The 144179-nt window shown below is 41.2% G+C and overlaps 3 protein-coding genes across 4 annotated transcripts; all 3 read left to right on the top strand.

Moving 5' to 3' along the window:
- The first annotated feature begins 52429 nt into the window (after positions 1-52429).
- On the top strand, positions 52430-103062 carry IREB2 (iron responsive element binding protein 2). The gene is made up of 22 exons (XM_082617887.1): positions 52430-52555; positions 54650-54739; positions 72742-72907; positions 74330-74467; positions 75575-75793; positions 78135-78204; positions 78700-78883; positions 79908-80047; positions 82511-82682; positions 84617-84717; positions 86764-86880; positions 87950-88109; positions 88900-89035; positions 90212-90296; positions 90661-90817; positions 91130-91254; positions 93120-93224; positions 93321-93463; positions 95921-96068; positions 96154-96276; positions 99046-99231; positions 99943-103062. Exons 1-22 carry the CDS (start codon positions 52537-52539, stop codon positions 100051-100053), a joined length of 2895 nt encoding a protein of 964 aa, XP_082474013.1. The 5' UTR covers positions 52430-52536; the 3' UTR covers positions 100054-103062.
- A 2908-nt stretch (positions 103063-105970) lies between these two features.
- Positions 105971-126040, top strand: HYKK (hydroxylysine kinase). The gene is made up of 5 exons (XM_082619952.1): positions 105971-106336; positions 110562-110912; positions 111804-111943; positions 121033-121216; positions 124021-126040. The coding sequence occupies exons 2-5, from the start codon at positions 110564-110566 to the stop codon at positions 124479-124481; spliced, it is 1134 nt and encodes a 377-aa protein (XP_082476078.1). The 5' UTR covers positions 105971-106336; positions 110562-110563; the 3' UTR covers positions 124482-126040.
- Positions 126041-130184: 4144 nt separating this feature from the next.
- PSMA4 (proteasome 20S subunit alpha 4) lies at positions 130185-136963 on the top strand. Of its 2 annotated transcripts, none has more exons than XM_082617886.1 (9): positions 130185-130304; positions 131727-131753; positions 131979-132021; positions 132307-132469; positions 133743-133820; positions 134146-134234; positions 134694-134824; positions 135310-135433; positions 136555-136963. In XM_082617886.1, exons 2-9 carry the CDS (start codon positions 131751-131753, stop codon positions 136707-136709), a joined length of 786 nt encoding a protein of 261 aa, XP_082474012.1. In that variant the 5' UTR covers positions 130185-130304; positions 131727-131750; the 3' UTR covers positions 136710-136963. The 2 variants fall into 2 exon arrangements, with proteins under 2 accessions (XP_082474012.1, XP_082474011.1); XM_082617885.1 differs by lacking the exon at positions 130185-130304 and adding an exon at positions 130332-130510.
- The last annotated feature ends 7216 nt before the right edge of the window (positions 136964-144179 follow it).

Genomic DNA, 144179 nt, shown 5'->3' with positions numbered 1-144179 from the left:
ATTCCAAGTGCTACTAATACTACTGGGGTTTGTTGCTTGCATTCACAATGGGACAAAATGCTGAATTACATTTAGAGGTTAGGGAAAATAAAGGTGTCATTTTTGTGTGTCTAAGTCCACAGACCCCTCTGAATTCTATCTGCAAATCTCTGCTCCAGTGGGTGACCTGCTCCAGTGGGTCCCTTGATCTAGTGGGTTCCTTGGTCTAGTGGCTGTTCTCACTGTAAGTCTCCAGTTGGGATCTACTGCCAAACTGAGGGCAGAAGGTTTTTAAACAAAGAATGGGTGGGATGTCTGGGGGCCTCTCTAATCTCTGCCCTTAAGCGGGGTGCAGGCAGAGAAAGCTGAGCCGGCAGAGAAAGCTGAGCCTAGAGCATCATCGCTCAGCAGTGCGGGGGGGGGGGGGGGGGAACCACGCCTCCCGGTTAGAGCAGGTTTCTGGTTACACCCAGAACAAGGCGCCAAAATGTTTTCCAAGTCCTCCAACTGGGCTGCCTCTTCCTCCTGTCAGCAGGGGTTGAGTTTCATCTGCTTTTGGCCCTGATGCCCCATGAAAGGCCAGCCAGCTCCTGCCCAGGTGGGACGGCCCTTAGCCTAGACCCACAGCAAATGCACTGGCTTGTTAAATTAAGGGCAAAATCCATTCAGGGCATGTTAATTCCCTCACTCCTTTGAATAAGTAATTGTGATTTATCTGCCCTGAAGCCTGTAATGTGGAAACTAATGTAATGATGCTGGGGGTGGGTGTTGACTGAGTGTCTTAGAGGTGTGATCCATCAGAAAAAGAGAAAAAGTGAGAATGCTGAAGAGGGCAGGGAAGGGTGGGGAAAGTGAGTAGCTTTCTAAAGAGGAGCCTCCTGAAGTTTGGGCCTCTGGCAGCAAGTGACAAGATGGAAAGCTTACCTGCTACAATGCATGCCCCACTCCCTGCTCCAGGGCCACCTTGCACTGAGTGATGTCACAAAGGTGGCAGTTCTACATCCAGCCCCATCTCATACTAGCCAGCTGACATTGGCAAGTCATTCACGTCTTTTAGCATCAGTTTTCTCATCTCTAAAATGGGACAGTAATACCAATGTGGCCAATCTCGCAGGGTTGTTGTGAGGATTGAGTGAGAGGACGTAGGGGAATACTTTGAGATTTTGTAAATGCTGAACTTCTGTGAAATAAGTTCATATATTGGGGCGGGGGTGATACAGCTGGGTAAGCGGGGCCGCTGTGTCCAACTCTACATGTTGCTGACTGTTCAAGGGAGTCTGGCATCCAGCTCCTACCCTACTTGCCAAGCCATTCACCCTGGCACAGGACCGTGGAGGGATGCCTTTTTATGGTACACAGAGTGTCCCTGCCTGCCCTTGCAAACCCAGGCCACATCCAGCTGGAGGGAGGGAAATGAACCTCTGCCTTTTCTCTAATGGGCTTTTGTGGCGCTCTTAGACTATAACTATTTAGTGGAGACATAACCGTAACAATCTCAACTTGTTTCTGTTACTATCTATAGAGATAATTTTTAAAAACAGTAGATAGTGGTTTTTTTTTGGGGGGGTTTTTTTTTTTTTTTTTTTTTTTTACAGCTTAGTACATAGTAAATGCAGCTGCAGTTCAGAGGGCAGACTGTCCAGTACTGAAGAGAGGTGGCTGTGACCTGGCTGTGTGGCAGGCAGATGTCACACTTGCTTTGTGGACTACCCACAGGCAACCGGATCATCAGAGCTGCCTTTAAATTCTCCCTCCTGGCTTCCTGATTCCCCAACATATTATTGTTTTCAGTATAAAAATCCTAGTTTGGGAGGTTTGTAAAACTTTCCCTTGCTCTTTCTGATCCTTGACACAGAACAGGGTCAGTCCCCCATAGTTACAAGGGATGTGGTGGCTGGGGGAAAGGGTAGCCAGCTCTCGGCAAGGGGTGATATCTCGGGTCCCAGGGGCTGAGGGGAATGGGAACTGTGGTGGACTGAATGATGTCCCCCCAGATGTCCATATCCTAATCCCCAGAACCTGTGAATGTTACCTTTTATGACAAAAGGCATTTGAAGATGTGATTACATTAAGGATTTTGAGAAGGGAAAATTAACCTGGATTATTCAAAAGAACCCAGTGTAACCCTAAGGGTCCTTATAGGAGGAAGAGGCAGGAGATCAGAGGTGGTAGGAGAAGGCCATGTGACCACAGAAGCAGAGACTAGAGTGATGAGGCCCGGAGCCAAGGAATGCTGGATGCCACCAGGAGTGGGCAGAGGCCAGGAACTGATTCTCCCCTGGCCTGCAGGAGAACCAGTGCTGCTGACACCTTGATTTTAGCTTCCTAAGACTCATTTTAAACTTCTGAACTTCAGAACTGTAAGGGAATAAATTTGTGTGTTTTAAGCCACTAAATCTGTGGTAATTTGTTACAGCTGCAATAAAAAATGAATACAGTAATAAACCTGGTATACATGATCTAAAAGGCCCAGTGTGGAGCTGGTATGACTTCAGAAACACCCAGAGTTGCCCTATGTCAAAACTTCACTCTCCATGTCTAAAATTTGATCGTCAAGGCTACCAGGAATAATGACTAACTTTAATGAGCGCTTACTATGTGCAAGGCTTGTGGTTAAGTGCTTTAATATAAAGCCTGTCTCCCTTTGGTAGAGAGGTCCTCAGCTCTGAATATTAATTAGAATTCCCTTAGAGTATTAAAAAAAATAAATAGGGGCTTCCCTGGTGATCCAGTGGTAAAGAATCCAGCTTCCAATACAGGGGACGCAGGTTCGATTCCTGGTTGGGGAACTAAGAACCCACACGCCACTGGGCAACTAAGCCTGCACCACAACTACTGAGCTCGCGCACTTCAGTGAGAGCCGGCCTGCTGCAAACTACAGAGCCCAAGTGCCCTGGAGCCCGCACGCCACAACTAGAGAGAAGCCCGAGTACAGCAACAAAGAGACTGGGTGCTGCAAATAAGACCCGACACAGCCAAAAATAATAATAATAATAAAGAAAATAAATAATTTTTTTTAAAAAGTCAAGGAGAAGTAGTAATTTAAAAAAAAAATAGGCATGAGAGCCTCACCCAAGACTTTCTGAATCAGAATACAGAGGTGCAGCCTGGGTATCTAAAAGTTTTAAATGCCCCATAGACGATTCTAATACGCTCCAAAGGTTGTGTCAATGTACACAAAATGTATAACACATGTCAGAGATTTGTTTAATTCATAAATGAGGGAACCCAGAAGAATGGCAAAACTTGTTCAAAGGAGGGCATGAGACACTGGAGTATATATAGTTACTGAAAGGAAAATGTTGGAATAAGATTGCTAAATTAGATAGAAAACTGGTTATGCCCTACAGGACAATCAAACCATAACCTTTAGGGTTATGCTTTTCTGAATGTCTGGAAACCATTTGTAGCTTATCAATTTTCTAAAGTTAACATCAACTTTTATGAAGTCTGGTCCCTAATTAATGATAAATAGTAAGTCAAACAAAGTTACATCCTTAGAGCCAGTAACCCTTAGGCAACCCTTAGAAAATGCTCTAGGGGGACTTTTAAAGGGCACATTTTTGTCTTATTTCCAAGTTTTGGGTAATTCCTCTACATTAGGGCAAGTGGTGGTCCCTGTTAAAATGCAAATGCCCCTGGGCCAGGAATACTTCTCACTGATTTTAGGGGTCCATTCAGGCCTTTATTAGGCCAATATGCATTCATTGAATACTTGCCATGTGTAAGGCCTTTGGGGGTATGGAGATGGATAGGACCCTCACACACTGTACAGAAAGAGAAGGACACATACGTACAGATAATCCATACTTGAGGCAGTAAGTTAAGGGCCTTAAGGTCTGTACAAAGTGCCCTGGGATTTAACAGAGAAAAATAGCCCTTCAGGTTTGAGAGATGGAGGAAAAATCCATGGAAAGAGATGGTACCAATAAAACTGGACTTTGAAGAGTGGGTAAGATTTCCATAGGAGAAGATGGGAATGAAAGGCCTTCCAGGCAGAGGGAACAGCATGAGCAAAGGCCCAGAGGCAGAAATGTTTAGAGGAATAGTGAGAAGGGTAATTTTGCAAAGAGTTTTCTTAGGAGGTCAGTGAGAGAGATAAGGTAGGACAAATAGTCAAGGATGGGACCAAAGAGCAGCATGAATGCCAAATTAAGGGATCTGGGCTTTATCTAGTTGACAACCAACAACCATGGCTGGTTTGGGGCCAGAAGTGGGCCAGTTTAGCTTGTGAAGAAGGAATTGGATGGGAGTACAGGGCATGGAGGGAAGAGCCCCCACTGCCCCTGACAAAGATTTTAAATGTCATGGTTTGGAGGCGTCAGCTCTGGGCATGACCTGACTTCTCATTTGGCATCTATCTTTTCTGCACCCAAATGGAAGTCCTTCAGGTTCAACCCCCTGGAAATCCACCCCAGTTTTAAAATCATCAGAGGCCACAGTGGAGAAGGGCCTGCACCCTGTGCAATTAGCACTTCAGAAAGGGAGGCCTCTTCTCCCGGGTTCTAATTGCTACCTGCTCCCAACTCTGCCCCCAGGAGCTGGGTGCCAGGGGCCAGGTCTTCGAGGGGCCATCACCCTGCTGGGCCTTTTCCCTCACATAGGACACACTGCTCAGTCAACCCCACTCCTCAGGCACTCCTTTCCAAACCATCCTGGTGAGGGGTATGGTTTCTGAGGATACCAGTCTTGGGGGCAGATAAATCAGGATTCAAATTCTGTCTCCAGCACTTTCTTGCCAACTTCAGCTGCCTGAGTCTTCAATTCCTCAGCTGTAAAATGGGGGTAACAATAGTGCCCCCCCTGCAGGGCTCATGTGGGATTAAGTGAGTTGATGTATGAAGACAGCCAGCACCAAGCTGGCACACAGTACGAGCTCAGGCATGGTGGAGAGCGCTAGTAACAAGCCCTACCTGCTCCTGGAAGCCTTCTTCACTTTTATAAATTTTGGAGAGGAAACCATCTTAGACCCGAAGGACACCTGGGTTTTAGGCTTTTTGTGGGGGAAGAGGCCACTGTTAGTCCTTGAGCAAGTCCCTGCCTCATGGGGAACTTCAGCTTCTTCCTTCGTGAAATGTTGGGACACATGTGGATGGTACAGGTTGGGCCAGACAATCTCTGGGTTTTTCCAGCCACGGGGGTTTGTTTTATTCATGCCCGCAAACCTCTGTCCCTTCAACAACTGGTTATTGAGCCACCACTATGGCCAGGCCCTGTGGGACATGGCCAAGAACAAGGAGGATATGGTCTTTACCCACAGGGTCCAGCCAAGGCCCCCTCCAAGGTGCTACCATGCTCTCCTTTTCACAGCCACTGGGCAGCCTGGCCATGGGCAGCTAATGCAGGTTCCCAGGAAACTGGGATTCAACTCTGTGCCAGGCCCAGTACCAGGTGCTGAGGCTACACAGGTATGAGGTGGGGCTCCTGCTGTCGAGATGGCTCACAGTTGGAGGGGGGTCGGGGGTACATATACCAGGGTGCACAGTGATAGGGAACCAAGAGGAGAGAATCACGCCTCCATTTGAATGGGCTGCAGAAGGTTCCCAGAGCTGACCCCTGCAGAATGGGTGGTTTTCCAGTGGGAGGGGGAAAGGGAGTTCCAGGCAGAGGTAACACAGACACAAAGGCCTGGAGGCGTTCCGTGCAGGGGAGCGTCTGGAGCGTGGTAAATAGAGAGGGGAGGTAGGCGGAGAACCCTGAAATGGCCCTGCAGTGGAATTTGGACTTTATCCTGCGGACTTTGAGGACCAGAGAAGTTTGAGTGTCAGGTGACCATATTTACACTTTGGGATGTTCACTCCGGTTGAAGTGTGGAGGAGGGCTTGGCCGAGGCAGGTATAGTGGCAGAGGCAGCTGAGGCAGATGCAGGGAGAAAGGATGAGACAGTGGGGGCCCCAGACCAAGGGTGGCAGTGGGGATGGGACTGGGGTGTGAGGTGGAGGTCAGGGCATGGCGGTGGGTTGGACATGCTGGGGGGAGTCCAGGAGGCCTCCAGGATGCTGGCTCGACCACAGGGTGGAGGGAGAGGCTAGTCACTGAGGTGGGGAAGAGGAAAAGGAGCAGGTGGGGGGTGGGAGGGTTGAAGATGGTGGGTATGTTTGAAACATGGTGCCTGGGAACATAGGATCTCAGGAGCAGAGGCCCAGCTGGGTACTGTGTGCGCCAACAGCAGACAGGTGCTAGTAGAAACCCAGGTGTGAAGGTCTCAGCCCAGGAAGGGCATCTGGTATGAGAATAGAGGACCGAGGCAGAGCACCGAGGGCCACCCCCACTTTAAAAACGCTCCAGTTTCTTCTGATTGTCAGAGTAATACATGCTCATTATTAAAAAAATGAGGCCAGTTTTTTGGCATCCCTCCTTGTTCGTGAAGAGATTGCTTATTCATCCAGTCATTGTTTATTTATTTATTTAAAAATATATGGTTGTTTTTTTTTAAACATCCTTATTGGAGTATAATTGCTTTACAAAGGTGGGTTAGTTTCTGCTGTATAACAAAGTGAATCAGCTATACATATACATCTGTTCCCATATCTCCTCCCTCTTGTGTCTCCCTCCCACCCTCCCTATCCCACCCCTCTAGGTGGTCACAAAGTACCGAGCTGATCTCTCTGTGCTATGCGGCTGCTTCCCACTAGCTATCTATTTTACATTTGGTAGTGTATATAAGTCCATGCCACTCTCTCACTTCGTCCCAGCTTACCCTTCGCTCTCCCCATGTCCTCAAGTCCATTCTCTACATCTGCGTCTTTATTCCTGTCCTGTCCCTAGGTTCTTCAGAACCTTTTTTTTTCTTTTTTAGATTCCATACATATGTGTTAGCATATGGTATTTGTTTTTCTCTTTCTGACTTAGTTCTTTCTGTATGACAGACTCTAGGTCCATCCACCTCACTACAAATAACTCAATTTAGTTTCTCTTTTTTTTTTAGATGCTAAATATCATTAAATTATTATATAATTTAGACAGTAAATATGGTCTATTTTTGCTTCTTTCCAATAGAATACATTTGATCACATTTTTACCAAAGAAATATGTCGGGATAAAGTTACTACTCATATTAAAAAATAAATTATAATATTTTAAAACTTAGCTTAACCATGTGTCTTTACTTTATCATAAAAATAATTTTTTCATCTTTGATTTTATTACTCATTATTAGACATGCATTCATTCATACCACCACAAAACATAAAATCTGAAGTATTATTTTCTTCGTATTTTGAAGGTACGTCTGGGTGTATGTCAGAAGATGCACCTGGTCTGTAAATGTCAGCAGAAGTAAGTTTAAGAGGCATTTTTTTACATAAGCAACAGCTGCAAGATATTCTGCTACAAAAAGAGCTATCCTGTGTCATTGCATTTCTACCAACCAACATCTAGGGCATGGCAGTGAGGAAAGTGAATTGAAGATTGTAACACTAAATGGTAAATAGTATCTTTTTTTTTTTTTTTTTTTGCCAGTGGTAATGGATATGTAAGGATATTGACAACAACATTGGAATAACAGAGGAATTGAAAATGCTATACATTGATCAATGGGAAACTAGCTAAATTAATTATATTGCATATATACAATAAAATACCATGAAGAAAGCAAACACATATATAGTCTTTGGTTGAACCATATACCATTCTAAGTGTTCTACATTACATATACTATCTCACATAATTTCCCAACAATACTACTACTATCCCATTTTACATATGAGACAAGAAGTTAAGTAACATGCCCAAGATGACACACACATATATATATTTTTCTATGTCATAATATTGACATTCAGTCCAGTAATCCTCTACTGTAACAGCTCCTTTACTTTGCAGTGAAAATTGATTTGTATATTTTTTGCCTCTGAGTCCTTGTGGGATTTTTTTTTTTAATTCAAACAGAAAGTCACAAAAAACATGATCATCCTCATCAGTTCACTCAGTCCCATGTAATTAATTTTTTTATCTTGATCTTTTGTTAGCACTTTTATGAATTCATCAGTTTTCCATTAGAATTCTGAAAATGCTTATTCATTCAGTTCAGCAGTATAGTCAGTTACCAGAAACCTGTACTTGTCCGGGTCTTTTCTATGAATTCCTTGAAGATTAAACCCTTTTATAGGAACATTTTTGCAAAAGTATCAGAGTACACCCAGAACTCTCTGTAAATGACAAAACACTTAAAAATGACCACGGTTAAAGATTTGATGAAAGTTCATAATAATGCAACTGACAAGGAAATTTAGTTATTTCTGAGATATACATTTTAAAGTAATAACTAGAATTATGACTTATAACATTATACTAGAACATATAAGATTTTCAGAAATTTCATGTAATGTCTGAAACATTTATATTAACATATTTCCATACAAATAACCCAAAGAAAGTTTAGTATTAGTTGTTTTTTTGTCTGTTTGTTTGTTTGTTTATACTGCAGGTTCTTATTAGTCATCAATTTTATACACATCAGTGTATACATGTCCATCCCAATCGCCCAATTCAGCACACCACCATCCCCACCCCACCGCGGCTTTCCCCCCTTGGTGTCTATACGTTTGTTCTCTACATCTGTGTCTCAGCTTCTGCCCTGCAAACTGGTTCATCTGTACCATTTTTCTAGGTTCCACATACATGCGTTAATATACAATATTCGTTTTTCTCTTTCTGACTTACTTCACTCTGTATGACAGTCTTTAGATCCATCCATGTCTCAACAAATGACTCAATTTCGTTTCTCTTTATGGCTGAGTAATATTCCATTGTATAAATATGTGCCACATCTTCTTTATCCATTCATCTGTCAATGGACACTTAGGTTGCTTCCATGTCCTGGCTACTGTAAACAGAGCTGCGATGAACATTGTATACGGCTCTTTTTGAATTATGGTTTTCTCTGGGTATATGCCCAGTAGTGTGATTGCTGGGTTGTATGGTAGTTCTATTTTTAGTTTTTTAAGCAACTTCCATACTGTTCTCCATAGTGGCTGTATCAATTTACATTCCCACCAACAGTGCAAGAGGGTTCCCTTTTCTCCATACCCTCTCCAGCATTTATTGTCTGTAGTTTTTTTTTTTTTTTTTTTTTTTTTTGCTGTACGCGGGCCTCTCACTGTTGTGGCCTCTCCCGTTGCGGAGCACAGGCTCCAGACGCGCAGGCTCAGTGGTCATGGCTCACGGGCCCAACTGCTCCACGGCATGTAGGATCCTCCCGGACCGGGACACGAACCCGTGTCCCCTGCATTGGCAGGCGGACTCTCAACCACTGCGCCACCAGGGAAGCCCTGTCTGTAGATTTTTTGTTGATGGCCATTCTGACTGGTGTGAGGTGATATCTCATTGTAGTTTTGATTTGCATTTCTCTAATGATTACTGATGTTGAGCATCCTTTCATGTGTTTGTTGGCAATCTGTATATCTTCTTTGGAGAAATGTCTATTTAGGTCTTCTGCCCATTTTTGGATAGGGTTGTTTGTTTTTTTGATATTGAGCTGCATGAGCTGCTTATAAATTTTGGAGATTAATCCTTTGTCAGTTACTTCATTTGCACATATTTTCTCCCATTCTGAGGGTTGTCTTTTCATTTTGTTTATGGTTTCCTTTGCTGTGCAAAAGCTTTTAAGTTTCTTTAGGTCCCATTTGTTTATTTTTGTTTTTATTTCCATTTCTCTAGGAGTCATTATTTATTGAGGACCTGCTATGTGCCAGGCATGATGCTAGGTCATTCTTTTTTTTTTTTTTTTTTTGCAGTACGCGGGCCTCTCACTGCTGTGGCCTCTCCCACTGCGGAGCACAGGCTCCGGACGCGCAGGCCCAGCGGCCATGGCCCACGGGCCCAGCCGCTCCGCGGCACGTGGGATCCTCCCGGACCGGGGCACGAACCCGTGTCCCCTGCATCGGCAGGCGGACTCTCAACCACTGCGCCACCAGGGAAGCCCTTTTTTTTTTTTTTTCAACTTTATTTAGGTATAATTTACATATTGTAACACTCATCCATTTCAAGTATACAATTCAATGATATTTAGTAGATTTAATGAGTTGTATAACTACCACCTTAATCCAGTTTTAGAACATGTATAAGATCCCTCTACCTACTTACAGTTAGTCTCTATTCCCACCTCTAGCCCCAGGCAACTGCTAAGCGATTCTGTCTCTATAGATTTAGCTTCATTCTGATCTCTTCAATTGCACAATTTGGGTTGTACCTCACAATGGCAGCCCTTCTTGTTGTCGCTCAGGGCATTCATAGCAATCCTTGGCCCTTTAACACCCCAGTGCCAACAGCCCAATGCCAATATCCCTTTGCCCATATGCCATCATTACCAACCCAGTGCCAATATTCACAGCCAGCACCCCAAATCCACACATCCATCCCATTACCAATATATCCCACTGCCCCATCACCAACAGCTCTTCCAAGAACTAGGCGGTCCTTTGCTGCCAGGTGCTCTTCTAAATGCCTGGTAATGCCACCTCTGTCCCACGCATGTGTTTCCATGCCACCCCACTTTCTGACAGTCCCTCACCACCAATAAGTATCCAAGGAGCCAAAAGAGCACAGATGAAAGACTTCTCTGCCATAGAAGAATCAAGGCAGACCTCCAAATGCAGAGGGACCCAAATGAAAAGGAAGTAATTCCACCCCCTTGCTCTCAGAGACACCCTCCCCTCAACTACTGCACTTCGATTTTATGACCCCGGCCTTCAAGTGGGCACTCAGTACTGCTAAACAAACCTATCACAGCTGCCCTAGGGAATTTACTTTTCCACTCCCTAGAATAACCATTTAATACACTCTTCTTGAATCTCCAATATCTTCTCCCACACCCAGTCACACTTAACTTATGGTCTCATCATCCCACCATCTATTCACCATCCCACTGTACTTAAGCCTACACCTCACCTTCCTTTCTGTTACATGAGATGAACTGTCAGTCTAATGGCAGCCCCTACCCCCACTCACCCCTCACTCCAGATCCCATCCCATCTCTGTGGCCTCTTTCAGGATCTTGCTCCTGCAGCCAGCCCCTCCCCTTCCTGTATTACCCATTTCCCCCTCTCTGCCCGGCCACTCTCAGCAATGTATAAATATCCTTTAAAGAAACCTTTCCTGGGCTTCCCTGGTGGCGCAGCAGTTGAGAGTCCGCCTGCCGATGCAGGGAACACGGGTTCGTGCCCCGGTCCGAGAAGATCCCACATGCCGTGGAGCGGCTGGGCCCGTGAGCCATGGCCGCTGAGCCTGCGCGTCCGGAGCCTGTGCTCTGCAACGGGAGAGGCCACAACAGTGAGAGGCCCGCGTACCGCAAAAAACAAAACAAAACAAAACAAAGAAAAACATTTCCTGATGCCACAGCAACCCATTTCTCTCTTCCTTTTCACAGGAAAACATCTCCCGAGTGTTGTCTCTATTTGATATCTCCCTCTTGTTTTACTGCCCATTCTTTCCTCAACCCATTGGGGCATTTTGAATAGGTGCTTGTAACAGCATATAAAAAAACACACAAAATGAAGTATAGTGAAAAGGAAGGTTATCCCCTTCCCCTGCTGCCAGCAACCCAGTTTCCCTCCCCAGAGGCAATTGATAGTCCTCGTTTCTCATTCCATATAGAATTAAATACCTCAATCCACTCTGAATCTACTTTTATCTCCACCCACACCAGTGACCTCTCTCAGGCCAGAGACAGTTCTCTGTCTCTATCTTACTCAAGTTCTCAGCAGCATTTGACATGGTCTACCATTTCTACTGTATTTTCCTCCTTTCTCTCTCTGGCCATTTTTTCCCCAGTCTCCTTCACTAACTCCTCCATCTCTTTTCATTCTCTAAGCAGTGGTGTGCCCCGAGCCTCGGTCTTTAATCTTATCCCTCCCTAGGCATTCTCTGTTCTCAGGTGACACTGTAGCTCCATATCTTTTCTATATGCTGACAAAAACCACATTTAAAAAATCTCCAGCCCAAGATCTGGAGCTCCAGACTCCTAAATGTTAATCCCCTTGCATATCTGAATGGCATCTCCGATTTAGAAAAATACTGATTTCCTGCTCCAAATACTTTCCTTTCAGGAAGTGATGGCATCATTCACCCATTTGCTCAGACAACAGAGCTTGACCTTCCCACAAGCATCCAATTCACCGGAAGACCTGTCTGCCCCCTTTTCAGGATATATCTTGAATCCAGCCTCTTCTTACACTGCCACTATGACCCCCCCAACCCAAGTCTCCATCTTCTGTCATCTGGAACACAAGAGCCTCTTCCCTGTTCTCCCTGTTTCTGCTCTTCCCCCCAAAGCTACAGTCCTTTCTCCATACGGCAGCCAGAGTGAGTTGGAAAATATCACTCCTCTGCTTGAGACACAAGCCTTCTAATGGTTTCCTGCTTTGCTTAGAATAAAATTCCGCCACTTTACTGTGGCCTAGCATGATCCACCCTACTCTCCCCCGCACCAACCCTCCACGCCCGTCCCCTGTCATTCTCCTTGGAATGCTTTTCTCTCAGACCTTCAGGGGCTGCCTTTTCTCACTACTTCTAAGGACACAACTCAAATGTCACTTCCTCCAGGAAGCCCTCTCTGACCACTGTCACACCTCTCTACTTGTTTTTTTTGTTTTGTTTTTTTTTTTGCAGTACACAGGCCTCTCACTGTTGTGGCCTCTCCCGTTGCAGAGCACAGGCTCCGGATGTGCAGGCTCAGTGGTCGTGGCTCATGGGCCCAGCCGCTCAGCAGCATGTGGGATCTTCCCGGACCGGGGCACGAACCCGTGTCCCCTGCATCGGCAGGCAGACTCTCAACCACTGCGCCACCAGGGGAGCACCTGTTTTTTTCATCTTTACAACCCTTCTCAGGTCCTGAAATTACTTGTGTACATGTCTATGCCCCACTGGAATGCAAACTCCTTGAGGACGGGGTCCGTGATTTGTTTCATACTTTTTAATCCCTCAACACCTAGAACAGTGCCTGGCACATGGAAGGAGCTCAATCCATGTTTGCCGATTGACTCCTAAAATGAAAGAACAAGCTTATAAGTGAAGGGTAGGGTCTGTAAGGGCTGGGAGCCCTTCTGAGCATTGTCAGATCATCTGTGGTCTCTTCAGTGTTAAAAAAAAAAATTCTCCAGTGCAACCCTCCCCATCAGTCCCACCAGAGACTTGGCAGAGGTCAGAAAGGTAGTCCTATTTAACTCCTTCCTCCACTGTCCTCACACCCACAAACCCAGTAGAATCTGCATCTGGCTGCATCGTCGTACTACAGGCTTGTAAATGTAAAGCCTCCTCTCCCCCCACCCTTCCTCTCCCTCTCTCCCCATATTTCCCCTGTGATGTCAAGGGGAAACAAGCTGGCTTCACATCAGACCCAGAAGTGGGAAAGACTTCTACACTAACTTATCTCCCCACAGGGAGACACAAAATTTGCCCATAAATAAAAGATTTTATTATTTTAGCTTCCACATTAAATTTCATCGGTCTACAGCATGTGTTTCATTACAGCAGACACTAACATGTACTTAAAAATGAAATTCTGAAATGCAGCCCTGGCTTGCAGAATTCTAACAAAGAGACTCCAGTGTGGTCTTAGAGAGATGCTCCAGATTTCACCTTCCCAAACGGCACTGGTCATCGTGATTCTTAAATTCTCAGGGCACTCTGTGCTGATTTAACATGTGGCATTAGAGGTGGCAAAGATGTTCCCATGGTGTCTCTAGCTGCTTCTATCTACTGCTGCTTCTATCTACTGCTGCTTCCAATCTACTGCAGGCTGGAAAAAAAAAATCCCGCAGCCAACGATGTTAGAATGGACTCCTAAGTAAGCATCAAGACCCCCCAAATGAGAGCTGAGAATTCTATGTGAAAGACACAAAGACTTCATGATAGCTGTTCTTTCTGTCCACTAGCCTTTTTCCTTTCTTTCTTTTCTAAAACCTCCTTTGTTCTTGACTGTGCTCCAGAGAAATGCTTCTCATTTGTAAATATGCATCACCTGGGATCTTGTTACAATGCAAGTCTGATTCAATAGGTCTGGGTGGGGCTTAGGTCTAATAAGCTCTCAGGTGATGCTGATGTTGATGGTCACTAGAACGCACATCGAGCAGCAAAACCCTGGAAATGCCCCCTCCAATATGATAGCCACTAGTCATGTGTGGCTATTTAAATTAAAACTAATTAAAATTAAATGCAATCCAAAATTTAGTTCCTCGGTCGCACTAGCCACGTTTCAAGGGCTCAACAGCCACAAGTGGCCAGGTGCTACCATCCTGGACAACACAGATGCTGAACATTTCCATCATTGCAGGAAGCCCAATTGGACAGCAGTGCTCTCCAGAGCCGAAGGAGTTGGAAATATAACCCCCAAAGTGTGATATGTGACATTCCCTGACACCCCCAGAGTGGCCAAGTGCAGACAAAAATCTACTTGAGATCAAATGCATAAGCACAGGTATCATTCTGTCCAGGTGAAGTCCTCAGTCTTACACTGCATTTTTCCTCTTCCTCGCGGCCAGGCCCACCACTATAGGTGCATCTTGTCAGTCATGACTGTGGCCGTCACTTCTGGGAGACGTGGAGCAGTGATTCAGTGCAGAGGGAAGGTTTACAACCTGCCCCCACCCACCCACCCCACCTCCCTTCCCCTCTTTATTTGCTAGAGGGTCTGGAATGTGGAGGGGAGTTTACAGGACAAACTGCAAAGAAACTGAGACCCTTTGTCTACTACTTCCACTTCTCTGAGCATCTTCATTCCACGAAGAGGAGGGGAGAAGAGAATGCCAGAGAACTGAGTTGATTCCACACACATTGGAGCAATAAAGCAATGAGACCCAGCCCCCTCCACTCAAACCGATCTGGGCTGCCAATTGCTGCAATAATTCACAGCACAAAATTCTCCAGCAGGGGAATGAGGGAGGGCGGAAAGATTTTCCAAGAATGCCTTTCATGTGGACCCAGAGCTGTCATTTTCCCAGCAATTCTGTGAACCAAGACCTGGGGCAATTGCCCAAAGTGCATTTGGTGAACATGTGGCCAGCTGTAGCAATCACCCCGAGAGGCGCATAACTTGGGGCCCCAGAAATGCCTGCCTCACCGCCCTCAGAGTTCATGGCCCAGCAGGGCTGGAAAGGACCAGAGAATTGGGCAGCCTTGCTATCTGCCTGGGGAACTGTTGTCCCCAGCTAAGCAGTGAAAGGCTGGCCTGGAGCTGAACCCAAGCAGCCTCCTTCCTTGGGCAAGGACTCTGTTAATTTGCATTGGAACTGCAGCCTTATGTCTATAGATTCACAAGAAAGGCTGATGCCATCCATCCCAAATACTCGGGTTAATCCTTCAACCAACCAGTAGAGATGTAGCGGAAGGAATGCTGGTGCCTGAGTCAGAAGAACTGGATTCAAAGCCCGCTTCTGGACCTTACACAGCGTGGGATTTTGAGCAATTCTCCTTTCCTCTCTGGGTCTCAGTTTACTTCTCTGTAAAGGAAGGATAATACCTATTTTCTGGGTTATTCAGCATTTGGTACACAGGTCCAAGTGCTCAGTGAAGGTTGACCTACCCATTCCATACTTACTAAGTGCCAGGTGCTAGGCAAGACAGTGGGGGAGATGATGGTGACACAGCCCCTGTCCTCATAGACTTGATTGTGTGGAGAGGGAGACAGACATTCATCAAAGAGGCACATGAAGGGCTTCCCTGGTGGCCAGTGGTTGAGAATCCGCCTGCCGATGCAGGGGACACGGGTTCGCGCCCCAGTCTGGGAAGGTCCCACATGCCGCAGAGCAGCTGGGCCCGTGAGCCATGGCCACTGAGCCTGCGCATCCGGAGCCTGTGCTCCGCAAAGGGAGAGGCCACGACAGTGAGAGGCCTGCGTACCGCAAAAAAAAAAAAAAAAAAAAAAAAAGAGGCACATGAAAAAGCGTAAAATGACAGCTGTGGCAGATGCAACAAGGAGAGCAACAACCTGCAATGAGAATCTGTCTTGGGGAAAGTGACCTAGTCAGGGAGGCTGACTTCTCTGAGGATGTAATGACTGAACTGAGAGCTCAAAAGTTATACAGGTTAACTAGGCAAGTGAGGGTGTGGGGGGGAAGGACACTCTAGGCTTAGGGAAGATATGTACAAAGGTCCTGTGGCAGGAGAGTACTTGGCTGTCCAAGAATCAGTGAGTCAGAGGACACATGGAGGGAAGAGAGACTGGAAAGGGTGTTGAGATAAAACTCTGCATCTACCTCCTAGGGCCCTATGCTAGGTCTTGGAGGTCAAGCCGATTATAAACATGCCTGCCCTCAAGGAGCTTACAATGTATTAAAACAGGATGATAACTGTTAAAAGTTTCCTTTCAGTGTTCTTTGGTGTATCAAATACATTATTGCCTCTTGGCCTATGGCCTGTAAGAAATTAAGATGATGTCAAACTTGCCCACTTGGAATTTCTAAAACCCCTGATCTCTTACACACACACCTAGCTCATCTGCAAGGAACCGAGAATGAATCAGACCCAGCTTCCCAAAGAAGTCCAGGGATGGTTACGGAGAATGAATCCAGCCTGACCAGAAATGTCCCTTCTCTGCAAAATGCCCTGCCCTCTCCATACTGGCCTCTTGAAAAAGAAGATGGAAAGTCCATGTGAATCACGTCCCATTTTCCTTCTGACCACACAAATGGTTTGCATTAGGCGACCATAGTGCTTTGCTGCCTTCATTCTTTCCAGATGAGGGTAGGACTGCAGACATCATTGGATGAGTGAGTGGGGTGATCGATGCCTCCAGCCAATCGGAGGGAGCTTTCTGCTGGAGACAAGAGAAGTGCCCCAACCCAACCCACTTGGAATGGCTTAACCTAAGAATGAGAGACCCTTGACCGGGGAAGAGGAAGCCGTATTCCCAGTAATAGGTACATCTTTGTTCTTACCCTAGGTGTGGCGGCACCCTTTCCTGCTCCATAGCAGGCGGCCTAATGGTGGTGACAGTGGCAGGAGAAGCAGCAGCAGCAGGGAGTAGCACTCCAGTACTAGGTGGTTATTGGAATGGGAATGAATGTTAGTCCACAAACACTTTATTAATCTATAACGGAACTAAATTTGACTGGTGAGCCCCCCTTCTAGCAGGTGGTAGAAATTTAATCTCAGTCAATTTGGAAGTTTCCCTCCCTGTTTTATTTGGATTGTGGCTAAGCGTTGGGGAGGTTGATGGGGAACCAGGGGTGGGGGGAGGGGAGTGGGTGGTTCGGTACGGAACCTGATCCTCCATGTGGTCAAGGATCCATGTGGGCATCATCCACCAAGGCAGCCTGATCTTAGCAATATAGTAGAGTGGTTAAAGGAACAGATGCCAGAGCCAGACTGCTTGGGTTCAAAACCTAGCTGTCTCTTTTACTGGCCCTGTGACCTTAGCTAAGTTATTTATCCTCCCAGTTTCCTCATCTGTAAAATGGAGATAATAATAGTGCCTACCTTACTGGATTGTTGTGAGGACTAAATGAGTTAATGCATGTGAAATGCTTTAGAATAAATGCTGTATTTAATGAATATTTTCTCCTCTTTATATGGGGGTTTGACATTGTTATCCTCCCCCATGCCCAGTGGCCTGGCCTTTCTGTGTTCCCAGGACCCCATCCAGGCCATTTTTAATCACACAGGACTAAATGTGGTACCAGCATCAAGCTGGACCCAGAGAGCTTGGGGAAGACTCTCTCCAACCCCAGCTGGCCTGGACACACGCCACAGCCACCACTTCTGCCCCCATTCCACACCGGGCACTTGATCTAGAAGAGGGCAGAGCACAGATCTCATTCAATGCCACCACCCAGCCTCCAGTATCCACAGTCTTCATCTTCCTCTGCCTCTCCTCCTACTTTCCAACCATAAACTTGTTTCTCCTCACTCATCCTCATGTCTTAGTGCCATAAATATTGCCAGGACCTCGGCAATATTTGGCTTGAGTTTGTGACTCATAGCCAAAAAGACTGTTTTGGGGGTTCTGCTGTGTCATCTCTTCCAACAAGGAGCAAGGAAGGAATCCTTTGACTGGTGGAAAGGGGAAGGGCCAAGAGGTGGAAGGAAATGTTGGGGGTTAGGGAAACAGGGCCCAACTAAGATGTCAAATGTTTTCTCCCCACATGTGTTGTCACCTTACTGAGGATTCTGCTCAGGGCTAGTGCCTGGTTGTAGGAATAGTGGTGTTAGTGCTGGAGGCCTGCTGCTACGGGACCATGTTGTACCTCTGTACACTCCAAACAGAGCTGCAGAGCCCTTTAGGTCAAAGGTGGGAGCACTTGGGCTTCCCTGGTGGCACAGTGGTTAAGAGTCCGCCTGCCGATGCAGGGGACACGGGTTCGTGCCCTGGTCAGGGAGGATCCCACATGCCGCAGAGCGGCTGGGTCCATGAGCCATGGGCCGCTGAGCCTGCACGTCTGGAGCCTGTGCTCTGCAACAGGAGAGGCCACAACAGTGAGAGCCCCGTGTACCGCAAAAAAAAAAAAAAAAAGGCGGGAGCACTTGAGAATCCCTACAGTCAGTGTGTCAGGAATCATGTTCTCAGCACAGCAAATTGGTCCAGCCAATGATTGTTCCCAGGTGCACAGGGCGCTCTGCCAGCTGCTGATGCCAGCATTGCAGCGTGTTTCTTGCTAACCAGCCCTATCAAGCTGATTCTGATTACACAATGGTACTTACCCCTGGCAGAGAGGACCAGCTATATACATCCTTCTAGAGCCAGTTTCTATGGAAACCTACTGCTCTTCCTTTCCTTTCTAGCTTTACTGTCCTCCTTACTGGGCCTTGAACACACCAAGCTTGTGACCACCCCAGGGCCTTTGCACTAGCTGTTCCTTCTGTTCTGATAGCTCTTTCCCCAGATATCCACATGGTTGGCTCCTTCACCTCCTTCAGATCTTTGATCAATTGTCATCTTATCAGTGTGGCTTTCTCTAAGCATCCTATTTCAAACTGTTATCCCACCCCTCCCCATTCTCCACTCCCTTCCCTAATTTATTGTTCTCCAAGGCATTTAGCACCATCTCTCCTATTTATTGTTTATTCTTTCTCCCCACCCAATGAGGGTAGGGACTTTGTCGGTCTTATTCATGGCTTTATGAAAGAAAGATGAGATGAAAGGGCCTCACAGGAGCTCTCTGCCTTCTCTGTATTGTGTACACAAAGCAATAAAGCCCAGAGAGGTTAGGTGACTTGTCCAAGACCACACAGCCATTAAAAAGAGAAGGGGAATCTCTCCTAGTTAATTTCTAGCGAACTTGTACACCCTGCTTTTTCCAGCCTTCCTGTGGGTTTCTCACACATTGCCAGTACCTGTCATTCATTCCTTTCCATCTCTAGCTGTAGAAAACCCTCATCCTTCCAGGCACACCTCAAAGCCTTCCTGGGTGTCCTCGTTGGGAGTGACCCTTCCCTCTTGGGAACTGCAGGTTCTCTTTCTCTGCCTCGTGAAGGCACTTCCCGGAGTCAGCCTTGTATTATAGTTGTTTGTGTAATGACTAGGCATTGTGCAACCCCAGGAAGGGGCTGCACTTCCCATCTCAGTATCTCCCATCTGCACCAGCCCCCAGGAAGGGAGTGCAAGTATGAAAACAGACTCTCTTCAGCTTCAGTCCTTCCACATCCGCCCCCAAACATCCATTTCTACCTGAGAGCTCGAGAGAAGGAGAGGGACTTGGTGACACATTACTGACCCAGAACATGAAAGAATGAACGGAGGGATAACTCTCTCTGACTTCCTTCTAGATTGTTCTTTCCTTATGGGCAGGAATTGTGTGTGGTAATTCTTCGAAGCCCCCCACAGTACCTGCCTCTGGGTTTGTAAGAGGCGTTTAGCCCTCCTTATGAAGGAAAAATGGAAGGAATGGTAGAACTAAGTCCAGACCCGTTTCAAGTTCAATTCTGGTACCGTGACGGTGCTGCCAGCTCTTTCCCGATGCTTTGCCCCACACCCCACACCCCCCGATGGGAGGGTCAGGCCCAAGTCAAATGCTCTGCCCCCAAGCCCAGCGGGGCTGGCAGATCCGCAGCAGGTGCACCCAAAGGGCAGGACCACGGCTCTCGGGCAGACTCCAACGGGGCCAACATCAACAGGGAAATGATGAGGGGGGTTGCAAACAGACCTTCCTGGGCCTTGGTCCTCCTGTCCACCCCCCCGCCCCAGCACAAATCTAAACAATTCAAGCTCCCGCTGACAGCTGAGATGGGGGAGGCAAACCCCGGCTGGGGCTTCCAGCTTGGATTTCACATAACGAGCCTCTGGAATCTGGGAAGTGATTACAAGCCCACTGGAGAGGGACCACCTACAGGTCCTGGAACCTTTCATCGCTCTCCCACATGTGGCTCGATGGATGTTGGGCTCACCAGGAAGCTGCACTTAGATGAGAAAGATGCAAAACACAGACTCCATAACAGCACAGTTCAGCGGGGCAGGGCTTGAGAATTCTGTGATGGAGGCGGGGGTGAGCCCAGGGGAAGAGGGATTGGGTCTTGGTTTTCAGCATTCTCCAAGAGGCGAGGCTTGAGGAGGGCCCAGAATGCACCCTAGCAACTCCACATCTCGTGCAAGTCCCATCTACGGGCCCGGATGCGTTTATTGAGTACCTATTTTAAAATCAGGGAACTGGAGAGAACTTGGGTTTCATAGTCAAACTGCCTCATTTACAGATGAGACCACCAAGACAGAGAGAAGGAAGGTGGGTTGCCTGGCATCATACAGGCTGGGAGGGGCTCAGCCAGGCCTCGGTCTCAGGCCCCTGTCCTGGTGCTGTTAGCCCACCTGGCCATCCTCACCCAGTTTAGAGCCAAGAGGGAACCAAGCCAGGCTGGGATCCTACCCACTCATTCCTTGTCTGAGGAGCTGAGCTACTGGAAGCCCAGCTCCTTGATGGGTGCTAGGGTTGGGTTGGGGGGGACCAGTGACAGCCCTGTATGCTGGTCACTGTGCCAGGTACTTTACCACATCCTCTCACTTCCTCCCTAGACTCCTAGGAGGTGGTGGGACTCGTGTTCTTTATTTTACAGATGAGGCAACTATGGCTCAAAGAGGTTAAGTCACTTGCCCAAGGTCATACAGCTGGAAAGTAGTGAAGGTGTGATTCGAACCCAGGCCAATCTGACACCAAGCCTTTGCCCTTCCAGTGTGCTAGGCTCAGGGAAGATCACCTGGTACGGTTGAGGAACAAGCTGTCATACAAGGTTAGGAAGAACTTTGGGAACTATAGCTAGGAAGAGTGAGAAAATGGCATCTTTGAGGCCAGAGATTCTTAATCACAGAAGTATTAAAAGGTTACTGGGCCCCCAGGCGGTCACATAACCTCTCTGGGCAGCTTTTTTCTGCTCTGACTACAAACACAGAAACACAGATTCTCCAGCCAAGAAAGCCCAGCTCGTAAAACAGAAAGCTTCACAGAGATGGGGCTTCAGGGAAAGGTCACGGGAATCGTCCTCAGGTTCCTCTGGGGAGGCAGAGGAGTTCAGTGATGCTGGCAACAAGATAATACCAGCCTGGGTATCTAGAGGGCACTGGCCAGGGTGAGGCTCAAGGGAGCGGGCAGGGCTGGGGATGTGGAAGCCCACCAGAGTGCAGCCTAGCCTTGGGCCAGGCCCAGAAACCAGTCCTGTTAAGCAAAGCATTGCACAACCACATAATTAACTACATTAATTGAGAAGGTCAGCTAACTCATTCCAGCTCTGTGAGGCTCTGGTCAGAGGGGGTGGGAGAGGGCAGGCTCCTGGGTTCCAGGGCAGTGTCCATGTTGGCTTAATTAGCTCCATGATTTCTGCTTGCCTTGGGCAGAGCCTCGCAGGCCAGACCCCTGGCAGCTGCCTGGCATCCTTAGAGGAGCCAGGAAAAGAGGGGGATACCCTAGGGCAGTGGGCGGGGTGCAGACGGGAGTGGATTGCTTGCCCAGGGCAGCCAGGACAGGAAGTCTGGGGGTGGCAGAGCAGTGATACAAAGACCAAGGCTGGAGGTGCTGTTGGTAGAGCTCAGGTCAAAAGGACCAGGAGAGGGCTTCTCTGGTGGAGCAGTGGTTAAGAATCCGCCTGCCAACGCAGGGGACACGGGTTCGAGCCCTGGTCTGGGAAGATCCCCCATGCCACGGAACAACTGAGCCCGTGCGTCACAACTACTGAGCCTGCGCTCTAGAGCCCACGTGCCACAACTACTGAGCCCATGGCCTCAGTAAAGCCCAACAACTAAAGCCTCCACGTCTAGACCCCGTGCTCCGCAACGAGAAGCCACAGCAATGAGAAGCCCGTGCACCGCAAAGAAGAGTAGCCCCCGCTCACCCCAACCAGAGAAAAGCCCATGTGCAACACCGAAGACCCAACGCAGCCAAAAATAAAATAAAAATAAATAAATTTTTTTAAAAAAGAGAAAATGCTTAACTTAAAAAAAAAGGGCCAGGAGAGGTTGTCAGTGGGAAAATGAGGCCAGCAAGCTTGTAGAGTGTAAGGCAAGTCAAGGCAACCAGTTCAAGACAGAGTCATACGAATGCAAGGGTGTCATTGGCCAAGTTTGGGAGATTGCCAGCTATGCATATGACAGACTAAAGGCCCTCAGCAGCACTGAATTTTCGCAAAAAATTAGGACTGCAGACCTCTAGGAAAAGTCACAGAACTCAAAGAATACTAATAAAGGTAATGAAAAAATTGGGAAACTAGAACAATGGTTCTCAAAGTGCAGTCCTGAATCCGTAGCATTAGGGTCACCTGAGAACTCTTAGGAATGCAAACTATCAGGTCCCACCCTAGGTCTACAGAATCAGAAAATCTGGGAGTGGGGCCCAGCAACATGTGTTTTACACCAACCTACAGGTGATTCGGATGCATGTTAAAGCTTGAGACCCACTTGGCTACTCAAAGTCTGGTCCACGGACCAACATCATCAGATCACCTGTAAGCTTGTTAGAAATGCCGAGTCTCAGGCCTGGCCCCAGACCTACTGAATCAAACTCCACAGTTCAACAAGATCCCTAGGGGGTTCACATGTACCATACAGTTTGACACTTGAGCTCCGGCCCTGGGATTCTTTGGTCTGAGAATGGATGGGTCTCTAGGACAAATAGATGCAGATGACCAGTGGGCCACATAGATCCCATCATAAGCAAGGGCTGCCCTCGTCTCTTCATGAATCCACGTTACTCCCAGAAAATGTCGCCGAGAAGAATAATGGCTGCACTAAGCCTGCAAACATACCCCACCTAGACATTGTGCAGAAAGCAGATTGCTAAGGCGACATTACAAACAGCCTGATGGGACTATTGATATTCCACAGGAGACAGCTGGGGCCCCCGAGATGCAGGCAGGCTCCCAGTCCTCTGTGATGTGGAGATGATTTAAGAAGAAGCAGCTGAGGGTGGCTGCAAGCAAGTGAAAGACCCGCAGGGACACTCCTGGGAAGACAAAGCTGCTGAGACGGGAGGCTGGACCCATGACCTGTCATCCTGTCTGCCTACAGTGACCCGGGTTCTCATTCTTTCCAGGGAAACCAGCAGGGCAGCAGTGGTGATGAATTATAGGAGAGGAGCTTGCCTCTGATGGCTCTAAGCCAGAATATGAATGGCTTTATCCTCATGACACCAGAAATAATCCCTTTCTCTCCCATCTCCCTGCTGGCTTCCTGGTGCCTGATTCTATCAGACTAGTCTTTCCATACCCGTTAATAATAGCTGCTAATTATTATTTAGTGAGAGTTTACTCTGTGCCAGGTTCTGGGTTAAGTACTATGTGCCTACTTTTTTCACTTAATCCTTTTAACAATTCCATTAAGTAGATAGCACTGTTTTGGGTTTTCACTAATAATTAGGCATTTACTAAATACTATTAGGATTTACTACTCTACCGATGGGGAAATTGAGACTAGGAGAAGTTAAGTAGCTTTCCAAAAGTCAGCTGGATGGAAAGGTGGCCAGACATCCTGACTCCAGCTTCTCCACCAAACCACTGTCTCTGTTACTCAGAGTGTGGTCCTACGGCCGGCAGCTTCAGCATCCATTTGGAAGCTCGTTATGCAGGACCCAGACTTACAAACTCAGACTCTGCATTTTCACAAGATCCCCCAGGATTGATATGCACGTTACAGTTTGAGAAACATGCCTGGTTATAAATGCCTCCCTCCCTTGTAATGATGCAAATCCCACTCGCGTGAGGGACACAGCTGATATAAGTCAGAGACACTTCAACGGGGATGTTTCAGATTGTCTTTGGGGAGCAGGATGTTAGGCACCCAGAGGGAGCACCGGGTGCTAGAGGGACACAAGGGAGGGGGAGGGAGAGAGAGGGAGGGAGGGAGGAAGAGAGAGAGGGAGAGGAGTGCATGCCTTCTTTAGAAACACATTGTCCTAGAAATCCGCCTTCCCAGGGTGAAGTTCTGCCTGCTTTTGTTTTCTGCATGTTGCAGTCTGGAGAATTGATGGCTCCTGCAGACACCAGTGAGAAAGATGCAAGAAAGCATTTCTGAGTTTCACTTTCCTTGGGCCTCAGCAACCTTATCTGGTGCGGATCATAATCCTGCCCACCTCCCTCACAGGTGTGATTTAAGACCTGCCAGTGTGGGAAATGATTCACAGGGTTCAGAGTAGAACACAAGTCTAGAGCACAATCCTTATTATTAGGTTGACCAGGTGCCTGATCGCTCTGTTCTGCAAAGCCGCATTATAAAATTATTTGCTGACGGGCCAGATCTGGATCCCTCTCGGTGCTACCCCCGCTCCCCTCTGCTCCTCGCACTAACTCGAGGGCGTTCCTGGACCAGCTTCCTCTCTCCTGATACTGGCACAAAAACAACGTCTGCCTGTTTATGATTCTGCTCTTTCTCATGGAATGTGGTCCTTTCATGGCCTTTGATGACCGTGCCTTATGTCCGTCATGGTCACTGCATCACAGATCCGATTCCAAAGGTCAGTGTTACCTGTGCTTAAGAGTTCAGGATCAGGGGACTTCCCTGGCGGTCCAGTGGTTAAGACTTCACCTTCTAATGCAGGGGGTGCGGGTTTGATCCCTGGTTGGGGAGCTAAGATCCCACATGCCTTGTGGCCAAAAAAATCAAAACATAAGACAGAAGCAATATTGTAACAAATTCAATAAAGACTTTAAACATGGTCCACTTCAGGGCTTCCCTGGGGGCGCAGTGGTTGAGAGTCCGCCTGCCAGTGCAGGGGACATGGGTTTGTGCCCCGATCCGGGAAGACCCCACATGCCGCGGAGCGGCTGGGCCCGTGAGCCATGGCCGCTGAGCCTGCGCGTCCGGAGCCTGTGCTCTGCAACGGGAGAGGCCACAGCAGCGAGAGCCCCGCGTACAGCAAAAAAAAAAAAAAAAAAAAAAAAAGTCCACTTCAAAAAAAAAAATCTTAAAAAAAAAAAAGAGTTCAGGATCATCAGAGCTTAAGTCCCAGCTCCGCTATGTATTACGTGTACGATCCTGAGTGAGTTTCTTTATCTATCTCCCTGTGACTCGGTTTTCTCATTTGCAAAGTGGGAATAATAATAGTCCCTAATTTACAGGATTACTGGGAATATTAAATAAAATACTACATGTGAAAAACTTAGCGAGTGCCAGCATTTAGCTGATACCCAGTAGCTATTATTTATTAAACTGTATTTCAAAGTCTCTTAAGATACATCAATTGTGAGACATCCGTAATTTCAGAGACGTTAAAATATTTTTATTCATTCAACAGGAAAAGTGTTCCAAAGCCAAAGATGTTTGGGAACTATCAAGTTTCTCTCCTGCCAGGTATCTCTGAACCTTTAAACGCTGCCTTCCAATGTGATTTCCAGGGTAGTTACGGCATTCAGTATTTCCCAGACTTAGTAAACAGGAACCCCTTTTCCATGGAGCACGTAGAGCATTCTGTGGAATACAGTTTTGGAAGTGCTGACCTAGTCCAATGCTCCAATTTCATAGATGGGGAAACTGAGGCCCAGAGAACAGAAGAGGCTTCCTGAAGTTAGCTGGTTAAGTGGTGGAGCCCAGGTCACTGAACAGCCCATCTGGAGCCTCCTCTGCTAAACCAACTTCTCCCCCACACTTAACCTGTCACCTGTGGCTCTCCTCACGCTAACCCTGAGAGGTCCCAAGGAAAGGGATCCTCTCCATTGTACAGACACAGTCCCCTGGACACAGGGTGATGGGCAGAAGTGGAACCCAGATCCGATTCCTTGGCTTCCTGCTGTATTTTCTTAATACCCTAAAAATTGTGACTCTGGAGGGAATGAGGTACGGGACTGGGAGGGAGCATGTGAGCAAGGAAGGTCTGAAAGGCCTGGGGCAGGAGGTGGTCTCAGTACAGACAGGCTCCAAACCAGGCTGACCTCCCCTCCTGAAGCAGTATTTCTGGGCCAATCCCGTCCTCTCCCATGGTGGGCTGAGCTGCAGGCCATCATCCATCTGCCCCACCAATCTCGGTCAAACAGTGGGGGTGGGATGAGGGAGGAGGTACCAGACATACTGCCCCTCATTTCACACCTGCCCGTGTGCAGAGCCCTGTGGAATGGAGGGCGGACCTCCAGGTTCAATGTTATTCCATCACCAATGAATAGCCACAGGGACTCACTGGGCAGATCAAACCACATATATGAAGTCCACCGGGAAGTTCTTTCAGCACGGCAGTTAATTTGATGACTGCTTTGTTTTAAGAGCAGTTTGTGTTTCACTGCCTAAGGTGAATTACTCTGAGGAGTTGTTAAGAAATTCTTCAACTTTTAAACCTCAGTATGATGTTTGTGGTCAAACATGATTATTTTCACAGACTGAGTGACTCACAACCTTTTCCCCTTTGAGATGCACATGATGGATGATGTTTATCCACATGCTTGACCCACCCCCAATGGGAATAGACTCCCTCGGATCAGCAAAAATGGTAAAGAATGGCCGCCCCAAGTGTTGGTGGGAAAGGTTAACTTTTATACATTGCTAGTGAGAGTATAAATTGATATAGACCCAACAGAGAACAACTTGGCTGCACCTGATGAAACAAAACATGTAATTTTGACTGTGTTCCCTATAAACCTGCAATTCCATCTTTAAGGATGTTCCAGAGAGGAGTTCAGCATGTACACAGGAAACACCTCCAAGGATAGTCACTACAGGATGTTGGTATTCATGGAAAACTGAAAACAACTCAAGTGTCCATCAATAGGAGAGAGACTGAGCAAAATATGGTATAGTCACATAATGGAATATTTCACAGCAGTTAAAAGGAATGAATTAAATCTATATGTAACATTTAGGATAGATCCCAAAAATATATTGTTAAGTGAAAACAGAAAATTACTGTTTGATACAAAATTTAAATTCCATTTATATAAATTCTCAAATAGAAAAATCAGTACTACATATTTATCATAGATGTATACAAATTTATAAATGTAAAAGAGAAAAACACAGACTGAAAGGAATCTACCACATACATGATAGTGGTTGGCCCTGAAAAGGGGGAAAGGAGTGGGATGTTCTGAAGGACGAAGGGAACTTCACTTTCTCTGTAAAGCCATCATGTCGGTTGCATCTGATGAATCTCAGATTCTCTTGACGTCCCCTGTCTCCTGAACCCTTGACCACTTGCTCTGCCTCTGGCACTCCACAGCAACTGACACTCCGCAGGCCCACCTGGTTCCACCTGAGGCTGACTGGCCGCATGCCCAGAATCTTGGGTTCTCCCATCATTTCCGGGCTTGAATGAAACAGAACCTGGGATCTGCAGCAGGGCCTGGGGTCTGGCTTCCTCAGTGGCCGCCCAAAGGGGCCAGGCATAATGCAGTGGCTCTCAGGTGGGGTGATTTCCCCCTGCAGGGGATATTTGACAATGTCTAGAGACATTTTTGGTCGTTAGACCTGGGTGTGTGGGGGTGTACTACTGGTATCCAGAGGGAAGAGGCCAGGGATGCTGCTAAACAGCCTACAAGGCACAGGATAGCCCCACTACAATAAAGATTCGTCTGGTCCAATGCCCATGGTGTCGGAGTTGAGAAACCCTGGTGTAGCGGTTAAGAACGAAGTCTCTAGAAAGACTAGCTGTGTGACCTCAGACGAGTTACTTCACCTCTCTGTGTTTCAGTTTCCTCATCTGTAAAAAGAGCATAATAATTGTATCTACTTCATATGGTTGTTGTGAGAATTAAATGTATTAATAATTAAATACATTAATAATTTAAAAATAAATTTATTTAATTTTGGCTGTGTTGGGTCTTCGTTGCTGCGTGTGGGCTTTCTCTAGTTGCGGCAAGCAGGGGCTACTCTTCATTGCGGTGCGCGGGCTTCTCATTGTGGTGGCTTCTCTTGTTGTAGAGCACAGGCTTCTAGGCACGCAGGCTTCACTAGTTGTGGCTTGTGAGCTCTAGAGCGCAGGCTCAGTAGTTGTGGCGCACGGGCTTAGTTGCCCCGTGGCATGTGGGATCTCCCCAGACCAGGGCTCGAACTTGTATCCCCTGCATTGGCAGGTGGATTCTTAACCACTGCCCCACCAGAGAAGTCCCTTAAATACATTAATAATTTATGTCAGTGAATGTCACTTGGAGAATATAATAGTAATATTAGTAGTAGTAACTGTGCCATGGAGAATAGTAACATTGAACGTGGTAATATTTTTTAAGGAAGCCACTCACAAACTTCAAGCTTCAAGAGTTACAAATATTTCACAATATACTTCACAAGTTATGAATTCTTAAATGCACACTTTCCCCACACTTTGACCTCTCTGTACTCAGGGTGTATCATACAGTCATGGTTGGCAGGTGGCCATCACACAGAGCTGTCACTGTCTGCACACGTGCATAAAACGTGGAAGGAAATCCTGGAGAAAGCAGAGAAGCCCCCCTTTTAAGAAATGGTGCACTGGGCTTCCCTGGTGGCGCAGTGGTTAGGAATCTGCCTGCCAGTGCAGGGGACTCAGGTTTGAGCCCTGGTCCAGGAAGATCCTACATGCCGCGGAGCAACTAAGCCCATGTACCACAATTACCGAGCCTGCTCTCTAGAGCCCGCGAGCCACAACTACTGAGCCCACATGCCACAACTACTGAACCCCGCATGCCTAGAGCCCGTGCTCAGCAACAAGAGAAGCCACCGCAATGAGAAGCCGGCGCACTGCAACGAAGAGCAGCTCCCGCTCACTGCAACTAGAGAAAGCCCACACATAGCAACAAAGACCCAACGCAGCCCAAAATAAATAAATAAATATTTTTTAAAAAGAAAGAAATGGTGCATCACTCACTGTTGATGGCTCAGAGGACAATATTATGTGAAAATATGGTCATTAGTGATGCTGAATCAGAAAGTGACCCAAGATTTGCACTCTTCTGAAGGGAATTCATTTTGCTTACATATTTCTTCTTATGTATGTACAAAAGTGATATATTATCAAACACCCATGTCTAAATAAATGAGAGATTTTTTAATAAGGACATGTTAAAAAATTCTACATGAGAAAACCTTGTGTCATAGTTTACTAGGTAATGTTCTTTTTCTAGTTATACATAAAATAATGGTGCATCTTACAATTTATGACATCATAGATTTGATGAAATGTGTAATAATCATACTGTCATTTACTGAGTCCTTATAATGTGCTAATCAGACTGTATATATTACCTCACTTAATCCTCTTAACAGCTCTATACTGTATGTACTATTATTGTTCATATTTTGCTAGTGAATAAACTGAGACTCAGAAGTGAAATAACTTGTCCAAGGTCAACAGCTGATAAGCAGAGCTAGGACTCCAAAGCCTTGGGGCTCAACCTTTGAATCCTGGTTCAGTACTACAGTCAGAGCCTGTGTCTTATTTTCCAGGTGTTGGCAACCTAACGCATGGATAGTAAAAACAGAAGGTGGCTGACCCAATGCTCAGCAACCTGTGGGCTGGTCTTTGCTCTGCTATTTCTCCTTCCCTACCCCAGTTTCTTAGCACCACCAGACCTTCCCCAGCATAGCTCCCCTGCCCAGTCCAATGGTAGAATACAACCAGAACTGTGATCAACATGGAGTACCACATTTCAGAGACTGCTGGTCTCCAGGCTTCCCTAAGGAAGAAAAGTTCATGTGCTGCACAGCTGAGAGGGGCTTAAAAGGATGGAGATGTTTTACAAGCTTTGGATAAAAATCATGTGGTCCTAGGCTGAACCACATCTTTAGAATTTTTCATTTATTTTCTCCCTTATAGTAAACTTCTGTCTCTGCAGATTCCAGCAAATTGCAGAGCAAAACACAGAGTCATTGTAACCAAACATCCAAAGGTAATTATACAACGGCATTACCAATGTGCAAGTAATAAAAGCCAATTGTGAAGCCTAGCAGATGTATCCTATTAGCATCACCAAGACTTAATTCCAAACTGTGTCTCCTCTCCAGCAGTACATGCCTTCCCAAGTCTCCCTGTGTGTTGGTGGAAGAGAAGATTGGCTGTTTGCAGGGGGTGTGGGGAGATGGTAAGCACTGCACCGGGAATCGAGAGACCTGTGTTCTTAAAGCTTGTGTGACCTTGAGCAAGACGCTTGACTGTCTATGCCTCATTCTCCCCTCCTTTAAAATGTGTGCCTTCCCCCGCCCCCCGCCCCCCACCGCTACCCCAGTTTCTAAAACTAAATGGCAACTCTCGTTTACTCTCTCCCATAACCCTGTGGAATCTGGTTTTCATTCTCATCATCTTTCAGGGCCTCTGAGCAAGTTCCTGTGCCCTGTTTCTCTCAGCAAGGATAACTACTTCCACCTGCCTTTGTAATTGGTTCCTGGGACAAGCAAAGCCTCTTGACAAGGCTGGGCTGCCTCGCGTGTGTTGGGTAAATGCTTGAAATATGGATTTTCTCCCCCCGTCACCCACCCGTCCCCAGGGTTCAGAGCTGAATGCATCGAGAAGTGCTGCTGTTGGCAATGCAGCAGCAGAAGTTTTGCTTTTCCTCTGCATTGTGACTCACTCACTCTGATGAGCAATGAAAAGATTGGGGTCTAGACAGTCTTGGATTATTTCCTGCCCCGTTCTCCCACTCAGGTCGTGGAAGTTGGCAACTTCAACAACTCTTTGCATAGAGGCCTAGAGAGGGGATGAGATTTTCTCAGTGTCTCACAGCAACTTATGGCTGAACTGGGATGTCAGTCCCGGTGGTCTGACTCCAAGTCCAATTATCAGAGTGAGAGAGTCAGAAGAGTCTGGGCTATGGATTCAAACTGACCTGATTTTAAACCCAGCATTGCCACAGGCTCACTGTGTCTCTTCCGCTTCCTCATCCCTGAAATGGAAATAATAACCACCTCACAGAACTGTGAGCATCAGACAGGATAATGTATATGGCACTCATGCTGTCTTGGGCTTAAAACTAGAAAAGACCCAAGTGACAACTGCTGGCACTTTAATGGGGATAGAGAGGAAGTGTTATTGCCCCACAAAAAAGGGGAATTTGGGTTAAGGTAAGATACCTAGCAGGACAGGACTCTTTTTACTTGAGGGACCTTAAAACACTCCCCATCACTTAAGCATATGAAGAGACAGGAGTCTCACTTGTTAAAGGGAGAAGTGTGAATCAAAACTACCCTGAGTATCATACGTAAATCATACCTCAATAAAGATAATTAAAAAATAACTACCCCAGGGCTTCCCTGGTGGCGTAGTGGTTGAGAGTCCGCCTGCCGATGCAAGGGACACAGGATCGTGCCCCGGTCCGGGAAGATCCCACATGCCGCGGAGTGGCTGGGCCTGTGAGCCATGGCCGCTGAGCCTGCGCATCCGGAGCCTGTGCTCCACAGAGGGAGAGGCCACCACAGTGAGGGGCCCACGTACCGCAAAGAAAAAAAAAAAAACTACCCTGAAATTGGTAAAGATCAAAATTCCTGGTAACAGACGGGTATCAAAGGGTGTGGGGAAGTGGGGGCATCCAGTGCAAAGTCCGAGGAGGGCAACTTGGCAAGAGTCATCAAAATCAGTCACGTCCACGCTGTTGGGTGCAGCAATCGCACTAGCGGTAGCTGGTTGCAGACGGCCCCTCCACCAGTGCGGTAACAACCGCGGCTCCTTTGGTATAAAACACGCCACCCGCACTCGAGCGCGGAGTGGGCAGAGGCAGCTTCACTTAGAGCTGGTTGGGGTGTGGGTGAGGTGATGGGCGTTGTTACTAACTTGAGGGCAAACAGTTTTGTGCCACTAGAGTCGCAGAGGGGGCTGGGGCTGGGGAGCAGCTCCTCGTCACGAGGGGACCACTCTGGGAGGGCTTGGAATCTGGCAGACCTGCCCATTCGTCCCTGCTCTTCTACCTACTAGCTGTGTGGTCTAACACAAGTCACTCAGAGTTGCTTTTCTCCATCTACTCACTGAAGATGGTACCACCTTCCATGAAGAGTTGACATGAGGATTAAATGAAATCCACAGGAGGACCTGGCTCAGTGTCTAGTGTCTGGCCAGCAAGCAGTGAAGGTTTTTCTCTTCTCCAGTTTATCCGTGTATCCCTCTTCCTATCTTTTTCTCTTCACCTCTCTGTTGCCTTTTTTGTAGTTGTGGCCAACACTCCCCTGCATCACACCCCAGCAGCTTGGAAGAGCATATGTCAGACAGTGATGGACCCAAGAGGCAACGGCTCATGTCTTAGCTTGAAGCTCCAACCTGTTCTGCCCTCCCTCCCTCCCCCTGGTCCTGAATGCCTGGTACACTGAGTTGGCTTGATCCTTGCCTTAGGCGCCTGGATTTCCTCCACTCCTTGACAGGGCCCCCAGCCAACTCCCCAGTGTGGTTTCGGTTTGGCTTACACCTCTGGTGCCGGCTTCTTCCTTTGTCTGGCTGTGGAACCTCCCCCAACCACACACCTTAGCAGAGGAGGTGGGAATTCAGATCCTGTCTCCACTAGTCATATCAAAAACAATGCGCTTTAGAAACAAACAAACAGCGCTTTTATTTTAAAATAATTATAATCTTGCAGAAAGTTGCAAAAATAATACAGAGGTCCTAAGTACCCTCCACCCAGCTTCCTCCTATGGTGACATTTTACACGTCAGCATTACACTTCTAAAATATGTATTTGGGCTTCCCTGGTGGCACAGTGGTTGAGATTCTGCCTGCCAATGCAGGGGACACGGGTTCGAGCCCTGGTCTGGGAAGATCCCACATGCTGCAGAGCATCTAAGCTTGTGAGCCACAACTACTGAAACCTGCACACCTAGAGCCCGTGCTCCACAACAAGAGAAGCCACCGCAATGAGAAGCCCGTGCACCACAACGAATAGTAGCCCCTGCTCGCCACAACTAGAGAAAGCCCCCGCACAACAACAAACACCCAACGCAGCCAAAAATAAATAAATAAATAAATAAATAAATAAATAAATAAAATATGTGTTTGGTACTTGTACCATCTGGGCAAGAATCTAGTATAGAAAGAAGATTTAGTGGTTCCAACCTTGTCATTGCAAATCTTCTGTTCCATCCCTCCCTGAAAGCCCTGGTCTTCCCTTTCTCCAGGACATTGTTCACTCACTGCTTCTGCCCAGAAAGTATTCTTTATCAGCCAGAGACTCAGGTGAGCTTAAGTCAAAGTGGAATTTACTGGAAAGCTATTGAACTGCACCGGAATCCGTGGGAAGACCAGGAGGCAGAGCAGGAGCCAGGAGAAGGACAGGGCATCCAGGACTCCCTGGTCACTTCCTCAGAATGCTCCCAGGGCAAGGAGTAAATGTCCACTGCTTTGTTTTGTGCTGTTTTTCCTGTCCTTTGCCATCTCTTTGTGAAGCGTTTCCACGTCACCCCAGGCAGAAGTGGCTCACACATACAGCCCTTCCCAGCTGGACTGTGTTTCTTTGGGGTCAAGTTCTCGGTCTCTATATAATCTATAATATTTATTCAACATAGGCAACCAAGAAGTATTACGAATAAATACATCTGGGGGCTTCCCTGGTGGCGCAGTGGTTGAGAGTCCGCCTGCCGATGCAGGGGACACGGGTTCGTGCCCCGGTCCGGGAGGGTCCCACATGCCGCGGAGCGTCTGGGCCCGTGAGCCATGGCCGCTGAGCCTGCGCATCCGGAGCCTGTGCTCTGCAATGGGAGAGGCCACAACAGTGAGAGGCCCGCGTACCGCAAAATACATACATACATACATACATACATACATACATACATTTGGCACCAGAGGCAGTTAATTTATTTTACCAAATTCTTTGGCCTTCATACATAACCAAAATGAGGGGAAAACTGCCTCTTTTCTCTTCATTTTTGACTCAGTGAGAGTGCCACAGCAGTGAGTGAGTGGATTGGGCTTTTAAAATCACTAACAAAGCTTTTAAGGAGCCCATGAACTTGTAAATAACAGCTACAGAAGGTTTTAATTAGAATGATGTGAAAAAAAGTCACTTGACCTCTAGGTGCCCTTCTTTAAAAAGTGGGATAATGAGAGTGGCCACCTGCCTAGCTCACTGGAGGCGCTAGTTCATTAATGAGACCAGTGGTAGCAAGGTGCTCGGAGCACTTCGGAGGAAAGAAGGCGGAAAAAGCTCTCCAGATACTAACTGTTACAATGATGGTTTTAGCCCAAAGTCCTATTATATCTAGACTCCCTCTGGTGACCAATTTAGCATACTGTATATAATACATTCTGAATTAATTAGTTTCTACAGCCTCTTGGTAGACTGGGAGTTGCCAAATGACAGTGGTTATGCCTTTGCTGAGCCACCATGAATATATTCTCTTGGTGGTTAGCCCTGCCATCTTTTTCATGCCGGGCCATCTCTCTGCCTTTGCTTTGGTGCTTTGCTCTCCTCGACAGTTTTCCATTTGAAAGCCAGGCTTTTCAGTGCTGCTGTGCAGTTTGGGGAGCATCATTGTCACCATCCTTAGATCTCTGGACATGGACACAGGAACTGATTCGTTCTGTTTGATGCCAGAAAGCAAAACTGGCACAGGTGAGACAGAGAAGCACAGGTTTCAGCCCAACATAGAAAACGTTTTCATAGCCACACTTGCATATTCAATGGGCATCTCGTAGTCAGTACCCTGTCCCCAGAGACAGAGCCTGTTTGACAAGGGTTCTTGGTTTGTAGACATCCAAATGTGCTCCAGTGAGTTTTAACAGAAAAGAGTTTATACAGGTGGACTGTGCTTAATGTCGACTCCCTTCTGCCTTCATGTGTGCCTTCCTCTAATGGCAAGGCCGGAAAGCTAGTCTGTGTTTCCCAGGCTGGCAGATGGGCTGGCACAGAAGGTAGAGGTGAGGAGGAAGCCACAATTCTACTGGGTCTACTGATTTTTTTCGGTGGCCCTTGCGGAAATTCCAATGTCCAATCACTAGCTTTATGAGTACTGGGAAGTGGAGCACAGGGCATTCACTGGTGTCGACTAACAGGCACAGTGGGACTCTGTGGTGGAGCTGCAGCGGTGGTTGTGGTTTCTGATCATGGTGGCGTCCTGACTGTGACAGTTTGATAACCATAGAGGTTTCTGGACTGTGGCAGCATCCGTGTGGTGCTGGAACCAGTGGCGTCCTGATCACAGACGAGGTAGCAGCTCTCTTGGCCCCTCTGAGAGTCATTCACGCGACTTCAGCCTAGAGTCGTGTCTACAGCTCTGCCATCAACTCTAAGCCCTTTCATACCCTGTAGTGAATCATTTTCTGCTTAAATGAACTAGAATGGACTCTGTCCTCTGTTACAGAGCCCTAGCTGATACAAAAAGATACATAGAGCCTAACAAATCACTGGGACTCTGTCTAACGTGAGTTTACGGGAACAATTCACAAAACTACACTGCAGATCTGAGCTACCAAGGGAGCTGTTATTATGTGACAATCAGGACTGTCCTCACCTGCTCACCCCAGAATCATGCCAAGTCTACCCCGTCCTGTGCCAGCAAAACAGATGTCCATGCTCCACCTCCTTCTCCACATAATTCAGTTCTGAAACAGTCTCACACGGATGCATTTGACCAGCAGAATATGAATCACAACCAGATCCTGACCTGCAGAGGAGCCTTGGAAATGTAGTCATTAGTGGTTTAGCCTCTACAGTTCAGAAAGGAGTCATGTGAGCCAGTCCACAGTATGTACTACAGAATCACTGACTTTTAGGGCTGGGAGAGATCTTAGACAGGAGGATAGTTCAGCCTTCAGAGACAGATGAACTTGGGTTGTCCAAGTTAGAGTCAAAATTACAGCTGGCTAGAGACAAAATCCATGAGTATGAACATCTGGCCCTGTCTACCTGCTCCACTTTCTCCCTCTGAAACTCTGACGGGTTCCGGAAGGAATTCCTGCATTTGTTGGGAGTCTAGACCATATATACCCAGTGTCCAGGGATCCACATTATTTTCCAAAAGGAAATACTATGGGATTTGGAAGACTTCTTTCCTCTGAGTTAGGCTAAACTGGTTTCAAATCCTGATTGTTACACGTTGTCAGTGTGGCCTTAGACAAGTCACTTACCCTCTCCGAGGTTCAGTTTCCTCTTGAGCAAAGTGGGCAATTGTAATGTCTGTTTAAATGGGTTTTTGCAAAGCGTGAAATGTCAAAAGCACCTGACATACAGTAAGTGCTCAATAAATATTAGTCCTGTGATTCCCAAATCTTTGGTATTCAGTCAACATGTAGTTATATTTTTATGCAACGTGAAGATATTTCCTAAAAGATCAATAGAATTTAGAATTCTCAGAATTTGCCATGGAAACTTAACCCTTCAATTACTGCATAAGCCTGCAAACATCTCCAGGCCCATTCTTATGTTGGCAATTTTTCAGGCAAATGCCCCAGTGTAGGCTATATCTAAGATGAGAGTTACTGGGAAAGTTTAGTGCCTTCCATAAATTTGGCATTTATTCATTATGAAGCAGAAGGGAGGCCCATTAGGACCTGTTGCAGGAGCACACACTGACTGAGAACTGTTCCTAAGATGTATGACTTGGGGCTGATCCAAAGGAAGCCTTCAACTTAGTGCAGTTTAATGCTTCCCATGGTAAACACAGGCACTCCCAGTCCTGACTTCTTTCTTATTCTTTCCAGGGACAACTGGTGAGGCTCAGAGGAAAGAGTTGTGCCCCAGGAATCACTGGAAAGCTGGATCTCACCTCCCCTTTTCTCTCTCTCTCTGGGCCTCAGTTGCTTCATCTAACAAAAAGGGCTAGGGCTAGAGGGACTTCCCTGGTGGTCCGGTGGATAAGAGTCTGTGCTTCCACTGCAGGGGCCACGGATTCAATCCCTGGTCAGGAACTAAGGTCCCGCATGCCTCTCCCCCCACAAAAAAAAAGATGGCTAGAAGACTGTTATATCCTCGTGCCAGCCCCAACCACCCTCCCAGTGCTCAGATCTGTGATTCCAAGGCTTAATGGTGGGCTCACCCGCTAGATGGGAAGCATCCTGGGACTCAGGAGATAGTATACAAAGGCAAAGGTCTCTACCTATGCAGAGCAGCTATTTGTTCAAACAGTCTTAATTCCTAATGATCTCATGAACTATACATATTGGACTCATAGCTCATACAGGGCTAGGTCCTAAAGTCAGGACTTAAAGATCCTCTTTAGTCAAAATTACCCTTGAAAATCCCCAAGATTGTATCTGCATTGCATGACAATATCATCTTTCAATAAGATCAGTACAGCCAGTTTTTCCTCTAGTTTGGGATAATTGAACACCAAATATAGTAGTAGGCTTGTGTCTGGGGACTGTGTTGTATGAAAATAGAAAATGGTCAATGCTATAGACACATCCAGTGCTGGGAGATAGATGCTCACATTATGAAAGTTTGAGTTCCACTGAGGGGAGAGATGCAGGGGCTGGGCAGGCAAAGCGAGTCCAGAGGAAGGACAGGAATGGTCCTTGACACCAGGAGCAGGGGGAATGTGTAGGGTGGGACTCCAAAAGGTCAAAGGCCAGCAGGATGGGGGAGGGGCTTCAGAGATCAGGCCAAAGTGACGCAGTGATGCTGAAGGGGTCCTCAGCAACCCTGCCAAGCGCCCTCCAACCCAACCACCCTTCTGCTCAGCACTGCTTGGTCTTAAAGGGCCCTTCCCCTAGGTCTGCAAAGAGATCTTCAGAAAAGGCTCAGATAATTATGTCATCTATGTTGAGAGAGAAGTGAACCTACTGAGATGTGGAAGATTGGGAAGACTTCGGGGAGCACAAGGGTGCTGGGTGGGTCTGCATAGCCGGGGAGGATGGGGGCAGCATTCTGGCATGGGAGACAAGTGGGAGGCGGGGCAAAAATAGCAAAAGCAGAAATGCTGAGGTGGGGACGCTCAGGACCTGTTAGATGGCCAGGTGAGCCGGGAAGGTGAGACATTAACAGGAATGGAAACAGGTGTCCTGAGCCAGGTACCAGAGGGCTCAAATATCAGGCTAGAGACTTTGGCCTTTGGCCTTTGTGTAGAGACTAGGGGTTTTGAGGAAAATTACTGTAATCAAAGTTGGTTCTCCTGGAAACCCAGCTGGTCAGTGGGGTGCAGGTGGATGCCAGTTAGGAGGTCATACAGGAACCCAGGCTAGAGATAATCCAGGTCCCATATGGGTTAGTGGTGAGAGCATGGAAAGGGGGAAGGTAGGAGAAGGATGCAGCATGCTCTGAGCTCAGGTACCTGGGAGCCAAACTTTAGTTCCTTCCATGTAACACTATGTTGATCCCCTACAGTTCTTTCTGAATGTCTGGACCAAGTCACCCCATTTCCAGAGACAAAGCTTCTTGCTTTAGAAACACACAAAAGTATTCTGGGTCCTAAAACTAAGAGAGAGTGTGAGCTTTTGTGACCTCTGACCCAGGACTGAGAAGTCTTCCCTAGAGCTATGGGGCTCTCTGCTGCATGGATTTGAGGAGTCTCAGCTTGTCTGGCTTCTGCTTGTAAACAATTTCCCACCATCATTGCTGCTGACACCATAGACATACTCTCAACTGGGAAAAACCTTTCCAATTTGAAACTTTAAGTGCTCAGTTAACTAAGGTCACAGAGACGGATCTGACCAGAGATCAGTAGAGGTCCCTGCCTCTGATGTTCTCCACTCTGCGTTCAGAAAAACGAATTAAATACTCTCTGAGTTTGCGTATGGGGTGCATTGACTCATGTATCCACTCAACAAATATGAATTGAACACCTACCATGTGCCAATTCTAGGCACTGGGGATACAAGAGTGAATGAAACAATCAAGTCCCTGTCCTCATGGAGTCCACATTCTAGTAGGGGTTAGACAACAAACAGTGAGTTAAATGTACAGCATGTGAGATCATGATAAGTGCTACAGAGAGGAATAAAGCAGAATAATAAGCATAAGGAATGCTGGGATTTGCCATTTGTGTTGGGTGGTCGGGATGGGCCTCAATGAGCAGGTCACATTGGAGCAGGGACCCAGAGAAAGTGAAGGGCAAGTCACATGGGTGTCTGGGAGGAGTGTTCCAGGCAGAGAGACCTGCCAGTGCAGAGGCCTGGAGAATGGATTGTGCTGGGTGCTCAAGGAATAGCAAAGAGGCCAGTGAGGCTAATGTAGAGTAAGGGGGGGGAGGGGTAGGAGGTGAGGTCAAGGAGGGGGCAGATCGCAGAGGGCCTTGGAGGTCACGGTAAGGACTTTGGCTTTTTCTCCAAGTGAGATGAGAGCCGGTGTGGACTTCTGAGCAGAGGATGACAAGAGCTGGCTCCCATCTGGACAGACTCCCTCTGGCTGTTGTTTTGAGACCAGTCAGGAGGCCACTACGATAATCTGGTGGTAATTCAGATCAGGGTGATCTTATCAGTGGGGGAAGAGCAGACGTCTGTAGGAGCAAGGCCCAGGGCACCTGAAATTTGAGGAGGAAAGGTCAGATTTTAACATTATGAGCTTTAGATGAACAGCCCCCAAACAAGTGCTTGCCCTCAAGCCTGACCCTTCTAGTCCAGCCCTGGGCTCTGAAGGCTATTCTGAGAGAAGAGTTGCTGCAGTGTTTTGAGTGGGGACAAACTTTTTCTTTTTTTTAATTAATTAATTTATTTTTTGCTGCCTTGGGTCTTCGTTGCAGTGCGTGGGCTCTAGGCAAACGGGCTTCAGTAGTTGGGGCACATGGGCTTAGTAGTTGTGGCTTGCAGGCTCTAGAGCACAGGCTCAGTAGTTGTGGTGCATGGGTTTAGTTGCTCTGCGGCATGTGGGATCTTCCCGGACCAGGGCTCGAACCCGTGTGCCCTGCGTTGGCAGGCGGATTCTTAACCGCTGTGCCACCAGGGAAGCTCAGGGACAAACTCTTTTAGAATAGATATCAAGCCTAGCAGGATGGCTGCTTTGAAAGGGCCATTTGGGTGTCCTAAGTGTAAAAAAGAAAATCAGTTTTCATTGCCACGTTAGAGGACACAATTGGGAACTTCATTCCCTGATTGCTCCCTCAGCGTTTCATTCACCACTGGTGCCAAGGACATTCAGTCCTTAATGTCGCTGTCATTCAAAGGGACAGTGCCTCATGCTGCTGCCCCCCAGAGGCTACTAGCCTAATTGCAGCCCAGGCTGTACCTCCCAAACTTCACCGTGTTTTCTGAGCACAAACCATGGGCTCCACGTGCAGAGCAGCATGGCAGAGCCCTCAGAGAACTGAGACCAGAAGGGTGACTCTAAGATGCCCAACCCCGGGGCATCTGGCCTGCATTCCCATAAGGGATGTGGGACTGGGGGCCCAGAATCTGGTTTCCCATTCCTGCTTGGCTCTCATCTCACTGGATAACTCACTGTGGAACTCAAGCAAGACCCATGCTCAAAGAGCAAGCCCTTAAACTGGACAGTTTCTCATTTTCCCTTCCTGCTCTGACATTTTAAAAGTGCTTATGGAATCTATACATTAAATGGAGTATGGTCTCCATATCATCCCCAATTCCTTTGAGATTCTTGCACCCTTCATCTCTCTCTCCCCAAACATCCCTCCTGGCACCCAAGGAAACCTGGGAAACCACACTGCAAGGCTCCTTCTGGGCCTGCCTTTCCTGACTGTGCCCCAAGATTTTTGGAGTTTTTTTCTTCTTTTGCTCATCAAAACTGACCACTCCTAGTTCCATCAACTAACTAAAGAGAGCTAATGAGGGATTATATTTTTCCACATCTCTGGAACCTCGGTTTTTAAATCTGTACAACACAGCTAATAATAATATTTATCTTCAGGGTTATTATGAGGATTCAAATTCTTTATGCAAACTGTCTGGCAGAGTGTCTGAGGTATTCGATATATGGCAGACATTAGTCTAGAATGGACTCAGCTTAGACATCATCTTCTCTAAGAAATCTTCTTTGATTCCACCAAGTGGGGTTAAATGTTTGTCATCTGTGCTTCAAAGACTATGGAAATAATTCATTGAGTACTGAATATATGTCCACAACAGACTAGACACCTTTGGTCGGCAGAATAATCCCCTCTATCCCCCACTCCCAAGATGTCCACATCCTAATCCCTGGAACCTGTGGGTATGTTACATTACATGGCAAGAGGGAATTAAGGCTGCAGATGGAATTAAGTTTGTTAATCAGCTGACTTTAAGATGGAGAGATTATCCTGGATTATCCAGTTGGCCCAATATAATCACAAATCTCCTTAAAAAGTGAAAGAGGGAGGTAGGAGAGTCAGAGGAAGAGATGTGATGACAGAAGCAGAGGTCTGAGTGAGACCATGGCTGGCATTGAAGATGAAAGGGAGCCCAGAGCCAAGGAATGACAGCAGCCTCTAGAAACCAGAAAAGGTAAGAAAATGGATTCTCCCCTAGAGCTTCCAGCAGGAATACAGCCCTGCTGACTCCTTGATTTTAACCCAGTGAGACCCGTTTCAGACTTCTGGTCTCCAGAACTATAAGATAATAAAACTGTGTTGTTTTAAGCCACTAAATTTGTGGTAATTTGTTACAGCCACTGTTAGGAACTAATACAACCCCTCACATACATCTATTGGTACAGTTATCCAAGTCACCATTGTTATTGTTCCCACTTTACAATTAAAAAACCTGCAGCTCAGAGAAGTAATTTGTCGAAGACTGCACAGCTAATAAATAGCTATCAGATCTTTCAACGCAAGTTACAAAAAACAAACAAATAAAACACAAATTGGCTCAACCTATCTGGGGGTGGGGTGGGTATTGGCTCAACCTGTCAGGGGGTGGGTATTGGCTCATATAACTGAAAAAAAATTCCAGAGGAGGTACTTGTGGAGACCAGGCAAGGCTTGATCCACAAGCTGGAAGGAAGACACCAAAAATCCAGTATTTCTCTATCTCTTGTGTCTGTTTTCCAGAATCTTGGCTTCATTCTCAGGTTCCACACAGTGGACCCCATGGCTCCAGGCTCACCACTGTGGTGGCAAAAATGGCTACAGCAATTCCAGATGTCACAACCTCACTCCCCACTTCTAGAGGAAAAAAGAAACCTTCCCTTTTTCAGACGGCCCAGCAAAACTCCTGTAGTGATTTGTTGCTTCTAATTATGTTAAACCCCAATTCCTGGGCTAAATACTGGGCCCCATGGTGGACCTGTGAATGAGGGGTGGGGAAGGGTTGAATTGCCTGAAAGGAGATCAGAGTCCTTTGGGCAGGAGAAACAGGCAATTGATATCAAATGTCCACAGTGCTGGCTAGGAAAGGTCCACCACAAAGTTTCTGAGTTCAAACACTACTGCTTCCCAGTAAAGTCATTTTCTGACTCTTTGGACACATGGTCATTGTCTGTTTATCTTTCAGTGAGACTAAGGGACAAGCCTGGAGCCATCCTAATCTCCTCTGTGTTCCCAGCCCCTAGCCCATGGCCTAGCTGAGATCGATCATCAGAGAAATGTTTTTTGGTCACTGGGGCTGCTTTCTCCAAGGAAGTGAGCCATTCAGGAAGTGCTACCTTCCTCTGATTCTGTGTGAAGCTGTGATGGTGCCCAAGCAAGCTAAATGTTTCTGAGAAAATGTAAGTACTCCAATGGATATAAGCAGTGGCTTGGATTTAAGCCAGTTTGAGTTGGATGTTTCTTTTACTTGCAGCTCTAAAAACATCCTAACAGATACAAATGCCTTATGGGGTGGGTGTTGTGAGGATTTAAATGAGATAATGCATGTAAAGTACTTAAACACGTTTAACAGGTGTTAGCTATTATTATTTTTATTACCACTTATAATGACATTATTAATGAGTTCCTCAAGGGCAGGTTGAATACTGCCCATTCTGGAATGTAGTAAATAATATTTAAGTAATGGTTGAAACAAATTGAAGTATCCAGGGCACCACTTTACAAGGGTTAAGTTTCCATCAATTGAATTTTTAAATGCAGGTTATATTTGCAAATTCACTAAGATAACTTGCTATTTACAGAATTTTCCTGTAGAAAATTATTTTTCAATGATAAGTCATTTCATAATTCAAATCATTTATGTTTAATTCACCTGTTGTACAAATTTGGAAATTCTTATATGCATGATCAGGTTTCTTCCATTCATTCAGTAGTTTACTCATCCATTCATTTACTCAGCAACTTTTTGGAGCAACTGTCATATGCCAAGCCCTGTGCTAGGACATAGGGAGATAGAGTTAAAACTTGGCCCCTGTGTTCAGGGAGTTCACAGCCTAATGAATGAGCAGACAATAAACCAAGAATTACAGCAATGTGGCTAGGAGAGTAAGAAAGAGGAAGCCCAGGGCAGAGGTGGTGGGAAGTGGGTGAAAGCAGTGAAAGCTTCATAAAGAGGAGCCTCTACTGTTCCTGAAGGACAACTAGAAGTTAGCTGGTGAATGTGCAAAGGCTTGAGGTAACATAAAGCTTATTTTCCGGGAAATCCAAGTATTGACAGCATTGGTTCTGTATGGGTACAGCTTATGTAAGAATGACGCTTGTATCAAGAGGTAAGACGGAGAATAGGCGAGGATGAAGTCCAAAGGGCCTCAAATGCTGTGCAGGGAAGTTCAGATTTTATCTTGAAGACAATGGGGAGAACTTTGAGGGATTTTAAGCAAACATGATCAGATTCGTGTTTCAGAAAGACTATCTTGGTGGTGATAAAAAGGGTGATTGGAGCTGTGGCAAGAGGGTGGAGGAGGCATGCCTGAAGCAGTTAGGGGGAGACCAGTTAGGAAATGACTGTTAGGTGAAACCATGTAAAATCATGATTTTTTTTTTAGAAAATGGTCAAATGTCATCAATTCCATACGGTTCAACCTAATACAGTGGTCCAGGTAAGAAATGATCAGAGCCCCAATGAAGGCAGAGGCAGAGGAGATGAAACCAAGAGACATTTAGGAAGTCTAATTTGATAGGATACCATGATTTCTTTGGTAAGAGGGACAAAGGAAAGGGCATTTGTCCTAAACTGGAAATATACAATCACAGACTATATAAAATAATTCTTGAACCTAGAAGAACACTTACTTCAATTAGTTTTACAGCTGAGGGCTGATAAATTCATTCATTTGGATACAACAACACAGTGTGTTTGGGGCTGAGTTGAGTCTGAAACCCAGGTCTCCTGACTATTCCACTATTCTAGCTTCACTGCACCTTGGATATTCCAAGAAGATATTCGTGTTAGTTTCCTGGGGCTACCATAACAAAAATACAACTAACTGGATGGCTTAAACAACAGAAATTTATTGTCTCACAGTTTTGGAGGCTGGAAATCTGAAAACAAGGTGTTGATAGGGTTGGTTCCTTCAGAGTGCTGTGGGGGAGATTCTGTTCCAGGCCTTTCTCCTTAGTTTGTAGGCACATCACCCTGATCTCTGCCTTCATGTTCACATGGCATTCTCCCTTTGTTTGTGTGTGTGTGTGTGTGTGTGTGTGTACCCATCTCTTCACATGGCTGCCTCCACTTTGTATATCCATGTCCCTGTTTTCTCTTATAAGGACACCAGTCCTTAGTGTCCCCACAGGAGACACAGTCATAAGGACTCAGTCATAAGACCCACCCGACTCCAGTATGACATCATCTTAACTAATTACATCTTCAACTACCCTATTTCCAAATAAGGTCACATTCTGAGGTACTGGGGGTTAGGACTTCAACATATGAATTTGCAGGGGGGCACAATTCAACTCATAACACTACTTCTGAAAGTCCTATGTCATGTTACTGGTGGTAATTCTGTCTTTTCCCTTGGAAAAGGAAATACAGATCTGAGGAATAAGAGTCTTTTCTTTTTCCTTTATATCTTATCACAATGCCAAGGATAGTGTTCTACCCTGCAAGTCTGTGTTGACATACCTGCTGGCAAGAGACAGGGATTTCAGTGAGTTTGTGGTCTACTCGTATTGGCGGAAAGAAAAAACTCTTAACTGCATTCCATTTGACTATATGGGCAGAACATGTGGTTACCTGCTTTGGGTGTACAATGGTTCCCTTTGATTTCATATGCCAAGGGCAGGCAGCCAACTGCTCTTACTTTACCTGTGATCAGGCTCAGCAGTGGCTTCCAAAGGGAGCTGAGGAATGGCAGGTGTTCCTATTCATCATGATGTTGGTTTTTTAAGACATGGCCTTTGTTTTGGAACTATCAATAATTAAATAGGCTTTCTCTGGGTAGAATTAAAATGTAGGTTAGAAGGACACTCAGGGCTTAGCTATTGAGAAGCCTTACTGAGAAGATTTAGAAGAGTGTGGGAGTCTCCACCCCACCACTCACAGTAACTGAGACCATGTTTAACCACAAAGCTGTGGATGGGTAAAAACATGGGCTCTAGAGTCCACAGACTTGGGCTTGAAACTCTGCCCTGATTTTACATTAAGAGTTGGCTTAGTTACCAAAAAGGGAACTAAGTAAAATCAGGTGCCTCCTGATATGATGCACTGAAAAGGACACAACATTGCTTATATAGTGCCCCCGCCAAAAGCGCATAATCTAAATTTAATCATAGAGAAACAACTGGGCAAGCCCAAATTAAAGGACATGCTGCAAAACAATAGGTATTCTTCAAAAATGTCAATGTCATAAAAGAAAATGAAAGGCAGGGACCTCCCTGGTGGTCCAGTGGGTAAGACTCCGCACTCCCAATGCAGGGGGCCCGGGTCTGATCCCTGTTCAGGGAACTAGATCCCGAATACCACAATTAAGACCCAGTGCAGCCAAATAAATAAATAAATATTAAAAAAAGAAAAGAAAATGAAAGGTAGAGGAACTGTTCCAGATTATAGGAGATTAAAGAGACATGACATCTAATGGAATACTTGATCTCGAATTAGATTCTGGATTGGGGGAAAACGTTCCTTGAAAGAGCAATATTGGGAAAATTGGCAAAATTTGAATATGAATTATAAATTAGATAATAGTATTGTAGCAATGTTAAGTTTCCTGAATTTGATCATCATACTGTGGTTATGTAAGAGATGTTCCTTGTTTTGGAGAGATACATGACGTATTTAGGGTTGAAGGGTTGTAATTTCTGTAATTTACTCTTAAGTGGTTCAGGAAGAAAACTAGAATAAAAAATAATGAGGATTGGTAATTATACTTAAAAATACTGTATTGATATTTGAAAGTCACTAAGAGAGTAAATCTTAAAAGTTCTCACTACCAGAAAAAAAGGTAACTGTGTGAGGTGATGGATGTGTTAACTAACTTTATCATAGTAGTCATTTTACAACATATATGTATTATGAAATCATCACGTTGTGCACCTTAAACTTACACAGTGTTGTATGTGAATTGTACATCAATTAAGCTGAAAAATAAATAAATACCCCCCCAAATAATGAGGATCTTATTTATGTAATATGTAAATAGAGAGAGAGAGAGAGAGAGAGAGAGAAAGCAAATGTGGCAAAGGGTTAACATTAAATAAATCTAGGTGGAGTATATTAGAAAATTTATTATAATTTTCTCACAATTTTTCTCTATCCTTGAATTTTTCCAAAATAAAAAGTTTAATTAAAAAAGAAGAGATGAACCAGACTGGATATTGTCCAAGACATTGAACTAAAAAGGTGCAAAAGTATTACTGGAGTGTTAAAAATCTAACTAGAAATGTAACTTGAAAAAAATGTATTGTGAAAACTTCTCTTTGGAGAATACGAATGTGATTGGGAAAAAATGCTTATACAACTCACTTGTGGTTGAGAGATGAAGTTCCTAAGGGCAAAGCGAAGGATTCGTGGACAGTTACTGTCATTTTTGGCTTTTTAGGGAAGGTCCTGCTTCTCTACCATTCCCCTGTGAAGTTCTCAGTCTCTCTTCTAAATAAAAATGAATTACATATTTTTTTAATGTTTAAAAGAGAACCAAATTACCAGCCTCTCTTTTTAATCTGGTTCTGCCAGCTGTACAACCTTGAACAAGTCACTTCATCCATTCAACAAATGTTTATTTAGTACCCACTCTGTGCCAGGTACTGTTTAGATGTTGGAGAATTGGCAAGGAATAACATAGATATGGCACCTGCCCTCATGGAGTTTACAGAACTTTATATATGTGACAGATACTAGGGGTTGCCAACATTACAGGAATTTCCTTTTCTTCCTTGCTAATAAAACTCCAATTTTGCAGAAAGCAATGTGTGAGGGGGAAAGCCATGTGTGCTACAGATTGGGAGAAAATACTTGCAAACCCCATATCTGACGAAGGACTAGTATCTAGAATGTATAAGGAACTCTCAAAAGTAATGAAAGGAAGAAAGAGAGAAAGAGAGAGGAAGGAAGGAAGGAAGGAGAAGGAAGGAAGAAAGAAAGAAAGAGAAAGAGAAAGAAATAAAGAGAGAAGGAAAGGAGAGAAAGAAAGAGAAAGAGAGAGAGAAAGAAAGAAAGAGGGAAAGAAGGAGAAAAAGAAAGGAGAGAAAGAAAGAAAGGAAGGAAGGAAGGGAGAAAGAAAGAAGAAAGAAAGGAAGGAAGGAAGGAAGGAAGAAAGGAAGGGAGAAAGAAAGAAAGAAATCACTCCAATTAGAAAATAGGCAAAAACATAACACGTTTTAGCAAAGTGGATATAGAGATGGCAAATAACCACACGAAAAGGTGTTCAATCGCATTAGTCATTAGCAAACTGGAAATTAAAACCACAATAAGATATCACTTCATCCTTATCAGAATGGCTAACATAAAAAATAGTGACATCACCAAATGCTGGTAAGGATGTGGAAAAACTGGATCAATGGACCACTCATATCTTGCTAGTGGGAATGTAAAATGGCGCAGTCACTTTGGAACAGTTTGGTAGTTTCTTTAAGCACTAAATATGCAACTACCATACAACTCAACAACTGTACTCTTGGGCATTTATTACAGAGAAGTAAACATTTATATTTACCCAAAACCTTGTACATGAATGTTCAAAGCAGCTTTATTCATATTAGCCCCAAACTTAAGTCAACCCAAATGTTTTTCAGTGATGGCTGAACAAACTGTGGTACAACCATATCATGGAATACATCCAGCAATAAAAATGAACCACCCAGTAATACAACAACCTGGATAGATCCCCAGGGAATGATGCTGTGTGAAAAAAAGCCAATCCCAAAAACATTATATACAGTGTGATTCCATTTGTATAACATTCTTGAAATGACAAATTATAGAAATGGAGAACAGATTGGTGGTTACCACGGGCTAGGGGATGATGGAGTATAACCTAGAAGAAATGTGGATGTGGTTATAAAAGGGCAACATGTGGGATCTTTGGAAATGTTCTGTGTCTTCACTGTGGTGGTGGTCACAGAAATCGACACATGTGATAAGATCACATAGAATTAAATACACACATGTTCCCAACAAAAGAGTGCTTGTAAAACTGCTGAAATCTGTTTAAGAACTGGGGAAGACTGGGTGAAGTGTTGTATGGAATCTCCATTACTCCTTTTTTTAAAAAATTTATTTTTATTTTATTTATTTTTGGCTGCGCTGCACGCAGGCTTTCTCTAGTTGTGGCAAGCAGGGGCTACTCTTGGTTGCTGTATGCAGGCTTCTCATTGTGGTGGCTTCTCTTGTTGCAGAGCACAGGCTCTAGAGTGCAGGCTCAGCAGTTGTGGCACATGGGCTCAGCAGTTGTGGCACACGGGCTTAGTTGTTCCACGGCATGCGGTATCTTCCTGGACCAGGGCTCGAACCCATGTCCCCTGCATTGGCAGGCGGATTCTTAACCACTGAGCCACCAGGGAAGCCCTGGAAAGCCCTCCATTACTTCTTATAACTGCGTGTAAATCTACAATTATCACAAAATAAAAAGTGTTTTAAATGGGTGACTTAAATCTCAGTAAAGCTGTTAAAAAACACACACACAACAGAAAACAGGAGGGTGTTTTTGATTGTCACCATGGGAGGGAAGCACTTTTAGAATTTAATGGATGTGAGATTCCCATATTCCATAGGACAGAATTTTACAACAAAGAATCAACCTCCCCCATGAAACATGCTGCCAGATATTCAGGTAGATAACACACACACAAACAGAAGAACAGTAACAACATATATGTTTATACTTATCTGAACATAGAACTTAATCCCATTTACAAATAAATGTAAAAGTAATTTGTGTATTATTTTAACACACTCTGAATTTTCCAGGAATGTTAATATTGTGTAAAAAGAGAAAAAGTTATTTTGTTTTTCTTGGAACTTTGCCAAGAATTATTCCTCATTCCAGAAAATCAACAGTGACAATGCTTCCAATAATATTTGAGTCACCAGTACATTTCATTAGCCTCCATTTAAACTGGTCATTCATGATATATATATATATATATATATATATATATATATATACACACATATGTAATTTATTATATAAATGCATTTATTATATACATGCATTCATTATATATATATATATATATATATTATTTATTTATTTATTTATTTATTTATTTATTTATTTTTGCCACATGGCATGCAGGATCTTAGTTCCCTGACCAGGGATCAAACCCATGCCCCCTGCAGTGGAAGTGCAGAGTCGTAACCACTGAACCACTAGGGTAGTCCCATGATATATATTTTTGAATGATATATGTATTTAGTCCTTATTTTGAAATGTCAAATATAAAGTGTTGACTATATTTGGTTAAATATTATCTTATGTTCTGTAAAATCATTATAAGTAGATGCAAGCATCTGATTACATCATGTTGTGTAATGTAGATGTGCCTGTGTACCTCCATATTGTAATCCATATTATTTTCTAATAAATTACTTTTAAAACTTTTAAAATACTATTAAAGTACTTTTAATACTTTCTCATAAATTTCTAAAAAATTACTTTTATTTCTCCTTTATATTACAGTTAGGGCATTATATAGATTATTTGTAATATGTGTAATATTACACATTACATTACACATATTTGTAATATATGTAAGTTATATTATCTATGAGTTTCATGCCAGGATGAGTAAAGGAGACATTACAAAATATGTGTCTTGAAAAGAGGGTGTTGAGTTTGATAGAGTGGAGAACTACTAGTCTAATTTCTTGTCAATGAGAGGTCTGTGGAGGATCTTCAGGAAAATATTTTCTTCTCTGATAAAAAAAAGAGAGGGGCTCCGCACCACTTTCCCTCCCTCTTTTGGAAGTTCTAGGACACATAATGCTTCTGTATGATGCAGTCATCTTGCAACCAGGAGGCAACAAGTCTGAGAAACAAAAATTAAAATGCTGAGAAGTGCGGGGCCAAAATATGGAATGAGGCTGGGTATTTGATGGTGTCACAGATCTGTTGCACTAATCCTAGAACTGCCAACTGTGGATAATTATAGGTCTGCATTGTTTAACCCACTGTTAGTCGGGTATTCTCTTGCACGCAGCTAAAAGTATCTAACCAAGATATGGAGAATACAGTAAGTGGGCAATTACAATCAAGTATAATAAAGTGCTCTAATTGAAATAGAGGAAGATAGGGAAGCATTTCTTCACGTTCCCAACCCAAACTGGGGGTTGGGGGGTTGTCAGTGAGTATTTCCTGTAGGAAACACCTGGTCTAAGGCCTGAAGAATGAGTAGGGGGTTAGCAGGACAGGGCACAGGAGAGTGTTCCATATAGAGAGAACAGCAAGTGAAATACTACAGAGTGACAGAGCAATGATTCTGCCAGAAAGTAGGTTTCCTGAAAAAGGTATAAACAATAGGTATGAGATACCAGATCAAATCCTGACTCAGTCACTTGGTAACTGTAAGTTACTTAGCCTCTCTGAGTTTCAGTTTCATCATCATGAAAATGACAGTTATGGTAGTTCTCATGTCCTAGGGTCTTTCTGAGAAGATTGTCACAATCATCTAGACAGGAAATGTTCAAATCTAGACCTGGGTGGTTATAAAGGTGCATAAGTAGAGGAAACATATTGGGGTTTGCTTCGACAAGGCTTGCTGAGTCAGTATTTAAAGGGAGAGGGTACAGGATCAAGGATGATGTGTCGGTTTCCAGCATGGGTAACTGAGTGGTTGATGTGCCACTCACTGTTACAAGCAATACAAAAGGAGTAGTGGATTTTAAGGGGGGAAATTACGGAGTTCCGTTTTGCAGATTTTGAATCTGGGGTGCCTGTGGGATGTGGAGGCATCCAGTAGGTACTAGAATATACACCTCTGAGCTTAGGAGATGTGTTTGGGTTGCAGGTAGACAGGGAAGCAACAGCATATAACTAATAACTGAAACCAAAGGAGAAGGTGGGACGTGCCAGGACAAGTGGTGAGAGGTGGTGTAAGGTCAGAGCCCTGAGGTATATGTAATACCCAGGACATTTAATGGCTGGGCAGAGGAAGTGGGGCCTGCAGAGGAAACTGAGACGGAGCACCCTTAAGGATAGGAAGAAAAAACAAGCAGTAGCGTTTTAGATCACGAAAGCTGATAGAAGAATATTTCTCAACAAGGGGAGAGATCAAGTAGAGTAAGGGTTTAGAAACGTGATATTAACAAGTGGAGTTATGGCTGACCTTGACCAGAGGCGTTTCTAGGGGGTGGAAGGCAGATTGGAGAGAGATAAGGAGTGGGAGGGGAAGGTCGAACACTAGCAGCTCCTTCTGCAAAGTTGGCTGCCAACGGGAGATAAGACGGTAGAGAAGAACGTAGGGACTTGAGGAGCGGACGTGGAGGAGGGATGGAGGCTTAAGCATGATTAACTGCCACTGGGAAGGAGCCAGTAGGAAGGGAGAGACTGAAGCTACAGGAATGTAAGGAAAATTCATTCAACAATTGGTTGAGCGCTTCCTACGTGCCAGATCAGTTCTCCCATACTCTCCAGAGAACACGCGTGTAGGCTACACATATGACAGGTTTAACCTAAGGCTTTATCTTCAGGGGAAAGAGGTTCTCAAGCTGTTTTTCATAGGAGTTCCAATTCTGCCCCTCTGCCCACCCCCCCACATCACCGGATACTCCGAAGGAGCCCCAACACTGCTGGATCTCACAACCTCAACTGGACACTTGAAGCCACAACTAACGGATCTCTAAGAGGGCCAAACTAGTGACGCCAACGCCACAGCCTCCCCGGCGTTTCGCCCCAGCTCGCGAGAACAGAAGCGATTACGCAAGGAATCGTTTTCTGACTGGCTCCGCCCCTTCTCTTTCTTTGTTTCCAAGCCGGAGGATCTCGCGAGAGTTTGGCGGCAAATCCCGCGAGCTGAGACCTGGGGCCGGTTCTGCGGCTCTCGCGGTGTTTGCGCGAGACTGCTCCTTTCCTGCTTCCCTTGCCGGTCCGGCTGCTTTCCTCCCCCTCTTCCCCGCCCGACCTCCCCCTCCTTCCCCCGCGGGCCCCCTCCCCGCAGGGATAATATGGTCTCCGGCGATGGACGCCCCAAGTGCAGGTTAGTTTCAGTTCACCGACTGGATCTGGCAGCTGGAGACGCGTGCTGCCCCGGCTCCGAGTTCTTTGCTTCTCTCTCCTGGAGTTGCTCGGCCGGCGCCGGGGCCCTCCGGGCTCAGGTTGTGCTCCCTTGGGGCCTGCCTGCTGGGCCGCACTCTGTGCGCCCAGGCCTCGAGGGCCCGGCCTCGCCGCCCTCGTCCCTCAGCGTGACCCCCATCAGGGCCGTCCGCTCCGCCGCTGGCCTTGACCCGTGCCGGCCTTGGCCCGTTGGCCACTTCTGGCTGCCAGCGGCTTCCCGGTACTTCTCAGTAGCACTAGGGTCGAGGAAAGGCCCACCATCTTCTCCCCGCCCCCCATTTGTAAGCGATGAGGGTGGGGGCTAGTGTCTCCTTGGTGGCGTTTCACGCAGCTAGTTGTTTATTCCGCTGTCCATCCTCGAGCCCCTCCCTCTATCTTTGCCTCTAGAAGCGGAGTGGGGGGTGGTCAAGGCCGAACACTGGTCAGCCAGTTCTCGGACCATTTATTGCAGCGCTGGCTCTCCTCCCCCCATCCACCTCCCTCGCTTAACCCTCAATAAAAAAGGAAAAACATTATATATTCTCAAAAAGTGAACAGTGCTTATCGCTTCTCATTTCGGACCAAGGTCCTAGCAATGTTGGGGGTCCTGCCCACCTACTGCAGTGAATCTGCACAAAAGATCTGAAGATTCTTTAACCTCAAGGCTGCCTCCCCGCCACTTCCCCCAAGAACCTTAGGAGCTGGGGCACATTCAGATAAGTCCCCTGGGTCTTTGACTTGGTAGTTAAGCTTCAATTCGTACAAAACCAGAAAGACGTGTGTTTTAGGGAGTATCTGCTAATTTACCCAGATATTTTGTTGTTCACCTTTACCTTTAGTCTTAAAGCCTGTGAAGGTCTTACCTGATAAGTTGTTTGTTTTGGTTTGGTTTTGATTTTATTCCTGTTGTTGAATGCTGTGTAAAAGTCCATCTTTTGGTTATTTTTTTAAAAATCAGTTCTTCTAACAATTGTGGCGTTGTCCTGTCTGTATTTATGCAATTTTCAGGACATGTCTTCACAAAACATGCCTATTCATCCTTTAAATCATTCTTATTGTCCCTTTCTAGGTATTCTTTATTATCACATTTTCAGGAGTTAATTATTTTACCAGTTTTTATTTGACAAGGGTCATGGCTTAGAGTTTTACTGTCCAATACAGTGGACACCAGCCATATGTGACTATTTAAATTTTAATCAATTAAATAAAATTAAGAACTCTGTTCCTCAGTCGCTGTAACCACATTTCTTTTTTTTTTAATTTATTTATTTTAATTTATTTATTTTTGGCTGTGTTGGGTCTTCGTTTCTGTGCGAGGGCTTTCTCTAGTTGTGGCAAGTGGGGGCCACTCTTCATCGCGGTGTGTGGGCCTCTCACTGTCATGGCCTCTCTTCTGCGGAGCACAGGCTCCAGACATGCAGGCTCAGTAGTTGTGGCTCACGGGCCCAGTTGCCCCGTGGCATGTGGGATCTTCACAGACCAGGTCTCGAACCCGTGTCCCCTTCATTGGCAGGCAGATTATCAACCACTGCGCCACCAGGGAAGCCCTGTAACCACATTTCAAGTGCTCAATGGCCACGGCCACCTGTAGAAAATATAGGTAATATAGCGCAAATATAGAAAATTTGCGCCATTACAGAAAATTCTTTTGGACAGAGCTGGTTTCTAGGTATTTTCACTTTGAATAAGGTAATTTGTAGCAGTGTTTAATGAAAGTATAATTTTTTTTCAGTTTTTATTAGACAAGAGTCATGGCTTAGAGTTTTACTGTCCAATACAGTGGACACTAGCCACATGTGACTATTTAAATTTCAATTAATTAAATAAAATTAAAAACTCTGTTGCTCAGTCGCTGCAACCACATTTCAAGTGCTCAGTGGCCACGGCTACCTATAGAAAATATAGGTAATATAGCACAAATATAGAAAATTTGAGCCATTACAGAAAATTCTTTTGGACAAAGCTGGTTTCTAGGTATTTTCACTTTGAATAAGGTAATTTGTAGCAGTGTTTAATGAAAGTATAATTTTTTTTTCAGGATATGCCTTTGAGTACCTTATTGAAACATTAAATGACAGTTCACATAAGAAGTTCTTCAATGTTCCTAGACTTGGAGGCACCAAGTATGGTAATGTTGCTTAAATTTTCTTGGATTTGTTTAGTTTCTAATAATAAAAATGCATTTGTCGAGCTGAGTTGAAGAAATTTTAAATTTATTCCCACCATGTCGTAGCAGGTACACCTACACATATGTCTAACATTTTAAAAGCTTCTTGGGCTAGCTTTTGTTTGAGGAGGATGTAAGCCCATACCATAGCTTCTCATTTTAAAATCTAAGTTAGTTTAGTAGTGATTTTTACCCCCAAGAAATTACTAATACAATTTTAAAAACAACAGAAAGCTGCCAGATGATATTCTAGAGCTATTAAATGTATATTTTAATTTTCCGAGTGAACAGTGTCACTATCCTTTGAATAGGAATCATCAGCAGGGCCCACTGATTTGAGTTGTTGACCAGGGCATGGTTTGCCCTGGCTTGTGCCCTGACACTCTTGGCAGACCTTTGCAGGCGCCTGACCGGGATCAAACCTTTCACTGAGGTTTTAGAAGAGTGAACTTGGCGGAACCCCAGAGTATTGGATGGAAGTCTTTACTTTATTGACAACTAAGTAATTTTCTCAACCAGGCCGGTGAAGGGAAGACCTGTTTGGAAGAGTGATTTAGATTATTCTTTTCTGACTTTTCAGTGAAAAGAAAAATTAAATGCCAAATCTGTTGCAGTTTTGGAGGGAGCTTTCCCTAACCTTGGTTTTTGTTTTGTTTTTTCCTTCTTCTTGTGTTACTTAAGAAGATTGCTTTTGTGAATTTCTGTAGATTTTGGTGGGTTTAAACGTTCTAGACTAGCAATATTTTCTTGTACATTCTGAGAATATTTGGATACTTTAGAGTATATTTTGGAGAAGATCCCTATCCTAGAATTAGGTTGCCATTTAAAAATAAACAGTTCACCAAAATCCTTTACCTTGCATGTTTAGTTGCTGTGATTTGTATTGAGAGGTTGGTCTTTTCTTAGTGCCATGTGTCTTTCATTCACATTTATTTTATTTCTTCACTGATGATGAGTTTGTATTACTTTTGAAAAGGGAACAGCTAAGTTGATTATATACAAGAAAGATCTTTTATTTCCCTTCTCTCAAATATCTAGTGATTCTGGCCTGGAAGTTTCTTAACCCACATTTTATAGCTTAGTAAAGTAAAAGAACATATATGAGGATGTTAATTTGAGTATAAGTTCTTTTTATGGGTAATTTTTGGAAATGTGCCTACTTGAAGAAAGCCTGTATTTCCCAAATGCAGGAAATCAGTAGGAAACTATCAAAACAACTGTAAAATGCATTGAAAGAGTGATTAATAAAGTAAGAGCTATATTATCTCTGGAAAATAAGCTGTCACAGGCATCTGTACATAACTGAGTTCCAGAGTACCAGGGTTTTTATAACCATGATAAATGTAATAAGAGAATGCCTGTAAATACAAATGCCTTTAAAACAGAAATTTGGTTTTTATTTCTGTGGGGTTAAAACATTGTTTTTAATAGAATGGTTTTATGAGAGGTTTACTAAGTAGCTACCTAAATAATTTCTTAGTAATTACTTAGTAGGGAATAAAATTTGGAAGAAGAATTGACTTTGAAAGAAAGGAGCAACTTGAGTAGAAAAACAAAAAGTCCTTGCTGCATTTTTTTTTTTTTTTTTTTTTTTTGGTGGTACGCGGGCCTCTCACCGTTGTGGCCTCTCCCGTTGCGGAGCACAGGCTCCGGATGCACAGGCTCAGCGGCCATGGCTCACGGGCCCAGCCGCTCCATGGCATGTGGGATCTTCCTGGACCGGGGCACGAACCCGTGTCCCCTGCATTGGCAGGCGGACTCTCAACCACTGCGCCACCAGGGAAGCCCCTTGCTGCATTTTTGGAGGGACCAGATTGAATGGCCTCCCAGACATGTGCTTAGGAGACATTGCTTTGGTAATCACCAGGGTTCTAGACCACTGCCCTCTCTGCTTCCCACATTCGGATGCCTACCAGGCTGAGAATCACAGTTGTAGTGAGTAACTTAATGAAGGGCAAGTGTTCTAGCTCTCTTATATGTTGGGGAGGAAAGATAGTTGAGAACACTCTTCTAAGCTCCCTGCTAACTGTATCAGGAATGCCTGCAGCTGCAAGGAACCAAAAACCTACTGTACAGTGACTCTAACAAATAGGGGTTTATTTTTCTCATCTAACAAGAAGTCTGGATGTGGACATACTGGGACTGTATAGCACCAGCATCAGCAAGGACCTAGACTTCTCACTTTTTTCTGTCTGCTTTCATTTTGGGGGTTGCAAATAGCTGATGTACCTGCATTAGGTCCATGTTTTAGGCAGCTGGAAGAGCAAAACAGAAAGAAAAGCCCACCCCAGGAGCTTTTGCCTGTATCTCCTTGGCCAAAATGTCGTCTCCACTCTTGGCTTTAAAGGCTGAAAGATGGTGTATTTAGCTTTCTGGATTTTGCAGTAGAGAAAGACAAGGGAGAAGTGGTTGAAGTGGTTGGGAGTGGGCAGTGAGTGAACTAACCTAGACAATCTGCCTCACTAACAGTACCTTCCCTTATTAAGTCTGTCTTTAGATAGAGGACAACACAAATTACTTGATTTCTCCTTTTTTATTGCCATTTTATCTTTTCGCTTCCCAAGTTTATATTCAAGGTATCTTTTTTTTTTTTTTAATTAGTTAATACCAGCTGTTTCCTTAGTCAGTAGTTCTCAAACTTCACTGTGCATCAATATCAGCTGGAGGCTTGCTGGGCCCCATCTCTGGAGTTCTGATCTGGGGTAGAGACTGAAAATTTGGATTTCTAACAAGTTGCCAGGTGATAACTGATGCTGCTGGCCTGGGGCCATATTTTGAGAGCCACTTAGTTTTTTTTTTTTTTTTTGGCTGCGTTGGGTCTTCGTTGCTGCACAGGGGCTACTCTTTGTTATGGTCTGCGGGCTTCTCATTGTGGTGGCTTCTCTTGCTGCGGAACACGGGCTCTAGGCGCTCAGGCTTCAGTAGTTGTGGCATGTGAGCTCAGTAGTTGTGGCTTGCGGGCTCTAGAATGCAGGCTCAGTAGTTGTGGCGCCTGGGCTTAGTTGCTCCGTGACATGTGGGATCTTCCCAGACCAGGGCTCAAACCCGTGTCCCCTGCATTGGCAGGTGGATTCTTAACCACTGCGCCACCAGGGAAGTCCTATACTCAAAGTATCTTTATGGAAGTGGGCATATTGTACACGTTGACCACGTTTTAAACTTTCATAATTTCACTAGTGACAAAATGCCTTTTTAATGATCTGGAGCTGCCTGTCTGGCACTCCAGTGCATTGACTACAACCTTAGAGATTTTGAGTGACTCTCTTAAAGTAGATCTCTGAATTTGAAAATATACCTGGTTCCAAGGAAGAGAGAAATCACTGTTGCCTGGAATAGTCAGAGACTGCTTTCTGAAGGAAGGAGGACTTGAATTGATGTTAAACAGAGGAATCACAGAGGCCAGTCAACACTTGGGGAATTAGAATGACCAGCAAGCATAGTGGAAAATGAGTAAGGGGGAAGACAGTGAAGAGACTGGCCTGGCTCTAGTGAAACATATTTTAGAGAGTAGCTGTTATTGGGCAAGAGGGCCTTCAGCCTGGTGTAAAGCCTCAGGCCCCCTTCTTTATCTCAGGTTATCTCATTCATCTTTCTTTTTTCCTTCCTAACTGCTTGCTTTTTAACCATGGTACTGCTTAGTCCTGTAGTAGAGCCAGGACTTGGTTTTCCAAATCCTACCTTGTAATCTCTGAAAGAAAATCTGTATTTAATTTTTTATTGATTATAAGAAATTAGGTTGGGATTGGTAATCAAAGACAAAAACATTATAGGCAGTGTAGAAACAGTTTCATTTTTACGTGCATATACAAATATATGTAAATGTGCTACTTAACAAAAAATACAGTATATATTGTTTTGTAACCTTTTTTTATTTAGTATATCATGAACATCTTTCCATGTCATTGAATACAAGTATCCCTTGCTATCTGAATCTGTTCGGTTTCTGAGTCAGGGATTATCAGTTTGAGTAGAAAGGGATACCTGTACTTTTCTACAGCTTCTACTGTACTGGCTGCATGGTATTACCTATATGAATGGATCATGGTTTAGTTAGCAGATCTTTGAATATTGAGGTTGTTAACCAACTTTTCCCTGTTTATAAATAAAGCCGCTGTGTGTGTGTAGTAGTTAAATTTTGATGCAACCTTATTATATAGTTACCAGATTGAAAGTATTGCTCCCTCCACCCGCATCACTTTTCTTTTTCACTTTTACTGTATATGTACTGTCTTTTCCAGTCTTTGGCCTTGAATATAAGGAACAGAAACTCACTTAACTCAGCACTCAAGAAAGAAGATGCTGTTACAGTTTCCAAACTTCCAAAGGCAAAGGAAGAAAGCACAGTCAGGCCTCATGGGAACTAGAATTTCTAAGCCAGAGGCTGTTCTTTCTGTCACCTGTTTCTTTTTGAAGATCTGCTCTCCAGTTTTCTGTCTCCACAGCCCACTTTACTTATTGGTATTGTGTAATACCCAATATAGCCACTACCAGCCATTCTTTGTGTGTTATGATTAGCTTACCAGCCAGTTAAGACTGTATCTCTAGATGACTTTTTCTCCTATTGTTTTAACCTATAGTTAACCTATGGTTTGGCTGGGCAAGTCAGGCATCTATTGCTGGTCAGTTATCTTGCTGGTAGGAACACAAGTCCATGTTTTCTGATCTTGTCTCTTCCATGCACTCTGGAAAGGGCTGTAAGTTCGGTAAGCAATGAAATAGTTTGCTTGTAATGTTTACACACAATACATAACTTTCTAAGGATTACCTTTACCTAATGTGATTCTATTCCATCTACAATCATGCACTCACCAACCCTCCACATTTTGTCCAACGGTCTGTTGGTTTTAACTGTGCTTTTGTAGACAATTTCTATTCTAGATTAGGTCCTTTGGGTAGCAGAGAACAGACACCCACCAGCTCAAGTGAAGAAAGATTTATTGTAATGATACAGAGCTCCCGGGCAAATGAAAGGTGGCTGTATCTCAAGAAAGTGGGCAATGAGCCAGAAGTGAGGGAGCTCTTTATTTTTTCTCTCAGGGCTTCAGAGTCCTGGCCCTCTTCCACTCTTCTGCTCCCTCTACTTCACTGCATACCAGCTGCCTCTGCCTGCTAACCTTATACGTGGCCACAAATGGCAACCTCTGTCTCTAGCTTAGCTCTTAACAACTTTCTGGTTCAGCCTGTGTCCTGATTGCAAATTCCTGAGAGAGGAATCTATATTTTTTCCACCAGGCTGTTGGTCATTCACCTGCCAAGGGGTTGGCTTTTGCTTCAGCACTGTAGCCAGGGAGGTAATGGGACACTGAGCACTGTCCATTCCATGGATGGCGGTTTGGACAGGCACCATGAAGTATGCCTGTTATGTTAGCAGATAGTGCTAGATAACATGCTTACCAGGAGCAAATGAGAAGAGTGAGTGTGTCTCTGCCTTTATCAATAATAGATATTATTTTTCTGGTTTTCTCTACCTTTGTCAGTGAGTGAAAAAAACATCTTAAAGAAGCAGGAATCCGTTTTCTCTTTCTGCCTTCTTGGACTCTCCATGGCGATACTAAAAAACAAAACAAAACAAAACAAAAAAGTCTGAGTTCTTTATTGGAAATCAGTTCCATTCCAGCCTGGTACTGGTTAGAGATATAAACGGTACCTTGAGTAGTGAGACGTGGGTGTGAGTTAATCCTGTTGCAAAGTCTGGGGTTACAGGGCCTTCTAGAACAGTTCCTTAATCTTTTCTCCAGGCTCCTGGCCTTGAACAGAGTTTTTAGTTTACCCTAAAGCTACTCTACCAGTCCCTTTGCTCTCTTAGCCTGGACTCCAAAGATAGCCTCCTTGAGGCTTTAGGCAGGCCTAGAGTGTTTGAGTGTTTCCCCTTTCCATCAGTCTTCAGTGTATTTCTCTTTCATATTTAGTTTATCTAAAGCCTGTTGTTAATACTGATATTTCCTATGGGTAATTTCTCCATCTACTGTTTAAACCTGGAATTAATCACTTTTGAGAAATAACAAAACCCTTTTACATTATCTATCTTCACTACATTGCTTTGTGTTAGGCAGGGAGGATAGTTTTATGCACATGAGGAAAATGAGGCTAAAAATCTCAGTAATATGCCTAAGGTCACATATCTTCTAAGTGAGAAGATCTGGTCTTAGACTCATATCTTTTGACTTCAGACCAACACTTTCCCCCCCTTAATACCATTCTGTTTCCCAGCTTAATAAGGGCAGTAATAAAGTGCTAGTGTTTATTGATTATTTACTATATCCATTCTGTAAGTTCTGTTATTACCCACTTGGCCAGGGTCCCGCTACTCAGTACCATTACCTAAAAAATGATAGAGGAGAAACTTGATCAAAAATCTGAGATTCCAAAGTCTGTGCTTGTAAAACTGCTACACTAGGGGTTGTATGCTCATGCTTATAAGGACCATAGAGGCACCATAAACAAGTGAAATGGCCCTGGCTGGAATTGTGGCAAGCAGGAGAGCAAATGCTCTATATAAAAGAGTAGGTGCTACTCAGTTCCAGCAGAAATGTGAGGTTGGTGTTGTAAAACTTTCTATTTATCTTAAGCCAGAAATTTGGATTTTCATGTAAAAAAATCTCTGGTTTTTCAGTGTTGGCAATTAAACTTTAAAATGTTAAAACTGTGTAGAACAAACGAAACACATCTGCAGGCCAACAGTTTGCGACCTCTGCACTGAGAGATAAATTATATTGCCTAATCATAGTAGCAGCCACTTAGCCTTGAGTGGTAAGATCTACAGTCCTGGAAACCTGGATATGCCTTTCATCAGCTGCCTCCCATGTAAAATAGCAGACCTCGGCATCTTTTTCTAAAGCCTGAACCACCTCTTGGATCTTACACTGAGTAATTGATCAAAAGGATATCTGTTGTTAGCAGTTCATTTCAGAAGTATGATAACACATGTTATCATACTTTTTCAGTTTAAGCCACAAGCTTGTTCTGGTTCCCCGCATGTCTTTTTGATTATCTTTAGAGGATTAGCTTTCCAGATTCATAGGATTCTGGAAATTCCTGGTTAGAAGAGGTGGTATTAATCCAGCCCAGTTTTCTATTGATATTTGGTGCATGCATCTCTCAGCAATGCTGTTTAACTCATTCAGCTAAGATTGAGTACTCAGATGTTTCTGGCGGGTGAAAGATGGCTAAGATAGCATCTTTGTGCTAAAGAAAGCACACAGTTCAGTAATGGAAAATGTAAGTACAGTGCCTTAGTATGTTGTAACAGTCTCAGTCCAATCAGGACATAGAATAGGGGAACTTTAATGTAAATAATTATTAACTGTGATACAAGAGTAATTGTAAGATGTAAGGAAATTCTTTATGGTACCTGTAGGGCTGACAGAGAATACCCAAGGAAGGAAAAATTGGAAGGGTGTCAGGTACCATTGAAGAAGGTGTGGTTCAGCTCGTTAGATCGCAGAAAAGTTTGCTGGTTTGGTCAGACTGGAGCTGGTCTGGAGTTGCTGGACAGGCAGTAGGCCATCATCTTGAGTACATGCAGGGGAGTAGGCAACCAGCAACTGGTACTGTGAACGTGTATTGAGAGAACAGATGCTGGCAGGGGCAAGAGCCCTTCACGATGCATGGGACACATGGGGGCTTGCAGAAACAGCAGCAGCTCGTTGTGTGACCCTCCAGGCAGCTTCACGGGAGCTCTGGTTCCCGTGTTGAAAGGGCTGCTGTGATACTAACAAATGTGCATGTCTGTATTTTTTATATATTGTATAATAAAATATGTCCACATTTGGAAGATCTGTGTAACTTAGTGAACCTTTATTTCTCAAAGATCTTCAGTGAACACAGTGAGCAGAGAGTGGTGGGACTAGATAATGAGCAGACAGGCTTATTACTTCATTCATTTTTGAGAAAATGTCTGCCAGATATCCATATTTGAATAATCATAGTTGGTCATTTGTTCTTTCAAGTGAAAATGGTGTTCTTTGGAAAAAGTGGCTAATTTAGCTTGTAATTCAATCACACAATGTTTTTCCCTTGAGCAATGATTGTACTTTGGTTTTGAGCAGAAATGCTGTATACACTTCATTGTTGTCACACAGAATATTGAGACCTGACCTCAGTGGTTGAGATTTAATAAAATTAACACTTTTTCTGCTTCATCAAGGACATTATTAAATGAAACTGGTATTTTGCCTGAAAATGAACGATACAGTGAGTACAAGTACAATTTGGTGCCACTGCTTTGAGTCCTGCTAAGGCATCAGCATTTCTATCCACTAGTTTTTGAACCTTCAGCGCATATGTCAAAATGGTGGAAAAAGCAAATAATGTCTTAGTTGACCTTGCAGATTCCCTGAAAGAGTTTCAGGGCACCCCCCCCAGGAGTCCAGGGACCACACTTTGAAAACCACTGGTATGGGGCATGTATGGAGATAGAAAGATGAACTAAAGAATCTGGGTGAGAGGTGACATAGTGGTGGCTTATACTAGTTTTAGTGGTGGTGGTGATAGAAGTAGACAAATTCAAAATATATATAAAAGAGGTGTCAAGGATGTTGCCTAGATGCTTTGGCATAAGCATCTGGGTGGAAGGTGGTGCTGTTTACTGAGCTAGGGAACACAGGTGGTAGTGATATGGGACAGGGGCAGTGGGGAAATCAGAGTTCAGTTTAGGTACTAGTGAATTTGGGAACATATCAATATTCAAGTAGAGATGTTTGTGAGGCAATTAGCTGCATGGTTCTGGAGCTCAGAAGACAGATCTGGACTGCAGAAAAATATTTTGGAGTTATTGGTATAGAGATAGTCCGTTGAAGCCATAGGATCAGTTAAAACTCCTGAGAGGAGATGATATGGAGTGAGAAAAGAAGTAAGCCTAGATATGAACTCTGAGGAACTCCGACATTTAAAGATCAGGTAAAGGAGTAGAGGTCAGCCAGGAAACTGAAACAGGACTGCCAGAAAGTGTTGAGAACTGTAAAAGTGCCAAAATTTCACTCTCCTTGTAAGTTAAACTGACAGTTTTATAGATGCTGGCAGAAGACACAAAACTCTTGGATCAGAGACAATGGACAGTTTATTACCCACAGCAAAGCAGTGTGCTTGGTACCAACATTTGTTGAAGAAGGCCAGGTAATACCTGCACACAGAGATTGTGTTACAGAAAATGAAGTCTGACTTAGGGAACCCAAATCTTTTATAATGGACAGTAAGCATGCCTGCCGTTTGCTCCAGAAAGAGACACTATCTTTATCTTCCAAGGCTATTCACTATATTAACATCTTTTTCAAGATAGTCTGGAACAAAGGCAGTCATTGCTTCTGCGTGCAAGTAAGGCAGAAACGTGAGATTGGAGACATGGAGAATGGTATTGTGAAAGCCAGTAGAAAGAGTGTTTCAAGAAGGAGGAAATTGTTAGCTCCATTTAATATTGTTGAGAGAATATTGAAACTCTAGTTAGAGCTGTTTCATTGATATTTTAAGAAATCACATTGGGCTGGGCTGAAGAGTGAATGGAGGTGTAGAAGTATAAAATGAAATGTGTAGAAAAGTGGACACTGGGAATATAGGTGACTCTTTCAAGAAACTTGGTTGAGAGTTTGAAGAAAATAGTACTTGGAAGCTGTGCGTGTGTGTACACGTGTGTATGTGTGAAACTGGGGCTAGAGTCTTCAAATGCTGATGGGAAGAATCCAGTTGAAGGATAAATTACAGAAAAAGGAGAGAGAATTGATGACTCATGGGTCCTAAAATGTATCACTGGGAATTGGATGCAGAACTCCTATAAAAGTTGGCATTTAGTAGGAGGAGGTCCACAGCTGCCTTCTTAACTGGGAAAAGGATAAATCGAGAGGTATCTAGGCTTGTGTGTAAAGTAGGAGGAAGTGAAGATAGGAACTATTAGTTTTTATTTATCTAGGAGGTAGGAAGTGGGGCTAGATTCTGTAGGAGGCAACTAGAGATTTGATTTTAAGGAGAGTAGTTGAAGGTGTGAATGAATGATTGTGGAGTGTGGGAAAACAAGCAGATCAGAGAAACAAAGTAGAATTTCTGAGTGAATGGTGAGGACCCAACTGAGGTTGTAATCGTGTATTTATATTGGTACCAGTTTCTCTGGTTGATGTTTTAGGGATTTGTTTTTTCCTTCCTCCTCCTTTCACATCACCACCAATAAAACCACAGTGAACTACTTCGCAACCACTAGAATGGGTATTATATAAAAAACAGACAATGACAAATGTTGGGAAGGATATGGAGAAATGAGGTCACTTCATACACTGCTGGTGGGAATGTAAAGTGGTGTGGCCACTTTGGAAAATAGTTTGACAGTTTCTTAAAATATTAAACATAAATTTAACATATGACCCAGCAGTTCCATTCTTAGGAATCTACCCAAGAGAAATAGAAACGTTCTCTACACCAAGATTGGCAAATGAATCATCTCAGCAGCATTATTCATAATAGCTGAAAATTGGAAACAACCGAGATGTCCTTCACTGGGTGAATGGATAGACAAAATTTGGTGTAGCCATACAATGGAATACTCTTAAGCAATAAAAAGAAATTAACTATAGATACATGCTACAACATGGACAGACCTCAAAAACATGCTCAGTGAAATAAGCCAGACACAAGAGACCTTATTGGATGATTCCGTTTGTATGAAATATACAGAAAAGACAAAGCTATAGAGACAGAGTAGATCAGTAGTTTCCAGGTGTGGGCAAGGAGAGGACAGGGATTAACAGCAAATGGGCATGAGGAATCTAATTAAGTGATGGAATATTCTAAAACTGATTTATGGTGCTGATTGTACAACTTGGTAAATTTGCTTAAAAAATCATTGAATTTTATCCTTGGAAAGGGTGAATTATGTGTAAAATATGCCTCAATGAAGTTCTTTTTAAAAAGAAAGAACAGTTCTTCATAAGTGGGAAAGTGATGTGGGTGGGGTTCACCAGCTGAAAGGACAAAACAGGTTGGTGTTTTGGTGTTTTGATGGACAGATAGGATAAAAGAACAAAGGGGAAAAAGTGTACAGTTTGGGGAAACGAGAGATTTGACCACATGGAACCTCAACTGCTTATGTGAGGGGAGGTACAGACAAGCAGGTGCTGATGGATAAGGGAGAAAGTAAGTCCTCATGGTGTTGAAGAAAAGGTGTGAGAATGGGGATCAGAGAGGTTTGGAGAAGGAACTTTTTTTTTTTTTTTTTTAAACCCACATTTGTTTATTTATTTATTTTTGGCTATGTTGGTTCTTCACTTCTGTGCGAGGGCTTTCTCTAGTTGTGGCAAGCAGGGGGTCACCCTTCATCGCGGTGCGCGGGCCTCTCATTATCGAGGCCTCTTTTGTTGCTGGAGCACAGGCTCCAGATGCGCAGGCTCAGTAGCTGTGGCTCACGGGCCCAGTTGTTCCGCGGCATGTGGGATCTTCCCAGACCAGGGCTCGAACCCGTGTCCCCTGCATTAGCAGGCAGATTCTCAACCACTGCGCCACCAGGGAAGCCCTGGAGAAGGAACTTTTACGATGGTGTAATTGGAGCATGAGATAGATAGTATGTGGTGGGGGGCCATAGGGAGAATAGGGAAGAAGAAAGAGATTAAGGGCCTTGGTGAACTTTGTGCCTGATCCAGAGTAGGGATATGGAATTAATATTGCTAAAAACAAACTAGAGCACCTGTGTCCATTTTTCCACACCTGCTAGCTTATTCTCTACTGTTAGGGCTCTGGAGTATCTACCTATAGATTTACTTTAAGGATTAAATGAGATAATGTAGGTAAAACACATTGATATTTTCTCCTTAGTAGATCCTAAGTAAATAACTGTAGATGTTACTGTTTAAAAAGTTGAGGAAGAGAATTGTATTAGTTTTCCCTTACTATGTAATACATTAAACCAAAAGCTTTGTGGTTAAAGCATTAGTAAACATTTATTATCTCACAGTTTCTGTGGGTCAGGAATTCGAAAATGGCTTAGTTGAATAGTTCTGGCTCAGGATCTCTCCTGAGGTTACAGAAGGGGTTAGTTGGGGCTGCAGTCATCCAAAGGCCTGACTGGAGCTAGAGGATCTGCTTCTAAATGCGGCCCATTCACACATGGCTGGCAAGTCAGTGTTTGCTGTTGGCACAGAGGCCTCAGCTTTGCTCCACATGAGCCTCTCATCAGTGCTGCTTGATTGTCCTTGTAACAGGCTGCCAGCTTCTCCCAGAGTGAGCAGTCTGAGAGAGGAAGGCTAATGCTGGAATACTTTTATAATCTAGCCTTAGAAGTCACACACTGTCATGGGCCTAGAGATTATCATACTAAGTGAAGTAAGACAGAGAAAGACAAATACAGTATGTTATCACTTATATGTGGAATCTAAAAGAATGATACAAATGAACTTTTTTACAAAACAAATAGACTCACAGACATAGAAAACAAACTTATGGTTACCATGGGGGAACGGGCAGGGGAGAGGGATAAATTAGGAGTTTGGGATTAGCAGATATGTACTACTATATATAAAATAGATAAACAACAAGCACCTACTGTATAGCACAGGGAGGTAGATTCAATATCTTGTAATAAACCATAATGAGAAATGCATCTATATATCTATATCTGAGTCACTCTGCTGTATACCGGAAACTCACACAACAGTGTAAATCAACTATACTTCAATGAAAGAAAGAGAGAGAGAGAGGAAGAAAGTCCCCCACTGTCATCTCTGCCATACTCTTGGTCATACAAACAACTGATCTTCAGTGTAGGTTATGTGAGAGCATGAATGCCAGGAGGTGAAGATTACTGGTATCATCTTGGAGGCTGGCTACCACAGAGAGAAATAAGAAATAAATTGTTTTTGTTTGGGGGAGAGGGTGTTTATTTGCATCTTCTCTTGCTGTAGGCCTCTAGTAGTCATTCTGAAATTAGACGAATCTGCAAGTTAGTGCTCCTTAGTGACAAAATGTCCAGTTAACATTTGTGATTCTTTTTTTCTTAGAACACTCTTATCTGATATTGCTTTTTAATTTAATATTAATTTTCAAATGATAGAGTTAAAAAACAGACCACTGAAATTATAACCAAAAGAGTAACCCTGGCCCAAATTTCTACTCTGCAGAGAATACTTATTTTTAATTCTTTTGGCTATTTGTTTTGGTAATGTCCTCCATATTATTAAATAGCCTTGCTTATACAGCTGTTTCTTGATTTTTCAATTTTAGACTTTACTTTTTACTATGGAAAATGAGGATTTGGCACTTTTCTTCTCCCCTACATATATCCCATGTACCTCTTCCTAGTATAGTTATAATTTTTGGTTAAATCAATGTTCAGTGCTTATATTATGACTGTAAATATTCTCAGCCAATCCATGTAGTAAATGATGATTGCATCTCATTTCTCTTACAACTTTGTATTTTTTTTCCTGGAATTAATGACTGTCTTTTTGTTTGCTTAGTTTTCTCTGTCTTTATCAATACTTCATCTCCAAACTCTCCAAAAGAACTAAACTCCTTCTGGTATAATCAGGTAGTCTATCAATTAATTTTTTTCCCTTCTCTTAGCAGCATACCATCTGGACTCCATCTTCGATTGCACTGTGGCTTACACGGTATTACCCTAGAAGAGTCTCTGTGCTTTCCTGTGTCAAGAGACTATTTCCTAGATATTATGATTTTTTATTTTCCACTTCCTTGTTTTATAGAACATATCCCAGTAGCTTCCTAAGAAAGGGTGCCTGAGAAGTAAATTTTTGAGACGTTGCCTGATTAATTGATAGTTTACCTGTTCACAGATTTCTAGGTTGAAAATTCTCTTGGAATTTTGAAGGCATTGTTACATTGTCTTCTAGTTTCTTACACTCCTCTTAAGAAATTGCAGGCTATCCTGATTCCTACTCTTTGTTTCTGATTGCCTTTCCCCTATGTAGACATTTAGTTTCAGCTTTCTCTATTCTGTTCAGTCCATTACCAGTCAACCAAGGACTATTTTCCAAAATTTTGTTAGTTTTGCTTCTCTCTGTTTCTTTCTTTGTTCTTGTGAGTTTATAATTTTTTTATTTCTTTACTGTTTTCTTAGTGGGTTGCAGGAGAGAGTGGAGATAATTACTGGTGTTTATTTTACCATATTTTACTAGAAATCTGACAAAATGCTTTTTATAAAGCTATTTAAAACAAAAAATATTCCTGAGATTGTTTTTCCAGAATAATTAACCAAAGTTAATTTTGTGTTTGCTTCTGGGATAATATTTTACTTCTCATCATTTCCAAATGTTCTGTTAAAAAAAAAATGTCCCCCCTGTAATTCCTCTTGGTTTTGGGGGCTTCATTATGTTTCTCATTGAGGTAAGAATGGAAACTAATATTTGTTAAGTACCTACTGTTTGTCATAATATGTTTGTTTGAGGGTTTTACATGTACTAGATAGATGCTGAGGTAAGATATTCTTCACGTATGTTAGGTAGCTGGCATTCCCATTTTAAATGAGAAAATTCATCAACTTGAGTTGCTTTCCAAAGGTCATACCTATTGTAAATAGCAAATACTGGCTTTGAATCTAGTATTTCTGATTATGTAGTCCTTTATCCTTTTTACTTACAACTTCATTAATCTTCAATTTGTGTGTGTTAAAATTTTCAAGCACAAAAGTAGGGAGAGAATAGTATAATAACCCACCATGTATTTGTCAGCTAGTTATCAACATTTTGTCAATCTTTTGTTTCAGATATTCCACCATTTTTAAAATCTGTAAGTGTACTCCAGTATACATCTCTGATGTATGAAAGGACTTCTTGTAACTAACAAAATTAACAGTAATTCCTTAATATGATCTAAAACCCAGTCCAAGTTCAGATTTCTCTGGTTGTCTCAAAAATACATTTATTCAGTTGGTTTGTTCACACGGTATCCAAATAGGATCCACATGTAGCATTTGGTATTTATGTCTCAAATCTCTTTTAATCTATAATATTCATCCTCTCTCCTTTTTCCATGCCATTTTTATGTTGAAGAAATCAGGTTCTTTGTTCTGTAGAATGTACTACATTCTGGATTTGATTGCTTCTTCATGGTTTTATTTTATTGTTGTACTATCCCCCATATTTCTTGTTAACGAGAAGTTAGAGCTGGATGTTTGATTAGGTTCAGGTTTATTTATGTATGTATGTATTTTTGCAAAGAACATCTCCTAGCTTTTATTTCCTATTTCATCAGGAGGCAAATAATATCTATAATATCCTACTTTTGGTGATGCTGAGTTGGGTGTAGTTGTTCTCAGCTTGATCCATCCATATAAGTTCCCCATTCATATATCACCTCAGGATTTTAGCATCCACTTATTATCATTGTATAGATCCATTGTTTCATTAGGTGCTGCACATTGGTGATTTTTCTAATTATATCACTGCCCTTCTACATTTATTAGTTGTAATTCTGCTATTATGAGGAACTTTCTCCTCTTTACTGTTTTGTCACTTGAAATCAGGAAAGACAAGATTAATGATTGATTTTCCCCCCTTTATTTGTCAGTTTTCAGAGTAACGAGTTTCTGTAGCAGAAGAGTCATTATGAACTAAGGGCTATTTATATATTTGATATATTTTAGTGTATTACAGTCATTATTCATTTTGTTGCTCAGATTGATCCATTAATGTCCCCATTAGTCTTTGATAACTTCTTTGGTTTCTGACACAGGATGTTCCAGGCTCCTTTTGTGCATATCCTTCCCCAAATACGGAACTAACCATTTCTCCAAGGAACTCTGTTTTTTTAAAAAATGGGAAATAGTATTTAGAAACAGCAACCTGAGTTGCTAGTGGTTCAGTACTATTGGATTGTCATCATTTTAAGCATTTTCACTAATCAGAGATAGGAAATACGTACATGTTTTTTAGAAAGAGAAAAATCATGAGTTTGTCCTGATGATACCTATTGAAGTGTAAGGGTTTTTTTTTGTTTTTTGTTTTTTGTTTTTTAAATTTTTATTTATTTATTTTTGGCTGTGTTGGGTCTTCGTTTCTGTGGGAGGGCTTTCTGTAGTTGCGGCAAGTGGGGGCCACTCCTCATCGCGGTGCGCGGGCCTCTCATTATCGCGGCCTCTCCCGTTGCGGAGCACAGGCTCCAGACGCGCAGGCTCAGTAATTGTGGCTCACGGGGCTAGCTGCTCCGCGGCATGTGGGATCTTCCCAGACCAGGGCTCGAACCCATGTCCCCTGCATTGGCAGGTAGATTCTCAACCACTGCACCACCAGGGAAGCCCGTAAGTTTTTTTTTAAACTAGCTACTCTGCTTTTATACTTGTATGTCATTACTCTTAAATCTTGGTTCCCAACCATAGTAACAAAAGTACTTTTTGCTTTCTTCTCATTGTATATATGACAATTTCAAAACTACAATATCAGTACTAATTACTGAACATAATTTGTTTTCTTTGTGGATCTTTTTGCCCTTAGTATATATCCTGCTAGGGAGATACAACCAAAATACTATATGGCATATATATATATATATATATATATATATATATATATATATATATATATATATATAAAGTTTTTTATTTTATTCTTTCATTGTTCTTTCTGGGGGGGAGTATATATTATTATATATTTAATATATTTAAAATTATAGTTTTTAGTTTTATATTTAATATATAATAATACATATTCTTATACATTTTTTTTTACTCCCTTTCTTACTGTAAAGGTATATACTATAAACATTGTTTTGCATTGCTTTTTCTCTTAATGGTACAGTCTGGAGATGACTTCTTTTTTATTTTATTTATTTATTTATTTTTTGGCTGCATTGGGTCTTCATTGCTGGGCACGGGCTTTCTCTAGTTGCGGTGAGCGGGGGCTACTCTTGGTTGCAGTGCGTGGGCCTCTCTTGTTGCAGAGTACGGGCTCTAGATGTGCGGGCTTCAGCAGTTGTGGCACATGAGCTTAGTTGCTCCGCGGCATGTGGGATCTTCCCGGACCAGGGCTCGAACCCGTGTCCCCTGTGTTGGCAGGCAGGTTCTTAACCACTGCGCCACCAGGGAAGCCCTGGAGATCACTTCTTAATCAGCATGCAGAGATCATCATTCCTTTGAGCAGCTGCATAGTAATCTATTATGTGGGTTACCATTACTTAGCTAATTTCATACTGATTTAGTCTTCCATTTAAGTCCTAAGGAAATACTTCTTTGTGGCAAAATCTAGTGTGAGAATATAATAGGATCAAAAAATTTTTAAATATTGAAATCTGTTTCTCTCCTTAAACTGGTAATCAAGAGTTACTGACAATTTTCATGAAATGAATTTTATTCACCTAAGCACCCTGGTTTATTTTTAAACCTTAACTATTTTTGATGGAAATCCTTTAAATTTATTACAAACTTTTACATAGTTTAAACATTTTTTGCCATAATTGGGATGTTTTCATTATTGTATTTAATTCTAATTATCTGTGCTTTTCAGTTTTTCTGTGTTTTCCCTGAATGTTAAGTACTTGTCAGTCTCATATGCCCAAGTCAGTACAGCTGTTGTGTGAAGTTTTTTTAATTAATTAGTTAATTAATTTTTCATTTATTCTATTAAAGTTTAGGTGAAGGTTTTACCTCTGCTTTTTCAGGGCCTCAGCTTACATACAGGAAAGTCAAATTTATAGAAAGCCTGGTATTAACAAGAATGGTGTTTCACTCCCTGTTTACTAGACTAAAAATTTTTTTTATATTGAAATATAGTTAATTTACAATATTTTGTTTCAGGTGTACATGAAGTGATTCAGTTATATATATTTTTTTCAGATTATATTCCATTATAGGTTATTACAAGATATTGAATATAATCCCCTGTGCTATACAGCAAATCCTTGTTGCTTATTGACTAGACTAAAATTTTTTTAATTGAGAAAACAAAGCATCTGTATCTTTATCATTTTGCTATTGTAATTTTTACAATATGTAGTTATGATTATTCCCTTATTAATAGTAATATTTTCTCTTGAATCAGATGTTCTGCCTTACTCAATACGGGTCCTGTTGGAAGCTGCTGTGCGAAATTGTGATGGCTTTTTAATGAAAAGGGAAGATGTTATGAACATTTTAGACTGGAAAACCAAACAAAGCAATGTTGAAGTGCCCTTTTTCCCTGCCCGTGTTCTTCTTCAAGATTTTACGTGAGTGATAGTTTTATTTTTCATGATGAATTTTCAGAGTGTTCGCTTTTTAAAATTCAGACTCCCTGATGGCTCTCTTGTTTTTTAATTGTGAAGATTAGTTTATAAATTTAAAAAGTTGCTTTTTCTAAACTGAAGCTATTTGTCAAAAATTAGGCACTTTTTTTGGTACCATTTATTTAAAAACTACTTTTTTCTAACTGCCTACTTGTCATCTACACATAGCCAATAGGCTTCTCAATCTTAACATATCCAAAACTTCATTGCTCAGCCCCCCTCATGTATTCTTTCCAAGTTTTTTCTGTCATATTGAATGGCGCTACAGTCTCCTGTTTGTTTCGAGCAAAAATCTAGGAGTTAACCCTGGTTCCTGTCCTTTGTACATAATCCAGTCTATCAGCAGTTTCTGTCAACTCTACCTTTGAAATATACATATCCTGAATCCAAATACTTCTTACCATCTCCACCACAGTCATCCTGATTCTAGCCCCATTCTCACTTACCTGGACTATAACTATAATAATCTGTTAACTGGTATCCCTGCTTCCATACTTGGAATGTATAGTCTTGTCTTTTCACAGTAGGTGAAGTGACTTGGTTAAAAGATGTTAATCAAGGTCATATCATTCCCCTATTCTCCCACTGGCTTCCATTACACTTAGAATAAAGTCTTTACCATAGCTTGAAAGATTCTACCTAATCTGTGTGTCCAGAGATTACTTATTGGAAGAATTAACCTTTAGCTGAGTTTTGAAGGAGGTGTAGGAGTTAGCTAGACAAATAAGAACATCCCCTTCACCCACCCACCTAAATCTGGTTTGTAAGCTACTGCTCTGTGTACCTGGTATATGCTGCTACTGTAGTACTTATGATACTATTCTATAATTGCTACTTTATCTTCCCTACAAATTCCTTGAGACCAGTTACTCTCCCTTATTTGGCCTTATACCATTGGTGTCTAGCACATTGAAGGCATTTGGTAAATGCTTCTTATATAGTTGGCTGGAGATATATATGTAGATATAGATATAGGTCCATCTATATCTATATCCATATATTTAGTGGATAACTTTGGAGACAAGGCACTGGGAGTGAAGAGGCTGGAGCTGGGGAAGAGGGAGGGGTATCTTAAAATTTAAGGCAAGAGAAAGAATTCCATAGGCAGTTCCCTTGAAGTTCTCTTATGCCTCTAAAAATCATCTGTTGTATTTTTGGCACATCTACCTTTGAGCCCTCAAATTCTCAGATAATATTTAATATTAATTCTCATTAAACCAGGATACGTCTAACTTTGGATAACCTGTACATTATCAAACATGAATGCAAATTAAAAAGGAATACTTTTTAAATTTAAAAATGCATATTAATCATCTGAGCATATATAAAAGAAGAATTAGAAGTTGATCATTCTTTATTTTTTAGTGGAATACCGGCAATGGTGGATTTTGCTGCTATGAGGGAGGCAGTGAAAACTCTTGGAGGTGACCCTAAGAAAGTCCATCCTGCCTGTCCGACAGATCTCACGGTTGATCATTCTTTACAAATTGACTTCAACAAATGGTACTTTAATACACATATTTATAAAGACAGCCACGCACGTTGACTGGCAGCCAGTCCACTGGGAGTGTGTGGTATAGAAGAAAGGGAATAGAGATAATTTGTGCCAGAGTAAAGTTTGCTACAGTTAGTATTGACTAATATACAAAAAGAAAAACTGGTGAAAACTTATGTATTGGTGAATTTTCTTTTTAACTCAGTCTAAATTTAAACTGATTTTCATGTTTGTATATTTCTGCTGCCATTTTTTATAGATATGTATAAGCCTAGGACCTGCTTTTTGGAGTGAATATCTGAATTAAGCCTTCATTTCCTTTTTGTTTTTTAACTTCCAGAGAGAATTTAAAGATGTGAGCCTTTAATGTCTAAATTGGTAATTGAAAACACTGAGCTTACTACAGCTGTATTTTCCTTCCACTGAAATAAATTTCTTATACTTAAAAGGTCCTTTTGACTAAAGTCAAACTAGAGAAGACATGATTCTGTTTTCATGTACCAGCTTTCTTTTTACATTCCCTGGAGTAATGGAATAAGGCTACAATTTATTAAAACCTGTGAGAGCCTTTGCCCTCTAGATTAAACGATGGCTCTGAACTTCTTCTAAGTTGTTAGATGGGAAAAAAAATTGATTTTGCTACTTGCCAAAGGTTACTATATGAAAATGATTTTAGTGGCACAATTTTTTTTAATCTCCATAAATTTAAATAAATCAACTTTTTTTTTTTTTTTTTTTGGTAATCTGAGATTTGCTTTTTTTTTTTTTTTTTTTTTTGCGGCACGTGGGCCTCTCCCATTGCGGAGCACAGGCTCCAGACGCGCAGGCTCAGCGGCCATGGCTCACGGGCCCAGCTGCTCCATGGCATGTGGGGGGATCCTCCCGGACTGGGGCACAAACCCGTGTCCCCTGCATCGGCAGGTGGACTCTCAACCACTGCGCCACCAGGGAAGCCCCTGAGATTTGCTTTTGAAACCTGAAATAGATGATATATTAACCTTTGAATAACATTCAGTTGTTACTTCCAGATAGCATTGCTGTTGTGTGCTTTTTGAAGACCTAAATTTCTGTAACTTTTAAATGGTTTTATTTTGTTTCCTCTTTTGGAACGATAGTGCAATACAGAATGCTCCAAATCCTGGAGGTGGTGATCTACAGAAAGCAGGAAAGCTTTCTCCACTTAGAGTGCAGCCTAAGAAGCTTCCCTGCAGAGGCCAGACTACCTGCCGAGGATCGTGTGATTCTGGAGAACTAGGCCGAAACTCAGGAAGATTTTCTTCGCAGATCGAAAATACACCCATTCTATGTCCTTTTCATTTACAACCAGTGCCTGAGTACGAGATGTTTTTAAAAATATTTATTAGTACCAGATTATTTTTCAGTTAAGGAAATCACGTTTATTCTCCTTCCCCTCCTGATTCCTATTACATTGCCTTCATATTTACTGTGCTTCCTATTGTACTGAAAGAAGCAAAGTTAATTAAAATGGTAGTCTCTAAATACCATGATTTATTTCTGTTCCTTTGAAGAAAACTTTTCTTAAGAATTTTCTATAAATATATTTAATTTTTGTAACTAATGTAGACAGAAAATTATCTTGAATTGTAAATTTTTTATTTTAGTGAATTTATACCATTCACATGCTCATTATTCATTCAGATTACTTTTATGAAATCTATATTTTTAGCTTTATTTTCCTATTAGGCGATTTCTTATTCTTTTTATTGCATTGAGATCTCTATGTTAAGAATATTATCATTGTCATATGTTATAAATGTAATGAGCCCTTTTAGATAAGCAGTTTCCTATATAATACCATGGAAAGTAGTAAACCTGCCTGGAAAAGAATCCCGTTCTTAAGAGTTGGTTAAATTTCCTAATAGGTAATTTTTCAAAATAAAAACAAGAGTTCTATAATTGGAATTTTGTATGCTATAAAGTTTCCAAAGTCTTAGTCTTATTTTAAGAGAGTTATGTTGTTTATCCCATTGTTACTAGACTGTTAAGTTTTTTAAAGACGAGTTAAAAATGACTTACACTCTATCAAATTGAAAAAAAATTAACACATTTAAGATTTAGGCTAGCTAAGGATAATATCAACACATATTTCATCGTAAGTACCAAATAATATATTAGTTCATTTGTCCCTAAATTGGATCTTTCAAATTCTGGGTAGTTCTAAATTTTGTGCTCAATATAGCTGTAAAGCCTCAGGTTATAAGTGAACTCAGGTGCTCTTCCTTTCTAAGAATTCAATATAATCTGTGGGTCCTTTGCCATCAAATCATGACAGTTTTACATTTATGTAAGTACTCCTTATTCCCTACCTGGCTGTCCTGATTGTTAGGGACATGTTGAATTTTGAGATTAATTTCTCTTCTTACTTAGAAATTAATTTCTTGAAAAGGAAGATTTATTGATTCAAAAAATCATTGATTTTCTTGGGTATCTTTTTATAACTGGTATGAAGTGCTAAGATGGTATGTTTTTATTTCTAAAAATCCAATCTGGTGTAACATTTCCCCTCAATTTTGACTCTAAATTACAAAGTATTAAGATCATATATGTTATAGTCCCTGGCTGTGTGAAAATAGTAACTCTTTCATGTGCTTTAATGCATCAGTGAAGTATTAATTATAGACTCAAACAAGAAATTGAGGGATAGAGAGTTGAGAGCATACATTTGGCATGTATGAAATCACTGCCTGATTTGAAGTCAGGTTATGGGCTAATAAATATTTGTGTGGTACTTTGTAGCTATATATACTATGAAAAGGTAAGATAATTGGAGTGGCTCTAGAAAGCTATGTTCCCTGAGGTCCTAAGAAAAATCTCATTAAGATGTGCTATGGCTTCAAATGATCACTCAGCAATGAATTATTAATCTTTGTTTTTTTTTAAAAAAAAGTTGACAAACAACTATAATTATCTGGACCCTGGAGGACATGTATAATTTAAGTTATATTGATATTCTAGTCAACACTTAAATCACCAGCTGGCAAGTGAAATAAACAAAGCTGTTAGAAATAATTTTTTTTTAAATATCCATTAGATAAAAATAGCTTCCTAAAAATGGCACTATGTTTACTGCTTGGCAGTGAATTGTTTTTATCTCTTAGTTTACATAATTCATGTAAAATATATTTATAATCCATATAAAGTAAAATTCTACTTTATATAAAACAGAAGCTTCATTTTAGGTGAGATGAATATAAAATTTTTACCAAAAGCTCTTTTTAAACTATGAAGTAATGTTGAGTTGTCATTGTTACATTGTAATATTCAACAAGTATCTCCTAGTTTAACTGGTACAAGAGTTAAGTGGGTGGAGATGTACATGCTTATTTTTCATTAAGCTACAACCCTTCTTTTTCCTTGTAGTGGAAAATCCAACAAAGGTTACCATGCTACTTTTAATATTTTAGCCAAATCTCACAGTGATACATGTTAAGTACAGTTTGGGACACTGGTGTGGACCATGGCTTAAATAATTAAGTCCTTGCAGTAGCTTTCTAGTGTTACTTAAATCAGAGCTTCCTTGTTGAAAAGAAAATAACTGATTCTGAGAAGTCTAGTAAACTGCTATTCCCAGAATTTTTAAAATATGTAGACTTAGAAACAAGGCAAGTCTTTTCTGTAATACATATATTTAATGCCAGTTCTTCTTCTTTTTAGACCTGAAACAGTATTAAAAAATCAAGAAGTAGAATTTGGCAGAAATCGAGAGAGGCTTCAATTTTTCAAGGTATAAATGATTGGGGGGAAATTTTTTAATAGGAGTTTATGAAATATTGAAAGGTTTGATTTTTATATCTTTAGAAGTTTTTAAACACTAGCAGTAGAACCCTTTTTTACTTTTTTTCCTTCAAATAAAATCTTAATCAGAAACCCTAGTGTATAACAAAATATTAAAAACAGTGGCTCTAATTCAAGTGAGCTTGGAGGGTCTTCTACTTGGGCCTACCCCTTTTCCCATCCCTGAGGATCCTTGGAATGTAGTTGAAAGCTACTGTTTATCTGGACTATTGGAACATTTTTCTTTGACTTAATTTTGTTTTAATCTGCAAAATGAATATATTTAGGTTTAGTATCTGTGTATTTGTTTTTATGTACTGTAAACTTTGACCATGATGCACATTGGTAAAATATTTTTAGTGTCAGTATTTATTTATATGTTGATTATGAGGCAAATTCAGATATATGCTAACAGTTGGATTTCTTAAATTTAAATAAAATACAGTGGAGTTCAAGAGTTTTTAAGAATGTGGCTGTAATCCCTCCTGGAACTGGAATGGCTCATCAAGTAAACTTAGAGTATTTGTCAAGAATGGTTTCTGAAGAAAAGGACCTCCTCTTTCCGGACAGTGTCGTTGGCACCGATTCTCATATAACCATGGTGAATGGTTTGGGGATTCTGGGGTGGGGTAAGTAAATGACTAAATATATTTAATTCTTTTGGGGAGAGGATGTCAGGAAATTTATAAAAGAACATAAATAGCAGGGTCTTTATAGCCTCTTTGAGGCTGTTTTTTCACCTATAACAGCAGCAACAAAAGTAAATCTTAATTCAAGTGTTTGTGGACAGTGTGGTATAAGAGAGAATTTATGAAAAGAAATGTGGACCTTGCCCAGCACAGCACTACCATTTGTGGAGTGGTTAGTGATGATGATGATGTCTATGAAGGTGATGTGCTTATTACTCCCTTATTTAAAGTCCTTCAGTGGCTTCTCCTAGCATTCTTTGTAAATCCAAATTTCTTTTTTTTTTTTTTTTTTTTTTTGCGGTACGCGGGCCTCTCACTGTTGTGGCCACGCGCAGGCTCAGCGGCCATGGCTCACGGGCCCAGCCGCTCCGCGGCATGTGGGATCCTCCCGGACCGGGGCATGAACCTGTGTCCCCTGCATCGGCAGGCGGACTCTCAACCACTGCGCCACCAGGGAAGCCCCCTCTTCATGTTTTTCATAGGGCCCTTCACAACCTGTTGCCTCTTTAGCCATTTACCCAAACACATCTTTTATTTCCCTGAGTGGCCTGTGCTATTGCACCTCATGGCTTTGCATCAGCTATTCCCTCTGGCAGAGTGTATGTACTCTTATAGGGTGCTATAATTGTTGGCTTTTTGTCTTTATCATTAGACTGAGCTTCTTGAGGTTGACAGGGGCTGGGTTCTATTCATACTGTATCTTGAGCATAGCATAGTACCTAGCATAATAGATACTAAATGTTTTCTGAATTTAAAATAAAGGTAAAAATCAGTTTTTTCCAACCATGTGAGTGGAGTCATTCTTTTGAGAAGACTTCAGTTCCATATCTACAGTAATAGCATTATAGCAGTTCTGTGCAAGGTACTGTGTAAGACAAGCTCGTGAAACACCTAGAGATTTAGACGTTACAGAGAGAAATTATCTTTAAATGCGCTATACTCATATACCTGTCTGTTACATTAGGGGTTGGAGGTATTGAAACAGAAGCAGTTATGCTTGGTCTGCCAGCTTCTCTTACTTTACCAGAGGTGGTTGGATGTGAATTAACTGGCTCATCGAATCCTTTTGTTACATCCATAGATGTTGTTCTTGGCATTACAAAGGTAAGTTAAAATTTTGCTAGCTGTATAACTTAGTGGACATGATTTTTTTTGTAAGGAGAAGAGCCCCATAAGAGCAGGGATTTGGGTTCATCACCTCATCCTCAGCACTCTGATGTTACTAGCTATGTCATCATAGTACTAATAGCAAAATTTAACCCTTTATACTAGTAAGTACAAAACAATTTGTTGTGTCGTTGTTCGCTTGACATGTTAACTCACTTATTCTTCGTTACAAGCCTATGAGATTGTTACTATTACCATCCTTATTTTAATTCTGTGAAAACTGAGACACAGTAAGGTTTAATGACTTAACCAGAGGGTCATAGGGCTGAATGGTCAGTGTAGAACAAGGTTTCCCACCCAGGCAGTCAGGTTCTTAAGTCCACGCTCTTAACCATTATGCCTTATTGCCTCAGTGAATGTTTGTTGCCTTCGTGGATTTAAAAAAAAAAAAAAAAAATCGTATTTAGGAAATGTCTAATTGCATCTCCTTTAATACTTATTTGAATCATTTGTCCCCTGAAAACTATTACTGTATTAGATAGTACTTTAAAAAATATAGGCTGTAAAAATGTGGTAGTGTCAAATTTTTCTATTGGCTATTTTAACATTTAAAAAAAAAAGTCACTCTGCTGTACACCTGAAACTAACACAACATTGTAAATCCACTATACTTCAATTAAAAATAAAAAGAAATGATAAAAGTATTATATAGAAATTTTTTCTCTGAATTTTTAAAATATTGGCTGCATGCGTTTAATATATGTACTGTAGGGTTTCCTGAAGACAATAATTTGTAACTCTCCATCCTAAATTTCTAGTTTTCACTAACTTTATTATAATGATTAAGTCACATTTCATTAAATGAATGAACCTGGGAAATGTTCCACAAATAATTCCAATTTGGATCCCAGCGTCTCAGCATTTTCGGTTAGATTACTGGTCTGAAGGCTTTCAGAATACTCTGCAGGGAAAGTAAATGGTATCGCCTCCCTCACCATTTAGTATTGATCCCTCTTCCCTAATTAGAAAAAAATTGACATCTTGCAGAAATGATTGATTCAGTGTGTGGTACCAAAAGATCAAGAAGTTAAATAGAGAATTGAAGGATTATTCCTAAAGGAAAAGGAATATCCCATTATAATTTTAGAAAAATCAATTCTTTTCCTTCACACATCCTGAAAATTAATGGTGCTTTTTAGATTCCTCCAGCTATATTTTTTCTTAACAATGTTCTATGTATACTTTTGACATTTTGGCTTATTGATGCAAAAATTAAATTTATTATGTAGGTGTATCTTTTTTATTATTTTGTCCCATATTTGAGGTCGTGTTCTATTCATGATCTTTGTAGGATTAATCATATGTTGTTTTTCAAAATGTATATTGTGGTACCTCATTAATTTGGGGAAAGCGGCATTTGGCTTGCTGTATCTAATCTATATGGCTCTTATCCTCAGAAATAAAACAGTGAAAATTAGGAAACATGTTTCTTTTAGGGTTGAGTTTCTGCATCTATAAAACGTTTGGATTAAGTGATCCTTAGCACTTATAAAATGTTAGAGCTTAATATTATTCATAGGTTGAATGTTGTTTCTTACTTCGTCACTGTGCTGAGCAGTCCCTCTATACCATTCTGACAGCATTTTACAATTGAGAGAAGGTGGGTAGCTGTTTTTGGTTACTTAAAAATTAGTAATAAGAAAAATGATTTTAGAAGGAATTAAGTTTGAGGCCACATGTTAAATCCTATCAAAATGAAATTTACCTAGGGGGACTTCCCTGGTGGTCCAGTGGTTAAGACTTCGCCTTCTAGTGCAGGGGGTGCGGGTTCGATCCCTGGTCAGGGAGCTAAGATCCCACATGCATCGTGGCCAAAAAAAACAAAAACATAAAACAGAAGCAGTATTGTAGCAAATTCAGTAAAGACTTTAAAAATGGTCCCCATCAAAAACAAAAAATCTTTAAAAAAAAATTTTACCTATAATTAGTGATGCTGTAAATATTTGGATCAGTAGTTGGCATTCAAAGAATTTTTATAGCAGTATATAATTTTTTGAATTTAAATACACAGTTTCATCAATATATTAGTATTTCACTAAATCTAAGATGCCATCATTGGTTAGAAGCACCACTGTTTTATGTGCTGCTAAGAAAGAAAGAAGACTGCCAGCTAACAGACACACCATAGAGTCTAAGGTATACGCTGATTTCAGACATTAAAACGGGAATCTTAGCCATTTTGAACTTTCAAGCCCTTTTCTACCCTAATAGTAACATTTGACCACTCTTCTATTGACTATTTACCTTAAAATACCTAGAAAACCAGAATGAGTTGATGTTTCATAAAAATAACAGAGGACCTCTTTCACTGTCAGTAGTAATTGATTAAAAATTAGATTTTATAGTTTTCAGAAAATCCATGCTAATTTTGTGTGCGTTTCTGTGTATCTCTTTATATAGCACCTCAGGCAAGTAGGAGTGGCTGGAAAGTTTGTTGAGTTTTTTGGAAGTGGAGTTTCACAGTTATCTATAGTAGATCGAACTACAATAGCAAACATGTGTCCAGAATATGGTGCTATCCTCAGCTTTTTCCCTGTTGACAATGTGACATTAAAACATTTAGAACATACAGGTAAGACGATATAAGATCACTAGGATAAATGTGTTACATTTCCAATGTGTCTATCTGAAATATTGTATAATAAATTACTACCGTGTACATGTTATTTAATGTTCATGAAATTGTCTTATTTTAAAACAGCAGCTTTGAAATAAACTGCATCAGATGTGTTTAAAGAGTGTTGTGTCCTCAAACCTAGTCCACTGCGACCCATTTACAGCAGTTTAGAGGAGTTATTCAAACTGCTGATCTTTGCCTCACGTTTTCCCAATAATTAATAATGGATACCTCCACCCTGTTAGTGATCAGAGGTTGCAATTTAATGGAAGTCAGGCTTGCGCACATTCACAGCTGTTCTCTTCTTCATCCAGGAAGAGAGGAGCCACGAGACAGAGTTTGGGAACCAGTGCTCTATTTAAAGAATAAGCGCATAATTTTGTGAAAAGCAGCATAGGGTCACAGCTTCCAAATTCTTATTGTAGCCTGATTAACTAGGAACTTTGACCTCTCTTCTGTTGACTAATATAGAAAATACTTGCAAAACCAGAATGTGTTGGTTTTATAAGGCCCCTATTCTTTAAAAAGCAGGGTCTCTTTATTTGATCCACTTCTTTTTTTAAGAGATCATTACCGAACTACTAATCTCATCATAAGTATATTGGGGAGATACATTCTAGTATTCTTCAGTTTGGGGGCAGATTATGATAAGTCAAATGGCAAAATGGATGACTGGTCCTTTGGAACCTTGGAAGGAATGGTCCTCATAGAATACAGAGTTTTCTCTAAACTGGATTTTGGGTGGTAGAATGTTCAAGAGAGAAATGCCTTATTCCTTACATATTGATATGAGTTAATGTCATAATGATGTGTCACTGTGCAACAAATTGTCCTAAAACTTAGTGGCTTAAAACAGCAACAGTCATTTATTGCTGCATAGTTTCAGTGGGTCAGTAATTCATACAGGTACAGATTGTCTCTGCTTCATGATGTCTGGAGCCTCAACTGCAAGACTTAAAAGCTAGGGCCAGGAATCCTGAAGGTTTGTTCACTTGAATGTCTGGCAGTGAATGCTGGCCATCAGCTGGGAACTCAGCTGGGACTGTCAGCCAGAACACCTATTTGTGGTTTCTGAATATATAATCTGGGCTTTCTCACATGGTGGCTTTTCAAGGGTTGGTAACCTGAGAGAGCAGGGGTGTGGGGGGTTGGGGAGAGAGAAGGTACATGCCAGTTAGCCAGCTAGCCAGCTAGAAATTACATTGCTCAGGTTTAAGGGGAATGAACGTAGATTCTACCTCTTGATGGATGAATGTCAATGTCACATTGTAAGAGAACATATAACTTAGGATAGATGTTGTTGTGGCAATCATTCGCAAATATAATCTGCCACAATTACTTACTTCTCATCAAGCTAACAGATAACTACCAGCATGTTTAATTGGAAACTTTATTGTTAACATCTAAGTTCTTTTAATTTCTGGAAGATCTTGTTACATCTCTATCCTGCTCTGTAAAACTATTCTTAACTTTCATTTACTTTATTCTTTCATTTTGACTATTATATTAATGTTGCTTATTGTTTAGGGAAAGTAATGAATTTCATCGTTCATGGTGGCTAGTGATTTATTATGTTGAATTTTGTTATTGGTTTTTCTCTTGCAAACAATATTTTTGTGAGTTTTATATAACTGGCTCAGTATTTCTGATGTTGTCTGTGATTGAGTAACTTTTAAAAGGGGGGGTTATGGTATGTATTTTATAAAGAGTTTTCATGAAGGGTAAAATTTTTACTATTGAGAATAATATCAATTTGTAAAGAAATCTTTTCTGAGTGCTTAGTAATAAGTAATATTTGTTTCTTGCTCATCACTGAAATTCGGCATCGTTACCTCCAAAGATTTAAAAATTTCTGAAAGGATTTTTATTGTTGTTAATCATCTTTTTAGGTTTTGACAAAGCCAAACTCAAGTCAGTGGAAACATACCTTAAAGCTGTGAAATTGTTTCGAAATGACCAGGATAATTCAAGAGAACCTGAGTATTCCCAGGTATATACACAATAACCCACCTAATAGTAGTTAAGACTGTAAATTCTGGAGCCTGACCACCTGGGTTTGAATCCCAGCTCTAAGACTTACCAGCTATACAACCTGGGCACTTTTTTAACCTTTTTGCCTCAGTTTCCTCATCTCTGAAATATGAAGATAATATCTACCTCATAGGATTCTTAAGAGGTTAAGTACAAATTCATTATGACAGTTTCAAGCACATAGTAAGTCCTCAGTAAATGATAGCTGTTATTATTTAACAAGTTAATGTTATTTGTGACCCAACTCTGATTTTATTCATTAATTTTACATAGATTTATATTACAGTAAATTTTGTGACATTTTGTCAAGTCTCAATTTTTAGTACTTAAAATATAAAATTGACTCAATTTATCAGTCTAATTTTTTTCTATTTTAGGATAAGAATACTATAATCTACTCCCCAAATATCAATTTTGATGATGTCTGCACCTGGTTAATGTCTATACTTTGTAAAAAATCCACCGTTATGAAGGGGATATACAGTTATGTGATCTTAAATGTTACAGATATTTTTACAGTCTAAGCAAGTATTTCTTATCTTTTGGAAATTTATATTGAAGTAGGTAGAATTCACTTTCAGGAAAGTTGTAATAAAATTCACTTTCTAGAAGTGTGTCAGGGATCTAAATCAACTTGGTGTTATCATTTGTATGGTTAACTGTTAAGCTCTTTTTTCTTGGGAAATCCATTTTCTCACCCAGCTTTATTTTTCTTCATAGCTTGTGTCCCTGCCTGATACCTATCAATTTGTATAATTATTTGCCTGTCTTTCCCTCACTAGAATGAATACAAGTAGGCTCCATGAGGACAGGAACTTCACCTGCTTTGTTTGGCACTCTGTCCCCAGCTCCTAGAAGAGTGCATGGCACATAGTGGATGTTCAGTAACACGTTAGGTGAATAAGTGAATACATATAGTATATTGAGTGCCATATAGAACCCATAGGAATTGAATTTTTGTGATGTTCTGGGCAAATCTTTTAACTTCTCTGATTATTTTCTGGTCCCTCTCAGTACCATTTATCAAATCTAGTGCTCTGTCCACGTTTTTTTTAAAAAGGGAAAGAATAAGAACAATTAAATGGAAACATTTTGGTGGTATAATGAAATGGAATAAATGTGCCTATTAAAAACCTGACCAGATAGATGATAAGAAATAAAACTAAAGTTCACCAGGATGTTGATTTCAAGAGAAACTCATACATACTTAGACACAGACTAGGATCACCTGGATCCATGAAATAAAAGTGTAAGAAAAGCAGGTGTTTCAGTTGTGCTCAACCAGAATAAACAGGGCTGTTAAATAATGATGAAAGTCATAGTGAAGAAAAATTTGTTTGAATTGATTATACCCAAATAAAATGTACATAGGGAAATGGTAGAAATACCAGAAGAAATTAATAGAAACCTAGCTGGGAGGTGGAATTTTTATAAAATATGATTTCTTTTAAACCAAGGAATAAAAACATGGTCTGCAGGGGCCTGGCTAGCTAAAGTAGAACCAGGAGTAGAAAAACCCTTTGCTGCTGCGTCCCCCAAGCACCCTCTATTGACCAGACATAACATCGTACAAGCTGAGAAAGGAGAAATGTTTACTAAGCCCACCTATGTTATCACAGAGCAGGCAAAGAAGGATGAATTTGGAGCTCAGAAGCAATAAACTTAGCTGGCACAGGCATCTACTTTATCATCAGGCATGTGTGAAGACAGTGTTTGTGAGAAAAAACCATTTGGGGGGAAAAGAATTTTATATAGACTGTATGGTTGGTGTTGTGCTAGTTTGCATACTGGTCTGCTGGTCTTTTAGCAAATTTTTATATATTACGTTTCATAAATTAAATGGAGTTGTTTTAAAATATTTCTTGGGAGTGTATATCACCTTTAAAACAAATTGCATTAAAACAAATGTGAGCATATTCATTCTGCATCAGAAAGTAGTACTCAAGTTGGAATCTGTACTTACAAATTCTAATTACTTTTCTCCCTCTTTTCTCTCATTTCCTAGGTGATCCAGATTAATCTGAATTCAATAGTTCCATCTGTCAGTGGTCCAAAAAGACCTCAGGATAGAGTTGCTTTGACAGATATGAAAAGTGATTTCCAAGCTTGCTTAAATGAAAAGGTAGATTGCCTTATTTGTCAATACACTTTGTGCTAAGTAAGTAGTGAAGAACTAGCAAGATGACCCATGAACTCAATCAACTGCTGTATTTTTATATGTTATTGGCGCACACCAGCAGCCCCCTCCTTTGCCTCTGTCCAGAGTGCAAGTCAGACATTTCATGAGCTTGTTCCCAGATCCACTGTGAGGACCAGAGGTTGATTGGGTATTTTTAAATAAAAATTTAAAGTTAAAAATTGAGTTTCTTAGTCATGATAGCCTCATTTCAAGTTAAATAGGTACATGTGGCTATGGCTCTTGTATTGGACAGCATAACTATTGAATATTTATGTCATCACAGAAAATTCAGTTGGGCAGCACTGCTCTAGACTTTTGCGATTTCTCAGACTAGGACAAAACCACTACACTGTTGTGATTACTCTCTTAAAGTCTGGTAAATTAACTAAATACCAAGAGACCTCTTTGACTTTCAGGGTTTGTACTTCCCGTCTTGAGAATCATGGCTTCAATCTTGTCACTTTTTCTATTCTGAGAACTAGTAGCTGGCTTTCTTTTCAGAGCCTTTCTTTTTATAATTTCTTTTTTCTTTTTTTTGAGGAAAATGTCAAACTTCTACAGGAATAAGATAGTGTAATGAATTCCGGTGTCCCTCACTTCAACAATTACCAACTCATAACCCATCTTGCTTCATCTGTTCTACATACATAAAGACACACAGGATCATTTTGAAGCAAATCTTCAAGGCCATTTTTAACAGAAAAAGTTTGTACCATCTCCTGAGAATTACTCTTAAGTAGGAATGAATAAAGAACAGCAAAGCCAAATAAGATCTGGATCATGAGTAGTTGGCTGCACTCAGTAGGTAAAAGCTTAGGAACACTACCAGACTCCTGTCACGATTATTCAAATTGATGCTTCAGCTGAATTATAACTACTGAATGTCATGGACCTTCAGCATCACTCACAAATAGTCAGAACTTACCAAATGTCAAGGATCTGCCATATTTTCTACCAGTCTTTTTTTCTATACATATCCAGAATATTTATATTTATGTGCAAATTTGTATAGGTTGGATTTAAAGGCTTCCAAATTGCAGCTGAAAAGCAAAATGATATCGTCTCTATTCATTATGAAGGAAGTGAATATAAGCTGTCTCATGGATCTGTGGTCATTGCTGCCGTTATCAGTTGTACCAATAATTGCAATCCATCTGTCATGCTTGCTGCAGGTAGGTTGCGGTTTATAGCCATACATTTTCTGTTATATTCACATTCTGTTTCTTAGATTATGCATGAGTATTGATGCCTGTGTTTGATCTTGAGAACCTGAGTTTTTAATTAGGTTTTAAGGAGCCTAAGTTTGATTTATGTTATTAATTTTGTTTTTATTACAAAGAAGGTGAATTTTTAAAATTATAACATGGATCTATGAGTTTTAGGTTGTATCTGTTTTATCTGTCAATTTAGAAGTATAGTTAATTAGCAGATCTCTTGAGCTACTAGACATTTACCATAGCAGTGTACTAGATTCAGTTGAGACACAAAGGAAGTAAAAGATGATTGACAAGGAATATAAATGAAATCAATTGTATGTACGTGGAACAATTCATTAATCGTATAAAATCAAGTATAATAAATGTTAAATTGCTATTAGTTCATTACGATTATAGCATTTAAAATGGTTCATTTAATGATATGTATTATATGTGTACATGATGTTGTTATATATCCTTTTCCATTTGTGTGCATGATGCCATATCAGATTGTATATTAATAATTTATAATGTAAAAGCTAGTATATCTACCACAATTTTTTATTTGTTTTAAATGAAACAAATCAATAGAATAAAGTGAACAAAATAATGACAGTAAATGTGTGAATATTAGACTTTTACCCTAACCTGTGTTGGAGGTGACCTGTAAAATAAACCATAACCCTTTCTTACTTCCTACTTTAATATGAGGGAAAGAGGGAGAGAAACATTGCCATGATAAATTATTGTTTATTTACTATTGCAGGTCTTTTGGCTAAAAAAGCTGTTGAAGCTGGTCTGCATGTTAAACCTTATATAAGAACAAGTTTATCTCCAGGCAGTGGGATGGTTACACATTACCTCAGTTCAAGTGGAGTATTACCGTATCTTAGTAAGCTCGGGTAAGTGATGGTTACCACTCTTTATATTGACATTGGTATTCAGCAGTGATTGAAACTACTTGTTAGGACCTTTCATATACAAAAAGAAGATAGAAAAAAACTCTTTAGTTGTACTCGTTGCCTTGCCATTACCACAAAATCTTTGAGGCCGTATCACTCAGCAGACATTTACTAGGCATATTCAATGAGCAGCAAGGCATTGTGTTGGCTACAAAGAAGTAGGAGATGTGATCTCTAATTTAAAGATGGAAACACAAGACAAACAAGTAAAACCAAGTAACAGTGACAGACAGGTAAGGGATGGTACCAAGTACTACATAATTTGCATGAGTCATGTAGATCATCAGTTTTCAGAACAGAGTGAGATCTTATAGGTTGCATTATTAACTGAGTAAATTATCTTAATTTTGTGAGATTATTGTATCCATTAAGCATAGGTTAGGTTGTCCCTGAACTTTGGAGAAAATAACATGTTTTTTCTGTACTAAAAAGAATAATTGATGCTAGCTGTGTTTCCACTGTGTACTTTGGAACATAGTGTCTTATGTAAATCAATTCTTTTGCAAAACTGCCTGCCAAGTTTTAGGTTTTTTTCTTTGTTTAGAAGAGCAGCTGAAAGTAATTTTGAGGATTATACCTGTAATTTTTAAGTTATATCATCTTGGAGTTTTTGTCAGGAGCTTTTCTTGGGTTTAGTTGGTTGAGAATTAAAAGATTACTCCTATCAGAGTACCCAATTACAGTGCCTCTTTGGGGGCCTTTGGTCGGATTGTTGCAGCCAGGTCCTCTTGATATTTGACAGTTTAAACCCCTTTGGAGGAAAGTATAGTATCTATTTTTTTGAATGGTCATGTTATATTCCTAGCGAGTAGTATCTGAAGAATTTTCTTGCATAGTGTGATAAGTTTTGTGTCAGACTTAGTTAACCAAATTTAACTAGGGAGTGTCCTAAGTATCAGGGCTCTTCAGAGGTTTGCCTTCAGTACAGATAGCATGCCTGAGGGTCAGACTTGATTGCTCAAAAGCTGTGAAATGAACATGTTGATGAAGGTTCGTGTGTTGTGAATATTCTCTTCAGCAATCTTACTACAGTGATGGAAATGAAAGATAAGACTTGTCCTTTCTTTACAAATGTTGTGATTTTCTGTCCAATCACATTTATTTTTTGAAATGCAGATTTGAAATAGTTGGCTATGGATGTTCAACATGTGTGGGAAATACAGCACCCTTATCAGAAGCAGTTTTAAATGCAGTAAAACAGGTAAACTGTGTGGATCAGTAAGACATCCAAATGGTTTTTCCTAACTGTATTTCACTATTATCAAAAATATATATTAATGTATTTATACTTCTGTAGTCCTTGCATCTCTTGGAAAGAGTAACCTATCAATCATAAAATGATTCTTTGAAGTCATTTTTAGAACCCTGAACTAATTCCTTAATAGTGTAAGGAATTATTTTAGTTTATTTACAGTACTGATAGTTCTGTACCTAATAATTGGAAATAATGCTTTTGGTTATCATGCCCTCAGAAGTGTAATATTTGAGATTTCTTATATGTGATTATCCACATTTGTACCATCTCTTGAATTGAATATATTCATTTGTGTTTTTTGTTTTTTCAGGGTGATTTGGTTACTTGTGGAGTTTTATCTGGAAATAAAAATTTTGAAGGTCGTCTTTGTGATTGTGTTCGTGCCAATTATCTTGCTTCTCCACCCTTAGTGGTAGCTTATGCCATAGCAGGCACAGTGAATATAGATTTCCAGACAGAGCCTTTAGGTATCTTTTCCTTTATATGTATACATATATACCTGCGCACACTTTTTTTCCCCAAAAGTTGTACTTTTGAAATGTTTCCTAGACTGTTCATTTATTGAATTACTTCAGAAAATCTTATCATGATGCATTACTAATTTTTGATTCATATGAAGAATATATAATGTGCAAGTAATTAGTTCTTTCAGATGCTTACATCTGAAGCACTCTTGTTGAATAATATACTTGGTTTCTATGATGTGTCTTTGAAAAGATGTGAACATTTTGAGGGAGTTACTTTTTATACTAAATTTCATATGAAAAATTTTTAACCAGGTACTGACCCTACTGGCAGGAATATTTACCTACATGATATTTGGCCTAGTCGAGAAGAAGTTCATCAGATAGAGGAAGAACATGTTGTATTATCCATGTTTAAAGCATTAAAAGAGAAGACAGAGGTAAGACTCTCATTTGTTTCTTAAAAGGTTTAATAAAGTGGCAGTGTTTCTTTATTTCATGTATCTTTCTGAATGGAATCAAAATTAAAATTACATTATTTTGAATACACAGTGAGTGACATTTTGTATCTGGAATCTCTAGTTTCTAATTAAGAGTATCAGAATTGATTTATTTACTCATTAGAAATGTATAGCAAACATTTATATTTGGCATCCTGAACACACTTCATAGAACCTCCCCTTGTTTGTTGTTACCATTCCAATGGTTCAAAGTTCAAAAGAAACAAGAGCAGACATTGAAATCTCCCTCCCACCCATTCCTTAGCCATCTACTTTATCTCCTCAAAGGCAACCAGTTATGTCAGTTTCTTAAGCATTGTTCCAGAGATGTTTTGTGTATCTAGAAGCTAATACATACATTCACACTTTTTAAAAAGAACTTAGAATATAAATATGAGAGCAAAAATGATAGTTATTCACTTAACAAATATTTATTGAGCCCCTAGTATGTGCCAGGCACTCTTCTAGCTGTTTGGAATATATCAGTGAAGAAAACACAAAGTTCTCAAGGGGAGAGGCAGATAGTAAACGGTAGACAGAATAATTAGGTAAATTATACAATATGTTAAAAAGTAATGAGTGCTGTAGAAAATTACAGAACAGGGTAAAGAGAACCAATTGTGTAAAATTTGTGGAGTAGATTGCAGTTTTATATAGGATAGTTGAAAACATGGTATTTGAGCAAAGTTTTGAAGGAGGTGAACAAGTTAGTCATATATCTGAGCAAAGAACAGGGCTTACCAGGTAGAGGGACCAGTGTAAAGCCTTAAGGAGGGAACCGTAATCAAGGCAGTGTGACTAGAACATAGGAAGTAAGAAGGATGGTGGTAGGTAATGATGTCCAGATTACATAGGGAATTTTAGGCCATTATTAAAATTTAATCTTTTACTCTGAAGTGAGATGGGGAGCCATTGGAAGGTGTGGAACAGGAGTGTCATAGTCAAAAAGATTGCACTGTCTTTGAATTGAAACTATATTGGGGCAAGAGGATTGGATAGTAAGAAGGATAGAGTCAGGAGGACCTATTGTATGTAGTAGTCCAAAGTGAAAAATGGTAATAGCATGGAACATTTGGGGTAGCAGTGGAGGTGGTGAGTAATGGTGAGATTTTGAACATAGTTTTTTTTTTTTTTTTTCTTTTTGCGGTATGCGGGCCTCTCACTGTTGTGGCCTCTCCCGTTGCGGAGCACAGGCTCCGGATGCGCAGGCCCAGCGGCCATGGCTCACGGGCCCAGCTGCTCCGCGGCATATGGGATCCTCCCAGACCGGGGCACGAACCCGTATCCCCTGCATCGGCAGGCGGACTCTCAACCACTGCGCCACCAGGGAGGCCCTTGAACATAGTTTGAAGGCAGGACTAATAATACAGTGATGTAGGACAAATATGTTGGGGAAAAAAAAAGGTTTATTCCATGATAATATCCTTAAATATTAAAAGTATACCCCAAAACACACTTAATGTTTTGTTTAAGTTAAGCAACATGTTTAGATCTTTCTAAATTCTTTAGCTTTTCTGGGGTTCTGTAAAGTCTTTCACATTCAGTTTGTATTGAAACTTAACTCTTAGGGCATTCCTGAAAATCTGGTATATTGGAATTCGATGAGCAAATTTTATCAATTCAGTCCAAAAATGTCATAATTTTATAGAATGCAGTATCTTAGCTTTCTTTCCAAATGCATGAGGCCTATTTTCTTTTTTTAATTCTAACCTAAGTACTATGTTAATTTCCTCATTTTCATAAACCTCTTTTTCTGACTCCATTTTATCTTTCTTTTGGTTTATCAACCAAAACCATATTCACAGATGGGGAATAAACGGTGGAATTCTTTAGAAGTACCAGATTCAGTTTTGTTTCCATGGGATTTAAAGTCTACTTATATCAGATGTCCTTCATTTTTTGATAAGCTTGTAAGTACTTTTTTACTATGTGATATTTTAAAAATTGTTTGAAGTTTAAACAACCTCATGAAGAGTTAAATGCCTTCAACATGTTTTACCTTTTAGACCAAAGAGCCAGTTGCAGTCCAGCCTATTGAAAATGCCCATGTCTTATTATACCTGGGCGACTCTGTCACGACAGATCATATATCACCTGCTGGAAGCATTGCTAGGAGTAGTCCTGCTGCTAAGTATTTGACAAACAGAGGGTATGTGTACATGGTTATAGACTGTTTTTGTTTTATCTTTCTCATTAATCAAGAGGCTTTTACTGGTCATGTTCCTTTATCCAGTAAATTACATGCTATCATGGGTGCCTGACTGTCTATGTATTTGACCTAAGCAAAAACTGGGATACCTGTTGTACCTGCTTTTGCTTGTAACTTTAGAAATTGAAATTGCTATTTTAAATTGAGCCCTTGTCCATTAAATAAACAACTAATTGGAAACAGGAGTTTTCTTTTTCAGTGCTACTTTGTTGAAAAGTCAGATTGGTTTGACCTACCAAATAAAGCCTGATGGTTCTAACCATCTTCCAGTGTTGGACTGCACAATTTAAATGTGTGTATTTTGGGCTATAAAATGTACATGTGTGAGGCTAGGCTTGATCTGTATCAAATCAAAAGACAATGAATTTCTGCTTATTTCACAAGAATAATAAATGTGAATGTAAAGGAGATCATTTACATAGGATATATAAATCCAAAACTAGAAAGATTTTGTTTCATTTATGTGTGATTAATAACGTAGAGTTGCTCGGTTATCAAAGAACTGTTTTGACACCAGAGACAAAATTTTGCTAAAGGTAGAATTTGTGGTATTGCTGCCTGATTAGCTTTTTGATTCTTGAACTATGCAAATGATAAGACTTTTCATTGAAATATCTTATAAAAATCAGTGCTACATAGCTTGGTTTGACATGTAATACTGCATAGCTCTTACTATAATCTCATTAGTGCTATTGTGAAATCTGTGTTTGAATTTATTTTCTAGTTAATTGTAGTTTGGTGGGAATTAAAACACTTTTTGGTAGAAATTGCTAATAGCAACTCCATTTGGTATAATTTGATGAAGATAAATCAGTTTGTTTTACACACGGCTTTTGTTCATAGTGGTGAGAAATAAAATAGGTTTTATTTCTCCCAAATATTTTTTAAAAGGTGATTTCCATCTTGGTCGTAATTGTGACAAAGATTCCAACCCCCCCCCCAAAGAAAAAGCCACCACTTCTCTCAAATACACAATTTTTATATTTATTGTAATTGCTGATATGGATTTCTTAGCACAGTTAATACCGTAGTTTTCGTCAGTTAAAAATTTTATTTTTAAAGACACTCAAAACCCTCTCCATCTCCATCCTGAAGTACAGTGTTTAAATGTACATCCTGAGATAAGATGTTTAAATTAGAAGAATATTTGTTGTCTTTACGTAAAAGACCAAATTAGAGACTGATGGAAGTTGGTTATTGATTCTTGAGATGCTTATGCTCAGTTTTCTCATGTCCCTAAAAGGTCATTTATATAGTAACCAATCCAGTAGCAATGAATATCCATAGCACACAGATAATGGTGTCTAAATACCAAGTCTTAGGACAAGCAACCATTTCGTCTTAGAGAAATGGTTGATTCCAGGTTTGGCCCTGGAAAATATACAAGATGATTCTAGATGTCTTATACCAAAAGCAAAAGAGCCATAGAGACTACCAAAGAGTGTTTTAATTCCCATCAAACTAAATTAACTTCCAGCCTTTCTGTCAAAAGGTCTCAGGAGCCAACTTGAATCTGTCACTGCTCAAAGATGGGACATGTTGAGCATCAATAAAGTTTGTCTTCATAGAAGTTTTCCAGCTAAAAAATGAAGAAGGAATAAGAGAAATAGAGTATCATCATTTTGCAGTCCCTAATGCAGTCTAGACAATGATGATCAATCACTGGTAGCATTCCAGAAAGAGAAAACTGGGTATCATGTGCTCCTGATGGAAGTAAGACCTATGCAGCATTGTTGCAAAAATTAAAAACCCAAATCTTGTCAAGTCACTAGATTTGACATCTGGTTAACAAGAAATACAGGAGGGAGAACAACATATGAAATGATACTGTGGAGATGCAGTCAGCACGGTCTAGATATAGGAAACTACACTACAAATGACCTAATTTCTTTAGATAAAGTATAAGAGGAGACAAAAAAGGAGAGGGAACATATAGATTAGAAAAGACTTGAGATCAACTGGATGAATTTATAAACCATATTTGGATCTGATTGGAGCAAACCAACAACTAAAAAAGTAATAGGAAAACCAGGGACATTTGAATATTGACTGGCTAGCTGGTATTAAGAAGTTCGGAGGGTTTTGTTTGTAACAAGGTAGTATTTTTAAGTCCGTATCTTTTAGAGAAACATACTGAAATGTATACAGTTAAAATATGATATCTGAGTTTTCTTCAAAACAGTCTAATGGAGGATGATAAGAGAAGAAACAGATTCCATGAATTGATTATTGTAGAGTAGTGATAGGCTCCTGGGCATTCACTGTTCTGTTTTCTCTACTTTTGTGCATGCTTGAAATTTTCCATAATAAAAAAGTGTTTATGAGTAAGTTTTACAATTTAATAATGTGATTATTTTCCATCTAAAATAAAAACTAACTTTCATAACTTTGTTGCAGCCTTACCCCTCGTGAATTCAACTCTTATGGAGCCCGAAGAGGTAATGATGCTGTGATGACAAGAGGCACTTTCGCAAATATCAAGCTTTTTAATAAGTTCATTGGAAAACCAGCTCCAAAAACAGTTCATTTTCCATCAGGACAAACGGTAAGGATGTATACAGAGTATTTAGGCAGTTGCTAACTAGATGAAAATTTGTATTAAAATTTCTTATGTTTGTTTTAATCTACAGCTAGATGTATTTGAGGCTGCAGAGCTGTACCAGAAGGAAGGTATCCCACTGATTATTTTAGCAGGGAAGAAATATGGTTCAGGAAATTCAAGAGATTGGGCTGCCAAAGGACCATACTTGCTGGTATTGATTCTTAAATTGTATCTTAAACTTCAAAGAGTTTTAAATATTCCCTTTTGTCAGTAACATCCTGTCAAAGTTCATTTTGTTCATTTAGACTTTGTATGCCTACTTGGATCTCATCTGTGGGTGTTTTTAAGTGACCTTATATAATACGTTGTACTAATCTAGTTGCATTTTAATACTCTGAATTTAATTAAACTTACATCAGTCGTATTTGTGAAAATAAATGTGGTAGAGGGAAAGGGTATTCTGTCTTAAATTATTGCTTTATAATAATAATTATTTATACCCATTGGTAGGTTTTGTTTTTTTTTTAAAGAATTTATTTATTTATTTATGGCTGTGTTGGCTCTTCGTTTCTGTGCGAGGGCTTTCTCTAGTTGTGGCAAGTGGGGGCCACTCCTCATCGCAGTGCGCGGGCCTCTCACTATCGCGGCCTCTCTTGTTACGGAGCACAGGTTCCAGACGCGCAGGCTCAGTAGTTGTGGCTCACGGGGCTAGTTGCTCCGCGGCATGTGGGATCTTCCCAGACCGGGGCACAAACCCGTGTCCCCTGCATTGGCAGGCAGATTCTCAACCACTGCGCCACCAGGGAAGCCCCCCCATTGGTAGTTTTACTTGCCCCCTTTTCATTTAATTTTCTCTGATTTGCTCCATCAAAGGTTAACGACTCAGAGATAGTGGGCCACGTTTTACTTTTATCTTTTTCCAAATAGGTGATATTGGTCCCTGGCTGTCTGCTAGGAAGACATTTCTGTTGAGACTGTTTCCTTGTTGAAGAGCAAATAGGGGATCTGTTGGAGAGATAGTCCTGTGACGTGTGCTCTCTGCCATTTCATACTCACACTGTGCTTCTCTTTACAATTGTAGTTGTTGAAAAGGCTGGTCAAAATACAGCCCTCATAGCTATTATAATCATACAAACGTCATTTGTTTTGAATCTTTAATTCCCCTCCCCCTTAAAATGTAAATACTCTAAGGAGTTATGGGAATAAGTCTAATTCTTTCGTCTTTGTAAGATAATAATTTTAAGTACCAGCATACTTCAGAGATACTCCAGTTTCGGTTCTTCACTGCAAGAAAGTGATTATCACAATAAAGCGAGCTGCACAAGTTTTTTGGTTTCCCAGTGCATATAAAAAGTTATGTTTACACTGCACTGTAGTCTGTTAAGTGTGCAACAGCATATCTAAAAAAAATTGTACATACTTTAATTAAAAAATACTTTATTGCTAAAAAATGCTAACCATCATCTGAGCCTTCAGCAAGTTGTATAGTAACATCAAAGATCACTTGTCACAGATCACCATAACAAATAAAATAATAATGAAAACATTTGAAATATTACAAGAATTACCAAAATGTGACACACACATGAAGTGAGCAAATGCTGTTAGAAAAATGGAGCCTGTAGACTTGCTTGACACAGAATTGCCAAAAAACTTCAATTTGTTAAAAAACATAGTATCTGCAAAGCTCAGTAAAAACAAGGTATGTCTATATCGTGAATATTAATTATAGGTATAGGTTCCCTTTTTTTCCTCAAGTTTTTTTAGCTTTTGTTGTTGTTGTTGTGGGCTTTCCTCATATAGCTGTTGATCCTTAGCTGTCCATTCAGTTAGACATTAAAAAACTGATTACAAGCTGTAGTTGTGAGCTGCATTTTGTTAGTGGGCCTTACTAATGATAAGCTACCTTTTTCATTGAGATAACCCTATATGTTAGTATCTGTAAATACTTTCTCTGGGCCATTCAGTGAGACCCATTGAAGAAACAGACTTACTCCCCCCATTTCTGATAGTATTCTCACCCAGACTTCCCGTGAGCCTAGTGTTCCTCCTCAGTCTAGAGCATCCATCCTCTATAGGATGATGGCACTCCCAAGGGGTGCAACAAAATCTTACTCTTTTTATGTATGAAGTATAGATACACATATAAAAACAGATACACAGTATATTTGTGACATTAAATTTTTGGGGGGTGGGCAATGAGGAGGAAGATGTGATTAGAAGGGAAATGTCTAAAACTCCTTAGGAGGATAATAATGAAAAAAAGTAGAGAAACATGGGTCTTTAGCTGATTTTGTCCAGAGAATAGCCTCCTCTCTTGAGTGGGAACTGAGCTGGAGATCTTACTGCTTTTTATAGACTTCTAACTAGTATCCCAGTGTTCTGAGAAACTCATGCCTCTGAGTCTCAAGCCTTTTCTAGGTTCTTTGTTGCAAATTGACTCAAATCTTACTGGTATCACCCTAGTTTCAGTTTATCAGTTTGTAGTTTCAACATTGTCTGCTAAGTCAGTTACCTGTCTCTGTTTTCTAAATATTTATAGAATTTGCACATCCTGTTCCCTTTGTTGCTATGGGTTTACACTTCTTTATTCTTTTATTTCAGTGGCAATTTAAAAGGGAGTGTTGATGAACACATATGTTAGATCTACCATAATTAAACAGAAATCCTCCTGAGCCCTTTCTGAGTTTAAAGCAGCTGCCCCCAATTATAGAGAGTGCTTACTATATGGTAGGCACTGGCAGTACTTAACCCTGGAGTGGCCGAGGGGCAGTTAGAAGGAGTTAAGGAGCTACTTAGAGAAAAATAAACTATAAAAGATTTCTTTAAATACTTTGATATAACACTGACCTTTTAGTATGGGGTATTGGGTTTAAAGTTTTTACAGAAAAGCCAAAAGTAGAATTTTTTTCCTTTTAAAATGCTCAGTAAAGCAACTTTCAGAGATGAATGGAGGAAATAAAATGCATGTTTGTTACAGGGTGTGAAAGCTGTTTTGGCTGAAAGTTATGAAAAAATTCACAAAGATCATTTGATTGGAATTGGCATAGCTCCACTTCAGTTCCTTCCAGGAGAAAATGCAGATTCTTTGGGCCTCTCTGGCAGAGAAACATTTTCTTTAACATTTCCTGAAGAACTGTCTCCTGGAGTTACGTTAAATATAAAGGTATATCTAAAATTCTCAAATATATGATTGTGTACTATATATTTAAATAGATGGTTGTAAATTGAGTAAGAAACAATTACTGTAAATTGCATACTAATGTCAGTTAGTGAACAAATTGTAGTTTAAGAAGGCTCTGTTTTCTCTGTACTTAAACGGATGTTAATATAGTTGATGTTCTCCGAGGAAAAGTAAAAAACACCGTATACTTAGTCCAGAAAGAAGACATGGACTTCCAGTTACACACGTTAGCTTCCTTTTCCTCGTTATAAGCTCTCTCTGTCCTGATCTAATTTTATCCCAGGCACGTACACCACTTTAGGAGAAGCCAAAATTGAGTGTTCAGGGTTAGAGTAACACAGACTTTACAACCAAGAAAAAAGGAAAAAGTAGCAATATTATATGCAATGAATATTTAACATAAAATGAACATGAGTAACAACTTCCCTAATTAGTAAGTCAAAATCTAAATCATTTGATTTAATGTTTTAGGTGATACGATGCTTGTTATTTAGAATTAGGGACAAAAATAACGTGTTTTTCTACTTAGCTGTGAAGCCTGTGGTTTGGTATCTTAGGTGTTTTCAAGAAGGAGAAATGTTTCTCAGAGAGAATATGAGTATAGTCATTGAATATGAAGACAGATGGTCTTAACCACTAAGTAAAACTTTGTAGATTTTACCACTCATGTGAGATGTTTTTGTTTGTTTAAAGACAAGCACTGGAAAAGTATTCAGCGTGATTGCTTCCTTTGAAAATGATGTGGAAATAACATTGTTCAAACATGGAGGATTATTAAACTTTGTGGCACGAAAATTCTCATAGTATCTACTCACCATGGATACCTTTCATAACTGGTAACTGCAAACAAAGCCTTTTGTGCTGGACCCAGGAATCCTTACCATGGAGCTGCAGATAGTCCCAGTATGCTCTTATCTCATCCATGGATGTAAATGATTATGAATCAATGTAGTGACTGAAATGAAATCTTCTTGATTTTAAATAATATACGAATGGTGCTATTAACATTGCTAAAATCAGCGTGTGAAGTGTGTTGTGGAAGAGGCCTGTAAGTATGGGGGGATATTTTATCAGACCATTTTGTAAATAAAGGCAGAATTTGAACTTGTGTTAAAGATTCTTATATGAGTAACCTTCCTGAAGTCTTTCGTTTAGTTTTGCACCTATAAAACTGTATACTACTGTTTGTTGGTTTAAGAGTAGCAGATTGAAATATAACAAGCCAGATAACTAAAATTGTGGAAGGTGAAATCTGATTTATAAGTGGATTTTCAGATACATTCGTTCCTTTTCAGAATTGAGTTGCACATAGTTGTCATTCTTAGTTTGTAATATAAGCCAGGGTTATCCTAAGTCTCAGTCTAACTGCAAGGGATAGAACCTGCCCCATACACAATCATTCTGTCCAATCCAGCCAAGGTTTCCTCCACATCAGAAGGTGGACTGTTACAGAATACAATTGATTGCGTAGCACCATGTATTGGCAGTGAAAATATGTATCATGTATGCAGCCCTTAATTTTTCAGTAATTTGCTACTGTGACCCTGGCAAGCCTCAGATGGCATTATATCAATTGGATTATTTTGCTCACTCTGTGTGATACTGTAACTTCCTATAACCTAATATTTTAGGTATTATTAACTAAAAGTCCACACTCTTTTATGGTTGCTGAAGAGAACTTTATTTAATCATTAAACGCTAACATGATTTCCTCTAGATTTTTAAATTATCCACCCTAAATTATATGGTTGTTCAACCCTAAACATTTTTTAAATGTTGGTTACTTCTTAATTATTTAAATCGATTTCCTGTCATTTTGAATCATTTTACCTGGGATGCATGATACTATTAATTATATATGCTTTTGCTAACCGTCAGGATAAAACACTTAAGTTATTGCTGTCTGAATACTGTATTTTCTCTATTTGCATGTCTGTTTATCACATCAAATGTTATGTCAACAAGAAGTTTGTCAACTTTTAAGAAAAAGGTTGGATAATTAATTCCAAAAAGTCCTATACCTTTTTTTAAATTAAGAAATTAAACTTAGCAGGCAAAAGGTTAATTGTAGTGATTTTTTTCCCACATGGAGATCATCATATGACCTAGTTAAGTTACTGCAATTCAGAATTAGCTCACATTGCACAGAATAAAGAATTGTTTTTTTTAAGCTAAAATGCTGAAATTACCAAACCAGTGGGTAAAGACCACTGAGAACTTTGCACATAATCAAATCATACAATCTTTCGAAAATATTCTGCAAATATGTGTTTAGACAATTAGATGGACTAGAGTTTGGCAAAATGATTTCCCTTTTATTTAAATTTTTTATAAATATTTTCTTTGATACTTTCAAATCACATTGTGTTCTTGATATTTTATAATGCTGTGTATTTGTCAATGCATATGTTTTTAATTTACATGAAAACATGAATTAGGGATGGAGAATTTACAAGTTGAACATTAAAATATCTGTTACAGGCTTTGAAGAAATGATAATCCAGATTGTTACGTGTGGGGAAAACATCTGTTTTATTTTTAAGCCATACTGTAATATAATACGTAACCTACGGGCAGAGGCCTGGGCATCATCAGAAACAGCACATCTAGGAGATGAAGAGATGAAGAGATGTTAGAGCTAGCCAGCTATGAATTAAACATTTATATTTCCAGTCTACCCAGTCCACTAATAATACAAGCAGATCTTGTATTTCAGGAACAAAATCAAGGTTCTCTTAATCTCTTGCTTATATACAATGAACCAAAAAGCTTGGTAAGCAATGGCTATCAATTTGTGAGGAGAGTCATGGATGTATGTCCCAGAGCATACTTATATTTCTGCCTCCAGCCAAATTCTGTGTTTGCAAAAATGTGGCCCCTGTTGGTTTTTATTGTTTTACTTATCTCCTTTGTTGAATATATCTGGATAATTTTGTGTTCTAAAAAAATACACAAATATTGTGGCAGGAAGTATAATAGACCCCTGAGAGAAGGAAGTTAGTGTTGTGACTTTGAAAGTACAATTTCAAAGGTCATTATCAACAGCAGCATTTTTGTTATATTTTAAGAAACATTATGCTACATACCATTGCCATATTTCATGCCTTTGGGTTGCTAATCGCTGAAAATGTCGTCCAGTCACTGAATTGCCATTAGTATACCTAAAAAGTTTCCAAGATGACAGTTGTTACTTCCTGTTTTATCTCCAAGCTGACATTTGAATGAGAGGTATTAGACTCCCTTTCGCTAAATTGCTCAGTTTTTCACTGGGAATCAAAATTCAGTGGTACTAAAGGACAAAAAGTACAGCTAAGACCTAAATCAGAATTCTAGTTGTTTGCATATATGGTAACAGTGTTGTGTGCATTCGCCTTCTCAGTGTTGAGTGAGAGGATGAGGAGAAATTATTTGACTGACATTTTTCTGTGGTTGAATTAAAAGACACCTTTCTTTTGCCTTCAGGTTTAGGAGAAAGTGCTAAGATACTGGATGTTGACCCTATCTTAGTTTGATTTGGAGTTATAAAAGAGAGGGGAAGGAGGTGGACTTAGTCTTCTTTAGTGACTTTTCCCCTAAAGTGTGATAGTGCTGATGTTTCTATCAATTTTACACATGGTATGTAATTATGAAACCATATATCTCACTTAAGTAAATATAAATCATTGTCTATTATTTAAAGCCAACAAAACAGTATAACAGTTTTAAGTTCAATAATTTTAAGTATTGTATAGAAATATATTGGAGGCAAAGTTCAGTTGATGACAATTGTGTATATGTTACTGATGCTGTAAATTATTTTTAATAAAGAAAATTGTATTATCACATATTTGACTCTTGTTATAAAATATTTTGTGGTAATTAAAAAATAAAATATAACTTAAAAAGAAATAGGATACCATCCAGAAATTTCTCTTCAAACATGTTAGTTAAATGTTCAGACATTAGTTATTCCCAATATAACTGCCAAAATGAGAATGAAAACCAAGATAAAGTTTGCAGTAGGAATAGCCTCGAGGAAACAGTAAGTAAAGTTGAACTTGATTCAAGGGTTGTTCCAACAGGTACTTAGATTCATGGAATAACATTTTTAGAGTTGAAAAGACTAATCTCTCACCCAAAGCAGGATCCCTTGTCTAAATAACATCTAACTGGGTGACCTTTTCTTGAACATTCAAGAGATGGGAGACTGTGTTAGGCAACCCATTCTGATGAATAAGTTGGACCCTCCACAAGTTGCCCTGAACATAACCTCCATACTCTAGATCTTTTTTTATGGAGGTAATTTATGTTAAAGTGAACATTTAGGACTGAATTCATCTCATGCTACAAAGTTGTGTATTACAGGAGGAAAGGGCCTTTTCTTGATGGATGCAGGATGGAGGTGCTATGTTTTCATGAGCCTCTATGCTTTAGGACCAGCTGGTGGTGTCACTTCTCCTTCCACTGGCTATTCATCAGCACTCTCTTGAAGCAAGTCATCTGGAGCTGGGAGCCAGGGCTATGAGCCTCTAAAGTAATGTTTTGTAAGTATGGTCAGCTGCCCACTGATCTAAAAATACCTGCCCTTTCTCCCACTCTTAATAGCAATCTAAATGAGTAATTGAAATCTACTAAAATTTGGTATTCATAAACTAAAATTAGTACATTATTAGTTTTCTCAGGATTCCAATTCAGTATCCTAAGATTTATTTGCTTTACAATATTAACACAGACACATGGTGATAGTTTGAATATTTGAATATCCAGAGTTTTTGAGGAAGCCTAGTGCAACACCAGTGTTGCATTTTCTTAGTTTATGGTTTTCACTTGATGCCACCTTTGTTTTTTAATTATAAATTAGTTTAGCTTCAGCTTGTTTTAATTTGATGTGAGTTGTTTGGCTGATAAGTTTTCCAAAATATCAGATTATAAAGCTTGTGTTTAGTATACAAAAATGGAACATTTATTGCAGAAGCAGATGTATACGTAATCCCACAGAATTTGCTTGTGTAATGACAATTGTGTTGTCTCTGAATTTTGTGTTTACATGATGATGGCACTGAATTTTTAGCATTTTAAACAACCTGCAATATATAGTTGTATCATAAAACTAGTGGGCTATTATGTTTTATAGGATGTTTTATAATATAAAATCATATCTATAATCTCACTCTGCAGATTGTTCCATTTTGTTTCACTCCAATTTTTGATCACTAAACTGAGAGCCAATATCTAAGTGTCCTAGTGGCCAGGTGGAGAAGGAAAAAACTTGTTAATACAACAGTGACATGACATTTCTTGTCTATCACATTGGTGGAATTTTTTCGTTATCATGGTATCCAATATTGGCATTATTGAGGAAAAACATGATTTGGTAGCATGTATTAAGAGCCTTAGAAATGTTCATTCTCTTAGACCCAGTAATATGACTGAGCAGTGTATCTTAAAGACATTTAACCAGATCAATAGAGGTGGAATAGTGAGAGGGTGGAGAGAATTCAGGACCTGCCTGAGGGAAGAGAATGCAGAGGGGCCTAATAAGGCCATTGGGAGTCAGATTCTGGTTACAGATAATCCAAATCAAAGTTTGTCTTTGACACCCTAAAGGAATGAGACATCAAGAATGCTGCCCTGGGGCTGTAAAAAAGCCCTGCTACTTGGAAATTAGAAGTGAAGCAGATAAGAACCATATCTAAAGGGAGAAAAGAGGCGATCTCTCAATAGATGGTTGATAGCGGTTTGGGAAACCTCCAAGTCAATCAATCAAGGTCACTCTAACCAGAGTGTGCTGTATCCTGGGTGGCGGGGGGCACAGGGGGAGAGGGAGATGTGCATGGACAAAAACAGACCAAGTTGCAGACATGAGTGATGTCTAGAACTCTCCTCCAGTAGAGAAAGTGCTCTGTACTGTCAGGTTCTGCTTGGTTGCAGACGTATCTCAAACTGGCTTATCAAAGCCAGGTGACCTTGACAATTAAGGTCACCCAGCCAGCCTGGCTGTTATGCTATGATTCCCAAGGCAGCCTCCTGATAATCATGTGGTTCTGCACTTCCCTGCAGAGGGAGAATCCACTGATTGAACTACCTAAATAAGGATTCTGATCCAATCACCAGTTCTATTTCTCAGTGTAAATGAATCACTTATCACACCAGACCTGAACTGTGGTCATCTCAGCCCCCGGGGTGACCTGTTAGGGCGGACTTCACGCTTCCTTTACATCTTGAGAATAGAAAACTCGGCACTGTGCAAGAGCTTAAACTAGAAGTTGGGTGACCAGGTCTGGTTGAGGCTCTGTGCCCTCTAGACTTCAGTTTCCCCATCAATACAAGGAACGTGTGGACATAACTGATAAATTAGACAATTTCACGTTCTAACATTCCAGTATCCCGGGAGAGCTAGGTCCTGTGCAGAACGCTGCCAGGCCAAACTCCCAGGTCCTCCGAGCTGAACTCTTGCTGTTTTGGGGGACAGGATGGGTTTGAGGCCACCTCGGCCACGCTTGCGAAGCCTCTGGGATACGTGTTTCCAGCAGGAGCGAAGGGAGGGCGAGGAAAGAAAAACGAGGACGCGAATTCTACCCAGACAACTAGAATCCTGAGATAAGGCCAAGAAGCCTCCACAGCTACGTGGACTGGGAGGAACTGCAAGGTACCACTCAAGAGCTGAAAGCCTGCTAAATGGCTACTCACCAAAGGGAGGGGCGGGGCGGAATCTGGAAGAGCCAATCATAAACAAGAAATCCAGTTTGGTAGTGAGGTAGCCGAGTTCTGACTGGGGTGACCACCGAGAGAAGGCGGGGCGGGATTGCAGAAAGACCATCCGAAGCCAGATCTCGGAATTTCTGTTCGCAGCCTCTTCGGCAGGCCGGGGACGGGGCTGGAATAGCACAGGTCGGCCTGGACTGGCCTCGCCTTCCAAGAGTCTGCGCTGATTGGCTGCGGTGGGATCTCGAGGAGCCAATCAGAAGTCAGGACTCTCGGTCCCGGACGAGGGGCGGACCCAGGAGCTGCGAGTCTGGCGAGACCTCCGAGCTAGAGCGCAGGACTGCGGCTAGAGTCCCGGGCTGCTGGAGAGCGGGAGTCACTTCAGGACCTCGGGTCGTTACGGGTGAGCTGGGTGGGGAAAGCAGAGACGAACCCCAGAACCCTCTGGGAGGCTGGCCCAGAGAGCAGGGAGGCTTGCTGCAAGTCGGGCCAGGAGTCATGAGCCTCGGGCTTCTCCCGTCCTTGATCCACATCAGACTCGCTGCGTAGGTGATGCGCAAGTCATCTTCCTCTCTGGATCGCACCTGTAACCCAGAAGGGCTGGGTTGAGATCCCAGAATTGGGGCGAGGGAACCGAGAAGCCATCAGGTCCAACCCTGCCAGACCTGTGTGGAGACCCCGACAGAGGGGAGGTACGGCGCCTGGCACTCACGGCCAGGTGTCTGGTGGGAACAATTTCTAGGGCTCGACTGGACCTCACTAATGTAATAACGCTCTGAACTTGTGTGTCCTCCTCCTCCCTTATTCTCCTGACTCTTCTGCAGCCCGCTCGCCCACCGCTCTTTCCCTCTCACCCAGAAGGAAGACACTAACAGCACCCGTTGTTGTCCCGTGAGCCATGGTCGCTGAGCCTGCGTGTCCGGAGCCTGTGCTCCGCAACGGGAGAGGCCACAACAGTGAGAGGCCCGCGTACTGCAAAAAAAAAAAAAAACCAAAAAACCCCCAAAACTATAGATTCTAGTTTCCCTGCCTTTCTGTTTCCTGATCCCCTTTGAGGGTAAACGGCCCCATAAGCCTATTGAGTAAAGGCAACCCACCTTTCGTTAGTTACTCTGATATTTAATAAGACTCTGGGCTGGGGGTACAGAGATTTACTGGGTATAATCCTTGCTCTCCAACCTTGAAAGGACATAGCAGAAAGAATTGCAAGTCAAGAAGGGCAATTTGGAAGACATGCTAAGGTAGAAAATTTACTAGACTTGGTAACAATTTGAGAGTGAGGGAGGGGAATCAAGAATGACTCCTGTTTCTTTTCTGGTATACTTTACACAAAGTGCAGAGTTTAAGGTCCAGCTCCCCTGGTTGTAGGACAAAGGTTTTGAGATTCTGGCATAAGTCCTGGAGCTGGAAAACATTTGCTTCCTGAGTGCTTTCTCAGAAGCCAAGTGAAACACTGTTGGCAGGAAATATAGATCAACTACCTACAGGATTTGAGTTCCCTTCTTTTCCCCCTCCACCCATACAAAAGACATTTGGTTAAGACAGACATCTCTTAACATATTTCTCTGTATTTACTTACTTACAGCAGCTGACTTGATCTGTGTCATTAGTTCCATAATTTGGAGTCTTTGTAGACAAAGGAAAAAAGGCAAGTTTAAGCTCAAAAAGAAAGAACTTTAGAAAGAGAATGTTAGCACTAGAAGGGACTTTTAAGGATGATCTAGTCCGACTCCCTTTTAGAGGAGATGTGAATAGTCCAAAATTTCAGAGGCTAGGTATAAAACATGTTTTATATCTCCCAGCAGAGCAACTCTTTTCTTCATTAAAAAAAAAAAAATTGTGGTAAAATACACTTAACCAGCACAACTTTTTGTTACACCAGGCTGTCTTTTGATGGCTAGAGCTGCCAACATTGTTTTACATTGCTTTAGAAAACAAGGGCGCTTCATGTAGAGGCTTAACAAACCCCATTCAAGAATGTTACAGAAGCATTTTCTAGACTGGAAGGCAGATTGGCCTTCACTAACTGCCTCTAAGGGTCCTTCCAATTTTAAGTATTTATAATTCATATCAAATTCAGAGTTATCCTGACATCTTTAATGCTTTAGGATTTGAAAAATTACTCCAGGATTTCATCTTGAATTTAAAGCTTTAGTTCATATTACATTCTGAATATGGGCCTTACACCTGTTTATAAATCTCCAGAAGGAATGTTAAAAATCCCATGTGAGGTCTTAAGCCCATATACAATGTGACGGGATATATTGGTTCCCAGAAGTTTCAGGTGCAAAGATGGTTTCAAACCCCATTTAGGCTTTGTCACATGTCTTTAGTAAACAAAATCTGAACGACTTAATTTGCTTCTGAAAGCAAATGCACTGGTCAGAAAGCAGACATAAGAAGCAATTGGCAAGAATGCAATAACTATAACAGGTGGTGGAAACCTACAGCGGCACAAGGGGCTATGCAAGTTTAGAGACAGGAGGAATCACTTAGGTTAGGAGGATCAGGCAAGCAGGGATGGGGAGGGGACTAGCATTTGGGGTTTATACTCTTATCACTTGAGTCATCAGGCTATAGTCTTAGGGCTGAGTCAGGGAGGGGGTCATATATGAGAGCCCTAATGTACCTCCCTGAATTTTATCCCTTTCCCTTCACTGGAATAAGTTGGACTTTGGCTGTCATAGATCTGAAGTGATTAGACATTAACAGGCGTATGCTCCGATTTGGGGAGCTCTGAGAAAGTCCTAAGACCCCACCCCACCACCTGTCCTAGCCAGTCTCTCACAAAGCCTTTTTTTTTTTTAAGGTAAAATTTATATTCAGTGAGATTCACAGATCTTACTCTGACCTAAGTTTTAAGCTAAGTTTTGACAAATGTTTACACCCATGTAACCAAAGCCTAGTCAAGATACAGAACATTTTCCTCCCAGAAAGTTGTTCCCTCATGCCACCTTCTTGCCAGAAGCAACAGCTGTTCTGATTTCTATGAACAAGAGCTGTATATTAGATTCTTTTTATATAATATTACATCATTTGAACAGCAATCTAAATTGCACCCTAAAATGCAATGCATCCCCAAGATGTTATTAATTATTTACAATTTACTATGAAGGAAGGATTGGAATAAAACTATTTTAGGAAAAGGGGGAAGCGAGATTGCAAGGATCTTAAATATTTGGGTCCTAAAGGATATTCAGAAGCCTTACATTGCCTTCTATATATATATGCTCAGGAAATATGCCAAGTATGTGCAGCAGAGGGTGGCATTATCAAGGGGAAGAAAACAGTCTCCCCCATCCTATATATCCAACTGATATTTACTAACTCAATTCAAATCCATCTTCTCAAGAATATCCTTAGGCTGTAGTAATTTCTGTCTCCCCTGAATTTCTACCACAGTTTTTGTAGGTATTAATTTCATAGGTCATATACTTGGAAGCACCTTTACTTTTTGTAAGCGACCTTAATTTTTTTTTAATTAATTAATTTATTTATTTATTTATGGCTGTTTTGGGTCTTCGTTTCTGTGCAAGGGCTTTCTCTAGTTGCGGCAAGCGGGGACCACTCCTCATCGAGGCACGCAGGCCTCTCACTATGGCAGCCCCTCACTATCGCAGCCTCTCGTTGCAGAGCACAGGCTCCAGACTCACAGGCTCAGTAGTTGTGGCTCACGGGCCTAGTTGTTCCGCGACATGTGGGATCTTCCCAGACCAGGGCTCGAACCCATGTCCCCCGCATTGGCAGGCAGACTCTCAACCACTGCGCCACCAGGGAAGCCCCCTTAATTTTTATTTTAAGCCCCTATTCTGCTTAACAGTAGAAATTTTATTCTTTACAATTTAAGGTAAACTCAGTCACTTCAGTGATAATTCAGTCATTTCAGGTTTATACCCAGTTCAGTGTTTTCTTTGGCATTCTATCAGTTTATCACTTACTGCCTTATAACTTGTTTTGAACAGCTTTTATGTTTTTTATTATTTGGGATATCTGTGACCATGAGTTAACTTTTCAGAGCCCTCTAAGTGCATTTCCTGTCTCCCACAGTGCTTCACGTGATGCTTTGCACATCAGTGCACCCTTCAAAGTATGTGCAATAAGCTAGATGATGACCTTTATAATTTAACACAGAAAAGTAAGATCACTGTATTTGAATTTATATTTTAAACCAAAACTGATGGTAATATAGTCCAAAGTACATAATTATGGATTAGGAGTCTAGAGTGCTGAGTTCTCACTGTAACTTTATATATAACTTTGGGCAAGACACGAACCTCTCAGGACCTAACTTCCCCCTTTAAATAAAGTTCATGGTACTGGGAGGGGTGGAGGAATTGGTGATACCAAGGTGCTTTCCTGGTCTTCATTCTGTCCCTGGAAACATACCTTTTGCTTGCGAGGTGAGTTTAGAAATCATTTATGGTACAAGGATTTTTATTCACTGCTTTTTTATCTCATACACTCATTTGATTTTTTTAACTTTATGAGTGAAAATTCATAATCAAGAGAAGTACAAAATCAGTACTGGGAAACATTATTGGTCTGTCTGAAGAAAAATATTTTAAATAAGTATATTCATTATATGTCCTCTTTCTAGTTTATTTGTTTGAGGTTTTTTTTTTCCTTAGAAATGATGTCAAGTGGAGATGGTCAGCAATCACAGGCTCTTACCAAACCCACTGTCAGTGAGGTAGAAGCCTCTGCATTAGTAGAATCGGTATTTGGATTAAAAGTTTCCAAGATCCAGCCACTTCCTAGCTATGATGACCAAAACTTTCATGTATGCATTTCAAGAACCAAAGACACTACAGATGGCCCAAATGAGTATGTCCTCAAAATAAGCAACAGCGAGTCAAGCAAAACTCCAGACCTGATTGAAGTGCAGAGTCACATCATCATATTTCTGAGAGCGGCTGGATTTCCAACGGCCTCCGTGTGTCGTACTAAAGGAGACAACATAACCTCTCTCATGTCAGTAGGTACGAGACTACCACTGGTCGTCATCTGTCCATGTGCATTACTGCATTTTGGCCACAAGTAGAAATATCAAGAACAGGTACGTCATTCCAAGTGTAGGCAGGGCTACTTTTTCAGCAGTAGGGAGAAGCCACAGCATCACCCAAGTAGAGACTGGGGCTGTGATTCAGAAGTGGTTAGAGCCTGGGTCTGGTGTAACTCTTCTGCCTGGGAAGGATCTGATGGATTAACAACTAAGGGGACTTTTATTTTTAATTAGGAAAATAATTAAATATTTTTATTCATCAGATCAGCTGTATATTTCAGTGCTATGATCTTGTAGAAAGAACACAGAATAAGGAATTTTAGATCCCAGCTCTGTAATTACTGTACATGTGACCTTGGGTACACAACTTAAATTCTTAAGGAAACCTCATCTGTGAAACTTGGTTCCTCTCAATTCTAAATGCTAAGATGTATCTTTCTTTTTTTTTTTTAAGATGTATCTAATAGAGTTCTCCAAGTAGCAGTTTGTCCCTAAAGAAGCCTGTGATTCTGAAACACTCATTTCTTTATCATACCTTCCTCGATTTTAAATTTATAAAAAATGTTTTTTAGGCCTTCACTTACCAGAACAGGTGATTTATGTTTAGAGCTAAGGCCAGCAGACTTGGGGCCACAGTTATGTTAGTATGTAAATGGCTGGTCCCAATGTTCTAATGTCTGTATGTTGTACCTGCTTGCTTGATCCATTCGGCCCTGCTTCACAGAATCCTGCTGAGTTGTCCTAGGTTAGCGTGTTTTTTTCCCTTGTTCTGTATTATTCTTTGCAATAGTAATTGGAAAGGCGGAATAGCTTCTACTCTTTTTTTTTTCAAGAATAATTGACAGGATATATACTTCCATCCATCTAGATAGCGGCTCTGAAATCAAAAGCTACGTGGTGAGGCTGCTGACTTATCTACCAGGAAGGCCTATAGCTGAGATTCCCATCAGCCCCCAGCTATTATATGAAATTGGAAGGGTAGCTGCCAAATTGGATAAAACACTGGAGGTAAGATTTGGGGGTTTATTTTGCTTATAAGAATTTTTTATTTGTTGGTTTTGATTTATTTTATTTTAAATACACCTAGGGTCAGACTCTCTTTTTATATGGTGCCTCTTAATGTGTTAGGAAGGAAATAGGGTAGTAGATGCATACATTTTATGACAGTAAAAGATTTCTTTCTGCCCAGGTCTGTACTTTACTAGTGTATTAGCAAGATTACCTACATCTTTAGAAATCCATGGTATTCTTTATGCTGCTCACTGAAAACTGTCTGCATTCACAAATTAAAACCTGAAGTTTTCATCCAGATAAGACATAGCCAGACCTCTATATGAAGCAATATCTGTGTTACAAATGGATTGAAATGAGTTGTGTTAAGGATGTTGTGGTTCTATAGAAATGGTACCTTGTTTGACAAATATTTTTCCAGACCTACCAAAACATCTTCATTTAATCAACAAATGTTCACTAAGTACCTCTTCTATGGCAGGCACTGCGGGAAAGGTAAAGATTCCCCTGTCCTAGAGGAGTGTGTTCCAGGGGGACAGATAGACACTTTCTTGAAAAAGTAAACAACAGTTTGTATGAGTAAAACATTTCCAATTACTCACTAAATCCTAGCCAGTCTACCTCGACTATCCCTCCCTGCATTCAGGTGTTTTTCTCCTTCAATGTATTCTTTATACCAGTTCAGATTTACTTTTTAAAATTACAGATCTGACTATGTCAGTTCTATAGTTAAAACCTTTCGGTGGCCTCTCACTGACTTCAAAGTAAAGGCCAAGGTCCTCAGCGTTTCTTTCAGACGAGGCACTGTGTGGCCTCATCCCTGCCTCTCCCCTGCTCAGTCTCATTGTCCATGTCTCCCCTTTCATGCTTCTCTTACCACCAGAATAGAACTTCCCGTCATTCTCTGAATGTGCCTTTCTGTTTCATGCATCTGCGCCTTTGCATTTGCCATCTTCTCAACCAGTAATACATTTTCCCCTGCTCTGCAAAATTCCTACTTATCCTTCAACACACAGCTCAGGCACCACCTCCTCTGTGAAATCTTCCCTGGACCCTTCTTTCTCTTCCCAGGCTGTATGAAGAGGATCACTTCCTTCTCTTTGCTTCATCGGAACTTGTACATCTTGTCAACTCATGATTCTGTGGGTTGACTGGCCTCTCTGCTCTTCTTGGTGTTAATTGGGTTACTCATGCAGCTATATTCAGCTGGGAGTTCAGCTGTGGTGCTTCAGATCCTCTCCATGTGTCCTCTTCTCTTCACCTGGTGTCTCATCCTCCAGGATGGCCTTGAGCATCCTTACAACACAGCTGCTGGCTTCCAAGAGAGAGTACCAAGAGGACAAGCCCCAGTATACAAATGCTTATCAAGCCTCTGCTTGAATCATGCTAGCTCATATTCCATTGGCCAAAGCAAGTGACATGTCTAATCCCAAAGTCAACTGGGAGAAGCTGCACAAGGGCATGCACACCAGGAGGCATGGTTCATAGGGAGCCATCAGGGTAACAGTCTATCATGTATGGTATTGTAATTTTGTTGCTTGTGCTTCCTGTTACATATGCTACATAAGAAGAAATGACCTTCTTAAGAAATTGGTCTACATCTTAATTACTCGTCTTTTATCCTTCATGTCTAGCAGTGTCAAACACATAGTAGGTATTCAAGGAGGGCTTCATAAAAAAATTTTTTAACTAAAAAAAAAAACTCTTGAGCTAGTTCTTAAAAGTTTCAAATCCATCAGTCAGTCAGAGAAAAGGAGGAAGGGTGCTCAGTGAAAGGAAAGAGCATGAAAAAATTATGGCAGTACAATGACTATGTTCTAGAACCTCTGAATAATTCACTGTGGCTGGAGTATAGGGGTTAAACCTGAGAGAGACAGGGGATAAAGTTGGAAACATAGGGTGGAGTCAGATTTTAAAATATGTTATCATATATGACACTAAGGAGTTTGGACTTTGTCTTATTTGCTTGCTCAGTAGGGAGACTTGGAGGGTTTTTAAACAGGAAAGAAATCCTAATTTATAGCCCTCTGAGGGCCAATATGATAGGTAGATTGGCAGAAAGCCAGAAGGGAAGTAGGGGATGCATCTAGGAAGCTAATGCAGTAATCAGGAAAAAGCTGATTGAGGGCTTGAACCAAGAAAAGTTTCAAGATATATATAAGAGACAGAGCCAACCAAATTTGGTGACTGATTTAATGTTAAGGGTGTGAAAGAGGAAAGGACTGAGCAGGACATGGACTGTAACCTGGGTCTGCTGGGACACAACTCCATTCTAAAGTAGTCAGGGTTCTCCTCTGGTAGCAATCGAGTGGTTGCCTCCACAGCCTGGAACAAAGGACCAGAGGGAGGGGAAGGGGGAAAATATCAGAGATGGGGTCTAGAAAGTGTCGAGATCTGTGGAAGCTAAGGCTTCCTGCCGTACAGGAAAGCAGATCAGCCTCTACGCATTTCACATGTGCTCCATTATTACCCGGTGGGATCAGCCTGCCTGCTCTCACTCCCTGATTCTGTCCACAGTTTTTTTTTCTATCTGGTTGGTGCTTTAGAGAAAAGAGTAAGGTAGAGCCTTAAGGAGAGTTAAGTGAGAGATGAGACAGGGCTGAGAACACTTTAACAATAAGTTTTAGGAGATTTTTTTAATTCTCTCTACCTTCAGAGACTTGATATTTATAGTCTTCTGGGAACAAGGGAAAAATTCTTTGCTACTTTATGGTAGAAGTGTATTTCTTGTAGGCAGCATATACATGAGTCTTGCTTTTTTATCCAATCTGATCATCTGTGACCTCCAGTTGGGATGTTTAGACCATTTACATTTAATATGATTTTTTATATGGTTAGGTTTAAGCCTATCATCTTGATATTTGTTTTCTATTTGTCACATCTATTCTTTATTCTCAAATTTGCTTTTTTTTCTGCCTTCTTTTGGTTCGTGTATTTTTAAATTTCATTTAATCTCCTTTGTTGGCTTATAGCTATAGCTATTTTAGTGGTTACTTTAGGGTTTATAGAATACATCTTTAACATCACAGTCTATCTTCAAGTTATATCACTTCATATATGGTATATGCTCCTGACATAGTATACTTCTGTTTCTTCCTTCCTGTCCTTATTCTCTTGTTGTCATACCTTTTACTTATACGTTGTTATTATTTTTGTTTAAACTTTCAATTATCTTCTAAAGAGATTTAATTAGGAAAAAATGATATATTTGCCTATATGGTTACCTTTTCCAGTGCTCTTCATACTTTTTGTAGATCCATATTATTTCCTTCTACCTAAAGGACTTTCTTTAACATTTCTTGCAGTGTGGGGCTGCTGGTAATGAATTTTTTCAGCTTTCTTATGTCTTTGTTTCACCTTCTTTTTTTTTGTTTTTTTTTTTTGCGGTACGCTGGCCTCTCACTGTTATGGCCTCTCCCGTTGCTGAGCACAGGCTCCGGACGCACAGGCTCAGCGGCCATGGCTCACGGGCCTAGCTGCTCCGCGGCATGTGGGATCTTCCCGGACCGGGGCACGAACACGTGTCCCCTGCATCGGCAGGTGGACTCTCAACCACTGCGCCACCAGGGAAGCCCTCACCTTCATTTTTGAAAGATATTTTCACTGGACATAAACTTCTAGGTTGACTGTCTTTTCCAACATGCTTTAAACACATTGCACTACTTTCTTCTCTTGCATTATTTCTGACAAGAAATCTGCTGTCAGTTGGTTCCTCTAAAAGTAATATGTCCTGTGTGTGTGTGTGTGTGTGTGTGTGTGTGTCCTTAAGATTTTCTCTATCTCTACTTTTGAGCACTTTGATCATGATGTGTCTTGGTATAGTTTTGGTCATGTTTCTTGTGCTTGGTGTTCTTTGAGCTTCCTTGAGTGGATACAGTTGAAGCAGTTTGGTGCTTTTGTGTCTTGCTTTCAATACTTGCTGGGTGGGACCAGGGCTGGGTTTAGTCTAGGGACAATTATTTCCCTCTATTAATGCAAGACGCTTCTGAGTTCTCTACCCAATGTCCCATGAACTATGAGTATGATTGCTGGGAACAGGCGCTATTCCTGACCCTGTGTTTCCAAGTACTATTCCCTCTAATCCTTTCAGGTGGTTCTTTCCCCAGCATTGAGTAGCTTCCTCGTACTCATACACTGATCTGCCAGATTCTCAAAGGGAACATTCTGCAGATCTCTAGAGTGCTCTCTCTCTCTGTAGCAGCCTGTTTTCTGGTCATGTATCCTGCAAACTCTAGCAGCTTTGGTCTTCCTAGATGCTCTGCCTCCTCAACTCAGAGTTCCCTGGGCTCTGCCTGGGTCTCCCCTCCCTGCACTTCCACCTCTGTCAAGACCAAAATCCGAAACAAACTCACCTCGTTTGTTCTCCATCTCTCAGGGATCCCTGTCCTTCATTGCCTGATGTCTAGTAACTTTAAAACTGTTGTTTTATATATTTTGTCCAGTGTTGTAACTATTTCAACCAGGAGGGTAAACCCTGTTACTCCCTCTTGGCCAGAAACTGAAATCTATATTACACTCGAAATATTTAGTATTTATTTACCTTTTTATCCCCAAATAGAAATAACTCTTTTTTCTGATTAAAAGCCCTTTCAGTGACTCATTAAAGAAAGTCAGATAAACATACAAAAAAATTTAAAGTTAACAGTAATCCCATCACCCCAAAATGAGTCACTAAAGTATACATTCTGTGAGTTCGAGACCACACTATCCCATAGTTAGTGCTCAGTAAATGTTTGTCAATTGAAAGATTTTTCTCTATGTTGACAATAATTACCATTTCACCTTGCACTCTATTTGTTTATTCAGTAGATATTTACTGAGGGTTTGGTTAGTAAATGTTTAAGCATTTCTGTCGTAATAGTTTTCAATTAATTTGGGGCAAATCCATTTGTGGACATCCATTAAAAACATCAATTTCTGAATATTAATATAATTTAGATTGAAGTAGCCTCTCCTAATTAAGTGTACATTTAGGGAATTTTCTTCATATATTACTTTTATTTAGAAAGACCTTTGAATGGATTGGAAGGCTCAGGAAAGTCTCTCTGCCATCCTCAGAATCAAATCTACAAAATGAGCTGTTGAGATGAGTGTCTGTTACAGAGGACTTCTTTATTACTGATCTTTCCTTCTACACTACCTGTGGCCTTTATTAATATGCCCGTTGCCATTGAGGTTTCAACTTTTGCTGCTAAATTCTGAAATGGAAAATACGGTTCTCAGGGGGAGATAGCACCACATTATTACTGACAGTGAGTTCTGCTGTGTAGTTAACCACCTACCGCTCTGCTGTGCAACTTATCTTAAGTTGTCTCGCAGGGGACAGGGGAGTTCTAGAGGAAACCAAGAGAAGCATTCCCCACTAGGTATTATAATGCATTTTATCATGCTTTATTCCCATTGTTCACCCCCTCACCTAACCTCCCCCCATGCCTTTGCAGGTGGTAAGTTTTTTTTTGTTTTTTTGTCTTTTTTGTGTTTTTTTTTTTTTGCGGTACGCGAGCCTCTCACCGTTGTGGCCTCTCCCGTTGCGGAGCACAGGCTCCGGACACGCAGGCTCAGCGGCCATGGCTCACGGGCCCAGCCGCTCCGTGGCATGTGGGATCTTCCCGGACCGGGGCACGAACCCGTGTCCCCTGCATCAGCAGGTGGACTCTCAACCACTGCGCCACCAGGGAAGCCCCAGGTGGTAAGTTTTTAATTTCTGTATAAGCACTAGGAACCACGGAGTCTGCACAAGATACCACACTGGTGCAGAATTTTAATCCCAGGGGTGTGGCAGAGGCTGTGACTGTGCTGGGGATGTGGCTGGGCCATTGAAGTTTCCAGTGGCTGGGCAGGCCTGGGGGGCCCAGAGTACAAGGAGCCCAGAGTACAACGCAGTTCTGGTTGTTGCCAGAATTGAGTGTTCACAAGTGAAGGGACCAACTGATCTGTACTGGAATTTGGTTGCTGCTTGGTTCACAAATGTGCTGGAGGTCAATCTTAGGAGATTCATTTAAGTATAAGAAAGAAGAAAATATAGGGTGGGCTTATGAGTATGAGTGTGGTCAGAATTTCGTAGCAGAGGAAACAAGGTGCTTGAGAAATGGAAATTGGTGTGAGAGGTAGAGTGAGGAATAGAGGTAGAGTGAGTTTAGATAGGCTAATAAAGAGTAGTGATTAAACTGTCAGAAACTCAGGTTGGTGTGCTAAGGAGCCAAATGATGGAAAGGCCAGAGAAGTCAGGCACATAAGCTGCAACAAACATTTATTGAGAACCTATTATGTATGAAATCTTTATTTCATGTCTTAGTTTATCAACAGATGACTATCAGGTTGGTATTTTTAAAATTTTATTTTATTGAAGTATAGTTGATTTACAATGTGTTAATTTCTGCTGTGTAACAAAGTGATTCAGTTATACTTGTGTATATATATTCTTTTTCGTATTCTTTTCCATTATGGTTTATTACAGGATATTGAATATAGTTCCCTGTGCTATACAGTAGGACCTTGCTGTTTATCCATCCTATATATAATAGTTTGCATCTGCTAATCCCAAACTCTCAGTCCTTCCCTCCCTCACCTCCCCTTCGCCTTGGCAACCACAAGTCTGCCCTCTCTATCTGTGAGTCTGTTAATGTTTTGTAGATAAGTTCACTTGTGTCATATTTTAGACTCCACATGTAAGTAATATCGTATGCTATTTGTCTTTCTCTTTCTGACTTACTTCACTTAGTATGATAATATCTAGGTCCATTCATGTTGCTGCAAATGGCATTATTTCATTCTTTTTGTGGCTGAGTAATATTCCATTGTATACATGTATCACATCTTCTTTATCCATTCATCTGTTGATGGACATTTAGGTTGCTTCCTAGGTTGGCTTTAGGTTGCATTTAGGTTGGCTATTGTAAATAATGTTGCTATGAACACAGGGGTGCATGTATCTTTTCAAATTATAGTTTTGTCTGGGTATATGACTCGGAGTGGGATTGCTGGATCATATGGCAACTCTTTAGTTTTGGGGGGAACCTCCATGCTGTTTTCCATAGTGACTACACCAATTTACATTCCCTGTGAGGTTGGTATTGATACCTGATCTTACTGTTAAGGAAACTAAGATCTGAGATATTAAGTGATAAAGCCAGTTGAAACCCAGATCTGTCCGACTCCAAGTCCAGATCCCAAATATTCTTCCCACTACTCCATACCAGAGTGGGATGCACGGGGTAACAGTGCTACCATTTTAGAAACTGACTCGGAGCCTTCCCTGAATGGACGGTTGCTCTATTGCAAACCCAACAAGAGTGTTATATTTTGCCTTCTTTAAAAATAAAAATAATATATTCACAAGGTAAAAATATCAGTACTGAAGAAGTACTGAAAGGTGTAAAATGAACCTTTTTTCTCTCTACCATCATTTTCATTATTAGTTCCTTTCCAGTCCTACTCCCCAGAAGTCACAACTCCTAACAGTGTTTTCAGTGCTTACTGTGTAGAGTATTTTTGTGATCCACAGTGACATTTAACACAGCAGATGGTCAGGAGATTCAAAACCATGTCATGTGAGGAACAACTGAAGGAACTAGAAAGGTTTACTCTACAGAAGAGACTGAGGGGCAGAAGTGCTGTCTTCAGATATCAGGAGGACAGTCACGTGGGAGAGAACTAATCCTGTTCCCATGGCCCCAGAGGTCACAGTTGGAACCCATTGCATAGACACTATGGGAGAGGCAGATTTTAGCTCTGCAAAAGAGAGAACACAGAGCCATCTCAATAGGGGTAAAAAGTACCTCCTGCAGGAAGTATTCAAACAGAGGCTACATGACCACTTAGCAAGGACATGATAATGGTAACAGGAGCATCAGGGGGAGGTTTTCAAACTCCAGGTCATGAGAGTGGGTGTTAAAATCAATTTAGAGGAACATTTTTTTTTAAATAGAATAAAGTGAAAAATCTCAGAATACAGCACATGTAAGGTTATAAGTATGGTTACAGAAACTTTTTTCCCCTAGGTGTGTGTTACCTGTATACCAGGTTGCAATGTAAAACGTATTTCTTACTGTAAGCCATGGTCAAAAAAATTTGAAAGCTACTCCACTGGGTGGACACCAAGACCCCTTCAGGCACTCACTGTGTGAAAGGGGTCTGGACTGGAGTCTGCAGACCCGGGTCCTCCCTCAGCCCCATAGTGGCAACTCATCATCCTTCTCTGAACTTTTCTTCATTTGTGCAATGATGGTCAAAGTCATTTAGAACTTTAGATAGAGTGGTCAGCATCTAAAGGCCTTTCTAATTCTAGAATTTTCTATGCTAAGAATATTCATTTATTCAATAGATATTGCTTGAGCAGTGCCTTCTATGTGCCAGGCACTGTTCTAGATGTGGGGATACAGAAGTGAACAAAACAGGCCCAAAACAAGCTCCTGACCCTCATGGAGCTTACATTCTAGCAAGGATACCAAGGTAAGTAAGGAAATCATGGTGACTGTTAGACAGCATTTTGTGCTAAGTGCTTACAAAGAAAAAATAGGCAGAGAGGAGGGATATGAAGTATTGGAGAGAGAGTTTAAATTTTAGATGGAGTGGTCAAGGAACCCTCCTCCAGAAGGTGATTTTTGAGTAAAGACCTGGTGGAAACGAGGGCATTAGCCATACGGATTCCTGGGGTCCCCAGGAGGAGGAAACAGCAAACGTAAAAGGGTGTGGCATGTTCCTTGAACAGCAGGGAGGCCAGTGTCAGTGTGGTTAGAAGAGAGTGAAAAAAAGTTGTTGAAGATGAAGTCAGAGAGGGAGCAGGGGGCCCAGCACAGAGTTCTTTAGAGCTGCCTCCATTCCTTTGGTAGGCTACAGATAGTGACACCTATCTTTGCCCAGTTGTGAGGATCGGGGAAGATGGGAATGTGTTCTCAAAACTATGAGATCCTCTAGAAATATGTTATTACCACTTTGTGGATGAAGGTAAATGGAGCAATTCAGTGACCATGAGAGAATGCCAGCTCTTTCCCTAAGGCACACCCAGCCCACCCTTTGGAGGGTGCGGACCTCTCCATAGTGGTTGTGCTGTTAAAAGTCTAAGAGTTTCTTTGCTTTTGATTTAGAAATTCCATCACCCAAAGTTAAGTAGTCTTCATCGGGAGAACTTCATCTGGAATCTGAAAAATGTTCCTCTTTTGGAGAAATACCTGTATGCCTTGGGCCAGAATCGGAATCGAGAGATTGTCGAACAGGTTGTTCAGCTGTTCAAGGAGGAAGTAATGACCAAATTAAGTCATTTTCGAGAATGTGAGTATCCCCCCATTCAAATCAGTATTTTTCTTGATTTTTAAATCGTCAAATTTCAAACCATCAGCAAATATGGAGGTACAACTTAGCTTTATCAAATCTTAAAACTTTGTCAGATTTGCTCCTGTTGCTTTTAAAGAATAATACTTCACTTCCCTTAAAATTGCTACATTTGAAGCCCCCTCTAAACCCTTAAAATTGCTACATTTGAAGCCCCCTCTAAACTTTACATGATTCTACCTCTCCTCTCCCTACTAAATTTGCATACGTTTTAATATTACTACATATGTATGTATTCATAAATTACCTACAGTAGTATTTTGCATGCTTTCAAACTTTAGATAAATGGCATCACACTATGTATTATCATTCTACAACCTGCTTTTTTATTCAACATTGTTTTTCAGATTGATACATTTAATATGTGTAGTTCTAATTCATTTAGTTGGTTAGCTTTAACTGCTGAATAATATTCCATAGTGTGTGTGTGTGTGTGTGTGTGTGTGTGTGTGTGTGTGTTCCATAATTTAATGTAATTTTTGGGGGTCTATCCTCTTGTTAATGGAATTTTAGTTGGTTCCTTTTTTTTTTTTTTCTGTATAAATGATGCTGCAATGAGCATGCTAGGGCATATCTCCTTATGCACATGCACAGCAATTTCTTTAGGGTATAACAAACCTTCTGACCCAGAATGAAGTACTGGTTAAAGGGCAAGGAACTGAGGGGGCATTTCTAGTAAAGTGGAGGATAGGCTTTGAACATCCTTTTTGTCCTCTGCTTTCTGTAATCGTCAGCTCAGGCTGCCATTAATAAAACACAAACGACCGGGTGGCTTAAACAACAGAAATGTGTTTCTCATAGCTCTGGAGATTAGATGTCTGAGATCAGGGTGCCAGCACGGTCAGGTTCTAGTAAGGACTCTCTTCTCTCTGTGTCCTCCTCACATGGTGGAGAGAGAGCCAGCAAGCTCTCCAGTATCTCTTCTCATGAAGACACTAATCCCATCATGAAGGCCCCACCCTCAGGATCTCCCCTAAACCTAATTATTTCCCAAAGGCCTCATCTCCAAATACCATTGCACTGAGGGTTAGGGCTTCAACATAGATTTGCAGGGAACTCGGGGTGGGGGGGTGAGCGGGCACAGTTCAGTCCAATAGCACTTACTTTGTGTAAACACAATGTGGTATAAAAAAAAAAAAAAAAAAAAAAAGGAGTTGATTTTCCCCCCCTCAAACCTGTTTCCCCCTCCCAGTCATCTTCATCCCATTAAAATAGTATCCACCATTCGCTTAGTTAATCTGACCAAAAACCTACAAGTCATCAGCTTGACTTTGTTCTTTCCCCCACACTTCACATCCAGTCAAATTCTATCAGTTCTAACTTCAAAGAATACCCTACCTCTAACCCTGTTCCCCACATTTACTACCACCACTTGGTCCAAAATACCATCATTTCTCAAATGGATTATTGCTGTAGCCTCCTAACTGGTCTCCCTGTCCCGTCTCCCTGCAGTATATATTCACTTGTGTCTTCTCTTTTTTTTTTTTTTTCTTAATATTACTTCTGTAAGATTATCCATGTTTTTGCATGTGGTTATAGCTTACTTTTAACTTTTATTACTGTAGTGTATGCGATTCATAAATATACCACACGTTAGCTATTCTACTCTTCAAAGATATTTGAGTTCTTTCCAGTTTTGGTCTGTTAAGAACAGTGCTCTGTGAATATTCTTGTGTCTCTTGCTATACATGTTCATGAGCTCTTTGAGTATATGACTTCATGAGCTCAGGGGTAGGATTGCTGAGTCATAGTTCATGTCCATTTTCAACTTCAGAGATAATGCCAAACAAGGTGGCATTATTAATGCCAAGGTGGTTGTATGACTTTGTACCACTACTAGCAGAGAATAAAATTTATATTCCTCTACAACCTTGGTACTATCAGACTTTAATTTTTGCCAATCTGATGTATGTGTAATGGTTGCTTATTGTGGTTTTAATATACATTTCCCAATTATTGGCCATTTGGATATATTCTTTTGTGAAGTGCCTATTCAAGTCTTTTCCCTGTTTTTCTATTGGGATTTTTTTCTCATTAATTTTAGAAGTTCAAAATATTTTCTGGGGGCTTCCCTGGTGGCGCAGTGGTTGAGAGTCCGCCTGCTGATGCAGGGGACACGGGTTCGTGCTCCGGTCTGGGAAGATCCCACATGCCGCGGAGCGGCTGGGCCCGTGAGCCATGGCCGCTGAGCCTGCGCCTCCGGAGCCTGTGCTCCGCAACGGGAGAGGCCACAGCAGTGAGAGGCCCGCGTACCTCCCCCCGCACAAAAAAAAAAAAAGAAAAAGACGGGACATTCGGAATTACCTTGTCATCAGAAATTTCTTTTAGAAATCCTAGGTTACAATAAAGGCACATCTGGTACATTCTAGGACTCTTTGCTTCTTATAATAATATGAATACACACACACGTAGGTGTGTGTGTGTGTGTGTGTGTGTGTGTGTGTGTGTGTGTATACAGTTCTTTTCCCTTTACTTGGCTCATAGCCAAAATCAGGTGTTCACAATGACTACCGTCTCCATCTTCTGGCCTTGTATTGAGAAGCAAAAGCAAAAACAACCACCAAAATTAACTGCTTTTATCCTTTTCAGAGGAAATTATTTTATTTCAAGAAAAAGAGGGATTAGCTCTTTATCTCTGCTTATCAAATTATCTGAATGTCCATACCTGAGGAAGAGAAATGGAAAGAGAATGAACTAGGGTATTGAACAACTGTTTTTACTTGGCTTGGTTTTTCTCCTTTCAGGTATCAATCATGGAGATCTTAACGACCATAACATTTTAATAGAGTCCAGCAAGTCAGCCTTTGGAGATGCTGTATATCAAGTGTCTGGGATTTTAGATTTTGATGATATGAGCTATGGCTACTATGTGTTTGAAGTGGCAATCACCATCATGTACATGATGATTGAAAGCAAGACTCCTATACAAGTAGGAGGTCACGTCCTTGCAGGGTTTGAAAGTGTAGTCCCACTGACACCTGTGGAGAGGGGTGCTTTGTTTCTACTTGTATGCAGTCGTTTTTGTCAGTCACTTGTCTTAGCTGCATACTCTTGCCAGCTATACCCAGAGAATGAAGAGTATCTCATGGTTACTGCAAAAACTGGGTGGAAGCACTTACAGCAAATGTTTGACATGGGCCAGAAAGCTGTAGAAGAAATCTGGTTTGAAACTGCCAAGTCCTATGAATCTGGGATCTCCATGTGACCAGATAAAAATTCACACTAACTTGGGTAATTAAAAACCAATAGGACCAAATCTAATTCCATAAAGGGTTTCCCTGCATAGTTAAAGATGAATTGATGAAACATTGCAATGCACATGAAACCACTAAGGTCTTCTAGCAATTTCATGACCATTTTTTAAACCTAAGAAAGTACTACATGAACAAGCATGTCTTTCTATGGGTCTCACTTGCCTTGTGTATCAAACATGTAGAGTGATATTCTGAATCAGATAATCTCTCAAGGTCTGTTGCAGCCCTGAGATCAATGATTTTTTTAAACTTTGAAAGGAATGTATATGTATAGACATATTCACGTATTTTAAATAAGTGGATGTAACACGCAGACCTAGTTAACATATCACCAATACAGCCTTCTCCCATCTCTTTGCTGTCCAGAATCCCATTGTACCCTGTCTTCTGTATGGCACATCACTTGGTATCACGGATGATGGCTGTGTAGTCATCTAGCCTAAGAGCTATTTGAGGGCAGAAACCATGTGAAACTTTTTTTGTCTTTCATCCCTTTTTACACCTGGTATAGTGCCTTTCCCATGGTCTTTAAAAATATTTACAAAATTAATGTATCCTAGAAGAAAGGCTGGAGAAAATAAGGCACACATAATGCCTTAGGAGGAAACACAGATGGTATTCATAAGAGAAAGCTCTAACTTGTTTGAGAGGGCAGATGAAACTGTAACTCCAGAGATAGATGCCAGAACTCACTGGAACTGCAAGGAAGCAAATAACACACCCAGGCAAGGCCACTAACTCCTGAAGTACCGAAATCGTTTTCATATCGATACTAAGAAAGACCCTAAGGGGATATTTTAAAATTCTCTACAATTTATGTTTCTTTTCATATGAATATGTAATATTGAAGAACATAGCTCACATGTACTTGACTTTAGTCATACCACTGTATTTCCTTCACTGATTTCTCTTCATGTCCCCCTTAGTATGATATAGTAAATAGCTGTTTACTTCTTGTCATTTTAACCCTCCATTCTCTAGAGATGACTCAAGTCTAGAACCCTGGCCATTCAAACACCTTCTCAGTAGTTATCTCTTTCGATATATATGAGAACACATTGATTCTATATCTCTCCATCTAATGACCTACCTATAGAGCTATCTATACTCCCCAAACTAGGTCTCTCTCTGAATTTTCTTGTATCACTCTTGTATCACTCTTATATTCACCTTTAACTTCTCTGCACCTCAATTTCCTTATCTGTAAAGGTGAAGCAGTACCTACCTTATAGTGCCTGTAGTACCTCATAGAGTTAATTAGCTGTGAGGATTTCTTAGAAATTAATGCAAAGTTCTTAGCACAGGGCTTGGCACATAGAAAAGACTTAATAAATACTTACTAAATGAATGAACCAGGTTACCCAAACTCAAAATATTGGAGTTTTCTTTTTGCCTCTCTCATATTCAATCAGTGATCTGATTCTTAGGAATCAGGATTTTAGATCAGTAAATGATGATCAAATCCCTGTCCTTCCTGCCTTACTGTTTAACAATATATAATAAAAACAAATATTTATTGAGTACTAAGTATTTAAAAGAAAACTCTCTACTCTCACAACACTTCTGATGCTAAACATGTGTTGTTTTCCTTCGCATTAAACAATCCTGACACCAACTGTTTGGAGCTAGAGCAGACCCCCAGGTTAAGGGCTCAGTCCCACAAAACTGCCTCCACTTCAGATGCCAGCCTCAAGTCCTAGGTTGTACTTCTGACCAACTGGCTGTAAGTTGGGGGTTCCCATGACCCCCTCCTCAGGTTCTGTAATTTGCTAGTACAGCCCAAAGAACTCGGGGAAATGCTTACTTAATGTTTATTAGTTTATTTTAAGGGTATAATAATAAATGGACAGAGGAAGAAATACATAAGGTGAGATCCAGAAGGGTCCTGAGCCCAGAAGCTTCTGCCTCTGTGGAGTTGGGGGTGCACCATGCTCCTGGCATGTAGATCTGCTCACCAAGCCAGAAGCTCTTGAACCTCTTTGGTTAGGGCTTTTATGCTGGCTTCGGTTGATCAGATCATTGACCACTGGTTGATCAAATCATCTCCCTTCCCCAGAAGGTGGGGGGTGAGGCTGAAAGTTCCAGCCCTCTAGTCACTTGGTTGGTTCCTCTAATAATCAGCCCCCATCCTCCAAGACTCACTTCATTAGCATAAATTCAAGTGTAGCTGAAAGGGGCGGCTTATGAATAAAAAAGAAGCTCCTCTCTCCCCTACCGCTCGGGAAATGACAAGAGTTTTAGAAGCTTTGTGCCAGGACCAGGGACAAAAAACAAACATATATTTCATATTATATCACAGGACTTTACATGCATTATCTCATTTAATCTCCACAAAAAAAAAACCGTGAGAAATGTATTGTTATGATTTTTTAATAGATCTTTATTGGAGTATAATTGCTTCACAATACTGTGTTAGTTTCTGTTGTACACCAAAGTGAATCATATGTCCCCATATCCCCTCCCTCTTGAGCCTCCCTCCCACCCTCCCTATCCCACCGCTCTAGGTCATCGCAAAGCACCGAGCTGATCTCCCTGTGCTATGCCGCTGCTTCCCACAAGCTAACTATTTTATATTCGGTAGTGTATATATGGGACTTAAGTAAACTTAAAAGCTTTTGCACAGCAAAGGAAACAATAAACAAGCCAAAAAGACAACCCTCAGCATGGGAGAAAATATTTGCGAATGAAACAACAAAGGATTCATCTCCAAAATATACAAACAGCTCACGGAGCTCAGTATAAAAAAAAAAAATCCAATTAAAAAATGGACGGAAGGCCTAAATAGACATTTCACCAAGGAAGACATACAGATGGCCAAGAGGCACATGAAAAGATGCTCAACATCACTAATTATTAGAGAAATGCAAATCAAAACTACAATGAGGTATCACCTCACGCCCGGTCAGAATGACCATTATGAAAAAATCTAGAAACAATAAATGCTGGAAAGGCTGTGGTGAAAAGGGATCCCTCCTGCACTGTTGGTGGGAATGTAAATAGTACTGTTGTGATTAATCCCCATTTTCAGATAAGGAAATAGATGCTTTAAAAGTTGAAGCAGTTTGCTCCAAGAGAGCCAGGGACACACACCACTTCCTCCTTTCCTTTCTCCCCTCCCCTCCTCTCCTCTCTATGGGCTCACATACACACCTGTGTTAGGAGGATCAAATGGCATCATTCACAGGAAAGCACTTATGCTTCTCAAATTTAAGGGGTTGTGATTTTTATCTGGGTTGACCATTCAGGAAACGGGGGACTAGAAAAATGAACTAAAACTTGCATTTCACTCCCAGACCAATGTTCATTTTCTTATACCATGAAACTCTACAGACTTCCTGCTTGCTTGCTCCTTCTGCTAACATGGATTCTCTTCCACTGAATTATCTTAATGCAAATATTGCTGACCAACTCTTCAGATATTTAAATACGGGCTGCCTTGCATTGATATTTTACTATTTGGTGTTTGCCCTAGCTTATCTCCAATCAATCAGGTCAATGTAGTTTATAAACTCTTTGGTGGCATAAATTGAATAATATTTATTTCATTATCTTCAGAACCTAGCTTGGTGCCAGGCCCCTAGCACAGCCTTAATAGAGGACCGTCTGATGAACTGTTAGAATGAACGCACGTCTACAAGTGCTGGTCTTTGGTTCTTTCCACCAATGAGGAGGAAAACCAGTTCTAGATTTGGGAATCAATACCATACCTCCAGCAAAGACTCTACTCTTACAAGTATCTTTTTCTGTCTGGGCTTTTATCCCCTCTAGACTGCAACAGAACTTTACTTTCTGGTGTTATTATCCTTAATCTCTCCATCTTACAGCCTTCATATTAGGGCCAGATAAAAACTCTCGTTACAATATATTGCTGTGTGACAATTTAACCCAAAACTTAGTAGACTGAAAGCTCAATTTTTTATATCTTATGGAGTCTTCAGGTCATGAATTCAGACAGGTCCTGGGACAGCTTGTCTCTGCTCCACAATGCCTGGGGCCTCAGCTGGGAAGACCTCAATGCTGGGGGAGATTCAATGATGGGGGACTAAAATCATCTAGAGGAATCCTCACTCACAAATCTGGCCAGTCATGCTGGAACCTCATCCGGGCTGTTGGTGGACTATCTATCCATTTGGTCTCTGCTTGCTCATGGCATGGTGCCAGGGTTCCAAGAAACACCTTCCCAAGAGAACAAGACAGAAATTTATTTTTTATGACCTGCGTTTGGAACTCATATGATGTTACTTCCGTTGCAGTCACAGGCCCACCCAGATTCAGGGGAATGGGACACAAAACCTCTCAATGGGAAGCATCCATGCCACATTGTAGGAGGAACATGTGAGATGGGGGATCATGAGGCTTCATCATCCTAAAACATCACTTTAATCCTCTTTTCCCACTACCTACAGAGAAAAAGTTCTGGCACTGAAGGCATTCTACAGTTTAGCCTAAATGCCTTTCCTCCTTTCCTCCCTTTATTGACGTCTCTTCACTCTGGCCAGACTGAGCTACTCTGTCACCAAAACTTGTTAAACTCATTTTTACTTCTGCTCTTTTATCTCAACTGATCCCTCTTCTTTTGACCTAATAAATTCTACCTCTCATTTGAAACTCTTAATGCTTAATTCGTCAGAATGAACTAGGGTGGCAGGGATCCTCAGAGAGATTACATAAGTTACACTGCCACCTAAGGATGCTTTCAGAACACCACCTGTCTGGCTGTGGCCCTTGCCATTTTGCCTTGGCTCACCTCCCTATGTGCCTGGGAAGCAGAAACGAAAGGAGAGACCTCAAACCACAATTCATTCCCAGGTTACCTCCTTTTCAAAGCCCAGATCCCTCAATAATAATTTTTTGCCCAACATGAAGAGGACAAAGTCCCTACCCTGTGGACCTCTTCTTCAGAGACTATGAGGAGACTATGAGCAAATGACTACACATTAATTCAGGCCTAGTCAAGCGTCTAGCTCGAAGAAACTTAAAACATGAATAGTAGATAGTTTACATAGAGACTGAAGGCAGATGAAAAACAGAGTGGAAAGGAGAGATGGATAATGAACACATAAATAAACATGACAATTTCTGTATAGAAGATAGCGTGTGTGTACGGTGATGGTAGAGTATTGCTTTAACTAGGTTGGTCAGGGGAATCCTTTCTAATGAGGTGAAAGACAAGAGGAGAAGACTAAGGTGAGAGTTCTCCCAAAGGTGTAAACCCCATCATAATATGCTTTATATGCCCCAAAATGCATGTATCTGCAATAAAAGTGGAAGACAGATTCAACAAGGCAGGTGATGAGAAAAGGCAGAGTGAAAGGTGTAACGTCTGACGTGCTTGGGTCCGTTTTGAGAACAGGGCAGGAAAGGCAAGCAGTTAACAGGCGGTCCCACACCAGTGCTCTCCTGGGCCAATGACTTAGTGCTGAATAGAAAGCGAAAGTGAAAATAAAGCGCAAACAGTGGAAAAGGGACATTAGCTATAATTCCACTTCCTCCTTGGCCAGGGTCTTCCTGCCCCGCTCCCCGTGTTCTAGTGCCCCCTCATCGGGCTGAGGGTCCCTGCCACTGCCTCCTAACCTAAGTCCGCAGCTCCCACGAGGACAACCGGCGCTCGCTCCGCCCCCCAGAAGGAGTTCCGCGTCCTCGGCTGCCCCGTCCCCACGCGGTGGCTCTGCGCACGCGCGGGGGCCATATTAGCAGCGGATACTCAGGCAGCGGTGGTTCGTTTTCTCTCGCGGAGAAAGAGCTCCGTGTAGGCTCTTCAGCGTCTCCCCTCGGTGAGCCTTTGCCCCCTGCGCACTCGCGGAAGCTTGGCCGCTCTCTCCGCGGGCGGGGATCCTGAGCGTCGCGGCAGAGCTGGTCCCGGCCTGCAGCGGCCGCCGAGGAACCGTAGACACGATGACTCTGCACCGACTCCTTGGTGATGGACCGGCTGCGGGACTGGCTCCGGACGGCCGCCGTCGGGCTTCTCTGCACTGAGCAGGCACCACGGGGCTGGGGACGCTCGAGCGGCGGGGCGGGCGCGGGGCCGGTGGGCAGGACAGAGTTGTAGGGCTGCCTCCGTCACTGTAAGAGTCCGTAGTGAAAGTGAACCTGGGGGAAAGGAGGTGCAGGTGAACTCGCCTCGGGCCGCTGTCCTCCGTCTGGCGTGGAGATGAGAAAGTTGTGTTCTCTCGCGAATCAGAAGCCCCGGCGGTCTCCTCTTTGTGCTCTCCTGGCTCTCTGCTCAGGGCCAGCCTTACCTTTCACCTGCGTGTTGCAGCAGCCTCATAACTGGTTACCCTGCCCCAGTCTTCACCAGCCAGAGCGATCTTTCTAAAATGCCGGTCAGCTCCTGTGGCTCTTTGGCCCAGCATCATTCTTTGGAGCCCCATTGCTTAAGAGATAGCATTCATAGTTTTTACCTGGGCACGCGGGCCTTCGGGACCTGATCCCTGCTTATCTTTCCATTTTTAATTACCGATATTCTAGAATTTGGGGAAATTGGCTCTGGAGGCCGAAGTTTGGCTTTTCCACCAAATCACGCTGAGCCCCAGTGTTGTCTTTTGCAGTAATAGTAATGATGCCAAAGATTACCATCCCGCTCCTCCCCTTCATAGTTCAGGACCCCGTATCATTCCCTGGAGAAAGCTTAAGCCTCTTAGCTTGGCATTCAAAGCTCTACATGGTCTGGATACTTGCTTAGTTCTTTAGTTTTTTCATATTTTTTTTAACTTCAGCTATTTCTCTCGTCCATTAAGCTATCCTGCCTCAGTGCCTTTCGCTCAAGCTTTCTCCTCTGCCTGGAATGCCTTTCCCTTCTTTCTTCCCCTGTTCTTCCTCTTATACCTAAATGTTCTCAGCCTTATTTCTGCCTCTCCCATCTCTAATTTGGGCTCATTTTCTGCATGTGTTTCGCAAAAAATACTTTCTTGATTTTCTCCAACCCTCTTCCCACTCTACCCTTAGTGCCTCTGTTTCCATATTGCTTTATAATTGTCCTTCTGTGTCTTCTCCCTCACCTGGCCACCAGACTGTACGCTCTTTAGGAAAGGGATTGCTCTTACCCATGCTGGCATTCCAGCATTTGGCATAGTGCCTGGTGCACCGTAAATGTTGGCTGAATGAAGAGAGTGAAGAAAACATTTTTTTTTCAAGTCAAGAAATGCTTTTTTAATTGTAAGTTTCATTTTAATAATTATCCTATTTTCTTTTTACAGGAATTATCACAAAGTTTAGAAAACATGGTGAGTTAATACACATGCCAGTAAGCTGTTGCCTGATAAATTGTATTGCTTGTACTCAGCTTACAGACTTGCATGAGAAAATTGAAATGGAATGATGTCTTACCAGTTTCCTCCCACTCTCTGAATTTTGTATACCAGGATGTGTTCTGTAAAATGATTTGTGGGTTTACAGGAGTTGGCTTACTAAAAGTGGGTAGGAATCACTTGTATGTTTTTCCTTTGCAGTCTCGAAGATATGACTCCAGGACCACTATATTTTCTCCAGAAGGTAAAATATAAATTGTTTGATCTGTCTCAAATAAAAAAACATTTTTTAAGTGTTTGAATTTTAGGGGTGGGTGGGGAATCTACAAACTTTTTTTAATACTAAGTTGTTCATCCTTTCTGTAGTTTGAAGTAATGATCACCAGGTTGATTATGTACATCATAGGACTATGAGTAAAAGTGGGACTCTTATTTGTAGCCCTCCAGTGTTGTTGCTGATTTCTCTTGAACCAGTGGTGCAAGAACAAGGAAGAGAGAGTCTTGGTTTCTCACTGCTTTTGTCTTCTAGGTCGCTTGTACCAAGTTGAATATGCCATGGAAGCTATAGGACACGCAGGCACCTGTTTGGGAATTTTGGCAAATGATGGTGTTCTGCTTGCAGCAGAGAGACGTAACATCCACAAGCTTCTTGATGAAGTCTTTTTTTCTGAAAAAATTTATAAACTGAATGAGTAAGTGAAATCTTAGGGCAAACATCTCATCATATTTTGAGAGGGCTATTCCATGTGACATGATAGAATTGAACAGTTTGTTCTGTTTTTACTACTGAAATTTTTTCCTTTTAACTTATTCGCTTGAAACTTCCTTGAGGCCCAGGACCATATGTTATTCCTTTTAAGTGCAGGGTCAAGTACTTAGTGGAGAAACAGCGTTGTATAGTGATAAGAGTTCAAGCTTGGTAGTCACACAGCTTTGGGTTAAATCTGGGCTCCACCAATGCAAGCTGTGACTTCACACCCATTGTTTAACTTCTCTGGGCTTCAGAGCCTACTAGAGTGGTTGTGGCAGTTTAATGAAATAAAATAAAATGAATGAGATAAACTAGCACAGTGTTTGGCATATAGGAGGCCCTCAAGGTAATGTTTATAATGGTTACTCAGGAATTATTTTGAATTATACTGAACCTTACCAAAGAACAGGCCTCCTGAAGGTCTGGGAAAAGTTTAGACAAGCCCTGTACACTTAGTGAAGTTTCTGTTACAGTTGGGTGTTCAGGGCTTTGCAGCTAGCAGAGAGCTGGATTTGCTCATTGGAGACTTTCCCTTCAGTGGTGAGCCAGGTGAATTCTGGTTATAGGGCCTTTTTGATACACTCACCCAAGAAAGTGTCATCCCTCCACAGAGTCACTGTTGGGCCCCTCAGCAGCTTGCGGGCTTGATTAGGCACAGTGCCAGAGGGTGTGGAGGCTGTAGGAGAGCCGGGGCAGCTTTCAGGGAACGGTGGGGTAGAGAAAGGAAATGCACCCTCCCTGTAAGCCTAGCCCTGAGCTTCCTAGGCAGGCTCATAAAATATCCTGCCCTTCCGGTCCCCTCACCCTCACCTCCATCAAGTTAGGCCTTAGGAGATGAGAGTACTTACTACCCAAGAGCGTGGGGTAGTCTGTCTTCCAGTCTGGCAAAACTTTTTTCTTCTTTGTGGTTGAATCTTCTTGGGATTTACCCTAGCTTCCTAGTGTTTATTCTCTTGCCCTGTTCACAGGGTGGTGATGGTAAATCCATCTGTTGTGAAGAACTTAAGTGTGCATTTGTTTATCTTATGTGTTGAATGACATCAAGTTGAAAGTTTCCTACAAAGATAAAACACACATAGGTTTTGTCTGAAGGGTGTAGCAGCTGAGAGGAAGCATGGTGAATTTCTAATAGAGCTTAGTACTTTCTAAAACTTGTAAAATACCCCTGGTAAACATCTTCTCTGCTTACAGATAAATGTCTTTCTTTTCCTCAGGGATATGGCCTGCAGTGTGGCAGGCATAACTTCTGATGCTAATGTTCTGACTAATGAACTGAGGCTCATTGCTCAAAGGTATGGTCACAAATACTGTAATTGATGATATGTAAAATTAGTTTCGATGTTTCTAAGAACTCATTCTTGTAAAGATTAAAGTCATTAAAAACCTATTAATTGCAAATTACAGTGTTTTTTTTCTTTAACCAAACTTGTAAAATATTAGTTACTGTATGATTATTAAGATGTTACCATGCCCTCTACTCTCCCCCTTTAGATTATTTATAAGTGACTATTATGTTGGCCCCATGGCAGAGATTTCTTTTCAGAGGGTATTTTGCTTAGATTGTGTATATAGAGTGTTTTAGAGAAAACTATTCATATGCCAGTTTCTTTATCCTAGGTATTTATTGCAGTATCAGGAGCCAATTCCTTGTGAGCAGTTGGTCACAGCACTGTGTGATATCAAACAAGCTTATACGCAGTTTGGAGGTACTGAAACTTTTGGAAATTTTATTCCCAAAAGATAAAACGTTTTATGAGTAATAACCTTTTTGAGATGGCAAAATGAAATAGAAAAATAAATAGACACTTTTCATACATTCTCACTTCATGAACTAACTGGCTTCCACTATGTAGACTATCAAACATTTTATTAATAGACTATTGAAAGGCCAAAATAACATTTTCAAATCAGGAAACAAGTTGCTTTTTACATAATGATGAAATTTAGCACTGGTCCTCTTTGTCTTTATTCCCTCTCCTGGCTGCATCCAAATCCTAGAAACAAAAGTGGAATTTTTGATGGAGCTTATCTATGGTGGCCAGAACACGGAACAGTTTATGAATGCTTAACTTCACAGAAAAGGGGTTAGCCACTGAGCTCAAGTAACCATAGTGATACTAAATTTAGATTGTGGTATGTTTAGCTTTTTTTTTTCTCTGTTAAAGGAAAACGTCCCTTTGGTGTTTCATTGCTTTACATTGGCTGGGATAAGCACTATGGCTTTCAGCTCTATCAGAGTGACCCTAGCGGAAATTATGGAGGATGGAAAGCTACATGCATTGGAAATAATAGCGCTGTGAGTATTTTTGTGTTGCTATAGAATGTAGCAAAGGGTCTAGTAACTGCCATGGTTTTAAAGTAGTGATGAGTGTAAACATTTTAAGGTAGCTGCAACAGCCTTAATGTGATATAAAAATATCTGTGATTTCTATTGGTGATGAAGTCACAGGTACCAATAATACTACTAGGGTTCATTGCCTGCAGTAATAACGAAAGGAAGTGCTAATTTTCAGTTAGAAGTTGTGAAAATAAGATCTAGTTCCCCCGTCTCCCACATACTAGTTCACAGACCCCCTGAATTCTATCATGGATACCTGGGATTCATTCATAGATCATCAACATCCCTCCTTCGCACCCCTATCCCATGTCAGCCCTCCCTGCCATCAAAATTGTTTATGTTGGTTATAATGCCAATAATAATTCAGGCATTATTCATGTTCCTAAAAATCACAAAAATTTAAAGGAAATTCTCTTATGTTGATTCTTCCTTATGTTTTATAGGCAGCTGTGTCAATGTTAAAACAAGATTACAAAGAAGGAGAAATGACTTTGAAGTCAGCTCTTGCCTTAGCTATCAAAGTCCTAAATAAGACCATGGATGTTAGTAAGCTCTCTGCTGAAAAAGGTAATTTATGTCCACTCCTCTAATTTGTTTGCTTAGTGAGGGAATTGATTGAGTAGGCCTTTAACATGTTATCATAGTGCACTGAAACAGCAGCCTTATAAGTTAGGTGACCTTACAGCTATTTCCTAAGACTTGACCAAGGTCAACACTGACAAGTTCTGGAGCCACCGTCGCACACTACATAACAAGCTTAAGGACTTGAGCCTGAATGTTCTCAATATTCATAGTTAAATCTGATCCATGCTATTTTATCTTATCGACTTCTTGACAATGATATCTGTGCTCATGTGTACATATAATAAAGAATATGAAAGTAATTGTATGGTTATATATGTTTGGTGTCCTTTATCAGAGGTATAACACTTGCATGAGTTGTACCCTCTGTTCTTCTGAATCTACTGATCTCTTATGTTAAGCCCATGTTTGCAATTGTAAATGCTTTATTTAACTAAAGTTATATGACCATATAAAACAATATTTGTAAATAATGTTTTTCAAAAATTGTCGTAAATTAACGTATTGATTTAGTTTAGGATAACTTAGCTCCTGGTGTTGCTTTAAAAAAATGCCATTTACTTGCAGATTGTCCTCTTGTCTACTTCTACCTAATTTCAAGGAGGCACTACTCAATTTTCCCTTCTCAAAATTTCTCCTCCTTTTGGCATTAGTCTGCTTTTCTCATCCATAGTCATGGGAGCTGCTTTTCATGCCTTTGTTTTGAAAAGAGATTTGAAAAGTTCATGAAAAATAAGTGTAAGTACTGGTTAAAGATTTTGGCTGAGCCTTCAGAGGTTCTAATGAGGAAACTGGTTCTTTCTGGTCAGGCCAGCTAGAGCAATTGGCTGGTTGTGCTTTTTCCACAAAAGTAACAGAACAGCAGCTCAGAAAGTTAGTATGGGTGAAGATAAAGATGATATTAAAGTAAAAATATTCATAAAAACATTACAATATTGAAGGTATTTTGTTTCCATGAAAGTATCCATGAATTACATTAAGCAGAACACTTGGAAAAGTGGTGTACTAAGGCTCAAATGGTATGAAGAGATTAAACTGTGGTTGCTTATTAAGTGTTCTGGCTAAGTATGGCTGCCTATATTACAAGTGTGTGTGTTTGCTTCTAGTGGAAATTGCCACACTAACAAGAGAGAATGGAAAGACAGTCATCAGAGTTCTCAAACAAAAGGAAGTGGAACAGCTGATCAAAAAACATGAGGAAGAAGAAGCGAAAGCTGAGCGTGAGAAGAAAGAAAAAGAACAGAAAGAAAAGGATAAATAGAAGACAAAATCAGGGATTTTATAACTCATTTGGGGCACCATTTCAGTGTAAAAACTGTCCTATTCTTCCACATTGAGAAAGCTTTGACTTTTTTTTTTAACTTGTCTAGTGGGAAAATAGGATGGTACCAACTGAATTGGGTCCTTGTTATTGCTGTCCAGGTGAATATTGTAATGATGATTACCCTTTATGGACATCTTAATCACCCTCCCCCTTTTTTTTTTTTTTTGAATAAAACTTGGAAAGAATGGAAATGGTGAAGGAAAAAATTCTCTAGCAATAACTGTTAAAGATACCAGGATTAATAGGGCTGTGGTCTTTTCACGCTTTATGTATACTGTGGCTACTCTTGCAGTTACTTTTTTTTTTGGCTGCGTTGCATCTTCATTGCTGCGTGCGGGCTTTCTCTCGTTGGCGCCGAGCGGGGGCTACTCTTCATTGCGGTGCCTGGGCTTCTCATTGCAGCGGCTTCTCTTGTTGCAGAGCGTGGGCCCTAGGCCACAGGCTTCAGTAGTTGTGGCACGTGGGCTCAGTAGTTGTGGCTCGCGGGCTCTAGAGCACAGGCTCAGTAGTTGTGCCATACAGACTTAGTTGCTCCGCCGCATGTGGGATCTTCCCGGACCAGGGATCGAACCCGTGTCCCCTGCATTGGCAGGCGGATTCTTAACCACTGCGCCACCAGGGAAGTCCCAGTTGCTTTTAAATAAGATGTTCAAATGGACAGAAATGTAAACATCATAAAAAGAGAAAGGTGGGAACTGTGCAATGAAGATTTTCTATTCATTGTTCCCCTACCATCTTGGAGAACCTGTAGCCCAATTTGAGCACAACAGAGAGCTGTCCTTCTCCTAGGCCTCATATGATATTACCCTATCAGAAGCCTATCTAGTGAAATAAGAGTCGTTCACCAACCTTTGATACTGATGGATGTTCGTACTGGACTTAAAAATTGTGTGTGTGTGTGTGTGTGTGTATGCACATACATACGTGCAAACATAGTAAAACGTGAAAGGTAGAATTAAAATGAAAGCCCTGTGTATCCACTACCCAGCTTCAGAAACAAATTAATCAGTACTTTTGAAGCCCCCTGTGTGTCCCTTTCAGGCCTCATTCTTCTCTGTTTCCCTCTACCCCCGAGAGGTGACCACTGCCTTGAGCTCATCATTCCTCTAAGCTATGGGTTTTCCCCTCTGGTTTTCTGCCCCTCTACTCCAGGTGGTCCTGGTAGGTCTGTCTATCAGATAATCCCACTCCTTTCACAAAGGTGAGCGCATCACTCAGTCTGGCCAGATGACCATATCTGTCTCCAGGGATGGGTTTGAGAATGAACGTGTGGGCTGAGCCAAACCAGACTTGATATGTGGATGTGAGGAAAGAATACTGAGGGTCCTGCATTAGGACCAGCTCTCCCAGTCGTCAGCCCAAGCCATGTGGAAGGTTATGCAAGGGAAACTAAGGCCACAGAGGAAAAAGAACCAGAAGATGAGAATAGTTCAGTTTGGCCAAAGGGAGCTCCGCCGCTGAGCTTTGCTTAGGATGCTGTCACGTAGAAGAGAAGCCTCTGATGGAAGTGCTCTAGGGCAGTGCTGCTTAAACGTGTGGTCTGTGGAGCATCACCTGGGTGTTCGCTAGAAATGCAAATTCTAGCGTCCCATCCCAGGCCTCCTGAATAAAAACCTTGGCGTAGAGCCCAGCAATCTGGTCTACTAAGCTCTGCATGTGTTTCTAATTCATGCTGAAGTTTGAGAAGTGCTTTGCTGCATATTGGAATCATCTGAAAAGCTTTTAAATTTCTTTGTACCCAGGCTATACCCCATACCAATTAAAGCAACCTCTGCAGTGGACCCTGGCATTACCATTGCTCGAAATCTCCCCGGGTGATGTAATGGACAGCCAGGGATGAGAACCAGTGCATTGAGCCATAGCAGCATTGTCAATCAGATATGGGGTCCCAGCCTAATCCCTCATTAAGTGCTCTTAAGGAATAGCAGTGTCTTGGAGTTTTCTGCACGTGGTGGTGTTCAAGCTATTTCCAAGCCCCTTTGACATAGTGCTTTTTGAATCTTCTAAATTTCTCTTTATACAGTTGATTCTTGTTTGTGGTAGCCATGTTCTGTAAAGTCAGCATGAATGCTGAATTAGCAAATTCTGAGCCATTGCTCCTAGTGAAATAACAGGTTAGGTTCCTTTGAGCCTCTGGTTACAACACTTTCATCAACAGATCAATACATAACCTTGTTTTATGTGTGTTTCTGTTTAGAGACATTTAATGTACGTTGGTACTTCATTAATATTGAACTCATGGCTAACAGCACTTTAACTCATACCTAAATGAAGCTTAATTAACGCATATGTTTTCTATGTAAGGCACATCACAGCCGCCTTGTGTTTAGGAACACTAGCAAGCACTATACTGAAGGGACATTTTAAAAAGTGAAATCACCAACAAAAAGCACAAAAATTCAAAAAGCATAGCACAAAAATGACCAAAAGAACACTTGTTTACAGTATGAGCTGAAGCAAGAAGGCAGAGTGGCCCCTTGTTTGACTTCAGCTGGGAAAATGGACATCAGGCAACAAATATTTCCATGGCTCTGTGCGTGTCCACAGTGACCAGGAGAGCGCTGTGAGTATTGGTTTTGGGGTTAAAGGCAAACTTGCAAATGCAGAATCTGTACATAATGAGGGTTGACTGTATGTCATAAAATGACCTTTCAGTCTCACTATGCACAGAAGTAGAGGTAGATGGAGAAGTGAACTGCTAAATCCTGTTGGCTTTATCTCCAGAATGTATCTGGAATCCAACCATTTACCACTGCAGGTACACTGATCCATGCCACCATTCTCTCTCACTTGGACTATTGCTACAGCCTCCATCTGCTTCCTTCCCTTCAGCCAATTCTCAACACAGCAGCCTTTCAAAATGTAAGATTGTGCTCCTGGTTTGCTCGAAACTCTCCAGTAGCTTCCCTTCTTGCTCAGTAAAAGCCAGATTCTTTACACTGGTTTACAAGGTGCCCCATATTCTGGCCCCTCTGCTACCTTCTCTTCCACCTTTTGCTCTCTTCCTCACTCTGTGTTCATCAGATGAGCCCCCTTGTTCCTTGAAATAACAAGCCCTCTTCCATCCCAGGGTCTTTGCACTTGCCATTCCCTCTGACTTGGGAATACTCTTCCCCTGGGAACATCAGTATGGCCCACTCATCTCGTGCAGGTCTCTCTTTCAATGTCACCTTATTTGGCTACTTCCTACAGAAGAGCAGTCTATTCCCCACACACTCACATTCTCCTTCTCCCTGCCGAGTTTCCTCCATAGCACTCAACACCATCTGGCCTGTTTACTGTCCGTCTACCCCACTGGAATATAAGCTTCCAGAGCAAGGACTTTGTTTTATTCAACAGCTATTTTCCAGTACGTAGAACAGAAACTGGTACCTATTAGGCAACAAATAAATATTGATGAAGGAATGAATAGTGGCTCTTGATATGGTGGAGTGAAATCCTAAAATACACCTCCTTTCCATCCAGGTCAGTAGAACTGGTGGGTTTTCCATATTCGGATCACCACTTCAACACGTGCTTCGGGTTGTGACGGCTTCAAAGACTAGTGGGTAAGACAGCTTAGCATATTTTACCACCACATTAGAAGCAAGTCTTCAGAACTTCACCCAAAAGATGGGCAAATTTTGACATATTCATCCTTTTGTTGAAATGATTTCATACTGTGAGGGAAAAGTAGAAGGTGGGGTTGCAGCATGGGCTATTCTATAACTGGGTTTTTTTCCTGCTCTTGGGCTGACTGCTAGCCTAGATTCTCACCCAGCTTCTTTTTCCTCTGTTCTGTGGTGTATTTTTAGCCCTAGATTGCAGACCCCTCTGGTTCCTGATGACACATCCCAAATGTAAGTTTAGCAATCCTCATCTGAACAGGGGCACTCCTCCACCTACAGCAGGCATTTCTTCCTCTCACCTGGGCAAAACTTGTGGGTTCTCACAGGGGCACTACGGGTACAAGAGCACCTTAACAGAAACAAATAGGAAACCAAAAGGCTAAAAGTTTCAAATCTTGAGTCAAACTTTAAAATCAAAATCTTGAGCTGATTTCATTTTGGTGAGTTACAAATCATGTTTTTAAAAATAAATCGTGGAAAAAAATCATGTTCCTGCATATAATTTTATTGCTGGTGTTTTTCTTAATCAGAAAATAAGACTCGAACTTCTACAGTCCAGCACTTTGAAAGTTCCATGAAAGTATTTGATTTAGCAAATACTACATTCTGGAAAAAAATCAGAAAGTGGATTCATTTCTTTTTTTCTTTATATTTACCATGTTCCTGGTAATTTTAGGTGATGTGGATTCATGGATTAGTAAGACATGTCCTCAGTTCTTTTCTTTTTTTAATTGAAACTGTATTTTAATTGAAATACAGTTGATTTATAATGATTTATAATGATTTATAATGATTCAGGTGTACAGCAAAGTGATTCAGTTACATATATACATATATTCTATTTCAGATTCTTTTCCATTATAGGTTATTACAAGGCATTGAATATAATTCCCTGTGCTATACACTAGGTCCTTGATGTTTATCAATTTTATATATAGTAGTGTGTATATGTTAATCTCAAATACCCAATTTAACCCTCCCCTCATCCTCAGTTCTTAATGTGCAGTCTTGCAGGAAAGGCAGGGCTGTCATCAACTACTTAACAATGTGGAGAATGTGCTAGACTCCAGGTGGCTGTACACTGAGGTTAGGGAGTAAAGGCAGAAGGAACTGCTTGTGTAAAGGCCTGGCAGTGGGAAAGCTTCACATTTTTATGGAAAATCAGTCTCTGAGCAGAGCTAGAGCATAGCTCGTTAGGGGAAGAAGAGGAACAAGAGATGAGGTTGGACACATATGCTAAGGAGAGAAGACAGCTTCACAGATCTTGGAGTTTGTGCTCGATAAAATGCAGAGGCTGCTGAGATTCTTAGTAAATGAGAGAAACAATTAACACTCGAACTCTTCGAGTCCAGAAGATGGATTAAGTAGGGAGAGACATAAGGCAGGGAAACCAGATAGGAGGCTACCGAAATAGTCAGGCAAGGAAGGATGAGGGTCTAAGAACAGAGAGGAGGGAGGCTCCCACACAGTGAGGGATGAGAGAGAGGGAGTAGAGGATGACTAGGGTCTCTAACTCAGGTAAGTAGTTACAATCTAATTTAAAAAGACATTAAGTGAATATGATGAACTACTCTTAAAATTTCCTAACGTCTTTTCTTATTGCTGTTTTGGCTTAAAACCAATATCCCTGGGAGGGAAGCATTCTGCAAACAATATTGCACATTACACAGTGAGTAAAACCATGTCAAATGCTTTATTTTTCTTTTTCTTCCAGGTATTGTTCATTTGTATTCTTCTGTGCAGTGTCCATCTCCTTTGCTCAGTTTTCTATCAGAGCATTTAACTTCTAAAAAATTCATTTTTGATGCAGGGATACTGAAGGCTTTTTGTGTTTATGCAGGCAAAACTATCAATCATTTATAGTTCTTGTTGTTAGTATCATGCATATAAAGTTGTTCCTCATGCCAAAGTGTATAACATACTTCTAGTAAATTTGTGGTTTTATCACTTTTATCATGTGCAATTTTATTTATTTATTGTTTGAATTGAATTTATTTTATTTTATTTTTTATTTTATTTTTGGCCACATTGGGTCTTCGTTGCTGCACGCGGGCTTTCTCTAGTTGTGGCGAGCAGGGGCTACTCTTTGTTGCGATGTGCAGTCTTCTCATTGTGGTGACTTTTCTTGTTGTGGAGCATGGGCTCTAGGCACTTGGGCTTCAGTAGTTGTGGCGTGTGGGCTCAGTAGTTGTGGCTCGCAGGCTCTAGAGCGCAGGCTCAGTAGCTGTGGTGCATGGTCATAGTTGCTCCATGGCATGTGGGAACTTCCCGGACCAGGGCTCGAACCTGCGTCCCCTGCATTGGCCGGCAGATTCTTAACCACTGCGCCACTAGGGAAGCCCCTATCATGCGCAATTTTAATATATAATTGGTATCTATTTTTAAAAGACACTATTTAAGTTAACCGTGCAACTTTAATTCCATTGTTGAGGCTAATTGGGAATTGTCCCTTCTTTTTTTTGGCTAGATATTGTTTTAATGAGAATTATAAAAGACCAAAACCATTTTTTTACAAACTGCCCTTTTTTTAAACAAATGATTTGCTTTTAATTACAAATACTCGGTAAGACGATGCCTTCTTTTGCAAAACCAATAAGTACAAGAATAAATTTTAAACAGATGTTATTTGTCCAAGATATTTGGGGGAGGAAGATAGCCTGATTTTTTTTCCAGTATTAAAAAAAATGAGTCTTCCCTAAACTTTCAAAGAAAAAGTTTGAAGTTATGACTCAACTGGAGAAAAAAAAGAGAGAAAGACCATCTTATAGCTGCTTTAAATAGTTTCTGATAGTTCTTCCGATGTTACCTTTCCTTTCCAGAACTCATATCTTCACAAAATAGTTGAATTTAAAATATTTCTAATGAACTGATTAATGGGGGAAAAAGAAAATGAATGAATTCAGAATGACATGAAATAAGATAGTTATTTGCCTTTCTTGTTTATTTACTTATTTATTTTTTGGTAACAGCTTTATTGAGATATAATTCATAGACCATACAATTCACTCATTTAAAGGGTACACATCAATGACTTTTAGCACAGTCACAGAGTCATACAACTATCACCACAATCTTAGAACATTTTCATCATCTGGGAAGGAAATCTTGTACCAATTTGCCATCACCCCCAGGTCCCTCCTCAGCCCTACACAACCACTAATCTACTTTCTGTCTATACAGAGTTGCCTATTCTGGGAATTTCATATAAATGGAACCATATACTATGTGGTCCTCGGTGACTGGCCTCTTTCACTTAGTTTAATGTTTTCAAGGTTCATCCACGTTGTAGCGTATTGGTATTTCATTTCTTTGTTTACTAGATGAGAGAAATAATAGAATGAATTCATCTCCTTTTATTACTGAATAATATTCCATTGTGTGATTATACCACATTTATCTATTCATCAGTTTGGGGACATTAAGGTTGTTTCTGTTTTTTGGTTATTATGAGTATTGCTGCTTGAATACTCATGTATATGTTTTTGTGTGGACATGTGTTTTAATTTCTCTTTCTCTATGTACCTAGTAGTGGAACTGATGGGTCATATCTTGGTTAATTTTTAATCCATATTTATACTATATACATTCATATTAACAATTCAGATTTTAAAAGGAGTCTACTTTCCCCTATTTTCTCCTGTAAGAGCCCAATAAAAATGGGAACTGGATTGACCCCTTGAGTAAACGTACATATATGAATTCATTAGTTATCCTTGAAGTAGGTCTCACAGTTGGAGAGGATTTTGGCTTCCTTTCATCCTGGCAGGAAGAATGTCTTCTCTAAGTTCCTTTATGCCTA

This window comes from Mesoplodon mirus (assembly GCF_964341445.2).
Source record: "Mesoplodon mirus genome assembly, chromosome: 4".
Taxonomy (NCBI): domain Eukaryota; kingdom Metazoa; phylum Chordata; class Mammalia; order Artiodactyla; family Ziphiidae; genus Mesoplodon; species Mesoplodon mirus.
Note: the sequence above shows the minus strand (reverse complement) of the source record. Positions and strands in the feature narration are given on the sequence as shown.

What these genes read in the sequence shown, in the direction of transcription:
- IREB2 (XM_082617887.1), top strand. An exon ending in AAAACATTTAGAACATACAG is followed by an intron (nt 82,683 to 84,616) that starts GTAAGACGATAT and finishes TCATCTTTTTAG; the next exon opens with GTTTTGACAAAGCCAAACTC. An exon ending in ATCTGTCATGCTTGCTGCAG is followed by an intron (nt 88,110 to 88,899) that starts GTAGGTTGCGGT and finishes TTACTATTGCAG; the next exon opens with GTCTTTTGGCTAAAAAAGCT.
- HYKK (XM_082619952.1), top strand. Translation starts at nt 110,564, where the DNA reads ATGATGTCAAGTGGAGATGGTCAGCAATCACAGGCTCTTACCAAACCC. An exon ending in AATTGGATAAAACACTGGAG is followed by an intron (nt 111,944 to 121,032) that starts GTAAGATTTGGG and finishes CTTTTGATTTAG; the next exon opens with AAATTCCATCACCCAAAGTT. An exon ending in ATTAAGTCATTTTCGAGAAT is followed by an intron (nt 121,217 to 124,020) that starts GTGAGTATCCCC and finishes TTCTCCTTTCAG; the next exon opens with GTATCAATCATGGAGATCTT.
- PSMA4 (XM_082617885.1), top strand. Translation starts at nt 130,451, where the DNA reads ATGGACCGGCTGCGGGACTGGCTCCGGACGGCCGCCGTCGGGCTTCTC. An exon ending in GCATTGGAAATAATAGCGCT is followed by an intron (nt 134,825 to 135,309) that starts GTGAGTATTTTT and finishes TATGTTTTATAG; the next exon opens with GCAGCTGTGTCAATGTTAAA. An exon ending in TAAGCTCTCTGCTGAAAAAG is followed by an intron (nt 135,434 to 136,554) that starts GTAATTTATGTC and finishes GTTTGCTTCTAG; the next exon opens with TGGAAATTGCCACACTAACA.